We start from the raw sequence: 123640 nt of genomic DNA on the forward strand, positions 1-123640 counted from the left end.
CTTTAAAGGTAAACTTCATTATTAATTTTTATATTGGTGGGAGCCTTCTTACCCAGATTACATAACATTTCACAGACATACCACTCACATGTGGGCATTCTAGTTAGAAGGAAGTAAAGCAAGGCCAAAACGATGGGTGCTGACAGGATTGCTTTGCTGCTGCGTGCGTGATCAAAAAAAAAAAAAAAAAAAAAAAAAGAAAAGAAAGAAAGAAAAGAGGCTGCTTACCATATGCTTCTGTTACTTGCATCTCTTCACACAACCTAGGACACCTAGGGCACTATTTCACTCTCCCTGCCTGCAACAATATTAACATACAGACAATCATATAAAGCTAAGTTGAGCCCAAACTCAAAGCTATAATTTTAGTAACATTTGGTTTCCATTTTCAGGAGTAGGTACAAGTATGAGCTTTACCTGCAGACATATTCCAGGGGAATAATTGTATGAGAAAGGCTCAACACAGCAGGATCTACTGTTCAGCTCATTTAAGTTTTTCTAGATTTAAGTGATCAGCAACCAGAGAAATGCTATTAACATACCACTAGTAAAAGGCAGACAGATGCAATGCCTTCTTACCCTACCCCCACCCTACCATGGCTCCTGGTTTATTTTTTTAATCTAACAGAACTGCCTGTCATCCTCGCAGCCAGGGCTCACATTTAATTCTAGCCAGAAGCGTACCAAATAGCAGCCAACAGATCTTGCTCAAGATGACTGTAGCTCTATCCCCTAGACATGTTTTTTGTATAAAAATCAATATCCACAGCTACTTCTGAACATCAGTCATAACAGGATTCCCATCCTCCCTTCAGCTCCCAGTTTCAGGACTCCTACCACTAGCATCAACCATCACACTTTTGAGCTCAGACATACAAATTACCCTCCCCTTTGCCCCCTGCACTCCCCAAATTTTTATTCTGATCCCATCTGCCAGTTCAGGCTTAGTTTATTTGGAAACAGGGTGAGAACTAAGGGCGATGTTCTCTTCTCTCTTAACATTTGAAGCTGACCCCCTCATGTATTTCTATGGCATAGCCCAACATTACCTGGGTATTGAAGTTTAGGACCCCGTTGACTAACCAGCCTATACTTGGTAAGAGAAAGACATGTCTTTTTACTCCTTTTTTTTTTTAGTCACAAAGCTGAGAATATGAAAAAACAACAGGCAGGGTTTCCAAAATCCCCACACTAGCTTATGCCATTAGCCATGCAATAGCTGTACTAGCAAAAAGCTAAGAGAACAAACTGGTTTACGCCAGCAGAGGTCAGTGGGTGACACTCTGTCAAATGCATCAGATGCACAGAATTATGCCTTCACTTTGTGTTTCAAAGTTAGCTAGATTCCCACATTCTTAGTATATTGAAAGCCAGTCTTTGGCTAGACAAATGTTTTGCCTTTTTTGATCCCTTTAGCCTAGCTGAGCAACTGCTACGTTTTATGCTACCATCTCCTTGCTTTCCCCTTTAAAATACATATATATTTTTTAGGTTTTACAGCCAAAAAAAGGTATAATATCCTGTGAGGTTGGGAAGGCAGAAGGGGTTGTTTCCAAAGCTAGTGCCTATTTTTAAAATTTCCATTGCACCTCTCTATACTAATGTAACTGGTTAAGAGGCTGAGTGTTGCTCTGGAATGTACAGTCCTTATTATTTTATCAGTCTGTGAAGTAACGCTTTGTTGTTATTTTTGTAACCTATACATAAAATGAAAGAACACTGCTTAATAGGTAAGGAAGAAGACAAAAACCCTTCCCCTAAGGGAACTTATCTAAAGAGACCTAATGCTTCAATGTATAACTGTTTTATTAAAAAGAAAGGGAGACAGGGAAAAAGCAGAAAACAAAGTAAATATACACACACACACACACACACACACACACACATATATAAGCCTACAAGAAGAGTAATTTTCCTACTAGTCTTTTCAGTGTTTATTTCTAGCATTTATGAATGATTGCACTGCAAAATTAAAAAGAAACAAACAAAACCCCTAGAAATTGTATCAGACGGAGATAGATCAACTGGCACCAGAGCTGAGAATGGTGAGGGAATATCAGCTCACACAGTCACTAATAAATTAACAGTAATTCTACCTCACACATAAGCTGCCGCCTTCTATTCTTCCTTTAAGGGCGAGTTTCTATTTCCGTGCTTGTTTTCAAAACTATCTGACAGAGTTGGGATTTTTTTCCTTGTGAAGTATCTTAATGTGCTGCCCATTTGCTGCAGAGACAAACCATGAGCTCTTGAACTATTTCTCAGGTTAATATCAACAGTACTTAAGTAGCTGTGGTACAGAGGCTTGGGGAAAAAAGTTGTATTAAGATATACAAAATAATCATCTAAATCTTAAACTAGAATACTACGCAAATTAAATATGAATTTATTTTCACATCACCAGCAATGTAATGAAAGATAAGTATCTGAAGAAAGCTTTTAGGCAAGAGCAACGAAATGCAGATTTTGTCATTAGAGAATATTTGAGGTCAGCTCAGTCACTCTGCTTGATGGTTTCTTTCCCATTTACTCCATCTGAATACAGGGTGGCTTTATGGATTCTTCTGCTACTATCTCATACAACTCTTCTCTCTAGACTGCGCTACACTGACTTGAAAGCAAGAAGCACAAGTATCAGAATGGTCTTCTGCACTATCAGCCTGCAGTCAGGGCCCCCAGGTTAATTCTCTACTCCAGCACAGAGCTCATGAGAGAAGTCACCTAGAGTTTGTCTGGGTGGGGGGTGGGGGAACAGTGGCTGGCACCTGACTTTGACTTGCATCTAAAAGCATAGGTCACCTGACTTTGACTTGCATCTAAAAGCATAGGTCAATATCCTCTTCCTCATCCTTTGAGCCCAGGATGGAGGCATCTAATCCCCCCACCCCAACACCCAAAGGAATAAAGGTAAGCACTTGGCAGATGTGCCAAAAGTCTGTATATGGCATGAATGCAGCACCTGTATATTTAACTTTCACAATCACAAATTAGTCATCTTTAAGCATAAGTTACCAAAGCACTCAATCCAAACAGCGTGACTATCAGAGAAAGTTTGGTCGAGGTACTCGGGCCTTGGGAGAGAGATATTCTAGTTCCACTGCTCCTCCAAGTATGACCAACTCCTTTACTTCGTAGCAGTACATATAATTGTTTATCTGAAAGGTGGCACAAATCTAAGTACAGCTCTATTTTTTTATATATATATATATATATATATATAAATATATATATATATATATATAAAAAACGGTAGAGAGGCAAAAATTCTAACCAAAAAAAATTTATTACCAAAATAAAAACCTTTGTACAGAACTTCATAGATTTGAGGGAATCTATACAGCAATCTCCATGACATGATACAAGGGTTTGCTTTTAACATAGTCCTTTCACACTCTAGCAATCAAAAGGCAAGCCCAACAATTAGAAAAATCATTCTTAGCTGTCAGAACATGTATTTCTAGAGCTCCTTTTTCATGAAATGTACCTAAAGGGTAAAGCACTCTCCACCTTAGATTGCACAGCTATTCACACTATAAAAATAGAGACAAAGAAGGGACCGGAGATTTTCAACGCAGATGATTTATGAAACAGAGCTGCATGTCTGACACAAACATCTTTTGCTTCTAAATTCCTCTCTCCTCCCCCTTCCACATACACTGATGTACTTCCCAGAAAGGTACAAAACATCAATCATTATATATACACACATACAGTACAAATACTGTGCAAGTGGAGAGGTCTAAAGCCATGCCTTGTTCTAGTGCTCAATAAATGCGAGTTGATTCTGCCTACTATTCAACTGTACATTTATTACATCGTGTTCTAAATCTTACACAAAGCTTACACAGCAGTTTCCATTACCAAACTAAGATCATTTATACATTTTGTGGTTCTCCAGATGTAATTTTCATGGCACCCTCTTTTCTACAGCACTGAGTACACAAGACTGATCCACGCAGCATACTAGAATTCTTCAGCTCAATTTTTGCTGTACTCATGGTTCATTAACAACATCATGCAAAATATGTTTCTACAATCATGCTGAGACAGACATAAATAGAAATATGGCTGGACCATTGAGGAGACCACAGCACTAACCACATTTGTAAGTGCTCACAAACTGTATGCAATCCATTACATCTCCCTTTTCATTTATCTTTTAAAAGCCTTTAGATGAGGCAATTGCTTTTCCTCATCTGCTACTGTAGACAGGGTATATGCCTCTTGAGAACATTATCTATTCATGCTTATGTTGCTCTATGCAACTGGAAGAATATTTCACTTAAGCTGGACTGTAGCTTATCAAGTTCTTTCTTTTACGTATGAACAAAATGAAAAGTAAACTCAGGCTCCTGATCCCAGTGCTTTGTCATTGCCCCTCTTCCTGATACTCAAGTTCAGCAAGTTACATCTTTAATTCACTTCGCAGCTGGCCAAAAGCCACATGAACCACTGCTCCTGTACTTATCCAAGCCCTGGTCTTGAGGGCTCCCCTCCCCAGGACCAGAACTGATTCTGCACAGAAGTGGTTCTGCAGTTGGCAGCAACAGCAGGAAAAAGCAAACTCCAGACCACAACATTAATTTAACATAGGGTATACTCTATTTCAGACGGAGTGGTCACTCCACAATGTATACCAGCACTCTCACATCTGTCACTGTCATCGCTAGGCAATCCTAGTGCTGGTGCTGTGGAAGCTTTTGGCAGTGGTCTCCTGCCATGTGACAAAACTGTAATACAACGTCCCCACCCCCAATTCCTTCTGCTGCATTTTTTAAGTCACTCAGTAGAGAACTTCCCTCAAAACGAGTCTGCACTTTGAGTACTCTATAAAACCATTAGAATAATGCCTAGAGACTGCTCTGCTGCAACCTTTAGGGCTTCCTTTTCAAACTTAAGAACAAATAGCTGTTTTAGAGAATTTCTAGCTTCTATCACTTATTTTCAGGAGGGGTCTGTATTGCAGCTGAAGTTGGTCATGAGTTAAGCACATACCTACCCCACTTGGCTCATGGGAACAGTGCCCTGAATGTTCAGAACAGCTGTATCTTTTTGTGTTTACCTTTCAAGCATAAATAAAACTGCAGCACAGATCACCATATGAATAAAACTAACAGCTTAAAGTCCCATCTCCTTTCAGGAAAAAAAAAAAAAGTTGTTGCCATGAAAGCAAAGACTGATGCTCTCTAGTTTGCAAAGTTGTTTAACAGATAACAATGGCCTGTAGGAAAAGGCCTTCATTAGACAGTTTTTCTAAGTATGATTTGCACTGAGATATGTGATAGTTCTTTATCATTTTTTAACCCAAAAGGTGGCAGAAGAAATACACTGGGTTTGTAATGTCACTTGATTAAACAATACACTGTAGGCAATAATGCGATATTGGTGAAAGAGTACGTAATTTGAAGGCAGTCACAGCTTCAGTCTTCCATTCCAAGTTCTTGTTTCAGACTGAAAGACAAGTAGAGACAGGTATCAGTTTATAGCAAAGCATTGTTCAGAAACTCTTTAGACAAATTAGTGGAGGCCATGACAATAAACCCCAGCTCAAGTTCAGAGCTCAAAGACTGAGTGGATATACCACTTGTTTTTCGTGAGAACTAGCAGTAACAGAAAAATATTATGGCAAATCTCAGATTCTAGAGGCAACAAGGACTGATCTTAAGATATTTACCTGATGTAAATCAGTGAGAGCGGGAGAGAGCTCCTCTCCCATCTTTCAGCTGCTTATCCTGCTTACAGAGCTGAGCCATGCTACTGAGACAATGGCACGCTTACCTTTTCAAGTAGGCATGGACATTGTCATAGCCATGGTACTTGGCTAGATAAACCAGGACACCTGTAGCACATCGGCCATCTCGCTGTCTGCAGAAGCTACAGTTGCAGATTCCACGACATGGTGGGCACTTCCAGGTCTACAGAAAACACAGACAACAAGACCTTTTAACTGATCTGGATTCCCAGACATTATTCACAACTGCAGCTTTCAAGAGGGCCCTGCTTCCCACTTAGTTCTACAGCAAAAATCAGCCCTGCAGAAGTTGTCTAAACAAGTACAGAAGAAAATCCAAACTTTTCAGTCTGTGATTTGCCTTCCTTGCACATAACCACAGGAAGCATTCTACTCTGCTCAACTCCTGCACCCTTTCAACAGCCCACAACAGCAGCATTTTCTTTGTTCAAGATACAGTTTCTCTCCACAGAGCATTAAACACTAATAATGCAAGGCAAAATAGAGAACACTATTTTGATGCTCAAATACAAGCATGCTTTGGCTCTTGTAGTCTACTTCCATAAATAAAACTATGGAAATAATGATATATGGAGTTCTATAGAACACAAGGTTCTGTGACTCAGTCTGAACTGATCTAGGAATACGTACGTAGCACAGCACTGCAAGGAATTTACCTGTTAGAACTCATAACTGTGAGTAACTATGCTTAACTCGAGCAGAGAGGGGTATTATAAAGTCAATAATCAAAGCTATCTTACCGGATCCAGCAATGCCGTTCTGACATCTTCCCCATACCTATTGCGAAGGCACGGCCCACAGAACTGGCCCCGTACTCCTATGCAATCAGGGTTACGACAATTTGTCTTGGTATCTATGGTTTTTTGGCGACACTGATGACAAGTGGAGCCCTACAAAGGAAAAGTAGTTCAGGAAACAAGACAATAAAGATGGCTCTTTAGTTAGTGGAATAGACCATTTAACAAGTAATCTCTTTGTCAACTAGCAGTACATATCCTGATACTGAAAGCAAATTTGGATCAAGGCTATTTTTATGTTGTATCTTCAGTGTTTGTTAAAACACTTTCACGGGCTGGTATCTCCTAGGTATAACAGCAGTTTCAGGGTGGGAGCAAGCTAACTGGCTTGGTAAAGGCCATCCTATCAATTCAGGAGAAGATAACAGATGACAGTTCAAGATCTCAGGCATATTTCTCCCCCTCCAAAAAAATCACATCCCTCCTCTTAGCGAGGGAGACCCTGTCTTTGAGATTTGACACTAAGCCACGAGCAGGGAATAACAAGCAACAACTTCACAAAGTCTTCATTTCACAAAGTTGGAATATACTTACCATGGCCCTGTTATACACTTTATCTCTCGCAGATCCACAAATATTATTCAGTTCTTCCTCTGTTATCTCCTCAACTGGACGCACAATGTGTGGAAGAGCCATGGCACCACGGTGACCTCTCCTGGGAGTTTGGGCTTCATGCTGAATAGTGAAGACAATACAGTTAGGATTAGTCTCAGCAAGAACTCTTCACAAATAAGAATGTGGAGATCCTCGAAGCAGTGCCAGAGGTTCAAATACTCATCTTCTACTTAAAGAGGAGATCATCTATTCAAATAGGAGACACAGTTTTTTGCAAAGACCTATGATATGGAGGCAGTTTCAGCATCTGAAGGGTGACCGATTAAGTAAAATGCTCCTGGCTCTTACTTAGGTCCTGCTGGAGCGCAGGAGGGAATCATTCTTCCAGGATGGGGGGCGGGGTGGGAAGGAGAAGGAGAACATGCACATCATGTTATTCTCTGTACTTCTTTCCAGCCCATGGCATATTCATAATCCTAATTAGCTCTGCAAGAACTTCCATTTTCTTCAAGGGTCAGAAAACCACCTTTCTGAGCAACCTGTAGTTGAAGAACTAGAACCTCCAAATACCTCCAGGTACTCATCAGACATCTTTCTTCTTCTCACTAAGATGTAACGGTCATCATCATCATCTTCTTCTGGTAAAGGAGTAGGTGGACCTTCAATCAAGGACCTGGATCTTGTGTGAGGCCGAGAACTGCGGTCTGGGTTCCTCCTCAAAGCACTTTTGGGAAATGAACGTCTTGGAAGTCGCTTTGGTCCCTGGAAAAATTTAAGAGCCCCTTACAGAATAGGCCAAAACCAAAACATTTTCCATCCCCACTACGCATTCCTTCCCCACACATGCCTTCCTCCTTTCTCTCCCAAAGAAACCCTTCCTCCTTCCCCTCTTCCTCTTCAAACCCAGTCAGAAAAAACAAGGTAAAAACATCCTAGGCAAATTCATCCTGAGCATTTAGCAAGCTCCAGAGGAAGAGTCAAAGTGGCACATTTGTATCTTATTTCTGCAGGGACACAATAGTTCCCTCACACAGCAGCAGAATTCAATCTATGAAGAGCTGCTCCCATCTTCACAAGGTTTTCAGGTAAATTAGCAGTGTAATGGATTTCGCTTCTAATTCTCAGCCCTATTACTTAAAGGACCTAGTTGGGCCCAATATCAGTTTTTTTCAAGACTCCAAATTGAAGGGATATTGAGGCTTGAGCTTCAAAGCTTGGGCTGTCCTCCTATCTCCAGTGTTTGTATAAATACACATTTACACAACATCTTTTGGGGTTTTATTGGCCTGTGGAAACACCTAGGCCTTTATGAAATAAATCTGTTCAGTTTTATACAGTGGCAAATCAAAAGAAAATTGCACAATGAGGATGTCTGTTTTAGTAAGCAATAAAATTCTGAACTGTACTTTGATTTACTTGGTTTATTAAGATTTTTATCTGAGAGTCCTGTTTTGTAACATCAGAATTTGGATCTCAAATCTGAAGGAAAACGCAGTAAGTTTGTACTTACATGACTGGCAGTTGACAAGGATCTTCTCCCATCAAAGATACCAGAAACATTTTGTAACTCAGCCATTAGTTTTGCAAGCTAATGAAAGAAAGAAAAAGGAAGTAGAGTCTTAAGAGGGAGTTTATGTACTATTACAGACTATTAGATTAGGGCAATTGGTTAAAAGTACAATTACCTTATAGGAAATGCAGTCATTCTTCAATTTTTTACTTTTATGTCTTATTTTTATGTTCTAGTGACTGCAAGTAATTTGAAAATGCTCAATCTTAAAAGGCTGCAAGCCTAAACAAAGAATAGGGCTTCAACACCTGGATTTTTTATTTTATTTTTTTCTAAAGGACTTATCCCAGCCTACAGATTTTCACATGCCAGTGAACATGAAGTATCAGACTGAAATATTAGGAATGTAAATTCCTCTTAATGAATTCACATAATTCCAATTACAGTTAATCTGGACAACGAAAGAGGACTGGCTAAGAGTCAAGGTGTGTGGGGGGGAGAGACAGACACTGAGTACTTGCCATTGCTTTGTTTTCCTTTATGTTTAAAGCTCTTTTTTCTAAAAACACGGACCCCTTTTCTTCAGAGTCAGAGTCTGAATCTGGAACAGGCATCAGCTTCTCAGGAAGCGAGTCCATCTCATCCTTCCTCCTTTTCGATCTTCGGGGTGGAAACTTCATAGCTACTTTTAGAGGAATAGAGCATTTTTGTCTTCGCTGAGTTACCTCATTTTCAGCACTTACATCATTCTCCTCTGAATCTGATTCCAGTTTCTGTTAACAAACCACAATGGAAGTACATAAAACCAAGTAAGTTGCTCTGCAGTTAAATACAGTTTGACAATTTTGTGTGTTGGGGGAGGTGGCTTAAAGAGGACATCTGGCTGAAATCTAAACTTTCATTTCTAAGTTTCAGGTCCTAGTGCTCTAATACACATAAATGTGTATGTGTATGTATATATGTACATATATATATGGTAAAAAGCTGTCAGGGGGAGCTACAATGTAAAATTGAAACACACCAGAAGAGCTTGGTTTCAGTTGCAGCAGTCTTAGCTGCCACCTGCCACTTGCCAGCCTAGTGGTGAAGACAATTTTTTGTGCATGTGTGTTGGACAGAAAGAATCACTTTTTAAGGGCTTTTTGCAACATACTGTACTCGGCTGGGGGCGGGGGGACTATTACACAGCTCTCCGCACAGGGTCAGTCCCAAGCTAATAACCCGTAAAGAATACCCATCAAGAGTGAGATTGATAGCAAGTAGAAACTTCCTCCCAGTGCCAGTCAATGAAACAATTATGAGTAAGAGCCCAATATTTCCTCATCTTTGAATTGATGCCGTTTTGCTGAGACTTTTATAAGAAAAAAAGAGCAATATAGTGAAGACTAATTAATTTCTTTAGTTGCAGTGAACTGTTGTCCATTTTGGGATAGGCTTTTATTTCAATTTAGTTTTAGACTCTGTAAGACTCGGTCTTATTTTGGGTCGCAGGTAAGAACAGGCTTTCTGCTTCACGTGCATAGTTCTTCATCAGTTTCAAACGGCCATCCCTATTTGCATAGGGTTTTATTAAAACGGGTATGTGGTTCTGGCTTGCCCACTTACATGTAGTTATTGATTCCTTTGCCTTACATACCTATTCCAGCTTTGCCTCCTGCTTGTTCTCTTTACCGCTGTGATTAATTAACTCAGGCACACATCCTCTTCCAATCAGATGCTATGCTCATCTAGTTATTCCTCAGCATGTTCTGAAGTTACGACAGAAACTCATCTTATGCCAAACATGGTAATACTGCTCTCTGCTCTATTTAATACCACCTCTTGGTCTCTCTAAGCAGTAAAACTGCTCTTGCACTGAAGTCAAGGAAAAGCAGCAAGGGGGATTCCACCCCCTATTGCTAAAAGGGTAAAGCATTTCCTGTGTCATTTCCTGTTGCACCGTAAGAGCGCAGAGGTGACTGCATGCCAATATACACAGAGATTTCTCTCAGGTTTGCTGGAGTCTGTGAGCTAGCACAGCATTTGGCACCGTGTAAACCAGAAGTGCAAGAGTCTATATTTAAAGAGTAAAATCCAATAAGGATAGCTTTAGGATGTACTGTATTTCAAAATCTGCATGGCAGTTTTTGTTTTGGCCTTGCAAAGTTCAGGGGCTTGGGGACTTTTCAGGGAGACAAAAAGAAACTATGGATACTTGGACTGACACACTGAAATAAAAATGATGTTTCTTCCTGACAACACTGGACTTTTAAGTTGAATCTGCCATTATTACTTTTCAATTAAAAATGTGCAAGAATTTATATTTAAAATCACAAATTAACATCAACCATCTTACCAACGCATCTTGAATCTCACTTTCTGAAAAGCCACAGAAGGATTCATCATCAGAGGCTTCGTAAAAAATTTTTGCCAGCTCTTCTGTAATGTCCGACCTAAACTTGGGTTTCTATGAATAATAAAATATATTTTATCTGAAGTTGTACAGAAAATGATTCACACTTAAAAGCACACTATAAGCAAATAGCTTTTGTAATAAAGAAAAAAATAGTTCAGGGATTTACAAGTGGTTTCAGAACTGTGGTGACAAATTATCAGGCATGTTAGGTTAGGTGACATTTCAAAGGCTAGAATAAATAGCTAATCTGCTTCCAACAATTACTACCTAGAAACACAAGTAAAGTGAAATGAAATTACAGTGCATAGTGTAGATTTGTAACTACTGTACAAAAATGTAAGCAGAGCAAGCAGTTTTAATCATGCACAAAGCATGTGGGGCATTACCAACAGTGCATGTTCAATTTTTTCTTGTACTGTACTTACTGTGTTTGCAAAATTATCAGAACCAAAACTGTCACAACTGTCATCAGAGGATGAGGATGTTTCCATGGGAATCAGTTTCATATTTCGGAATGCTGTGAAGTTTTTCCTTCCCAAACAACCTTGTCTCTGCAAAAGAAAGATGGCAACACCATTGAAATAAGAGATCTACTGTAGCATACCATCATTTTAAAACAACCTTAACTTGAAGTTTAGGATGTTTGAACATTTTAGGATGTTTAACATGCCTGACTATAAACGAAGTATCTCAAACCAGCAGAACTATCATCACCATTAAAAGAGATGTTTCCAAAGTTGGAAATGGGAGCAAAGTCTCTGCTCCAGTGAGTTTCTGATCATTATCATAGATGAGTTTTGCTCAGTATTTAGAAATACTTCTTTTAAGTCAATAGCACAAATGAAATACACACAGAAAGCACATCCTTCCCAACTCATTACAGAGAACGCTGGAAAAAGTACACGTACACAAGTAGTATCTAGAAATCCCCTTTAGTTTATCAATTACTTTTCATCTGAAGCCAAATACTGAATACATCACAGCTGTTGAGCGAAGGGCTACGAAGCATATCCACACAAAAAACAGCTTTGAAACAACAGCTTGTTAATCTGTTAATTTCTATTACAAAGTTGAAATACCTTATCTAATGGGCTTTAGCCTTTCATTTCCCAGGAAGCCTTTCTATTTGCAGTTTCCCATTTCAAACCCTAGAGTGGTGGCTAGAAGCACAAGTCTGCTCCCTCATTTACAGGCTACTCCGGCTGAGCACTATTGTTACGATCAGTTCACAGGCCCATCTTATCAGGGCCAAATATTTTACAAATATAGTTTAAATTTTAACTAGCTGTAAGTTGCTTTATCCTAGAATCCAAGTAATATAAACACCAACAATGCCATAGGAACGAGAGGGACCGGGGCACATCTGAGGCCTGGCCCACACATCAAAGTTTTACTGATGTTGATTAGGAGCATAAAAACTTCCAAAGTGTAACTCTGCGATGTGATACAGCTACGGCAGCCAGAGACCTGGCACAGATGCCGCTCCAGATACAAAAGGGAATATTTCTGGCGCTGTTTTCGGCGGTTGGGGGAGTGCCCGGCAAAGAAGCCTTGCCAGTATAGACTGGGCTCTATTGGATGGTCTCCAGCAGCAGGATCGGCCAGCACAGCTATTCTGTTAAGCCCTTTTAAGTCCCGATAACCAAGAGATCTAGGATTCCCATCAACACATAAATAAGCCTTTCATTTGCCTCACGAGAGGCCACAACCATTTTCCCTCGCGCCAGCCGGAGGGAACACAAACACGTCCGGCCCCGCGCCACGGCGTAACGGCCGCGCCGGGCCGTAACGGCCGCGCCGCCCCCCCCGGCCCGGCGCGAAACCGCCTCGGCGCCTTTCCCGCCGCGGCAAGTGCAGGCTGCGCGGGGGCCGCCCCGAGCTCGCTCGCGCCCCGGCGCGGCCCCCCGGGGGACGCCCGCAGACCGGCTCCCGGGCCGCCGCGCCGAGAGGGCAGGGAGGGAGGGGGAGGCCGGCGGCCGCCCCCGGCCGCAGCTGCCTCCCGCCCCGCCGCGGGCAGCGCCCCGGCGACCGGCTACTCGCAGGACCCGCTGACCTCCCCCGGGCTCCCCCCGCGAGCCCGCGCCGCGCCCCCTCCGCGCCGGCCGCCCCCGCGCCGCGGAGCCACGCGCGGGCGGCAGGCGGCCCCTCCCGCCATGCCGTGGCGCTGCCCCGCGGGCAGGACCCTCACCTGCGGGCGCCGGGGAGCCATGGCGGCGGGAGGCGGGCGAGCGGCGGCAGCGGCGCGCGGGGCTGGCACGAGGCGACTGACGGTTCGCGCCAAGCAGGCTCGGGACGCCGGGGCGGGGACTGGGGGCACTTTCCCGCGCTGCCGCCCGCGTCCTGGCAGATGTAGCCGACACCGCCGCCGCCGCGGCCCCCGCCGCCGCGGCCCCGCCGCCGCCGGCCTGGCGCAGCGGAGGCCCCGCGGGCGCGGGGCGCGGCGCGCGGGAGCAGCCGGCGGGGGGGCTCCGGATTTTTTTGGCGCCGTGGGGGAGGCGTTTGTGGTGCTGCAAGGGCCTAACCCTGTGGCGCGAAATGCTGCCGGCCGCGGCGCAGCGGTATTTGCATGCGGGGGGGAGGGGCGGCCGGGGAGCCCCGCGGTCGCCCGTTTTTCTAACTGTTTTACAAGGGCCCAACATGCCAGACCAGTGTATTTTTCCACCATTCTGAAGAAGAAAAAAAAATAAAAATCCCTCAAGCAGCCACCTTTCAGGGGCAGCTGGGTTTTTCTCCTTTCCTACTATTCCCTTCCTAAGGCAGGCGTTTCCTCGGGAGCGGGGCAGGATGCGGCCCGTCTCCGGCCTGCGCCCGGGTCGGGGCAGCCGTGCGGCTCCCTGTCACGCCGCCCCACCTGCGGCCCCCGCACTGCGACACCAAAATGGTACCTCCTTACCAATAACCACCAAGGGGTAACATTAAAAAAAAAAGAGAAAAATCCCATCCAACAGCACACGCTCCTTCCTGTCGCCATGGGAAATGCGGCACAACTTGCCCCTCGGCCGCAAGCACGGCTGTGCGGGGGGCCGGGACGGCGCGGCGGGGCCGTGCGGAAGAGTTGGGAAGGGCCTGGTGGCGGCCGCACAGTCTCCCCCGGCTGCCCGGCACGCGGCAGGCCGCGGCCCACGCACCGGCCACCACGACGCACGCCGAGGCACGTCAAGGCACGCCGAGGCGCGGGCGCGGGCCGCGGGAGCCCTCGCGGAGGCGTCGCGGGCCCCGCCGGCTGTGCCGTGCCGTGCCGCGCCATGCCGCCGGCGCGTGCTGCGAGGTGTCGTGTAAGGGAGCCTCCGATTTAAGTAAGCCCTTAATTACATCCTTACCTGCGCCGCCCAGCTGCCCCGCGCACACACAAAAGCAGGGGAGCTAAAACCAGTCTCTCCGGGACCAGGCCACACCTGATGGCTCTAAATCCGCATTAGGGGAGGATTGCCACCCGCATCGTGTTCAGCCAGCACAGCCGAGCATGTGGGGGGGGGTTGCTTCTGGAGTTTTGGTGTGACTTTATTTCTTCCAGAAAAAAATTACAAAATACTAGTTTACATACACAGAAAAAGATTACCCATTTCTCAACACTAACAGATCTTATTAACTTCTTGAATCACGAGAACCAGGATTTTGTTAGAAAAATAACCAGCCTTCACAGCTTTTAACCGCTGGCATATAAAACACCCTGGCATACTCATGGGGCTAGCTGAGGCCGGGCTAAAGGCTGCGGCCGATTTTCCACCTAATGCCAGGCGGAAAGGGCGCTCCGTGAGCAACAGGCACCAGCAGGCGGCTGCAAAGCTGGCAGGCAGGTGCCATCCCTGAGCCGCCGCGGCCCACTGCCACCGCCGCGGCAAAGCCGCTCTCCTGGGCGGCTGCAGCCCGGCCCCGGCCCCGGCCCCGGCCCCGTTCCGTCCCCAGCGGGATCACCAGGCTAGCTGCGGGCAACGCGCCTCGCGCTCCAGACTCCTGCTTTTAAAATTTGGGGTAGTATTTTTCTACCTGCCAAGAACAGCATGTGGAGACATCGGTTAACGTTTGTGCGATGCTGTTATTGTTATGGCATGGGGACTTGCACATTGCAGCCCAACAGAAGGGGAGGGTTGAGGAGGCTCATGCCCGTGCAGTGTACCTGCAGCGCAGGGCAATAACACGTATCTCAGCTCCTTAGAAAAGAGTAAGATTGCGGCCACTAATGACGGTAATTAAAAATTACTGCAAGAGCTGTCCAATCACCTCTTCATCTGAGCAAATTACAGTGTATTATTGCAACCGCTAGTGCAATAAAATGAAGCTAAATACATTTTGCATTAAAATAATCAGACATTGATTTATGATGTAAATTATAAATTGGTAACCTATAACACACTAATTGTTTTTCTTTCTCTTGAAAGGTGTATTTCTGTAAAAGATCTGATCAAGCATATGTATTTGTTCACGTGTCACCCTCCAGTGGCTAACACTGCTACACGAGATATAATAAGGTGTATAAGAGGTAGCCTGCAATTGGTTGCAACCCAAAAAGGACACTTGTTCTTATACAGAAACAGGAACATGGCTAATTTTGCAGATTTACTTTAATTATAGTTAGACCACTACAGTTTTGCTGGACATTAATTTTTATGAAGTGTTTTTTGTTAACTGTAAATAGTTTGACTTTGTACTTTGGTATGTACAGTCAGAATTTGTAAAACAAAAGCAAATATTTAGCATGTATAGTCAGTTTATAGCCAAGACCAACTATACCAACCCTGAAAAATACCTCCACAATGCAATTAATATCTTTTTCCCTTTTTCTGTCTCCAAGAAAAAAATGTTTTCTCTTATTAATTTAAAATGTATGTATGTCTTTGTGCTTTGCTGTGAATTACTTATTAGTAAAGGCAGGGTACAGACATGTCCTGCGCTTTGAATTGAAGGTGGTCACATCTAATCCTCCTTGATATAGTGTTTTTTTGACACAAACTGGAAAGGCCATAGAAATGGATAGAATAAGAGATGGAAAACCAACCGCATAAACGCAGCCCAGGGAGAGAAAAAGTCATAGCTGATAAATGGACACTATAGAAACCTATATTTATCAGCACCCTAAGAGAAGAGCTAAGATGTGGTCAGTTTTGATACAAATCTTAATGATTCTTCAAAGAAGTAACAGCTCATTCAGTGCACAGAGCACTGTGATGCATATTATGGATGTGAAAATACAATGTTCATTCGAGTGTCCTGGAGCCATAACACAAAATGCATAGCAAAAGACGTTGATCAAACGTAGCCGTTGCTAACGCTCAATAGCCACTTTTAAAACCTCAAGCTCCCAGCCCTTTCATTCTTGGGCCTTGATTTATATTTTCTTTTGAAGACCCAAAATAAATTAAGTCACATCATAAAGAAAGTGCTTGCAAAATGTTCTGCAAATGTACAGCCGTGGGAAATGAGCGGCTATCAGAAAACACTCCGTCGTGCCAACTGCAGGCCGTTTTTTTGCCCTTTGCATCCGCTTTGCCACTGCGTCGCTGCAGGTCCTGGTGTGCGCTGCCTCCGCCAGCCTGCAGCAGCGGCCGGGTGCCAGGCGCTGGGTGCCGGATGCCGGGAGCCGGGTGCAGGCTGCAGCCAATGCTCCTGCCGCGCGGCCGCTCGCAGCATGGGGCCGGCGTGGCTGAGCCACCACCAGCCGTCTTGCAGCTGCCTTCTGCTGGCGTACACCGGGCTGCGTTGACCCTGCGCATGGCTCCCGTCCTCACGCTGGTGCTCTCCAGCTGGCTGCGTCCACACGTCCTTAGGCCTGGTCTTGGCAGACCCTTATTAGTGTTATTGCTGTAATAGACTTCTCCTCCATAACCTCTAACTTCCTGCGACAAACTGACTTGAACTGTTAAGCTTTGGCACTTCATTAGGTTAGAAAATGATGTAAAAACCCTTCTATGGTGGACACACACACAGCGAATAATTCTGTCAGATGCAATTTTCAGAGGTTGCGCAGCTATTTGGTTCCATTTTAGTGATGGGGAAAGTCAGGAGGTCTCTGCGTCCAGGGTTTCTCCACAATTACAGAAGCAATTGCCTGTCTTTCCTCATCTAAAGAATAATAATAATAATAATAATAATAATAATTAGGTCAAAGTGCATTCACTAGCACAATCAAAAAATTGAAGTGTGTGTCTTTGAAGCATGTCCCAGTATTCTTGGAAGCGAGTTTATAGAAAGTCTTAAAATACTTGCGGTTTGCTCCTCGGCCGCGGCAGCTGACTGTCAGTGGGGCCGCACGCCGAGGCCGTTGGCTTGAGTGCTTGCTCGCAGGAGGGAGGGGAGGAATGAAGCCTGTTGGAGCAACTTCACCTCGGTAAATCAGCTCAGCCAGTTGCCCAATAATGGTCAGCGTACGGCGGTTTTGATGTGTGCCCACAGAGCGCAGCCTCGCTGCCCGCGGCTGGCAGGCGTGAGCAATGGCTGGGAAATACTCAGTGGGGGCGGGTTAGGAAGAGAGAAATTAAAAGTAGCAAATGTTTTCTTTAAAAAGTAAAGAATGCGACATTCAGAGGGCATTGGATGTGACCGAACCAGGCTTGTGGCCAGCCTGAATTTGCCAGAAGCTCACGAACTAGCTGCAGGGTGGATTAATGTTCATGCAAATGGGCCGGGCGCAGTCGCAGCTGCATGAGCCAGGTCGCGCCGCCGGATCCAGCAGCAGCAAGACAGTGCCTGTGGCTGCAGGCTGGCAGGCATAATTCTCAATAGCCAGACCTCAGTACATCCCCTAGTGAAATGGGGTCCACCACTCACCCGATCTCCTCTGCCCGATCAGTAGTTCTGCTTGTCCTGCTGATGAGCGTGGTGCAGGCATAACATTTTGGTATGTGCTTTGGCATCAATGTAAGGCCGAAGCAGCAACCAGAAACGCTGCAACAGCGAGAGGTAACTGTGCTGCTCAAAGCGTACACCGAGCGGGGTAACACTCCTGCGCGGGCTAAAGCAACGGTGGTCACTGCAGCTCCGCTTTCTTGGAGGAGCGAAGGTCTACTCAGATCACAGAGGTGTAGAGTGAGGAAAAGCCTTGGTTTGTTCATGATTCAGGGGCTCTTTGGACTGCTCAGTGGGTTGTCACCTCTCTGACAATCATCTTTCTGTGACTGTAAAGGCTCCGTGGGAAAGGGAAACTCCTGTGTGAGGGGATTGGTGCTGGGAGACGGGTTACTCCGCAGTTTCCTCCTCTCCCTACCCAGAGAGATGACCAAATGCACACAGCCAAGCTCTCTGAGCTCTCTCCCCCTTTCAGAGGTGCCTTTGGCTTGTCAGAAGGAGCTGCACATGAGATGTCTTGAGCATCGAGTTTCTTTGCTCATGCAGTGAGCACGTCAACTTGGGGGGAGGCCTATAAGAGTTTAGAAAGCCAAGGACATTTAATGCTGACACTAACCCCTCCTCCTGCCTGAACTGAACGCTGCTTCCTCTCTCCCTCCCTCCCTCCCAAACAACCAGCAGCATTAAGTGCTAGCAGCCAGCACAAAATGTTGCTGTTCATGAAAAAATCTTTCTGCCAATGTCTAGCTTCCAGGCAGAGCCAGACAAGTCTCATGAGTCCCAGGAGATCTGGAGTCAAAAGTTGTCTGCAGGAGAGGCAGCCTGTCTAGGAACAGATTCTGTGCAAGCTGCAGCAGTCACAGTCTCACACTTTCATTAAAAAAATAAAGGAAAAAGAAAATGTATATCTGATTTCATAAACATTCTCTACACTGAATGCAAATATTCCCCTACTTTGGACATCCATTTCACTTTTTCTTCATCCAAATCAGCAGCCGTCACTGAGCGGGCACCTTCAGAGCATATTGAATTGTGGAAGAGGAAAACGCAGGTGGGGTTCAGCACCTCTGGGGATTAAGAAAACAGCAACATCAGTGCATGGAGATCTGAAGACCAAAAGAAATGAGAGCCAGGAAAACAAGGGGTGGATTTCTAGTGATGACATATTGTGCCACTTGCACAGTCAGCCATGGAGGGAGGGTGTAGCACTTGTGAGGATATGCCCATGGACCGCGGGCAGTGCGACCCACTTCTTAGGGTGCAAATCTAGATATACCAGTGCTTAAATACATTTGTTTTTCACAGATTTGTGGGAGAAGTCTAACAAAGTCCAGCATAGCTCCTTTCCAAAGAATAATGATTTGTTGACGTGCATTTGCCCAAGACACTCCAGTTTTCCATATTGCTGTGCATGGCCTTGCAGCCAGAGGTGGCTGCACGTTAATGAAACATGGCAATAAATCACTCTGCTTAGTAAAGTACTGGGCGATGCAAGAGGCTCTATAAGCACATTTTGCTTTATAAGTAATTATTACCAAGACAGGGACTAGACATGTTGAGAGTAATGGAAATGAGATGGAAAAGCACATCTTGCTGAGAGTTTTTCACTTACACAGGGTTAAGGGGGAAGACGGTCCGAGGGAGAACATATGAAATGTATTTTGTAATTAAAAAAAAAATTTCACACTTGAAGTGTGAACTGTATGCAAATGTATTCCAATATGAATTTTTTTCTGGCGTTGAAAATGGTTTGTCACTGAGTAATTTATTTCTTCCTATTTTAATACAAGAGCAGCTTTGGTGCCACAGGTGGGGCATGCATTGGGTAGGAAGAATTTTTTTTCTGACAAGTTCACTTACTGTTGCTTTACACAGCAGTCCTGGTGCAGCAAGAGGATTTTTAATCAGTGACTATTGCATGATTGTTTAATTTTAATAGGCATGATCAATACCATCCGCTTCTCCTTTAAATGCTAATGAACACTTTAATACAACAGATGTGGACAGACAGTACATTGCAGATTAAAATTAGGCACAGCACTAAATTGCTTACAAACACCAGAGGAATCCTTTTGGACATCTTGATAATCAGCCACAAGCAGTTGATAAATCTTGGATGGTCACCACCAGTCCACAGCCTCCAAGTGTCCGCTGGGTAGGGCCTTTTTTCAGACTTGTGTAACTGTGCTGTCATCCTGATCATGCCGTAAGAAAAACGTACCCTTCCAAAGTCTCACAGTTTCTTTCTAGAATTTGTGCAGGCCCAAATCATGCAGAAAGATCTCCCTTCCTGAGGTGCATCTCCAAATTTTAACAATACAAGCATCAACCTTCTGCTGAGTTGTGGAAAAGAAATGTCCAGTGTTGGATGGTCCATGTTTCCCAAATTAGTTGTCAGGTTTTCTCCATATCAGTAAATCAGAGTCAGAAATGGGGTTACTAACCAGCTTCCACCAGTTTGAAGCCATAACAGTTTTGTTATCACACAGCTATACATACAGCTCCCATTCATTTGCAGATAAAGCCTGTTATTTTTTTCTGCTCTTAACTGTTGTCAGAAGAAAAGGTACTTAAATGACAGTGCTGCAGTTTCTGACATCAATGACCTGGTATCAGTGATGTCCTGCTCCATAGGTTTTGGTGAACCCTGTTCTGAACTCAAGAAATACAATTCTCAGTTCACTCTGGTAAGTATTGGGTCTCCCCAGTACAGGCCAGAAGACAGTAATTCTGGAAAGCTCTGATTTTTGTACCGATTGCATGGGAAAATAACCACATCGCCACTGCCCACCCCTGTGATGCATCTCCTACAGCGCAGCTGCTGCCTGCGGATGCGGCCGGAGCAACGGCGGGCTCCCAGCAGCTTCCCTGTGCTGCGGCACCAGGTTTGGGGTGCCCAACCTTGCTGCAGACCTCCGTCCCCTCCCTGGGGTGTGAATACCAAATGCAAATGCCAGCCTTCAGGGGCAACATCTTCTTGCACGACCGCCAGCCTGCGCGTGCGGAGATGCCATCCCTCCCGGCAGGCGCCCGCCCCTAGGGAAGGCAGATTTGTGCCCCGGCCATGGCACAATGTTTCTCTCCTCGTTTCCTGACCTTGCCCAGAGGCACCTCTAATTTACCATCTCTTGGCTTTCAGAAGGTACCATGCATTGCTTGGGGTTCAGCTGCCTTTTTCTGCTTCTCCTTTTTTTTTTTCTTTTGCATCTTGAGAAACCCTTCTTTTATTTTTTCCTTTTTAATTGTGTGAAATCAGCTTGGAGTGAAAAGGCCAACAAGAAACTTTCTGAAGACAAATGAGTCGGCACCTGTGTCTTTGTTCTCAATGGAGCTAAAGACCACATTAATCACCAACTTTGCTGACCTCGTCTTTACTGCCTGAAGACTGAAAGACAAAAGCGGCACAGTCTGGCCACATTTAAAAATTCAATTAAAAAATGTCTGCTGCCCAGGGATAAACATTATCACAGACCTCAGTAGGTTTAGATGTAACTATTATAAAGACAATGTCTTTCTCTCCCTCTCTTTTCTTTTTCCAAGAGCATAAAGCCTATCATCTTTTTTCTCTGATTATGACAACTATGGATGTCACAGAGTCTGCCCTGTGGTATCAGATACCTGGTATCTGGGCTTTTCATGAAGAGAGATGAGAAATTTCTGAAAGGGGATGGCAAGCTGGAAGCAGAGAAGTGAAGCCACTGGAGTGGACCTGAAGAAAAATCTCTACGTATTCCTCTTTTTTTCTGACTACATTGATCTGTTAAAAATATTATCTCTTCCTATAGCCCTGGCAGAAGCAGATTCAATGGACTGTGGGGAAACTGTACTCACAGCCAGACTCGGTATCCAGAGAAAGAGCTGCAGTGAGGGGAGGTATAACAGCAGAATTGGGTCTGCAAGGATGAAATGAAGAACTTTGTGTTATGGCACACTGTTGTGTTGTACTGGTTTTATTATTGAAATATTAAGCAAATTAATGGATATCCATTCAGCTAAGAACATGAGCAGCCAAAGGGAGGGGAGAAGATCAAATTAAATTCATCAGTTCTGGGAATGAAAGCAATTTCCCATGACAAAAGCAGACACAGACAGTCATTCTCTTCCACTAGCAGCACCTGGTCGGCGCTGTTTGGCTGGTAAACTGTGGGAGGTAGTATCGTGACTTCAGTGCTGTACACCAGCAGTAGGAAAACATTAAATAAAAGCACATGTATTTTCACTGTTTCATCTGAACATTCTGTTAAATAAAAGAGAAAATAACTCGGTCAAAACCATCTGCAGATTGCTGCTTCAGAACAGTCTCCGGCCTCGCCAGCTCCCTTTGGATCTCTCTTTGCCTGGCTTGCTGGCCGCCTGCCTGTGGGACTTCTTCACATGCTGCACCTTTATCCATCCTCCTTCACTCACTTTGCCCTCTCCTTCACTCCTTCGGGGCTCACTTTCGCTCTGCAGAGGCATGCCTGGGATGGCCTTGGCTTGCAGGGCAGCGTGCGGGTACCTTCTGTGGTCGGAGGCCCGTGACGTGCCAGGCATTGACACGGAAGTCCGGTACGCCTTCCCTGAGTGCCGGGGGGCCACAGGGGAGCTCGTCCCACTGTGCCTCCCGTCGGAGGAGCTGCGGGAGTTCCTGCTGTGGGAGGCATTTCGGGCTTTGCCTGCAGACCTGTCCTTTTCTGAAGCGGTATCAGAAGCGGTGCTAGAGTTACTGCTGCCCTTTGAGTTAAGATGTAGATTTGATAAATTTCTCACCATACTGTGTGAAAGGGGAGAAGAATTTCTGGAATGGCTGATAGAGGTAAACTGGTAAGTGACAGGACCACGTGTCCTCCTCACGGCCGCAGCGTAGGAGTCCTGGCTCTGAAGGTAGGGTAGGTAATGCGTTACGGTGGTGGGGCTGTGGGGATGGGCATGCTGAAGGGAAGTGGCTTTTGCTATTTGGTGCATTCTCAGGGTCTTCATCCACTCGCTATCGATACCTGGGAGAGAAATGGAAACAAGATCAGCTTTGTATGAAATGCTGAAAATTTGCATTCCGGTTTACCAAAGGTATGAGGCTTTGTCCATCTGAAGAATCACTGTATATCTGAAATCACCCTTTGCCTCCCAGCCTTGCAGAAAATAATCCTAGGTTTGAGGATGTTCAGCATTACATACTTTAAAATAGTAATTGATGCAAATGTTTCATATACCAGTGCAGATTATGGAGCTTAGACTAGAAAATATTTATTGAGCCATCCAGTGAATTTGTGCACTAAAGTGAGTTTCCACTCCCAAACACTTCCCAGTGTCTTTAACTCAAGTGGGTTTTAAACTTTTCCTGTGATGCTCTTGGCAGCCTGGGCAAATTTCTCCACAGCTTTCATTGCAAAAGAGCCTGGAGATCTTCAGAACAAGCTTGGTACAGGAAACTACCAAGTGGATCCCTCAACGGCCCGGCCACCACTGCAGCGTCCCCTCCACCTGCATCCCTCTCAGCTGGTGTGATCCCACCATTCCCAGAAGAGCACATACACAGAGGTGGAGCAAAACCCTGAGTGAGTCTATCCACTTGAAGGATGAAAACTTCCAGCACAAAGGTATCACTGCAGCAGCCAAACTCACCACCTCTCTCTTTGTTTTCTCTTCAAACTGGTATACACCACAACTAGTTGAGGTATTTCAGTGATTATTATTACTATGAACTCAGAAGTCAAACCACTTTGCATACTCCAAACGCTGAGTCTAAGCCACAACTAACGTCCGTAACCTTCATCTGGCTTTCACAGAGAAAATAACTCTGTATGTGAAAAAGCCAGTGAGGCAGTACACTCGAACTAGGATAGCACAGACAGATAGCACTTAACTATGAGCTATCCATGGTATTATGGTGCCCTCACACCTACTATTACAGTCCCAGGATCTTAACAAAAGTTTTAGCTCCCAGAGATCAGACTGAAGCACTGTTGAAAGTCAGCCCCGTGGTTGGCATGAAAGCCTATAGCAAATACAATAGTTCTAAATTTTTCATTTGGACTGTGAAGGCTGCCTGATTTTTTGCTTGATGGGTACAGCTGAGACCAGGAATTCCTTTTATCAGAGGCCACAGCACTGGCCAAAAACCCACAGGGAGCAACTTAAGTGATTTTGCTGTAGAGAGATTTGAATGATTTGTCCTTAAAGATTGCTAATATCATTCCAACAGAAAACCATAACCCTGGCAGCTTGCAGCAGGATAAATGCGACTGAAATGTTACTATACACAGAAGAGGACTCCGGTTCCTCGTCATCTTATTGCTGGTTTCCTGTGGAAAGCTTTCCTCCAGCGCAAGTCCTCTGGCTCTTATTAGCAACACTACCACTGCATCTTCTGTGGGGAGTTTTCAGAAAGCTGGTTAGTAACTCTGTCCTTGTTAAGATTGCTCCTGTTAAGACGTAATGGATAGTCTCTTCCATTCCTCCTTTCCTCAGACTTTGCTTGAATCCCAAGAGATTTAAATCACTTCAACTTAATGTTAAATATGTCAAAAAAACCCCGTCTTTCCTGTCAAAGTGTGACTGTGACATCTCCACAGCAGATAGCTCTGTCTGCACTGAGAGATGAACCTCCTTTCACAAAAAGACAGATGGGAATTGCCTTCTCTGTTTCTTAACCTCCTTCAAAGTCACAGTTTTAAAAGAAACGGGCATGGTGAAAGGTACTTTATAAATACTGTCTCCTCTGTCATTCCCCTGTGTTCTTCTACCTAGACTGTAGATGTAAAACACAGACTTCATAATCTGGAAACAGCAGGCTCAAGACTTGAATTTGGGTCTTCATCTGCTATCAGCTGCCTCAGAAGGAGCACCCGTGCTCCCTTTCAGGCAGCTGCCACACACCCTACCAGGAGCCACCACTGACAGCTCTCCTGAATGAGGGAATCCCTTTGGGGTCTTCAGGCCATTCAATCTCTGTTCTTCACGGCAGCTTCTGGTCCTACTCCCGAGCGGGAGCCTCCCCTGCATGCTCCAGTGGAGCTACCTCTGTAACTCTGAACCTCTCACTGGGCCTGGTGGTATCTTCTCCTTTGTCTGGACTCTGAATCAGGAATTCTGAATACTGATTTAAATGTTCAGACCAAAATCACCAGAGCTAATCTTCAATGAAGACATATCTTCTAGAACATTCTCAGGGTCTCACCTGCATTACAAAACACAGTTGTGTTGCAATTGGATCAAGGTACCATTACATAGGAATAAGACTGCCCATTTCAGACATGTCTGTAGTCCAAACCAGCCTTAATTCATAAGGCCACTGTTCTACATTTGGCAGTAGTGGTACATAATCTAAGACGTTCACTCTCCACTGACTAGTGTATCTTGTTCCAGCTCCTGTGCTGCCCCCTCAGTTGTTCCAACCCAAATATTTTTGCAGCCATAAGTGAACTGAAAAAATACTTTGGCTAACAACTTGACAAAAAAAAAACCCATCTCTTAGAGGCAAAACTGTGCTAGAGTCAACTGAGTTGAGTTTGTCTGTCTATGTCAATAGTATACTTAAGAAATGAAGACTGCGGTTTAGAGCCCCTTGTATTACTAAATGCATCTCACTTCATAAGCCAAGACCCAGAGGCCATAACAAACTCTCTGCCAGAAGAAGCCAGAACTGGATAATTATCAATCCAGGCTGGCCTGAGAGGGCAGGTGAGATGTGCCAGAAGAAATCCCCAGGCAAATTTCCATTCTTCCTTACAGCACAGCTGGCAGTCAGGAACATTTATGGGTTTGCCAGGCTGGCAGCATTTACCTGTCAAAACAGCGCAGCATTCGCCAGGGATTCTTTGCCACCCCATATGCAGCTTCTGAGGTGACAGGCTGGATATGCCCTTCCCTGCCTCTGCAGAACAAGAGGAATCTGTGTCCACACAATGGTCCCATGAGGAGCCCTATATCCAAACACAACATCTGTGCAAAGCTGCCTGTGAGCTGGGTGGACATGAGCAGCAGAAAAGAGCTGACTGAAGTACTCCTGCTGAGCTCGGGTTGCAGGGAGAGAAAGCCAGGATAAAAGCTGCTAAAAGCACTGGCTCCCAGGATGCCTCCAAGGGCTGTGGAAACCTCCTTTCTTCCCAATAGATAGAGAGAAGAGATGTGAGAGATTATCTCCTTTCTCCTATCTCCAGAGATTATCTCCTATCTCCAGATGCCAGCCTCACATCCTGGTTGAGAAATAAATCTTCTTCACCCAAGGCACAACTATACAGATAATTACAGTGTCCCTACCTATGCTCTCAGTCCAGTCCCAAAGCTGATTAGATGCATTGCCATGCAAATGTGTCCTTGCTAACAAGTCCTGCCTTGCTGATGTACTCAGACATGTGGTCACAGCCATACACCAGTACAGCTGTGTGGGCTCAAACCCATGCTGAACCGCACTGCGGCAGCTCAGAGCACAGAGGAACCAGTGTGTGAGACAGCAGGAGCGACGCTGCAGGTGCTGTGGACTCTCCCTAAGGCCGTGCAGCCACAAAGGAACTATTCATGTGTTGAGGCTCAAGCAGAGAGGGATGTTTCTCTTGGGGACAAACACTTTGTCCAGCATTCAAACTAACCATTTGGACTTCAAGCTGGAGAGATTCAGGTTACCTTGGTTTACTGATTATCCACAATGTTATACCATGGCAGGGAAAGACTGAGGGATCTTTGCAGTCAGGGATCCTCTAGTCTTACCCTTCAGAACTTTTGCCAGGCTGAGCTCTGCCAAGGCCTGTGCCCTCCCGTGTGGGCTCTCGATTTCAGCCAAAATCATTCTGCTCTGCCAACACGTTTGGCACAATGCTGAGCACCCTCTTGTTTTGGAGAAGAATGGCAGATTTGCATACTGATCCTCCGATCCAGCCTCCACAAGCTTTCTTGGAGAGAGGAGCACACCTGCCATCATGGAAAGGCTGCCATGGATATGTACACATGACAACAGAGAGTAGAATAAGTCTGAACTACAGGTAGAAACACCTTTCCCAAGGACCCAGTCTTCTACACTGGAGGGCTAAGGATCGCGTAGAAAAAGTGTCTGTGTTTAGGGATGATTACCACTGGAAGAAATCTCAGTTCACTTCGATGTGAAGCATTTGGGGTTTTGGAGCAGAAGGATCTGAGCTCTATCTCTGCTGATGATGTGCAAGTGCAAGGGACCACAGTAGACAAAAGAGCTGTAGCTAATCACCACAGACTACTTCCAGTATGCTTCCATACAGGACACCCCCCTTAAATTACACTGTGATATAGAACACATCACTACCTAATGGGTAGATCATACATGTCAGGGTGCTCCTGCATGCATCTACCCAGGGCATCTCAGGGACCTCAGAGCAGGCTGAAGCAGCAAGATGGAGCTCTATTGTCAGAACAAAATAACAGCATTTGCTTTCTGCTGTTCTCCCTGTATACGCTTTGCCCGTGTCAGCAATAAAGGCAGTAGTAGTAGCAGTAGTAGCAGGCAGTCTGAGTATAGCGACTTACTTGAATTGGACCTGCTCCGTGAGTTGCCCTCCGAGTTCGGAAGGGAGGTCTGTATCATGAGCTGAACCGCCACGATCTCGTCCTGCACTTTCACTTTGCTCCAGCGGATACCTTGGATGTGTCGGGTGGTTTTGGGAGTTCTGACGTCACTCTGCTCAGGAAACAGCACTGCATTAGGATATAATGCACAACGGACTAAGCTGTCCTACCAGGAAACTTCCATTAGCACCTGGGCAGCAGCATTTTGAATAAAGAGTTTGTTTTGCAAAAGCGCTTAGGCAGTTCTCAAGTATTTTTAGACTCCAGATAATTTTGGCTGGTATTTTATGATTATGCTAAAAATGTGGTAGTGAATAACTGTTTCAGTTAATGTACTAGGTAGAAGAAAGATCTGAGGGCCTTTCTCAACAAATACAAAAAGTATTCTGCTAGTTATATTAATGTGAGTGTCAAATAGACAGTGCTTTCTGCTAAAAGAGGCAGGACAAAGCAGGTATTTTTGCAGGGGTTCCCTCCACGATAACCTTCCTGGAGCAGCATGCGCCTCAATTCTGCAGTAAGTCCCTGTGATTCCTGGGAGGAACTTCAGACTAAAAGAAACCTAGGGCTATTCTTCTTGCAACAGAAAACTACCATTCTTCACTTCTAAGACTAGCAAACAAGGTCCAGAATTTTCCTGTCTCTCCATCACCGCTTGAGTCCTTGCCTCAGGACGGAGCTGGAATTTCAATTATTAGCCTCAGTGTGAAGCATGTCATTGGTCTTTATAAAAACACTTTTGTAAGTAACCACAATCTCTTTTTACAAAGGCTAATTTCTATCACATTAAATGCTGCTAAATTGTCTCCAGATTTTATTTTATTTTACTCTCTACTTCTCATTCTCTTTCTCCTCCTCTTGCCCTTCAGCTCTGCTAATTAGCTCTTCGTTGAAAAGGTAAAAACCACTGTCTCTTCAGGTAATGCCAGCAACACTGACCATTACTTCAGGCAAAAGGAGTTTTCTTACTTGAGAGAAAGAGCTGTCCCGGCTAGGAGTCTGAGAACATGGTCTCTGCAGACCTCATTCTGCTTTTGCACTGAACCTTAGCTTTTACAATCGTTACAGGGTGCTAAGCCTTGATTATAGGAAATAACAGAGCCAGAGGATACTGTTTCAACATCTCCCATGTAGGTTTTATCTTGGATAAACATTTTTTTATTTGTTTCCTAGAACTTACCTCATATGTAACAATACATTCTACAGATTGGTGTTCTTCTATTCCCAAAATCCATTTCTCCATTACAAACGGTGGCTGAAAAATACATGGTGGATTTTTATGAGGTGTTCTTCATCTCCCAACTTGTCTCTAAAACACTCCAAAGCTATTTTTAACTTTTGCCTTTTTTCATCCTTTTCCATATTGTTAGCATCAATACTTTTCTTAAAAAGTTATGAGACAAAGCAATATATTTTGAAATTATTTACTTCCTTTTTTATAAAAGGAAGGCTGAGAAGAGAGTTATATAAATATAAATAGTTATAAATAACTGACTTTAAGTTAGACAACACGGAATATTCTCATCTGGGCATCATCCTTTTTAGTTTTTGTGCACGTGCAAATTTTTGGTGAGAGAATTTCAGAAACAAGGAAGAAGAAATTCCTAAAGATTTGTGGAGATATTCCCTGCTGTATATAAAAATGTTGAAGTATGTTAAAAGTTAATCTTACTGTATCTGCTGATTTTTTTTAAACTTTAATCTTTTTTTTTTAAAGAAAAAATGAAAAAGCCCAAAATGGGAGTTCTAAAAAATTAAACAGAAAGCTATTTTACAATAAAAGATGCAAATAATATTAATAATAAATCATAAATATAATAGTGAAGCTCTAGAAATCACTAACTATAACAATAGTATTAGCATGATCAAAAAGGAGAATCCTTTTTATCAAAATTATGTTTTGTCAACATATTTTTACATTTTCCCTATTATTCTGCCCGTGAGAATATGATTCTCAATAATTTTAGTTCTCAAGAGTTTTTCTCTAGAAAAAATAACCAAAGAGGCCCCCAAAATGTTGCATAAGGCATACACAGCTAAAAGCATTCATTTTTTTTTGTTTTTTTTTGTTTTTTTTTAATCAGTGCACATTAGAGCAGCATTCTAATTGGTAATCAAGCTGTATATTTTTTCACTTAGAAATGTATTTTGTTAGCTACTACCAAGTGGAGCATATTAATAAAAACAATCAATTAAAATAACAGCAAACAGAATGTCCTGTGCATTAGCAAAGCTTCTTTTGCTTACGTTAAATTCAGCAGATTCTGAAATAAGGTAAAATGTCTAGTGATGCTGAATTGAAAATGTTCAGTACCACACTGCCAGTGCTCAACATGCTGATGGGTTTTAGTCTTTGGAACCCATCGTTGCATGAAAGAGGGAGTTTTAGAACCATGTAAAAGTTCTCAAACCATGTTAAAAAAATAGAAAAAACACCCATGCAAATCACATGAAGTTTCAAATTGGAACATTTAAAACGCTTTCTTCTCTTAAAAAGGAAAGTAATTTTTTGGACTTGCTTTTCTTTAAAAAAGATAATAAATTCAGAAGCTATAACATGGAATTAAAAGCAGAAAACATAAATTAGTTCCTTCTCTTATTTTTCTATTGTTAACATTATTGTCAGCTTAAAAGAAAACCAAAATACCTAACTCCTATTATGATACAAATCTGTTTAAAATGTGCATTTTATTTAAAAGCTGTCAAGAGACTGAGCTTCCGCAAGCACAAAAGTCGACTGCTGTGGTATTTTAATGTCTTTGTTTGAGATCTGTGAATTTGTGAAAGCTTTAAGGCTGTAAATACCTTTGTCATCTTTAAAATCTCTACATCAGGTAGGTTAGTGTTGAATGTCACATCTTTTATGTAGGTTATTGCAATTTCATCCCCATCCATCTCCATGTACATTTTCCATTTACAGTCCTATGAATAATAAAAAAAGAATGCTAGATTGTTAGAATAAAAAAAACAAAACAAAACAAAACTGAAAACCAAAACAAACCAAAACCAGCCGAATCCTCAATATATTAAAAAAACAACAAAAATATTTGGAACATGTACTTATTTTAAGATATGCATATTTTACTATGAAAGTATTGATAATGAAAAATCTTTAGCTTCTCATGTTAACTCTCCTCTTCGTTCACCCCTGAGAAAGAGCTGCCACGTGGATGGGTTTTACTGTCTGAAATGGTGCAGCTTCTGCAGAGAGGCTCGAGGAAGCGGCCGGAGAAGTACACGCTGTTGCGGAGGCAGGCTCGGCAGCTCGGCACGAGCAAGCCAAGGCGAGGAGCGGGGCGGCACGGGGAAGCTGAGTTAAAGCCAATAACGGCAGCCAGCCCTGCGAACACCTTCCCGGTAAAGCCAAGAACAAACGACCAGAGGGTCTAGGAAACGTCATTAAGACACTTGCTCAAGTCGTGGGTAGGAGAATGAGCTGCTTGCTACAGCCCAATTATTTCAGATGCGAAGTGTCCAGTGAGACCCTGGGCAGCCTCTGCTCCCATTTGCTTCCAGGAGGACTGTTAATTATAAGGGAGCTCAGCTTAGAAAACAGTAATGATGAATCTAACAGAATAAAGCAATGAAATGGATCCTTAAATAATCCTATGAGTTTAATCTGGGGCCAGGCATCCAACACCGTCCTTGGGGGTGAGCCTACAAGGCGCCCACGCTGCTGGCTGCATCCCGCAGGTCCCTCCATGAGGGCTGAGCGCCGGGAGCAGGGTCCCCAGGGGAGCCAGGGACCATGACCGGCTGGTGATGGGCAGCGGGACACCTGAGACCAGGTTTGCCACCGAGCAAAGAAGCCAACACTTCGCACTGTGCCCAGCAGGCGTTCTGGAGATGAGATGCCGTTAGGTGCACTGAGTTCCTCCCCAAACATGTGCCTGAGTGACTCCCTGAGGCCTGCAGTAAATCACTGTGTCTTGATCCATAGACGCAAGGAAGAGATTGCCCTTCCCAGAAGCACCTTGCAGACGTCCTGGTGGACCCAGAGAGGTGTCTTGGGCAGAGCTCCGTGCTGCCTGCCAGACAGGTGCTCTCTTACTTAACATTTGCGTGAGGTAGTTATCTCGTCAGCTCTGCTCATAAAATGCAAAAGCTTTCAATGGGGACACAGATGGCCATTTAGGGCCAAAGGCTTGCATAAGCAGTTATTTGCACACACAAATGTACAGCAGCCTAAAAAGTATCCATTTGTACATGCAATTATCTGCTAGTGTTTGCACGTGCATCTCTCATAAATGTAACTTAGGAGCTCAGCCCTCAAAAGTCTCAAAGCTTTTAATCAGACATTGAATTGGCAATTCTAAGATAAAAGAAAACTGGAGTATAATCATTTCAGAACCACAACAACAAATTATGCTTATGAAAGCATTTGGCCCTGCATGTCCATCTGTCCCCATTGAAAGCTTCTGCATTTTACGAACGGAGTGGACGTGAGAGTTAATTTAAGCAACGCCACAACGACTGTTTCCGCAGGAAGGAATCACAGCTCGGTGGCCAGGGTGTCGGGCTGCGGCTCTGACCGGCTTAGCTCAGCTTCCAGCACTGCCATCAGCTTCCTGTGTCACCTAGGAAGACACTGCAGTCGCTCTTCGCCTCCCTGTCCTAATCGGGGACCGTAGCTCTTTGCACATACTTCTTCTGCCTCATTTTTTTAGGGGGTAATTGGGGGTTACCCCGTCTCTTCCTGGGCACGCACAGCACTGCACACAAGGCCCCGCACTTGGTAAGGACTTTACGCGCTACACAACCAAACAGCGGCGACGGAGCGAGTTATCTCTGATCCCTGGCATTTCAAACTCTCCTTCCCGAGCTGCCCATGGCTTTCTTGTTGCCGGATGTCTTGCAGAGTTTCCTAAACTGATGCTGTGTGGATTCCCTAGGGCAGATCTAATCTGAGGTTCACAGACGAAGTAGGGCAGTTTGCTGACATTTATTACTTTTTACAAAAACGCCTAAGCCAAACAGAGAACAAAATGTTGACATAAAATAATATCATCAACTTAATTCTGTGTATGTCCTGTCGTGAGACCACTGCAAAGCACTCAAGAGTTGCAGCCCTTTTCCATCTGAGGGCACCTTGTTCCAGGCTCCCCTGGCTTCATAAATCAGGATTTTGTGCTGGTGCAACAAAGTATCCCTACAGACCAAATCTGACAAACCTGAGCTTATTAAAAAAAAAAAAAAGTAAATCAAACTACCCTCTCTGAAGAAAAAGCTGACACAACTGTATAACCACAGGGCCCGATGGGCGCTGGGCACCTGCCAGCTCGCAGCGGCTTCAGCACCTCGCCGGCGTAGCAGCACCCGCAGGAGCCCGCTCAGCGCGGCAACGCGTCAGCCTGCCCGAAGCAGCTGGGGACACACGAACTGTGCACAAACACCGCCTTCTCGTGTTTACTAACTGCAGCTTTATAAAAAGAAATATAGTCTCCCATCTCTAAAACCCAGCCCCCAAGCTTTCGGTCCTCCTTGGTGTTCTCTCCAGTCACACAGCGCAGATACCAAAAGAGGGAATTACAGCACTAAATGTACCCTCAATAGTCTCTCAAAAACACTCATCTCATTTTATTTGGAAAGGTTTTCATTTTGCATTTGTAAGGTTTTCATTTTGTAAAATAGTCAGAGGAAAGGGAGAAAGAGAGAGAGACAGAAGAAAAAGCAGAAAGGGAGAGAGGGACAGAGAGAAGAAAAAGGAGAAAGGGAAAGAGGGAGAGAAAGAGACAAAAAAGAAATAGAAAAGAGAAAAGAGAAAAAAAGAAGGAAGGGAAGGAAGGGAAGGAAGGGAGGGAAGGGAGGGAAGGGAAGGGAAGGGAAAGAGAAAGAGAAAGAGAAAGAAAGAGAGGGGGAAAGGGGAAAGGAAAAGAGAAAGGGAAGGGGAAGGGGAAGAAAGAAAGAAAGAAGGAGAAGAATGGTAAAGGAAGAAAGAATCCAGGTGATTTTAGAGTCAAGACACTTTGGAACTATATAAGATACATAGTTGGCTTCTTTGCTTAAAAACTTGGCGACCATTTTGTTCACCCACACAGTAAATAATGCTAGATTTGTGTGCTGCAAAAAGGGACATTTCCCTGTTTTCCAATTAATTTGTAGGTTCTTATTTAGCAATGAATAGGAAAGATATGCTTAACCACTTAAGTAAAAATTTGGTTAGAGTAAAAGTATGTATTTCATTTCTGTGATGCATTGGAGCCATAAGATTTCTTGGAGCAAGACTGCAAGACATACATGGGAAAATAATTTGGAAATGGTTTGTTCAGAATGTCTCGTTGATAAATATATTTGCAAGAGGTCCTTCAAAAAAAGATTTCCCTGGACATATTGCAACTCAAACATTAAAATACCTTCCAATACTTTCCTGCTTGATTTTGATTTAAATAAATAATTTCATCTTTTTGATTAAAAAGAATGCAGTTTCATAACTGAGAGGCACAATCACTAAAACTTTGTGTGAAAAGCATGTCTGAGTAATATTTTGACAAAGCTAATAAATCAGCAACCCCTGCAAACGACTGCAGAAACAGAAAAGCAAATCACAAACATATTTTGAGCCACTTGTCCTCAGCTTCAAAACAGAAAATAAGAACACTTTAAAAATTAGGTCTCCTGCTTACTGTGCTGAAAATACTCCTTTAACCCCATATGTACTAATGTCTGTAGCAAACACTGAAAGGAAAATGAAAAAGATCAGACATAGGCTTTAAACAACAAACATGTCTCCTGCAACACCAGCTTAAAACTCTTGCTGGGGAGACACCTCATTTTTCAAGGAGGCCCAAATCCAGGATTCATTTTTAAATCAGTGGTTGCAATAAACTTTTTTTTGTGTGATTCAAGAAAAAATGGGAATGGCATTGTAGCAGGCAACTGGATATTAAAAGAAAAATAAGATGTAACGCCAGATGAAACAAACAAGAAAAAAAATGTTGGTCATGCTGGCAGTAAAAGTAGTAGCATGTCGATGATTTAGGTCCCCAGAAGCTCCTTTACATTCTTAGCTATTATCTATCTCAGCTGCTGAAACCTGCTGTTTTAAAGGCATTAGAGTTGAACATCTAGTGACAGCACTTGGGTTATTTATCATTATGTATCACCCGGCTACAGTATATTTTATTATTCTGGATTTAAAGGCAGATAACACAATTATGGTTAATTTGCTTCTCTTCTTTATATATATAGTGTCATGACCCACCACTGCTTTGTCCCATGAGATATTTTTAACCAAAAAGAAATCCACAAGAAACTCTCCCTAAAAATTCCATTAATAACCTCTTGTAGCGTGTATAGGTTGCAGGGTCTGGAACTAAGAATGTTTTAATCTCTTCAGCAAAACAATGTCTCATAATGATGTACAGGACTATTGCTGCACTGATGAAGAATCATACATAATTCAGCACCTTTCACTTGGCACCACTGTGATATCCTCATTAGCAGTGGCTCACAGTGGCTGTCAGATGGTGTCCATGCGAATGCAGGCATTATATTGTCTTTGAGATGTGCAGCTGCTTCCATGACACTGCCAGTATATAAAAACATGACGCCAGTTTGTTTTATTTAGTGCTAAACCTTCCAGTTTGTAAAAACAAGGCTGACACAGAGCCTGACATGAGGCAGTGAAAATAATTAGCTCTCATTTTCTCAGCCTCCTATTTCCTTCTCCCCGCTGTGTTCTCTTTCCACTAAACCACCACATGTCAGTCGAAATGGGAGGCAATTAGTGGGCTCATTTCAGTCCCCACAACTGTGCTGAAAAGAAAGTATTTATGATGGCACAATGAACAGCTGAAAGATTAAATAACATTTGCCTTTTGAAAAGAAAATGACTTCTAGCTAAATGGGCAATTTTTGATTATTCTCAAACAAGCTTAGAGTAGTTGGTTTTTAAAATACAAGAAAGGAAAATGAGTCATTTTTAGGTGAAAGAATCAAATAAAACTTGACACAGTAATGCAAATAACTGATGTTTTATTGCAAAATATGTAAATGTGTTATACCCTTAACAATGGCTCATGTCTCAGGTCAGGGCAGACTGTTGCCAGCTAGGCTCAAGCAAGATAAGGTGGTTCCACCGTGTTTTTTGTTTCAGTTGCAGATGAAGAAAAAAAAAACAGGGGTGGAGGGGAGGCCTTCTGAGAGAGATGTGCTTAAAACATAAAGAAACAAAGCAAGTGAAAGATAAATTTATGTTATCAATTGCCTGTGTGCCTACTCCCAAGCCAGAGCCCTTACTCCTCCACGAGGCAACAGGCGCTCACTGACCGCAATTCAGCCTGGAGAAGCACGAGGCCTCTCTCCACCTACACTCACCACCTAGCAGTGCCAAAAATGCCTGTCCCTTGATAGTGTCCTTCTTTAAAATCCAGTGCTGTAAGACACTGTGCTGTCATGGAGTGGAACACAATAATAAATGCCGGACGTGCTGCCAGTGCATCTCCAGCGCTGGCGCCCTGCGAACAGCAGGTTGTAGCAGCTGAGATGGAGGGTTCGGTGATAAACCTCGTGCTGAGATTTGCTGTGGTATTTACCAAACGCTGCCCCTGCCACATGACGAGAAGCAAACCAGGACTGCTGTGGTCTCAGTCAACATCAAAAAAACGAAGGGCTTGCTTGTGGGTGCTGTACGTTAAGGGCGGAAGTGTGGAAACCTCATGTCCCTTTTCTGACTACCACATAGATACCTTCCCGCGCTGTTTTAACTAGCCCCCTGCTCTGGGAGACAAGTCCCACTTGCCACCTGTGGGAAAAACGTGCAGTGCCAGCACAGCTTCCTCCCTGCCTGCGTGCCTGCGGGGGGATGTCAGCCGCGGGCAGGCGTAAGCAGTGCTGCTGGACCTACACTACGCACACACAGCGGCAGAGGTCCTCTCCTAGGCTGTCATCTGGCAAGGACACGTCGCAAGCCTACAGACTACTGGGAATCACTTGTGCTTCTGCAGACGTACCGGCTACTGAGGCTATACGTGTGAGGGAGACGTGTGGAGGACAGCAATTTAATTCAGAGTGGCCAAGGTATAAAGATCAAGATTAAAAATGTTGTCTAGAAAGTCAAGTGAGCAAGTCGCCTAACTGAGAAGTCTACGCCTCTTTAGGATTAAGGAAAAATAGTTCATTTCCAATGGGAATTCCAGGCTCAGCACTGTGTACACAAGAATTTTAAAAGGTGTTGGCTTGAGTTTGACCTCAGACACATGGATACTGTGGCCAGCAAAGCAGCTAGCTGGCTGTAATCCCAGCGGAGATGGTGGAGTTACACTAGCTCCACCTGTGTGAAAACAATACATGGTCCAGCAAACCCTCTTGGAAAGAAAACACAGGGAGTTCAAATCACCTGCACTGAAGAGCTATAGCCAGTAACACTCCTTGGTGGACTAAATTAACCAGTTCTGAATGTAGCTGGTTTTATTTAAATATAGCTGTGATTTTATTTTACAGCTTAGGCAGTTTTCTTTACAAAGTAGTTACCTCTTTAATGACTACTTATTAGAGTCTGAGCAAGCCTATGAGAATGACACACAAACACCACTACTCTGATTCTTGCATTCCTAACAATTAGTTTTTAGCATTGAAAGCATTATGCTTTGAGATAAGATTAAAGAGAGAGCTTTGAGATATTGAGGTTTTGACTAACTGCATGTCAGAGAGTCAAGGTACTTGCAAGTATCTTTCAAAGGAAGGGGCAGATAACAAGAAATGCTCTGCTAGCTTTACTTACTAAATACCAACAGTGTGTGGTGAATATGACACATCTGAAAACTACAAAACTGGAATTTTAAATTTTGGACCTAGACCATTGCCCTGTTTTTTGCCGTGTTTGTAACGTAACGCGAGGAGTATCTTACATAGCAAATTAAACTGATGATGTCATATCACATCTGTCCTATTTCATTAGGAATTAGCTTTAAGAAAGTAAAGAAAGGTTTCATCAGTGTTGATGTAGTGGAAAGGTGGAGAGGGAGAAGCAGTAAAAATGGTCTCAAGCACTTGCTAAATTGCATTCCAATTACAACACCCCTTTTAGCACTGTTTTGTCTGGTACTGCTTGCAATGTGCCGGCCCATGTTTCTCCACATGCAGCGCTGGTCGCAATGTCTCTTTGAAGTAGCCCTGCTACTACATACACTTTTGCACCACACATTTAAATAATAGCATTAAAATATGTCCCAGGTTGGATATTCAGGGCTAAAATACAGTTCACACAGTTAGCAGATGGTTTTGAAGAGGCTCTGCTCCTTACCTTGTCAAATGGAGAGAGAGGTAACTGGGGGAAAAAAAGGCAAAATGGTGAGCCAACTTCAAAGCTTTGTGTTTGGATATAGGTCAGACTGTGCCACATTCGGTAAAAATGAAAACATTCAAAGGTATGGTGAAACTCTGCCCTTTTGAGGACCAAAACTAAAGAATGCATCAACAGGAGACAAAAAGACTGTGAGCAATCCTTCTTAAGGGGTTGGATGATTCATCACTGCAGAGCCGACACAGCTCAGACACCTTTCCCTGATTGGGAAATTTTAATGAGCCACCTAGGATGAGAAAGCCATTGAAAATTCACTGCGGTTCTGCGAATCAGCTCAAGCCACAATTGTCAGGGTTTGTTTTTTACCCCCTTTGGTATCTTGGAGTTAATTGGGCCCCCTTTTTTTATTTGTGAAATGAAAATTCATATAAAATGTCTAAATCTATCACCTTTTAGCTCAGTGGGAATTGCGTACAGAAAGGTCATTAAAAGGAAGTAAATGGAAGTAACCACATAACTTGAACTATGAGAGTTGGAAAAAAAACCTCTAAAAACCAGGTTAGCTTTGCAGCGCTCACTCCTGATGCATTCTGAGAGCACAAAGGTCAACCGAGCTTTCATCACCTCCAAAGATGCAGCTAAAAAGGGAAGAAAACTGTAATGAAATGACTGCATTTATCAGCTGATGGAAACCAACATAATCCCACTAGCAGAGGCAGTTTAAATTAAATAACAAATCCTAGGATGGTAAAGCTGCGTACTGAGAAGTTAATGCTTCATTTAGCGTATAGACAAGGCTGAATATTCAAATGGCATCCTGAAGTATATTCACCAGGATCCTTGTTAAAAAGCACTAGCATTATTAAGGCCCTTAATTTTCTGCTATGCTGCTGTCTGCTTCTGAAGAAGGTGCACTGGCAGTGCCTACAGGCACATGCACTGCCACGGAGAGGACACTCGTGCTCCGAGGGAATGGTTTTAATACCTGAGACTGCGTAACCATGTTAGTGCTGTGCTGGGTCCAGGCCAACACATCTGAATTCACAATGCAGACCCCTCAAACGGCTGCCAGGCCCTGGACCAGCTCCTCCCGCTTGGTTATGGCCTCCTGGCATTGCGGTACGTGCCGCTGCACACTGAAGCCGCCTCTACGCCGCTGCTCTAGCCTGGACCAGGAGCGTGTGTCCATCCCCTGTGCCCCACGTCCTGAGCTTCAGCACAGCCACCTCCAGGCATGGGAACTGGATTGCCTTCAGGTGAAACGATGCCAGGAGACACACTCCAGCCGCTACCGGCTGCTCGGCCCCACCAGACCAGAGCCAGCCTGGAGCGAAGCCTCCCAGCACCAGCCGATCCCTTCCTGCTGTGCTGCCCTAGCTGTTGGCTGACCCTAATAAGCTCCTTTTACATACACAGGCCTAGCAGCCTACCCATCACCCAGCAAACCCACCGTTCTCAAGTTATAACCTAGATGTGAGTTTATTGCCTCATTTTCCTCATGGCTGAAATGGGAGAAATGCTCCTTAGCTAGAGAGCCTGCTACAGGGAGTGACCAGGGTAAAGTTCATTTGAGGAATTTATTTTTAAACTGATGTAGGTCACCTTTTTAGCTATAAAGATGGTGGAAGGTGTGATCCCAAGTGTTTCTGCTGCCCAGTTTTAAAGAAACATCCAGCATTCTTTTACAAAAATGGGTCAGTAAAAGAAGTTTAATCCCTTCCACCCTGGTCTACCCAGCGTCTCCAGTTCATTTCAGAACAAATCTGGGTGATGGCATCAGTAGTTGGCTTAAAGCAGCCTCTAGGGTAGCTAGAAGATTGTATCCAGAGTTTTTCAAAGAATCAAACTAGCCCAATTTTCTATGTCTTATGGACCACACCATTCTTTGTCAACATTGTCTCACTCAAACAAATTAGCTTGCTCGCACTGGCCATAGTGTACTGCTTGGAAGTTCAATTTGTTTTAAAACTGGTTTAGCTGCAGCATTTTAAAAGTCACGTATGAGCTATCAAATAGATCTCTGAAGAAGTTTCAATTCCAGACAAACTTAGGTGACACACCGCACTCCTTGGGATCCACATTGGTGGCACACTCATTAAACAGAGATGAATCCCAGGAAAGGCAGACTTAGCACGCGGCACACAGCTACGGTAAGAATTACTTCCTTAAGAAGGAGCATAACACCACACAGAGCAAAGAGGACCAACTAGGAGGTCATGGGGAAGGGAGGACCAAAAAAACCTCCAAAAACCAAAATACTGAAAAAAAGAATGCCCTCTTTTAGTTTTCCAGTTAGTATGTCAGAAACCTGCAAAGCTTACGTCTGCATTACACTCCCATTCAACTAGCCCCATCCTCTAGTAACAATTTAGCCCCGTCCCACAGGATTTGGCACACGGTACCTTCTGCACATTCTTCTGTCACAGCCAAAATATCTTGTATACTTGTCCTCAAACTTAGTAGGCATTAATGCAACCTGTATTTCCCTCCAACACCCAAACCTCTGTTCCTTCCTTGTCTTGCTCTTGCCTGGGGAGACCGCTCAACTTCCTGCACCATTGTCCGCAACCCATACTGGAAACACAAGGGAGATGTGTAGTATGGCATTGCCTTTTAGTTCCTTGTACAGTTGCACATGGGAGGGAAAGATGTACGCCTAGAAAAAAGCAGCTATATATCATCATAAGTTACATGCTTTCAAGAACACTGAGAAAGTCCAAGTAATTCACATAGTGATGAAGAAGATTTTCATAGGAAAAAAAGTGCTTAGGATAAAAGAAAAAAAAGGCCATCTCCAGACAACAAAGCAGAGAGCTTTTTCAAATTGATGAAATGACTTCAATATGAGTCCAAGTTCCTACCAAGTACAAACCTAAATGCTTTCTCTGCAAGCACCACCAAGTACAGAAATCAAGAGACTTCTACAAACAATGTGTCCTAAAAGCAAAGCACTCAGATTACACAAGATGAAAGTCAGCCTCCCGCAAGTTTAGGGTGGACACACAATGCAGATTTGTCAAATACAAAAGAAAACAAATCCTGCTGTCACAACCCCTGACTCTAACTCAGAAATGCTTTGCACACCATTTCCGCATAGTTGATTAATTCTAAAACCCTTGAACTCAGAATCCATGGCAAGCTGAATAAAGAAAACAAAAAGCATCGGACAAACCTCATTCCTGAGAAAAGACAATGCAGTGGGAATGCTTTCCTGGAACATCTGGAGCAAGTAGTCAACACACTAGTTACCCGGGGTGTAACTAGAGACCCTTGAACAGACGCTGCTTGGAGCTAAGGTTTGATTAGGATGTGGCATCCCTGGTAATTGCCTTTTACAGTCTCCTGCACAGTAGTTCTGCTGCCTGCAATGTGCTGTACCTATCCCTGCCTGTCTCCTTTAGTCCTGCGAGTGAACATGGTCACCAACATGACATGCCCCATCCCCATCCAGCAGCCAAATATGCTACATATTTTCCAAACTCCTCCTCATTGCATAAAAAGACAACACCTTTCTGCAAGTCCACTAACATCAGGCATACATCACTGTTCAACTTTCCCTCCTAACAAAAGACCTCTACTTGAATGGTTTTTTCCACACAAATGGATTGTTATTTCACACCCATTAGGATGAAGGAAACCAAGCCAAAAGGTGAATTACAAAAATTACGGTTAGTAAAAATGTTCATGAGAAAACAAAAGCTTTCATCCAAGCTTTCTGTGCCACTGTTTTCCTTGTAGCCTGCTCGTGGGTATGTTTCCTCATCACTGATTCAGCCCTATTTGCTACCTTGACATTTGTTCAGCAATTTCCAAAACAAAAGGATTTTGACAGCAAAGTATTTCTAAAGATCCGGGACCTCCAGGCAGTGACTGAAAAGCAAACCAAGCAAACCGATCCAGACTCCCACCTTACCTGTGGCCCGCTTCCTGGCTTTAAGTGGTAACCGAACACGAGTTCAAGATTCACGACTTTTTCTATGTTTTCTTCGGTCCCACCTGCAGAATCCTGCCAAAGAAGCATAGCGTAGGAGTTTACAGCTATCGCGAGGGAGGCAGACGCCAGGCCTTTTGTGGGAGCAAGGATTTGCCTTTCACTTGGTTAAAGTCTGCCAGGGAGCAGGAAGCCACGCTTGCACTGCCGGATATCACCCTGGTCCGCTAGGTGCCAAAACTCACGCAGCGGTTCACGGCAGGTCGCTGGCGGTGGTGGCCAGCATCGGGGCGGCCCGCGGGAGACAGCGCGGTTCTGCCCGCACCGAGCAGCCCCGCTGCAGCCACGGAAATGGGAATTGCAGCTTGTGCGGCCCGGTGGCAAAGCCTGGGCTTTCCTTTTCCCTTTCGGGGAAACACAGTTTCACTGTATGCAAATTCACTTTAAGTGGATTTCACTGCACAGTTCTGCAATAAATTATGACTAGAAAAGCTACTTCAGGCTTTGGGGTCTAGAGTTTTTGCTTGATTAGCTCACAAAATTAAAACAGGCCAATATCAGATCTAGGAACCTAAACACTGTCCCCGTTTTTCATGGCTCTTGTGGCTGATGTCAGAAACCAACAGGTTAACACGAAGGTGGCCAGACATTACAAATAACTCTTCTCTCCCGTAACGTTAGCAAGCTGAGGAACGACGGGCTCATTCGGAGCCGGGGGGCTGCCCTTCTTATGGCGGTGGGCACTCTGTGGCACGATTTCAGTGGAATGGCTCTTAAGAGTAATTTCTGATTAATGAGAACAAAGGCATCACAACCAGTAGTCTGACATTATCACAGTCTTTGAATTTAAAAGCACCAGCTCCATGATAAAATCTCAGAGCCTCACTGAAAACAACTTTCATTATCATATTACTCGTTCTGATGTGACCCGTTTCTGTTGTTGATCCCCCACTTTGTCAAAAGCAGTGACAAACCCTCCGTGTGACCTGCTCGTTCGCCCTCCAGTGAATGGTATAAAAGTTGAGACATGAGAACAGTAAAATATTTGTACCAACATGAGAAGCACTTCTTATATAAACAAAGAAACTTGCCTTAATTAATGGTGGAAAATGAAAGAGATTTAGGTAGTCGTGGGTTAACTTCTCAATAGCAGTCTATAAAAAAAAAACCAAAAGATCAGATGAGAGTAATTCAGTATCTAACACTGTAAATACCAGTTTGAAAAACAGTGCACTACAGTATGCATTGTGTTTTTCATGGTGGAGATATAGGGCATGCAAGAACAGCTTAAAATACAGTTCTGCTTTGGAAAGTGTCCTGGTAGCTCTACACCATCTAGCATTCAGAATCAGATCTACTTAATCAGAAAAAGAAATGTTTGGAGGGTTGTTTTGGTTGTTTTTACTGATGTTCAGCCAACTGAGGGAGCTGAAATCTTTCATTTTGGGCATTATTGACTTTATTAAATTTCAGTAATTTTCCCTGTAGGAAATGTAAATTAAATATATCAGCAATGGTGTGTGCTGTGGAAACAATGGCTGATGAGCAAGGGGGGAATAAATCTGCGTGACTTACGGAGCTGAGGCTAAATTTGCAGGATTAGCAGCTAGGATAAAAGTATGTCTTCACTAGTAAATTGTGGTATAAAATCATTGAGACCCAACAGAATCCCAAATGCCGCTTTTAGAGAAATCTTTTTTCAAAGCTGACCACCAGGAAATGAAAGCATCCCCTGTGGCTACAGTATTAATACTATTATTGCTGTTGTGATCACACTTTCCAGACCATGACTTTCTGAATTCATTGCAAATATTAAATGTTTAAAACACCCAAAACAAAGCTCTAAAAGCAAAGCAACCTGCAATTGGACAAAGCAATTGCCCAAGGGAGTTTTGTTAGTCAAAGCAGTTTTCAGTTAGAGGGGAGATGCAAAACTTGAAAAGTTCAGAGATTTCAGTTAAAAAAACCTTTTCCCCTATTTGATCCTCTCTTAGCTAAGGAGGAATCTTATGAGAACACACTCTCAAAAAATATCCAAAGCTTTCTGTTGGGGGAATGGCCCTCTTAGAAGAATCCTTACCAGTCTGATCAGTCCCTGCCCCCAGCAAAACACAGAGTGTGAAGATCATCGCACATTTTCATGCCTCAGAAAATGTTCAGGTTTGCTTTGGGTTCTGGAGCCATACACATTCATAACTCTGATGTTTTTGGTACCAAATGCTCTCTATATAGCTTTATAACTTTTTTTTTTTTTAAATACTGCCGAAAATCTGTAGAATCCTTCTCCATACTCACACTATATTCTACAGCAGTCTTCAACTTATGCTACTAGATACCTTTAAATGAATGATGTGTCCTCTGGAAAAAATTCCCATGTCCTTTAAATCCTCTTCTTCTAGAAGAAGCAATCGTTTCCCAGTGATATGATGTTCCTTAAACAAGCTAGCATATACACTCATTTCACCAGAAGCATCACCTTAAGATAAGAGAGGTTATTCAGAAATCCACAGGGCTTTTCACTGAAGAGAAAAAAAAAGATGAACAAATTTATATACATACATGAATATGAGCATAAATGCACATATGAACAGCTTTTACCTTTTCTAGTAAGTTGTTGCATCCACAAATACTGCAAAAAAAGAGGAATAAATCTTGAAGTTCATATAATGAAAATTTTATATTACAGTAATTTGGAGTCCACAGGCATAATTAATCTTTTTTTAAAACAGAATTCTAAAATATTTCTAACTGGGTAAAGGATTCAAGATTCTCCAATGTGAATGAGTACACTTATTTATCATATTAAAATTGCCTTCTATTTTGCAGCCATGTTCCTTAGTTTAACATTATTAGGAACAATAGAAATGACCAAAGCAAAAGCTTGGCAATCTATCACATGATAAAATAGCTGAAGTGTAGGTAGCTTTTGCACTGACTTCCCAGATAGTCCTTTGGTAACCTGCACATGAAGAGGGTTCTAAAAGGGACATTAAAATCACTATGACACAGTAACACATTAGAGATAAATCATTGACATTTCTTGCTTAGCATTTTAACTGAAAAAAGGGTGTAAAAAGAAGATGCAATGCCATGTTTTATACAAAAGAGATATCCCACACCTCTTCAAAAACCTTAACTTTCAGTTAAATTGCCATATGGTGGCATGCAATGGGATAAAACACTCAAACCCATTTTGTCCTTGCAGGACTCCCAGCACGCGTCATTTTGTGGGCATTGGAGAATGCGACTATCCTATGAAGGCCACTTAAGTGCTTAATTTATCTGTGGTTGTTTCAAAGTCTTTCTAGGATACAAGTTTCAGCAAAGAAATAGCAGTAAAATCTCACCGAGATGTTCTGATCTAGGTGTTGTTCCCTCAGTACTGATCGTATCTTACAGACCTAGAGCAGCACAGCACCGGTCCCATTAATACTCACCACATCTTCTTCGGTCCATGCACAAATATCAAAGGAGGGCAGCAACTGTGTGAGAGATATGAATTGAAAAGAAAACCATCTGACTGTTCTTCTCCCCTCCACCCCAAATTATATTCTGAAAGCCAATTTTATTTGGTTCCTTTTCTCTTGCAAAGGGGAGGACTTGAGGCCACGAATCTCATAGTGAAGGCAGCAGAGAGCACTTCACATAAGAGCGACATCCTAAGCCCCTGGATTCAAACTGATCACTGGCTGGCTCCAACAGCATGATAGCAGTAATAAATTGATCCCATCACTTTCAGGAGAGAAAATCACCAGCAGATCTCTGATAAAAACAAGTTAGGAAGCAAAACAAAACAGTCTGAAAATGAGGGACTATCTAGGTGTCTCTCCTCTTTTTTCTGGCACTACGGGAAGGATTTTGCTTTTGTCATGGATTTGGTACCACTTGATTTCTGCAATGAAAGGAGTGCTGTGATCATGGCACTCTCCAGAACAAGGGATATTTTCTGCAAAAGGAAGGAAGCTGACACTAAATGGTACTAAAAGCAGAATTTGGAGTTGGGCCACTGCAGCTCTTCTTCCTGTACAGACAAGTTTCTTTTGGTTTCTGCCAATGCTTCATAACTGCTCCCCTGAGGCTCTGCCAGTGCACCACTTCCCAACCTCCGCCAGTGTTGTCACACACATAGGGCACGCTTTCTTGTATGTAAGATGGTGTTAGCTCTTGTAGCATGAGGATGCACAAGAGGATGGATGTGTTAGGTGAAATTCTTGGATGATTTGCAAACTGACACAATAGAGGATCTCATTGTGATACTGATTTTTGTTTCACTTGCTCATGCGTATGTTATTCCAAATTTCACCTTTGCATTTTTATCCAGCTAAGGAGGTGACATTAATTTGTTTGTATATATGTATTTGGACTGTCAGTGTCTCCCAATGACTCAACATCATGATCTAGTTGCAAATTTATTCAATATGTATAGCACACACTTAAGAGAATCAGCTCAGTTACCTACCCGCCTGGAAGTTTTGTTAACACCTACTGTGAGCCCTGCAGGCCTTCAAGCAATCCAGTCCCCTGAATGACAGGCCAAGCAAGCCTCTGCCAGGCCAGCAATGTGCCCATGCCTTTGTATGGCCCAACGCCAATCCCCATGGGTAGTCGGCCATTACACGCCAGAACAAACATTTCCCAGGCTCTCCAAACACTGAGATTGTGGTCTAGTGTAACCTGCCCACAACTTTCAACCATTGCTTCTGCAGCACCCACAAGACGTACCCATCAAAGGGCTGTGACTGCCCTTGCATCCTGCAAGCTCTGTCGCTGAGGCTATGAGTTTTTGCTGTCCCTTCCCACTCCCAGTTCGAGGACTTCTCTTCCGAGCCTCCTCCTCCTCCCTTCAATGGCTCAGCCAAACCTTGCTGGGCACAAACCATCCAGGAGACCAGTTCAGTGAGGAGGACCTAGGGGGCCAGCAAACCCATCCCTTTGCCTCCCCCAAGTGGACACAGCCAAAGGTATCTCAGTGAAATGGCAGATGGGAGGAGGTGTTTGCCAGAGAAAAAAAGAGGCCCTCTGGTCTTTTTTGTCCTCTACACCATATTTACAGCCAATCTTCTCAACCCACCTGCTGTTAGTCAGGCATATTCTATGCTAACAGTTACCTGCAGCCTGGCCAGGAAGCTGTGGGGCAAAAGTAGTGCTGGGGGCAACCACCAACAGCTAGGGAGGGCAAGAGGCAACCACCAGATCTTTGGGGAGGCAGTGGGTCATGACTTTTGTAGGTATTTACAATCAAACATGCTAGTCTTGCACAAGGAGCCTGGTAAAGTAACTTGTATGGTCAAATGGCTTACTGCAGAAGTCCAATATTGTATTTCTGGTTGTACAATGGACTTTTTTCAGCTTTTCCCATTTTTAAATATAAACAGTGACATAAAATGTTATCTATTTCAAAGTTAAAAAAGAATAAGGGGAAAAAATGGAGAAATGTCATACTGAGTAACATGAAAACAACTAAACCAGCAGACAATAGGAACCTCTTGAAACAGTAGCATTTTACACAGGAACACAGATGCATAAAATTTACTGTCAAAATGTTTATTGCAAAATAGAAGTTTAGAACAAAGAAGCAAAGGAAAAAGTTCACATCAAAAGAAAGTTTATGATACCAACTGAGGAACTGAATACATTGCATGGTTTCTTTTTGTTTGTTTGCTTTGTTTTTACACTGGAAAATCAAACCCACAGTGTGAATAAAACAAGACATCATATGTCAAGTGCAATAAAGAGAATAACTGACACTGCAAGGTTTTAACCACACAGAAGTGTAACATTGCATGTTCCACACAAATTATATATTCAGTTTACAGCATGAGTTTTGGCACAGGCATTGCTCAGCATTGTTTTTTCAGAAGGGAGAATGAAGTTTTCTAACACTGTGAAAACATTTTCTATTCAAATTTCATCTGATCACACTTGAAGTGTAAGTAGCATCGACTCCTATTATTCAGTACAAAATTTTTTCTGTAGTGCAAAAGCAAGAAATGCAGTGGACTATATCTGACTTTAAAAGGCATATGAATATTTAGCACACAATATAAAATGTTTAAAGAAGGTTGTTGGTTCTACAGTTTTAAAATTAAACCTTCACACATCAGAAATCTCTGTGCAGACTTTACAGTGTACACTAAGTTGAAATCTGGGGGGAAAGAAAAAACATTCTCCTCCAGATTCCTACCAGTACATTTTAAGGGCTGTGAAAATTATTAAATGAACTTATTTTTCTACCTGAACTTTGGATTCTACATAGGACTGTAGTTAAAACCTATGTCAAGTTAGAGGTCTTATTAAAAACCTGTAAAAGCTGCCTGATTACAGAAAAAGGAACTACAGAACTAAAGACACACAGTGACTCTGCTAGATACTTAACAGCTATATGAACATTATGGATGTACTACTGCTGATAGCAATATAAATCATTATTGCATCCAATATTTAACTCAGAATAATTGCTTTAAAATCTAGAAGGAAAGGGAATCAACATCTAACAAAACCCCCTGAAGTGATAAAAGAATGACAAGTCAACAACATGACTGTATGACAAGGAGCTACCCCACATCTCACCTCTCAGAAGTCCTTCTTCCCATCTACAGGAGACAAATTCTAAGTCAGACTAACCAAATCTGGCCTGGTGACGCAGCACACCTACCCACTATATGTCAGGACACCTGCTACTCCAAGGAATCAGTGGTGTGATAGTCACAAAAATGGCTAGATTAGAATTTTTACTCAGTGGATTCCTCCCCTTCATTTTCTCCCAGTTCTGAAGGACCAGTTGGGAGTTAGGACATCCTGTCTCGGTCCCAACTCACCTCGCACCTTTATGCAAGCCGAAAGATCATCCTCACCGTTCTCACAGTCATTTACCCATTTATTTAAGTCAACATTGGTAGTACAACAGCCTGGTAAAAATGAAAAATTCAGGCCTGGCTCTTACCTTTCTCTTCAGTAAGATACAGCAATCCTATTTTACTGAAGATACTTCCAGAGCTCTATAGAAGGCAGAGAAAATTTGGATCTCAAAAGACCTGGTAGGGACTAGCATGCTGAGAGGTGTATGAGGCATGGGAAAGGTTTTGGTGCCCTCGCTCACAGCCCAGAGCAGCCAGAGACACCCCTATGGCATTTGGGTAACACTTTCATAACCTGACACACTACACCGCTGTTGACTATTATGGATATCTTGGTGATGATACAGGTAGAAGTCAGACTGGGTTGCGCTGTAGAGCAAAATCAGGTGTGAAAGATGAAATACTCTGATCTCCTCCACACTAACACACTTGCACACCAGAGCCGTTTTCAAAATCTTTATCTAGTTAGAAGCATGTCAGAAGCAGAAACAACACATCTTGATTCTCATATATGATTTTTGGCTAGTAAACTGGAGACATCTGGTAAGAAAGTCATCACAGGAAAATAAAAATGGAATCAATATCTTTTTTTTTTTAATAAACACAGCCTAAGTATAACATTATATCCTTTATATATTATATATATTCTAAGTATAACACTATTTTAAGGGAACTGCACCAGGAGAGTTTGTCATGTTATCACCTTAAGGTTTTCTACAATTCTGAGACCTTTACTACTTTGAATATAGAAGCAAATTTTTTGAGAGTTTTAATTTTTCCTTAATACAGCTTAATTAGGTTTGACAAAAAAGGTATCGGGGAAAAAAAGGAAAGGGGGAAATTCTACTTTTGCTTCACTAAAGAAAAAAAAAAAACTTGTAAAATTTTTCTAACCAGCAGAAATTCCTATGAGCATGCTACCACATTTTGACAATATTTTGCTGAAATAAACCACATGCAAGTTTTTGTAGCTAAGAAACCCCGTGTCATATACTAGTTAAAGACTATTTTTCATTCTGTAAAAATTAAGGAGTGGATTTACAAATTCAATTAAAACCCACACAAATATAAATGTGCATAAAATGCTTTGAGAGTGTCAGATGCTAAAAAAGTGCAAAACATCTGTGCTGGGGACAGTTTTTTTGTTTTTGTTTTTTTTGAACACAATGTTTTGAACCACATTTATTCTCAGTTGAAGCTGTGCAACACTAAACTGGATATGTAGTACAGTAATTTATGCACAGTGACACACATCTTAAGTGTGCATATTAGATCACACAAATCCATCAAGTTTTCCTAGGTGTAACATGGCAGATACAAAAATAATATTATTGCTGTGGGTGTTAGCAGACATAGACTTACAAAAACAACAGAAATCTGCACTGGAAATAGGCTATTTGCTCTTATTTCCATTTAATTCTTTGCTCTTCAGTATCCTCCTTCTCCCTAAAACCAGGTTATTTTGGAGGACCTACAGTGCCATCACTATCTATACTGAAGGAGCAAGTTTCCCCTTGGGATACGCAATAAACTTATTATATCATTTAAATTACAATTGCAACTGTTAGGCAGCAGAAGGAATGTGGATATCCTACATAAATTAAGCATTTAGAGGGCCGAATCCTGTGAAAATTGAGTAGAGTAAGCTAGCCCTAACTGGAGCAGCGACTGCCTTGTAGGTTATCAGACCAGTGCTAGGCTGTACGAATGAAACAATTCTCTCTCACATCTCAGAGAGGCGTCTGCTCGTCACTCGAGAAAAACTCCATCAAAGAACTTTCTCTTTTGTTGCCTGAATGTGTAATGATTTCAGGCCTGCTGTTATCTAATGTATCCATTGCTCCCTAAGCTATCTATAAAAACACTCACCATAATACGTAGCTTAGAGCTGTGTAACAGACAAGCCTATAATTAAAGAAGCCACTCAGAAACAGAAGTTTTCATAAAAGAAACCCCTCCAGCAATTGAGAATGGAATTTTGATGACTTATTCCCACTATAACTAAACTAGACAGTAACATTTTTCTTTTGAAATGCTGCCCTTCTTCGTTGGGCAAATATTTTACAACATCTTCCTTTCTAACTTGCATTTGTGTTTGCACTGGTTTCCCTCCCTCCTTCTGCATCACCACTAAAGAGGTCATCAGGAGAAACGTACTCACTGCTCTCAATATAAGTGTCTGGCAGGCAATTATTGCAGCAGATTGTTACACACTGAGTTTTACGATAAGTCATAACAGCAGTGGCAATACATTAAAAGTGATTTAGCTGCAAAAAACAGATACTAAGGGACTAGCAAATATTCCTCACATTACCACCATCATTGAGAATTTCACATAAGCCACAGTAGTCAGGCCCAAGCAGAAATGTCATTGTGACTTCTCTTCCTCCTTTCACAAGGATGGCGCACACGGTTTAAGAGATACAACAGAATCAAAATTCGTTGTAAATAACCTAACACTAATTTTTACTCTCAGGTACAAGAGTAAGTCCATCAAAGTTAATGAGGCTTCCTGGATGTACATCAACATAACTGAAAATCAGCTTCTAGATCACAATAACTGATAATAGATGCAGAAGTCTGATTGCAATTGGCTGTGCTAGAGTGAATTATGTACACATGCACACACGCGCAAGAGAAAAGAGAACATTTATACAAATCAGCTACTAATAGGGATTATCTACACTCTTCTGCTATTCAGTTTTTAAACTGTGTATTTAACTAACCCCTCTATTTCTCTCAGATAAGCTTTGTTTTTTCCTAGAAACATATTTGTGACATCCCACAATGCTGCCTTGAAAAAGACCTTAAATTAGAAACACAGCAAACCCCTTCACTGCAATAGTAAGAAAGAAAGGATTGTAGAGGAAAAGCAAATCTGGAAGTATAAGTATATTCGTATGATTGACCATAAAAGAGGTAAGGAAAATGACAATAACACAAAGAAAAAATTGAAGTACAATAGGCATTAAAGTTTCCCTTAAAGTTTTCAGATCTTAAATTCATCAAGCCATAGTTTCTGTAATCAGGCATCAAGAATTATAGCTATAATAATGGTTCTTAAATTAAGAATAATCTCAATTAGTTTTCAAAGCTTAGTTCCAAATTTCATCAAAGTAGAAATAAGTCAACACAATCTAAACAAAAACAACATGTCTTTCTACACACAAACATGCTCAGCCTGGAAAACTCACTTTTTTTTCTTTTACAGGATTTAAACAGACCAAACTGACAGGATTCTTGTTCTAAAGCTTTATTGTTTTGCTTTGCAAAAAACAATTTCAGATTTAATTCTGTAACTGATTTCATTCGCTGCTATCATCTGTATCATCAAAATAATCATCATCATCATCGTCATCTGACCAGTCGAATTCACTGAAACCCAAAGCCATGTTGATTTTCTTTCCTTTTCTCATAGAGGTGGTTTTAGAAGAATTCTTTTTGGCTTGCATGTTTATCTGCATTCCAGAATGCAGGACAGATCCTGCTTTGTTCAGAGAGAAGATATCCCCAAAGCCCGTCATCATCAAGGCCTTCAGACTTTGGTTCATGCCAGCTACCTCCCCGTTACTTGTTGCTGTGATCTGACATGACATCTCTGCACTGTTTGACTCCTCTGTTTTAGATTCAAAGTAAGACTCCTCAGACATTCTTGCAGCAAGAGGTAAGAGAAACTATTTAAAGGAGGAAAGGACAGAGCAAAAGTGGAAGTTAGAACCAATTTAAAAATCAAGGAAAAAGACACCACCAGATTAGTTGGCAAAAACCAGAAAGCATAATGATTAGTGAATCTAAACTTCAAGCTCAGGTAAGAATGCATTAAAACAGACTTAGCTTAATTCTGTGGTCATTGTTTTTAAATGAAAGTGCAAAATCACTGAATCACATGGCAAGAACCACAGGTAGCAGAGCTTTCATGATAAAAGAAGGTTCAAACTCTTCAATCCTTCATTTTGTTAAGCAAAAGAACAGATTATGACATTTCCTAGCCAGACGGACTGGCTCCCAGAGCAAAGCAGGTACAACAGAAGTCTGAGCAAGTTGCTTAATTGAACCTTTCAGGATTGAAGAATAAATCAGGTTATGACTAAAGAACCCCCAAAAGCTCCCAAAGTTTGGTGCAGAGTAATAGCCTTCTAAATACCAGAAACAACAGCAGCAATATTATTGGTGCAAAGACTGTTTTTGAGCATACGCTCAGAAGGAAAAGAAGGGGTCACCCCTGCTATTGTCGCAATCGGAAACAAGCCTCTCACCAATTCAAAGGCAACAGGAACCGGCCTCCAGCCTGGACCAGCACACTGCTTCTGGAAGCTATCCCAGGGAGGAGCAGGGGCAGGAAGAGGGGCTGTTTGCTCAGCTGGTTGGCTTCTTCAGGTTAGTTAGCTTCCCTTCCCCCTCCCCCAATAATATCAATGTATAGCTGCCGTTTGGTCGCACATCATACTAAATCTCTACTGATTCAATATTATAATGGCATTTTCCTGATCCAGTTTGTTATTACAGCTTTTTCCACACATGAAACATGCCCTCTCCAGCTAAATAATGATTAATGCTTCTTCTGTGACATGCTTGCCTATTCTCTACACAGAGTAAAAACTCAGGTGTTTGATCCCAAATCAAGCCACCTACTAAAGCAACAGCAAAGGAGCTGTCTCTGAACAGCCAAAATGGCCTTTCTTTCCAAAGCTGTTTGAAAAACTGTCTGCTCAGAATTCCTAGTTTCCCACATCTTTCTTAACTTAATCAGAAGCCTGACTGAGCAGTTGACAGTTGGTCGTAACAGGTTACTGGGGTGATTATGGTAATACAGTGGTCTGCAACGCAGGGAGACTACATGGCCAGGCTGTTCAAAGAACACCCATTTCTTGGCAAAACCATTTTGTTGACAAATTGTCTATCATTAAGAAAAAGAGAGTATCTGTCTTTTCTTCTCTCTTAAGTTTCCCCTACTTACATACACTTTCTATTTGTGTCGTAACAAAAATTAGTGGTTGTCATTTAAGAAATAAAGATAAATTTTACAAAGTTGGAGAGATGGGGAGTACTAAATATTCTTAATGTGTCCTATAGCTGTCTAAGTGACAAAAGAGGCTCCAGCTAAAGTCCTATACACCTCTCGGCTGTACAGAAAAAAAATGATAACACAATCACCAAAGCACTATTCAGATCAAGAAAACCAAAAATTCCTACTAATGAAGAGAAGTAGTATTTTAAAAACAAGATCTAACCACAGAAACATAATGCCCAGCACATACAACAATTCAGTGCCAGGTAGTTCTTTTGTCTATCATAATTTTACTCACTTTGGATCCTTGGAAATGCATCCCCTGACACAGAGGAAGAACTCCCCATAAAAATCAACAAAGCTGCAACATAGCTTTCCGCTAAAATGTACTTCTGAGTCAACGCTTTGCAATATTTGACAATGCATGTGGTAAACTGCATGTGGCTGAGTTTGTGAATTATACTCGCTCCTCACTTCCTCCACATTTTGCTATCTCTTGTTATATAGAGAGATTAAAAGCTGTTTGGAATAGGACCTGCCTTTATGTCACATTACATATAATAACTGTCATGAAGAGGCTTTGATAGACAGCTGTGATCTCCCATCTCCAACCTCTATACAAGTCATAGTTCTTCTTAATGACCCATGGCAAATGCATGGCACCATACTTGAATATTGGACTTCGAGTCCGAGTCTTGCTCACTGTCTTCCTCTCAATATGACACCCAGCTGAGTTACATACTTTCCTTTCTTAAAGTCAGGTCCTCTTTCAAAAAATGGCTCTTATTTCACTACAGCTGTGTGTATTGGACATATTTTATTCCCCTGAAAGGCTCCAGATTCCCTTCTGCTGCAAAAGGCTCTTGAACACCTGCACAAAGGAAATCTGCAGAGATCAGACCCAAAGGTGTCTGCTCTATAAGACACAGCAAAAACAAGGTCAAAACAAGAGCAGGGAGAAACACTACTATCACAGAAGTGTTGCTAAGGATTGCCCTCATCTCTCCTGCTGATATATGTAAAGCTATACTTTACTCTTTGGAGTAGGAGCAGCCTGCTACCCAGAGCTACCTACCACGTAGGATGGCAGGATGGAGCTTGTACCAACTCTAAAAGATTGGAGAATCAAGTGGCAGAGAGAGCTTCCCTGTTCTCCTTTCACTTGGTTTGAGTTTTTCCTCCTGCACACCATTTTAATAGTATCTGCTGGCCTCTGGTCTTTGTTGCAGAGCAAAATGAAGAAATGATGGAAGAGTGTACAGCAGGGATGACAGTACCAGCTAAGAGACAACAGCAGGGCTTAGTGTCAGCTAAGACCCAGATATAAGCCTGGCGGGCACCCTAAGCCATGTTATTAGCCCCAGTTGCCATATCTTTACTACTGTTGTTACAGTCAAAGTAGCCTAAATTCAAGCAGTGCACCTCCCTGTTGCAATCATACAGTTTCGCACTGCTGTGCAGGCATACCCTGAACCTGAAGGGAGGCAGAGAGACACTTGACTCCTAGGACTACAGCTTGCAAAGAGCATGCCCAGGGATGTTTTCCAAATGATTTACAGCTATGAATTTAAGATAGAGTCATATTTGTAAGCAGTGCCTTGCAGAACTTCATTTGCTAGGAAGAGACCAATCCTGCAAGGGTAAACCAATTTCTGTCAGTATGTCAAATTTTTGCAACAAAAGGGCTTTTTCTTTTTTAATCTATTCCATATAACAGTTCACTAAAGATCTAAGGAAAAAAAAAACAAATCTGTATTTCTCTATTAGAAGAAATTGCATTTAAATGCAATACAAGAGTTGGGTTAATGTTATGCAGAAAGATAGTTCATGCTCAGCACAATAGGCCTTAGCACAATGCTTTATTCTTTCAGCAATGCTAGCTATAAGTGAAAAGTAGAAGTGATAAGCAAGTACAGCATAAAAAACCCTAGGGTTTTGCTCACGAAAAGATTGGCTCATTAAGGCTGTGTCTCATGCTGTGCACTGGGTAGATGATGGCCCACAGCTCAGTTGCTGAAAGTTTGCAAGCATTAAAGCAGGCATACAGCTATCTACTGAGAACATACAGTATCTGGGCATAGGAAAACATTCATACTTTGTCATTTCATCACTACATGTTCACAGCTGAAATATGAATGCAACTTCATTCAAACAATGGCAATAAGCTATACCTTAAAAACAAGTATATGTAAATGGCACTGGCTGGAATCAATTTTATAACATAAATAGGAAAAAACTGTGCATGAGGAAATCATACACTACTACAATCTCAATTTGGTATTTGTTTTGGCTAGCACTCTAAAAATAAGTGGGTAATGATGTATTTTTCTTAACAACAAGCCTGTTGTAATATGTGTAGTCAGGTGCTAGTCCTGCGGTCCTCTCTCTGGTAATCAGTAGCCAATGGCATGACACTTTGGTAAGAAATCCAAGATAATCCAGAAAAGCCTTTTTGTTCCATTTATTAATAGAAATATGGCAATTCTAACAGCTAATAACTGGCCAATACAAGTATGTTAACTATAATTATTCATGAAGCTCCAAATTAACACCTCAAATTTTGACCTAATTTTCCATGGAATAGAAATTTGCTTCTCTAGCAAAAGAAGAGATAAAACAAAAAAATCTAAATAGGTTTCTCAAGCCTTCTTCTGCAAGAAACAAATGATTCATGCTTTTTAGACCAAATCCTGTGTCCATTAAAGTCAACAACTTTCTAGTTGAAAAATGACTTTATTGAATACAATGGTTATCTGATTTCAGACAATCAGCTTTTAAAGCTGAGAACTGCAATTAAATCAATGGGAAACTACTTAAATGCCTTTGGCACAATATGACCCACAGTTAGTATCTGATATCTAATGTATCAGGTGAAATTAAAAAAAAAAAACAGTACTGTTATTTGCAGTGATTTAATAAAATAGGCTTTAATTGGCCCAAAGGAACAAATAGGGTACCCAGGGGCACTACTTCCTTGGTGTGTCCTTAGATTTACACAGACAAAGCTCCAAATGCTTTTTGAAGTAAGATGAAAGGTTGAATTATTATCTACTTACAGGAGTATTGGACTGTTCGGTTAACTTCTGCTCCCACATCCTCAAACGTCGCTCCCGTTCCTTTAGTTCCTGCTCTTTAAAGCTCAGATCACGCTCCAGTTTCTTTAGTCTCTCTAAGGTTGCCTCAATTTCACATCTGCACGGAGACAATTTGTTACGTCTTGTCTTTTCCTGACAGATATAAATTGTTCATAATTCCCCCTTGAATGTTAATTAAATGTGAAAGGCTGAAAAGTACAATACTAACTCAAGCAGTTCATTTAATTACCAAATGCAAAGCCTTTCAGAGCTTTAAGAACAACTGGTAATGTTTATACTTGAGAATAACCATAATGACTTCAGTTGAAGAATAATAAAATTTAAAAAAGTAAAATGCCACCTTTTCCCTGAACATCATGAAATATGATACTATCCATAAAGAAACTGTGATAAGAAGTGATAATGGGACAATTATTAGCATCACAATATGGGCAGTTTACGAATCCCATTAGCCTGAGTTTATAACTGGGCCATAAATGTTACTTGGAGTCATGCTCACCATATACAGAATCAGTACTGCAATATTTTTCCTCTAACCTTCCTGTTTCTCTACGTGAAGATAAAAGAGAATGTATACAAGAGCAAGAATACAAAGCAAGATATGTCCCAGTCCTGCAACTGATTGCACGCCTCTGCAATGGTTTACTTGGTTGGTTTAATTTTCTCTGCTTCTCACCATACATGCAAAGGTGTGACAAATATGAAAGACAGGAAGTGAAGGCAGCACTATAAGGAGGTTTAGATCTGTTCTTTATAGGGTTGCATTGCATATAATTCTTCCCTTAACAAAGTGGTTTCTTTTGACATGCTTTCTGATTGACAGCATCTTCTAAAAGTGTCTATGAACTGAAGTGCTCTTGGAAAGAGTTCAACAAGCTTTGCACTACAAATGCATGGGTGTATACTAGCACGTACTGAAAAATAATTCAGTCAAATTCAGACTTTTTATTTTTGGTTGCTTGTGGGTTAATTAAGAACAAACTCTGACTTGTATCAAGATACTCATTACTGGAAGTTATTTAACAAATAGTTTCTGTGACTGCATGGCAGACTGTGCACCACCTGCAACCTATATCCTGACTGTTACTTCAGGTATTTCCTATTCACATTGTGGGAATGGTCAATGCCAGTGTTTTGGTTTGCTCTCTAGAATCATAAAGGCAGCTTTAGAGACAACCATTGAGATTTGGCAGTTCCAAATACTTCTGCCCCAAAATTGGCAACATTTTCCTTTCATAAACATTACTGCAAACAAAATCTCCTTCTTCTGATGTTTGCAAAAAGGAAATAAAAAGACTGACAGCAAAGCAGTTGTCATTTCTATTTGAAAAAACATGAGTATTCTGCACTGTAGATCTGCCGTAGCATGGAATGATTTAGTTCTTCTCCGATATCAGCCCAAAGGAGTTCAGGCTCTTAATGTGGGAAAGCGCACATCCAAATGGCATATTTTTAAGTAAATGAAAGAATTTAAATATTCCAAATCTTACACATTTCCTACTTTAATAAGACATCTCTGTTGGAGTGTAATGCTTACAAAGGCAGAGTGAAAAATTCAGAGCTAGAATAACTAGCAAATGCTACTGCAAACTCTACCACCACACTTAATTCTACTGCAAAAATCAGCCACCTGGGGGAAGGGCATTTCTCACACTTAAATCATGCTGAGTGAGCTGTTAGATGTGGTGGTCAGAACAAATGCCCCTCTCAATTATTATGCTTCAAATCTCAAGCAAAATTCTCTCTCATATATAGGCAGGCAAAGGTCAAGGCTGACCTTTGTGCTGGCTGGGAAGTAGTCACAGATCCTAATAAAGAGCAAATTTAACTTTTGTTTTAAAACATCCAGAAAATACTGCAGATAATGCTTCAGTCAGATCTGTAGATGCACATGTTTGGCAGAACTTTGACTAAATCTTCTGATTCTTTAAAGGAACAAAACTACAAACTGTTTGATAAAAAGCCAGAAAGTGACTCCTCTCCAAACATTTATGTCCCTTTCATAACCCACTTCTGCCAGGTGCAACACATCCCATGCAATCTACTGTGTGAACTAAAGAGCAATTTGAGGATAGTTGCAAGCACTGCTTTTCTTAGTTCACGTCTTAACATCACAGCTGCTTATATGCAGCTCTATAATGTATATATAAATATGTAAATGAAGGCTCTCTCTTAAATAACATTCTGCAATAGGAAAGTCTGGGTAGCAATAGCTCTCTATATGCCAAAAGTCAACTTTGTGCTGTAACTACCTCTCTTCATTAGACAGAAACTTCTCTTATAATAAAAGGTCAGCCTGCAAAAACAGTTGCATTCTGAAAAATAATTCCACTGTGTAATAAAACTGTGTAATTAAAGAGAAAGCTACCGTACATTGCCCAGTTAATGAGTCTTACTTCATAAGGGAAGCAGCTTGAAACATTATACATTGCAGGGCATGTGTATTTGTTTGCTTCTGTAGTTCAGCAATTTGAGCTTGCTCGCTTTTCTAGAATAATCTCATTCTGTGATATTGAAGAATGTATACTGTGTTATTATAAATGATAATGATAAACAGTCACAGATTAAAAAAAAACAATGACTGGCATTTGTTTATGTCTTGAATTGCTACTGCTACACCAGGGACAGGATGGAAGGAGAAATGCAGTTCATATATATGACAAAATGCAGACAAACGTGATTTCCCATTGAATTGGAATATCACTACTTCAATAGTAATTTTTTTCTGCCATGACAAAAGTGACTTGAGAAAGAGCTTCAAAAAGAGTACAGAATATGAACTTAAAGATAAGGCAGATCTGTGCAACTCAGTCATAAGACAGAGCCCCTGTTTGTTTAAAATAACAACAGACGTGAAAGGGAGAACATTTAGAAAACAAGATATTGAATTGTTTTTAAGAAATGATAAAACGGGCAGATTAAAACATATCATTAATACAAACATCAATACCACTGAACGTTTGCAGACAAGAACACATTACAGATGAGTCAAAATGTCATTCATTTTACCACCTTTGTCAGTTAAGTATAGATTCAACTCTCTCACTCTCTGTTTTCGCACCAACCAGTCAGAGAAAGTTGGGAGAGTCTAATTAGTCAGCATTACAGATACATTTTTCTACACATCTCTATGCAAAAAGAACCTTGCCTTTTCAAGAGTGGAAGAAAAATGCAACCCAACCTTCCTTAGCTTTGATTTGCTTTGATAAGTGTAGTATCCATATGAAAGTGCAGTATCTGGATCACTAATTTGGAGTTCCCTCCAAGGAATGAGCCATACATAACCTGCACTTATCACAGTTTCACCTTTCTCTCAGACTCTGATAGCCAGGCCTCATCTAAATACCCTTTTTCTTGATAGCACATCTCATTCTTTCCCTATTGCAAATCACTATAGGATTAAAAGGGGGGAAAAAAAATCAAGAAAATAAAGCAATGAGTAAAAGTTAAGATTTTTCAATGCAAAAGTTAAAGCACATTGAACTCATGCAGCTGTTCTCAGAAACGGTCTTTGTTTTAGCTTATCCTTTGGGATCACTTTATGCATACAAGTCCTTAATCTGCTTTAACTAGCATATTTTACATTCATACTTTCTGTTAATTTGGCTTAATCTTCATAAGTGTCTCCATACAGACATGACTTTTGCATCAGGGAAGCCAGCCATAACTGCTATTCCCATAAGAGATAACCTCTCTTATCCCTGTTTCGCAGCAAGTTCCGACCCTACCTGCGCTGCTCTTTCACTGGTTTTTCAATTTGACTTAATTTGGAAGTTATCTTTGCTTTCAGGCAAATCATGACTGATCATGAATTTTTATTTTCTCTCTCTTATCTCCTTGTGTCCAAGCTATTCATTCTTCTGAAAAAAATGCCAAATTTACCTTTAACACAACTCTCCATTGTAGTAAGTTTTTCCATGATATGATAGTGCAAAAGATCTTTTGTTTCTATGTTACCTTCATTAACACGTTGTTAGTCATTCCTCACATGAACAGCTTAGGTGCAAGAGAAAAAATATTTCATAAAATATTTAGGCTATCTGGGTCACACTCCAAAAAAGGAATCATCTTAGTAAAAGAATAAAAGTTTAATGGTACCAAATGTCAACTAGCACAGCTTTTATTTTGCTTTATAGGCCAGATTTAAATAGATATTTGTTTTTCCTAAAGGAATTTGAGTACTTGTTCATCTCCAAAATAAATATTTCTTTGCACAAACCCACTTTGGCAAATTTGATTTTACTAGCCGCTTTTGCAGAGCCAAGAACTTAGAACTAAAAATGGCATAAACAGGAATAGTAGAAAGCAGGAATTTCTTGATCTCTGAAAATTTTAAAGGGAAAATAAGAGAAAATGCACAGAGTACTGTGGTTGCATAGCCAGCCCTCACTGTGGAATTTTTTTCTTCCAACATTCCTTGTATCCTGCCCGTTACCAAAACTGCAATATGATGCCCAGAATCTACAAAAGTAAGTGTCCAAGAAAAAGGTTTTCATACTTTAAACTAATTGCACGCTTGCCCCAAGCGTTAGAATAAGGATTTGAGGGGGCGCATACTGACATATTCTGAAAACAGCATGACAGATAAAAACATTTCAAAACATTTGAGAGAAGGCTGCAGCCCCCAGGCAGGACTACAGGGAACATAACGCACTGCTGCAGAGAGGCAGCGCAGCTGCGCGTTCAGCAGCGCAGTAACCTGCGTTGGGGGGCCGGGGGGGGGGGAGCCGCGGCCCCCGGGAGCCGCAGCGCGGCGGCGGCGGCGAGGGCGCAGTTGCGGCTCGGCGGCAGCAGATGGCGCCCCGCGGCAGCGCAGCGCAGGCGGCAGCGCAGCGCAGGCGGCAGCGCAGCGCAGGCGGCAGCGCAGCGCAGGCGGCAGCGCGGCGCGTTGCGGCGCTGCGCTGCGCGCTGCGGCGCGGCCCCGGCTCCGTGCTGAGTCAGTGCGGCAGCAGTGTCAGCGCCAAGCGCGCTATTTATACTCCCGTCATGTGACCCGGGCGCAGCCTCCCACCCTGAGCTCACTTTTTCCACTCACACAATTAAAATTACATTTATCGATTGCAGATGCAAGTTCACGAAGAAAATCCGGGATTGTTGTTTTGTTAAAAAATTCATTTCCACAGTATTTTCCCCATCCTTTATCCACCCCCTGCTCCAGTTTTTCCATTCTTTCACAGCCTGCAGGCAGGGAATCTTTTAATATTTATGCTCCCAGCTTACCTGGAGAGGGGCCAGAGCTTCTTAATATAGACTGAAGCACGATCGTCTGGTAGAAATCTTCTGCCTATGCAGATCTGTTTTCTTTTTTTTTTTCCAAACACAAAGATGTACTGTGAAGCAGCAAGCTTTCTAACCGATCAATAAACTTTGGGGACATTCTTTGAAGTTTCAGCATATATAAAAAATAGGCCGAAACTTCTACTGTAAAACTGTGTCATGTAAAAAGTTCTCAATCTCATCTCCACTTGTAATCACACTATAGGTAAAATTGCATGCTCAAGCAATTCTGGTGCACTATGCAAAAAGAGGGCTGGCCTGAGCTTCTGTTGAATGCATGGATACAAAATCAAAACAATGGAGAAAATGCACAAAAAATGGCAAAACACCTAAAAGTAAAGACAAATAAATAGGGGCTTGATTTGAAAATTTGGCCTTTATGCCTTTTATCAATTTTTTTTAATATAAACATATGCCCTTACACTTTCTAAGAAAATTACATCACACTATGCATGTACCTGAGTTGTTTTATCCTCACACTATTGACTGAAAACGCATATTTGGGTTTAAGATGTGAATCACAAAACCATAAACATCTTGACACCTAAGCCAGTGTAACAATAAATGCAGTGTACAGCTAAGCACATTGGCTCCTAATACAAGTTTCGCAACATTCTGAGCATTCCTGAAAAACAAGGTAAATTATATTCTAAAAATATCTAAAGCATAATACATCATCAGTGTCTGATGCCTTTCCTCTTGAATACTAAGTCTTCTGAAAAGAATAAGGGTTCACACCATTTCAAAGAACACTGTATCATTTCATCTTGGAAGCAAGAAAACTTACCTCCACTCTGCCTTGTTATGCAGGAATGAGTTACACTGGTCTGGAAGATTGCTGTCATTTGACATAGATTCCAGAATTGAAATGATCTGCTTGAAAGATGGCCTTTTCTGAAGACAAAAAAATAACAGCATTTGCATTCATATTTGACTCTTACTATGTAAAATCATTCACAGGATTTTTCCAAATGAAAGACTGAAAGCAACACAGAAATTGGGGTTCTGCTTTCTGATCCAGCATCCTACAAGAGGGCTATGAAGTTACAGATTTTTTTTATTCTTTCCACTGAAAAAAGGTCAGCTTGGAAAGAGTGACATAATCTAACGGGACTCAAGCCTTAGCTTAGTACCTCGTATCTACCAGTAAAACCTTTTGGTACTCCCCTTTGATATCAATGAAAACACTAAAAAACATTCGTAGTATCAATAACCATAAGGATTCTTAATTCTAAAGAAGGTGCTTTTCTCAAGCTAAGAAGGAAAATATTGCCTGAAAGAGAAGGCTGGATCCACTAGCAACTGGTAATTAGACAGGCTGCCTTTTACAGGTAGTAACCTGAATTCCTTAATGCCTGAACAAGTAAGTTAGCTGCCCATCAAAAATGGGTTTCTGGCTGCAGTTCCTTTCTTGCGGAGAAAGACAGACTGTCCAGAAAATCCTTCCACTTTTAAAACTGGCACTCTGGTTAGCTATCTCATGAGCACCCAGAAATGAAGAGAAGATCCAGGCTCCACCAAGATGCCTAGTGTCTTTGCCCAGCAGCAAAGCTCAGGTTAATGGTGTCTGTGCTGGTCCCATCCTGTGCTATTCAAAGGACATGATGTTCCAGGCTCTCAATCTAGCACCCACTGTGATAACCACATACACTAATCACAGAGAACAGTTAAAACTTCTCTGTATTTTCTACTTTCCCCTTAGTCCCAAAGGAAGCTACAAAGTACAATAATAACTGAAAAAGCCACAGCTAAATGTGTTTCTTGAAAGAGCACTGACTCTGTTAGTCTGTTTGACAGACCCCAGACAAGGTTGAGACAAAAGGTTGAAACAAAATGTAGATACATAATAAGGGGATGATGCACATTCTCTCTCTATCTTGCCTGTAATTATACCATTTCTGCTAAAATTACAGATGCTGCAATTAAAACGTGCATTTTAATTTGGGAGCACAAAAACAATTAGGAACAATGCTGAGGTGTCTCTCCCAGGAAGATCCAAGTGATTTCCGCATTATAAAAGAAAGACAATTTCTTTATTTTAAATGTCAAACAGCCTGAAAAAGTGTCAAATGTATAACAAAAAAAGACAAGCTCTCTTATACAGTAATGCTGCACTATTCGGCTCTAGCTGGAGGCTTTGTCTGTCGTTTTTTGGTCCATCTCCATGATTTCAGGCAAAGGGGCAGTTGGTGGAGCTCTGCCAGTTTTCTTTGCAACACTCAGTGCTTGCCCCAGTTGCTCACGTGCACGTGCAGTTTGGCCCTGAGCCCATCATCTCTCAAGCAGCAACCTGTGGAGCAGTGCTTGGGGGGGGGGGGGGGGCAGCTGAGGGAGGCAGCAGCCCCCCCGGAGGTGCATGGTGCTGCTGGTGCAGCCATGGCTGAGCAGAGCCTCTGCACGAGCCCTGGGAGAGCACCACCCCTGCTCCCAGCCAGCGAGCCTGCTGCCCCAGGAGTAAGGAGCACAACAGCCTGCACTGAGAGCTCTGGTGCAGTTTTGGAGAAGGAGAACCACCCTCAGACAGCCCTCACACCCCTCCAGTTGCTACAGCTGTGTCTCTTGTAACTGCCCAAGCGGGTGTGAAGCAGTGAGAGTATCCAGGAGCCTCCCACGTGGGGAGCAAGTTGCCAGACAAAGTTTGCAGCACATGGTTTGATGAATGAGCTGTTGCTATTTCAGTGGCTTTTCCCCCCAGCGTTTCCTTCTAGGAGATGCAGTGGAGGTAGCTCCCAGATGGCAATGCAACCCTCAGTCCCCATGAGTACATAGCGACATGTACTGCTGCTGTTATGCACTGTCCAATTGACTGGCACGTCTGTAATGTGCCCTTACCAAACTATTTTCAGGAGCAGACAAAGAGCAAACATCCCTTTGTTGCCTTAATTACAATATTTTGTGGCTTATTTAAGATTCTTTTACAGAATGTTTCTGTGAATTTTGCTTGCTCCTCCTGTCTCGGGGTGTATACTAGGAAGTACTGGGCAGAGCTAATACCAAGTGAACATGATCAACACTACTATCAGGCCTGCCTGGAATAATCAGCATTGAGATAACGGTGACAGAGAGCAGAGCTTTTACTAAGGGCAGGTGAAAGCTCTGCCTGACTGATTTGGAAGGAGCAACAACACACACTCTTTGGTTTCTACGCAAAGCAGAACCAGCTAGTATGCAGCAAATTTTACAGCAAAGGAGCTGTTGAGTCTTGCAACTATAGCTGGAACAACTATACAGTCCCATAGAACTGACAAAGCCTGTACATCTATGGCTGTGGGTTTTCCGTGAACAGCCACCAACTATCCTGCCAGCCCTACAGTTGCCAGATTGACAGGTACCAGCTTTTTCCTTAAGGTGCAGCTGACAGGAAGACACAAGCCTACACTGCTCTGTGTTTTTTGTTGGTTTCTTCTTCTAAGGCTAAGTTTAAATTCAACAAATGCCCTCTAGGTGCAGACTGATAACTTGGTTAAAAGCTACAAAAAGTGATTATTGAAATTGGGAGCCCAAACTAAGAGGCTTTTTTAAAAAAAGTCTTATTTTCAGTGGATGACTGCTTAGCACTTTCTTGAAAATCAGGCTTCGTAAGTGATTCCTTATAAGAGACTCCTAAAATATCAAAATATCACCTCTGAAAATTGTTTCCCTTTATATCTGTGATGTCTCATACAAAAACCTTTAAAATATATGTCCTTCTAGAAATAACGCTGGCTAATATATTCACTGTTTCCTTCCACTCAATTTCTTACTAAACATGTCTGCAGAAAACTAGCATATTTAATCCATACATCTTTCCTTTCTTGCTCTTTCTCCATTCTCAGTTTCTGATTGCCATATGTCCAATAATTTATAATCATTTTTGATGTTACAGTGGGGGATAAGCAGAAGGAACAGATGAAATTAGAAAGAATCACTCACCTGTGTTTCAAAAGCAAATATGCCTAGTAAACAAAGCCATTAGTAATGAACAACCTTTTTTGTACAATTATCTAATACAGCTTGTTTGGTAAGGATTCTAACATTTGGAAGTAGTTATTTAAGATACTTAATTGCCCCTGAGATTGTTCTTTAATAATTACTGACTTAAAGTAATTTTAGTAAAAATGCTTTGAACCCACAAGGGACTGTTTGTTTTAACTAGAACAGTTTAAACTGTTCAAAGAATACCAATGCATAGATCACCTGGAGCAATGCACTAAGGACATTTTTCTCCAAGTATGAAGAAATTCTCGAGAATTCAAAGCAAAGCTAATAATTGTGTTCAATCCCATGAGGAAGTCATGGCATGAGCAATGTCTGGCACTCCAGCTGCTTTGTAGCAGTTCTCCAAGTGTATTCCTTGGCCTCTCAGTAAACGCACAGAATCCCATCCCTCTTAGGGGGTGGGTTACACCTGGGTGAGGCATAAGCCACCTAAAGATACCTCTCATTTTCTGTGGGCTAAAAGTACGTACATGAGCAATTGCTTTTGAGCAGCTGACGTTCTTGAGCTCACCTCCTCTGTTTGGCCTCCTGTAACTTGTTCATGTATCTACTATCTGATTTTCTAAAGCTAATCCTGGCAAAAAGAGAAGGTTACACAGCGCAGTATTTTAGAGGAGTGTGCTCCATCTTTTGGTTCATTCAGGCCACACAGCCTTTTATCAAGGCACTGGAGAACTTTAAGCAGTGATTCTTTGCCAACACGTGACCTTGAATATGTCAGTCACATGCCCAAAATGTGACCAGAGATTACTCCATTTCAGTCATGTGAATGAAGCAGAGGAGGAGCTGCACAAAGAAGTGGCAAAGAACAGACTGTTAGGAAAATTCATCTAACCTGAGGTTCACTCTTTACCTGCATCAGGAACAGTGTTATCAGGGACTAGGCCAAACCCAGGCTGATTGCTCTGGCAGACTGAGTTCAGCCTGTTGGTTGGGCATCCCTGTTTTGCAACAGGCAGATCCCTCCCTCTCCATGAAAGACAGCAACAGCCTTCTGGACACTTGCATATCTTGATGGAGCAAGCTGAAGAGTGAGCTGAACTAGTATGTGCAGCAACCAGAGCAAAGATGCTCCAGTAAATTTTCTTCTGTGGCATTTGGTAGGGATGCTACTCTTGGAAGTCATTGTTAAAGATAGGTAATTACTACTGGAAAACACTCTTCAATAATTACTGGCTTAGTCCCTTGCAGGTTCAAAGATTCAACCCATTTTTCTCCCCTCCATTCTGTGGAGGGGAGAAAGAGGACCATATTAACGGAATGGCATTTAAATGGATATTCATGTGGAAACCACATGTTGCTGATAGATCTCAGCCTTCCAAATACTCCAAACCTATTCTGTAGGAAAGTAAACCCTTGCTCCTAAAAGAAGAAACCTGAGAAAGGAAATTTCCTTCCTCATACTAGTCTTCTATGGCTACTTCCTGGTGATAAGAAGTTCTGGCTTCAGAGCACCTAAGCACTCTGATTCATTCTGGGATTAATTTTGGTCTCTCTGAAGTAGTAGCTAAGCTTCTTCTGAGTTTAAAGGGGCCAAGATTTCTTCCTGGCCCCTTGACTTGAGAAAAAGAGCATAATTTCCTTTTCTCAAATATCCTTCCCTCTCAACTACTTTCACAGGCAAAGGAAATGGCTGTTCATATTTGGTAACAAAGCTAATATATCCACAGTTTCTTTCCAACCAGTTTTCTGTAGAACAAGATGGCAGCAGAGTCAATTTAAAGAAGATTATTCCCATGATTTACAAAAGTTTTTTCTGAGGAAATACTTTAATTTCTCCTTTAGTTTATTCTCTTAAGGGCAGATAAATAGAGGCAAAGATTTGGCTCTTTAACTTGCATTTTTACTCTACTTTCATGTTTAAACAGTATATTATGATACCTCAATTATAGTATTATTACAATATAACCATTTTAATATATAATATAAATATAATAAAATAGTAAATATAATAACAGTACCTTTGAATCAGCTTCCCAACATTGGTGCATCAGTTCTGCAAAACTTCTGGGACAACTGCTTGGAATGGTTAATCTCTAATGGAGATAGACTGTATCAGTTACTGGAAACATTTCCCTTTAAGCTGCTAATAATAGATTTCCTATAAAATCTAAGCCATTACCAGAAGTAAAACACTCTCTTCTTTCATTTGAACACAGTATGAAACCTGAGGATTAACATATAAAAATCAAAAAGACATTACTGCTAAGAAGTACAACTAATTTAATAGACCTACAAGGAAGGAATAGAACAAATACACTACTGGAGTTGCTTAAGAAAGCTAGAAGACAAGGAGGTAAAAACGAGGCAAACAGATTTTAATAATAAAACATACTATTTTGTGGAGATAGCTATTGCACTGCATAGTGTTCCAAGATGCTTGTCAGGACAGGTGTAAGGTAGAAACTGGCTTAATTCCTTTCTCCTACACAGATGATCCAGCTGTACAATACTGTTGTTATAACAAATGGCTGGAATGTAGATTACAGAAAGTGAGTTGAAAAGAGTTAAGTGAAGCTCTGCACCACACAAGAGGTTTCATGAGCTTTTGGTCAGATCGATTGCTGAGGACATGCAGACCTCAGAGAGCACTCACAGGGCACAGTGAACTCATAACTATTTTCTGATGACTGAAGACAAAGAGTTGCTGGTTACAGCCAGGACTGCTTACTACAGAGAATCAGTTTGAACCTGGTTTGGTTTTCTTTGCTGAGAGTTTTAAACCATTAACAAGATTCTCTCAGGCAGTCTTAGAGGACTTTCAAAGGCTCTCCTTCCAGACTGGAAAGCCTAAAAGCAAATCTATTGTCATGTCTATACACATGGATATAGAACTTCTCCAGCTGATTGACTGTATATCCCAACAACATTACACATATAAGGAGATCCCTCTGCTCTTACTAAGACAGTTAACTGACTTCAGATGTTTCATACTAAATCAAAAAAATACGTAAATAAAAAATAGTTCCTCAGTGGAGAGTGGGAATGAGTCCAAATACAAGAGGGGCCAAGGTGGAAAAAGGGTTCCCAGTCCTATAAACAGGCGAGAGCCAGATATTACATCCTGTTCAAACCAACTTGCCATGAAGACCTTTTGATCTGTGCTACTCTTGGCATTTCAGAAGCAAAGCAGAGAAAGTTGTACCATTATATTACTCTAACATGACCTGAAAAGCCTTACAAGCCACACAAGCCGCAGCAGCCAAAACAAGAGTTAATAAAATCTGCTGCACAAGCATTTGAACATGATGAAAACTGGAAACATGAGATACAATCAGGGCACTGCAGGAGTATAATTATTAAAATAATGTATTACCTTAAAGTGAAAAGCTTTCTGTGCAAGAAATACACAGAAATTTGTACAATGCGTAAACAAATTGTACTGATGCTTGATATTTGGTTGAGTCATTAACCTAAAAATACACTGGCTAGTCTTACTACAGTATTTATCTGTAACCCTCACTATTCCAAGAGGTGGAAGTAAGTTGCAATCATCATTTACATGTACCTACTTGTGCAGAATGTTATTTGTCATGTAATACACAGGTAGCAGGTTCAAAAGTGTCATATTATAAAAAAGATGACATTTCTCAGCAGTAATTTGTTATGAGCTCATGCCAAGTGTCATCTCAACTCTCATGTTTTTCTTTTCCAGATTAAAAAATATCTAATTATACAGAAATTCTACCAGAATGAAAATCACCCTGTGAAATTATGCGGAGGATCAAAAAAGACCCATATAGAATCATTAAATTCCACTTCAGTTGTCGGGCTCAAGCTCTGCAAAAGGGGATTTTTCACACAAAGCAATTACACTTTGGCCCCAATCCCACACTGATTTTAACAAGAAACTTACAGCGTAAAGAGTGAAGGACCAGCTCAACAGTGGCTTCAATTCTGTTGAGAACTGGATCCATGCAACCCCATTAAAGTCAACAAACTGAACTGAGAGCAGAACCTGACCCTTATACTTGCTGCAGGACATACAAAATTACTCAGTTGTGAAGAAAAGCAGCACAAGCAGGCTTTTACAAGGCTTACGCTGGGCATGTTCTGCAAGTCATGGCCAGAAAAAATAAAAACTATGTAAACAAGTGTTAATGCCCTCTAAGCTTCCTGGCACCCTTCCAAAGAAGATGGTAGTAACAAGCTAGTGGTACCTGCTAAACAGCTGGCTTTGAAAATTTCATCCCTTAGGTTTATTCTGACACTAGCAAAATAGTTGTCATGACCATATTTTGTTCATACTGTATTTTATACAGTTCCTTGCCCTGGAAAACTGTAAGGAAACGTGTGTGTACCCTCTGACATCTTTCAGCATATGACTAAATCACTTTACAACATTCCCAATGCCACTCTGTACCCCTTACATAAAAATGCAATTGGTAGGCACAGGAAAGAAACACTGTTAATGGAAGGCTTTATGGTTCCTCTTTCATCAAACTGATACAGAAGGCTTTTCCTAAACTAGGAGAAAGAGTCTCATTATGCCTTCTGTTCCGATAAACATTGTAGAAGACCACAGTCATAATCTTCACTCCATTAATGTAGCATTTACAGCTGATCAGTATATCACAGCAACACTCACTGGAGGCTCCAAATAGAAGAATAAAAGTCCCCAAATAGAAGAAAAAAAGAGAAGAAAAAAAAAAAACAACAGAAAATATTAAACTGAGAGGTAGAATCCTAACTCTACTATTTAACTCTGAAGCATTTTGAGAAACAGTTTATGTAGAATAATAGAAATCTGTATTGTACAGTCACTGCCTCACCATTGTAATGTTTCCCAAGCTTCCGCTGTGTCTAGATAGTGGAGGTTTCATCTTTGTGGAGGATTTCCATGCTTGTCTGTGTGTGGTACAGTCACAACTTTAAATGTTTTTTAAATGTAGTTACTGTCTTTGATATCAAGGGACTATGTGTTCAGATGTATGCTCACATGTCCAACTAACTGAAAGCCTCAATTTGTGAGAAGAAGAAAAGCGAGGCTGGGGACACTGTACAAACGGTGTTTACACCACTGAAGTGCTTTTGAAATGGAAAGACTCTGCATGAGGAGGCTTGCAGCTATGCCACAGCCTTGCCGATACCAGTGAGGAGCTCATCTTCAATGTAGTGTTGAACGTAGGTGGCAAAACTGTAATTTCTCTCTTTTTTTAAAACTATTTTTTCTTCTTTTATTTTTGAAATTTTCATCTAAGCGGCAGTTTCTTGTACTATAGTGACTCCTGCTGGGAGAGTTAAGTTGAAGTAGCTGAAGGTCTCTTACAGATATATCAACTCCCGGCCAGTAAAAAGATGTCCTAAACGCAGGAGATGGAGTTAAACTGTTCCCCTACCTTGGACGCAATGGCTTCTTTCATCACTAAGAACAAACCCCTAGGTTTTACAATTGAGACTGAGAAACTAGTACAGTACTTGTACAATTTTTGATCTACAGCATCACGACGTGAAGCTGCAACAATTAGATGTAAAGGGTCCATTCATGAGGAATAACATCACTTTGACCCTTTGTGTTAGCTCCTACTGCTAATCTTTCCATACGCGTGAACTTACTTTCAATTTGAAGAAGATGAAAAAGTCTTTTGCAAAACCCCAATACTGTTTTCTGATCTATGTACCTGAATGTAGAAACGTAGTCTTACCTCGTTTTTTTCCACTACAAGCCAAGCTACTTGTAATCCTTCCAAGCCTTTAAAGGGGACCTCCCTTGTTAGCATCTCCCAGAGAACCTGGAACAGAAAAAAAGAAAAGAATTTTTATTTCTGTACTTTGTATTTTAAATACATTATTAAACCTTGATACAGCACTATCCTGTATCCAATTATCAGGCAACCAGTTTCCATTTGCAGGAACTTGGGCCAGTGTTTGTGTGCAAGATCCTCTCACTAAATTAATTTGAATGTTTCTGCATTTTCCTCTATAGAAAAACCCAGATGAAAAACTGGATTGTGTGGGGTCTAATGCCTGCAATTTTGTGAGAGCCATGGGAAATGCTTTCTACTTTCTTTGTGCACTATTAAGTTCACATTTGGCAGTTGAGGCTTGACAAGACAATGAACTCTTCCTCTCCTTCTCAGCCCCAACTGGACATATCTTTCATTTTGCATTTAAAAATATTTCTATATGATTGCAACTAGAGCTTCTCAGTAATTTTGCATCAGAATCTAATCCAAAAGGTATTTCGCTCCTATGATATGCCTACAAAAAAAAAAAAAGAAAAGAAAAAAAATCTATAAAAAGCATTTTGTAAGCAAAACCATAATTGTTTGTCTCCAAGTATGTGATATTAAACTAAATAATACTAAATAGTATACAGCATATAAAAAAGTATTTTTTACTCTTCAATCTCTTTACAGACATATTATCCTTAGATATAGGAAGAGCTCATCTAATTTCACATGCTTTAGCATTTTGGTAACACAGTACCTGAGAATCTAAGCTACCTTGTTCAAAAAGTCTGGCATCACTAAAAGGCTGCAAGTCAATGAATCCAACTTGTTTTTCAGCCATAGAGAACACATATTGGAATTCAATCAGATTAAAAGATTAAAAGACACTTTGTATCTTCACTTGTGTATGTCTCTATCCATTTACTAGAATATCCATATACATATCTTGTTACAAATATCTACATATAAACTTATTCTTCAGTTCACATACCAAGCACAACAACAGAAAAGACATCATTTATTTAGTATCTGACCAAATGCATTAAGATCCTTAAGCAAGTCTCTATACCCCACTGTTTGGGTTAGTACTCGGGCTTATTTCAGCTACATCATTTTGAAGGGACTCTGGCTAACTATGAAGGTAATTGTAAGGAAAATGCAAGAATATTGGCAGATGCTGCTCAAGCAGAAAAAAAACACACTAATGCCTGGTTGGGCTTTTAATCAAGTGGACAGGGTGCTCCATCAATAGACCCATTTGAATAATTCTGCTTGAGCTAAAGACTGATTAGCAAAGGTAAGGGAATCTTGGAAAAATAAATTTAAGAACAATTTTCCGGGGAATAAGGAATATACAAGGACAGATGTCCATACAGGTATTCAACTCTCCTGTTTGCCTCAATTCATTTCCTTTAGAACAAGAAAAATAAAATCAATTTGTAATTCCAATTACCACCTCTCTACTGGTAAAGAAGGAAATTTAACTGTGAAAGAATGAAATAATTTAGCATTCCCATGTAGTTCAGACAGCAAAGCAGTGTACAACCCTGCCAGTTTAAAACAAAAGCCCCTGGACCAAATGAAACATTCAGTTGAGCAGCCTTGCAGAACCACCTCATCTGTATGGCTGTAACAGGAAACCACAAAGAAGAAACTCACTCAAGTTTGCACATCTGATAAAATAGTATCTAAATACATTTTCCAAGTAAAGAACATAATGAAATACATTTTAAATGTCTCTAAGAGCCTGGAGCTGGAAAACTCAACTGTTCTACTTTTTTTCCTTTCAGAAGGCTGTGAATTGTGAGGGCTGCCTAGCTCCATTCATACACATAAGCCTGTGCAGAACAGTTTGCACTGAATTCCTTTATCATGACACCTTTAGTATTTATTTCCACTGCCTTTATGGATCACTGCTTTCCTAAACCAACAGTACTAGCTCCAAGCACTCCAGATTGCATGCCGTTTGAGAGAGAAATGGCAGTATGACAAGATACAAAAATTTTTTCCTAATGTCATATTTTTCATTAACAGTAAGAGAAAAGGAAAAGACAGAAAATTGGGATGTCAGAAACCTTTGTATTTATTTGCAGGGGTTTAGAGCAATGCTCTAACAACAATGTGAATTGCACACTCAGGTCAATGGTCTAGATAAAGACTTTCCTTCCAATGGTGACATTTCAGTATCTTCAGCCTTTTAAGAGCTTCAACCCCATCTTATGAATTAGCTGCTCTGAATCATCAGCTAAGGTGAATGATTATATTGTCAGTCTTACAAAAAGCAGCAAATGGGTACCTTCTGCATTCCTGTTTGTCTCCTCCCATCCCCACAGTCATTTGGCAGCAGGAAAAGCACCTGCAGCTGGCTTTCCCTGGGCTGCTTTATTGCAGGATATGTTCTGTTCACTTTCAGAACTGGCTCCCAGCTCATCTTATATGGAAATTAATCTGTCTCCCAATTCTGGTGTATTTTAATTGAGAGACTGACATGGTTCACTTCCCCTCCCACCTTGGATGGTGACGATCACCTGCTTTCCTGATCACATAACATCCCTGTGATGACAGACAGCAAGCGTTCACAAAGAAATACCCAGTCTACACACAATGGTGGAAGAGAAAGCAAGATTATTTAATATAGTGGTTTGGAAACTGTGGCCTCTGAAGATGTCAGGCTCTTCTTTGCATACAGTGGAACAGAAAGGAGAGGCAATATATGAATGTTCATCCAATACATGAAATCAAGAATGAGTGTGATAGGGTCTTCAAAAAAAGCTCCCACACTTACCTCTGTGAGCTCAGCTGTGCATTTCAATTCTTACCCTGTCAATGGTGTAACATCAAAGGGAAAAAAACAACCACAGTGCAAAGCCAACAAAAATTCAAAGTGCCATATAGGATAGGGAACATCCAAATGAGTAATCTGAGAAAAACCAAACACTCTGAAAATACTCAGTTAAAAAAAAGAAATGTTTTCTGTGGGTAGAAAAGTGCACACAGATGAATCTTGGAAGCCACAATTAGCAGACTACAGCATGAACAGAAAGTGTGGTGCTCCCAGAGGTACTACCCTTACTATTAGCCATGAAAATTAGGTCAGTCTTCTCCGCATTGATTCAAGTGGAAGTTAAAGATCTCATAATTCTTTTCAAAAAGAGTAAGGGATAACCCCTAGTGCTGGCCAACATTCCCTCTATAAATAACACATGTCCTCATAGCCAAAGCAATGCATGAACTATTGCTAGGAGCATAACAGCTGCTACATTTAACTTCAGTCTCTATGTTACCGATAACCAATTAATGGCTTTACTTTTTTGTTCTTGTAAGCATTAAAATATTTCAGCTGCACTGCATAAGCTTTCTCTGATTAAATACATTTATACAGATACATACATTCACTGCAGTGCACTACTATTTTGCTAGGATAACAAATTCTTCAAAATAGTATTTAGATTGAACATCATAATTCCACATACATTTTTGTATCTGGAAGAGAAGCAAGGAATCATTTTCTGGGCAACGCAATGACATTAGAAAAAGTGCGACTGATGTGAGTGAATGTCTGGGTTGATCGCTTGTAACACTTGGTGTCTGTTGCTTTTAGATTTGGAAATGGATTAGAAAATAGAAATGCTGCGTGGCTGAAGGAAAGTTCAAGATCTGTGTTTGTCTCACAATAAATCTTGCAAAACATTTAGCTTCAGTATTTCTTAAGCTGTATTATAAATTATTTACTACAAATCTCCAAAAGAATATATGGACCTGTTTAGCCACTCATGGAGAGGAGGTATTACATATATGTGGACTGTTTGCAAAGAAGGAAGTTCATTTCAGCTGAGAAGCAAACTCATCTTCAGCTGTCATCTATATGGTGACAGAAAGACTTTGACACCCACTGGAAAAGGCTCTCTGAAGCCTTAAGGACCACAGAAAGGTATATAGAAAGAAAAGCCAGGCAGGAAAAAAAATAGCAGAAAAGAAATTAACTGAAAACACAGGGAAGGCCACATATACTGCAAACAGAATGTCTATTCCAAGCATCTCGCTAGTTTACATTTGAAAGGATTCTGTTCTTTGTTATCAGCACTTTAACTGAAGAAAAGCAGATTTGTCACTCCAGAACAAAGGCTGCTGGCAAGCCTTACACTTTGAAAGGGGATTCTTCAAAATTTGTTTCTATAGATGATAATCATTTGAAGAGACAAAAATATCCTAAGATTTTTTGTTTTCAATCTCCTAGCTAATTCTCTGATAGTCTAACACTTATTTTAGGGGGATTCCAATCTTCAAAGTTATACTTGGACAATTTCTTGCTGGCACAACCACATCATGTCAGTAATTTCATCAGCAAAATACTTGGGCCACTGTCATTCTTCAGTTCTACCCCTGTATCTCCTCTGAAATGGTGTTCCAAGGCATAGCATTGGAGTTATGAAAAGATCAATTCATTCCTTACTGCTTTTGAACTCATAAGCTTCTAACCACAGTAGAGCATACTAACTCAGAAACTATATATAAAAAAACGTGGGTCAGATATTACATGTAGTGAAGTAGCACTATACACATGTCACCACATTAAAATATTCTAGTAACACTGAACTGTTTTCATACTGGTTCACATATTACAGGTTAGCCGAGTTTTACCTCCAACAACAGAACTGTCAAAGGACCTTTACTTTTTAATGAGGAAAATAAACTTTAGCGTGACATATTGTTCCTCAGACTTTGGTAATACTTGGCATGATAACATATTAAACAATTTCTTAACTTCTCCCACTCCTAGAACTTCACTTATAGTCAATTCACATCAAGACAGTGAGCAGCTTAGAGCTATAAGATCATTTTTGGAGTTTCTCCTCTGGGATTTTTTTTTGTTTTGGAACTGGAATGTTTCCCTTCAGTGGATAATATGTGATTGCTTCCAATAACGGTTTACATTAAAATTTACATTTGTCAGCTTACGTTCTATTACTGTTTGTGACCTAGCTCAGTTAAGCAAGCAAGGATTTTGAACATGACAACATAGGTTTTTTCCTTTCCTTACAAATCTTCAACCTTTTCTTTGTAAGACACTCCACATCATGTCTCATAATTTTTTCACTATAAATAACTCTTTGACAAAAAGTTTGTCATCTTCCATTGGGTCATCAGCTCAGCTATGCATGGCTATTGCTGCTAGCTTAAAACTGCAGTGCCTTCTTCACATCTACCTCTTCCCACCCATCAAAAAGACAAAGAGGCAATATTCGACAGGTACTGAAAGAGTTCCTCATTGTGTCACCCACTACGGAATCCAAAAACAAAATGCATATGTACACAGCATATGTATGCAAACTATGAGCCCGCTTCCTTTCTATTTTTCTTCAAAGTATTTGCTGCTGCTGCCTGTCACAAAAAGGCTATGGGGCAAGGCAGACAATTAATCTGACCAGCATGACTATTTCTAGTCCATTTCATGTTGCAGAGCAAAAACAAATTAGAGTTTGACTGTGGACAGAGTGAAATAATTCACATTACTGTACCAGCAAAACTGACATTCTGGTGCAATGTTAATCATTATTCCCCCTTCAGATAAATGGCAGAACCCTGCTGGCCTTTTCTATACTTTTATATGAGGCCTCTACCTCCACAAGAGGTACAGCCTCTGTTCTCACAGCTGCCAGATAATGATAGCAGGCTCTTTTAACAATTAGGTATGAAAAAGTGGCTTACTTTTTAATATAAACTCAATGACACTCCATTTTATGGAAATATCCCTACCAATTCATCCTGTTATACACTTACTACAACACAAACTTTTTGTCATCTGTTCCACTAAAACACAAGCAGAGATTCATGATAGATATTGTTCAGCAGCTCCTGCAAGCCTTCTGACAGGCTGAATTCTTCCAGTAAAGCATGCATTTCCCACTCTGGCATGCTGCTCATCTAATCAGATAAGGATTTTACTAAATGATCTTACTAAACATGCAAGAAACTGTTCCATCATTCTCAGGCACGTCAAAAATATATAAATATTTTCAGTCTTGAAAAAAATGATTTTTTTGCTGTTCTTATTCAGAAGGACAACCCTACACTGGAGTTCTGCTACTACACATAGAGAAATGACATGCACTCACCACTCCATATGAATATGTGTCACATGTTTCAGACACTGGGAGACTCTGGATAACTTCAGGGGCCATCCATGGGAAAGTACCCACTAATGACATGTGTGTTGTATGGGAATGGAACCTTGAGGCACCGAAATCACAAATCTAGCAAAACCAAACCAAAATAAACAGATATTAGAGCACCAACCTCTCATTTATTGGGCATCAAAATATCAAGTCAAGTAGCAACATCTCTCTACAAATAATTAAGAGTATTCATACCTTTAAAACGCCATCAGCAGCTATAACAACTGAAAAACAAAAAGCAGTATGTTACAAGAGTTCCATTAAAAATAAACGCAATACATTTTTATGGCAAAACAGTTTGCATTACGTCAAGGAAAATGACCCCATGCTGAGCCAGCACCAAAGTATGTGCAATTCTGGTTTCTTTGAGAAGCTTTGGAGAACTTCTGCTGAATACTTGCAAGCCTCTGAACAAACTCAAAACCTTTCACATCTTACTCATTTTTCACCAGTTCAAAGGTGGCAACACAACTACTACTTTTAGACTAAAATGTAGATTAAGTCCATTTTCCCCAATGTAGCAGTTAGGTCTAACAAACACTCCTAGAGATTTGTTAAAAAAGGAGAAAACTTATAACTGAAACTAGATTAGTCTTTTCTTTACTATTATCTCCCCATGCAGCATTATCTGTGTCCTTATTATCCCACTATTAGTAGTTAATGTTTCAGTTAAAGTCAACGTTTAGCAAGTTTCATAACTGGTCTTCAACTGCCAAGTACAGTCTAACCAGTGCAGCTCCACACTAAGTTTGTATTACTCAAAAGCATGAATATCTGTCAAATCTCAAAGTAGGCCACACTTATGACAACATTTTCAGATAAGAAATAATAGCCCTTATTCAGTCTATTGTGTCTAGTTTGTGCTAGTCTTTCCCGGCTCTCAATGTTTCCAAAAAGGAAAAGTGAGGAGCATCCAGGCAACCTCTGACATGATAAGACTGATATAATCACAGAGAGTAAGACACAACTTGAAAGAGCCCTCCACAATGCTCTAAACGATGCCAGGTACTGTAAGTGAGCTTAGACAGCCTTAGGACTGGGAGGAGGAAAGAGGAGGGAACAGGCTCTTCTGTGCCTTGACAACACCTAGTCTAGCTTGATGACAGCCAAGGAATCAGTTCCGCATGTTCACAAAGCTCAGGTACAGATTTAAGTGTTGCATTAACAAAAAACAGCAAATGCAGAGCATTTCGGTGTTCTGGTACTTTACCATTCCTGGACTTCAGGTCTCTGTGGATTACTTTAACTGGAGCTTCCATATGTAAATAGTGCATTCCTACACAAAACAAGGGAACAGTCAAGTTAGGAAGGCTGAGCATGGCCAGTACTTATCAGCAATCATGTTTTCCAGCTCCCATTACTTGTCCTCATTACAGGTTGGCATATGCGTATGTCATATTGATAGGCTGCAGGAGAAAGAAAAGCTCCCATAATCTATTTTGAGTAAAAAGGACTGAGTAAAGCTCATGTATCTCTCAGAGTTTCTATATGGGCATGTTAATGTTTTTTAATGTCATATCTAGTTATATTTTCTAAGGTGTTTGTCTGCACAGGGAAGCAGAGATGTGAATTTACTGTTCAGTAGCTAGTTTACATTAATTCTTGTGTAGTCGCAGAGAACACAAAGGACAAAATAGCTTGTTCTATGTTACTGTATGAATAATGTCAGTATGTCTAGTGAGAACAAGCTTCTAGTTTCCTTAAATGTCCCAATTCAAATGAAATATAAGGACAATTTATGCACTTTACCTAATATACATTATACAGTAGCAAAATTATTCTCTTAAGACTTAGGGGCAAACAAGAAGTAAAACTGGCTCATAGAAGCCATTTTTACTCCAGAAATTATTTTGGATACGGAAAGAGATTCAGAAAGACAGTAACCAGTGAACATATTAAAAAGCACAAAGAATGTTTTCTTTGGACAATCTGAACAAGGAAGTACATGAAAGTTTTCCTGACTTCATAGGGAAAGTATCTCCAGCTGTACACTTTACAGATTGTGTAAGATGGTAATGAACCATTTTCCTTGCTTACCTTTAGCTATGTCTGTTGCCCAGGTCATGATATGATCCATATCCATCTCTTCACTTTTGTTACTATTAATGTAATCAAACAGTGAGCCAGCGGAAGCATATTCTATTAAAAAAAAATCCATATGTCATTTTAAAACACCACACCTAAACTGAAAGATCTAATGAAAATTCTGCTAATTCCAGAAAAAAAGTCAACCTCAACCTTGAAATCTGGGTTCAGTAACTAATACTGTAAGTAGTGTTAGTAGTTTGCTCTGAAGGTCCCAACATGGATATAATCTACCGTTAAGAAAAAAATAAAGTAAAATCATATACAATAACAGACTTCAAATTTAAAAGGCAGTAGAAAGGGCTGGCATAAAGTAACCACAGGCAAGGCTATTCAAACTCCTGAGTAAAAGTTTCTGGTGTTTTTTTTTTATTTTTAAAGTCTTATGAAGGATAGTTCTGCTCAGAAAGAAAACTATTTGAAAATGGGAATATGTCACTAAATAATTTTTCCACTTGTGATTTTACAGTCATATCCAAATGGTGACAGACTTTCACTGATTTATATCCTCTCATCCTAAGACAAGTCAGCACAGCTAAGAAAGCAAGAAAGCAATGCCTTGCTCAGCATGAACAGAAGTTTTTGTTTTTGTTTTTTAAGCTTTCAGCTTTAACCTTTACTTTTTAACCTTTCAGCTACACCTACAGAAACCCACAGCAAGATTATACAGGTAGAAGCAAAAGGGTTTTTGGCCCATTAGTGTTTGTATGTGTGACACATGAAATCCAGTCTGACTTTCAGTGCTTGCAGGGCTGAAAGTTGGAATATCAAGCTAGTTACACCTACTCATATTTAATTGTGAAAATGGAGACAACTAAAAGTTCCATAGTGCCACTTTTACATAACTTTAAATTCTTATATATTGAAACAGTGAAATTGCCTCTCCTGATCAGAACAGCAGTTAAGAAATGAATATGGTAGCATGTGATCCTTATTATTGCTTCTGTAGAAAGGGAATATTTCACACTCGTGAACAGCACTGCATATGGGTTATGTCCCATAATAAAGCATAATTATTTTATTTCTTTAAAAACAAATCAAATGTTAAGTATATGACTTTCTGTTAGGAAGAAAGAGTTTGCAAGTAGAAAGGGAAATTAAAATTTTCTGTTCATATTTCCCCTTTATTTCTAAGGAACACGGAAGAAGAGAGCAGCAGATCAAATCATTTGTTCACGAAAAAATGGAAGGAAGAAACTACAGGGCTAACACTGAAGTAAAGTGGGACAGATTTCCATGTGCTGCAGGTCATGTTCAACTTCAACAGCCTAAAGGCTGTAGCTCCCTTCCTTAGTATTTATTGCCATTACCCTAAAAAAAACTTTATACTTATTTATTATTCATTAATGTTTCATCAAAAATACAACAGGAAGTCATTCAGTTCAAGTAGTGATACATATTCTTCTAACTCTTTGCCAAGGTAGAGGGGGCTTTGCTGTGACATAATTCCTGTGGCTTTGGAGAGCATCAGCACCTGCCACAGGGGACTAGCCCAAGTAGCACAAAGACTAGGGAGATGCGAGCAGGATCTTCAAGCTTTTTGTCCTGTCTCCCAAGTCTATTCAGTGTGCTCCTTAGCAAGTCTGCAGAATTTAAAAACTATTATTAACTATACATATTATTAACTATATTAACCATATATATTATTGTTAATAACAATAATAATCAAGGGATCATACATCATAGTCTAAATGGCCAATAAGTTGTAGATGCATAACAAGTAAAAATTGCTCTTCGTCAACAAAATCCAAGCCACTGGGAGATTACTGTGTGGGGAAGGAAACTCTGGAACAGGACCGACTCTGCAGCCTAGGCTACAGTGGGCCATCTGAGAAGATTCCAGAGCTAAACGAAATGAAAGAGGGAGAAAATAGGAGGTCCCTAAGTAGCAAGTTAGTTTTGGATCATTACCACTGGACTCTCCCGCTGAAAGAAGCCTCTGCAGAAGACCGAAGTGTAGCTTCTGATGTCATAGAAAGAGGATTGAGCTGCTGACCTGCACATTTCCTCAATTAAAACATAAGCTTTTTTTACCCATGATGTCATCATGTATCTTATAAATGCATTCCTGAGGAATAGGTTGGCTGGAAATTTCGCATGACTCTACAATGCATAATTTGATCCACCAGGGTCAGTGATAACTCAGGTCCCTGAACCTTTCACTGCTCTGGGTGAATGGAAGCAAACAAACCCCAATCAACAAAGCTCAAGCCTTTAGTATTTTTCCTATAAATCTATTGTGCCACAGGGTTTTACTAGGAAGTTATGGATTTGGAAATTATAACAGGATAGTAATTTTCTGTCACAAATGGAAAGAGGTATTTGCGCTAGAAAAGTTGTGAATTCTTGGACTCAGCCTGTTACTGTGGAATATACCCCATTCCTTCTGTGCAGATGGGACACACAAGCTCCAAGACTCTTTTGGGAGGAGGCAGTTGTGATCAACAAGTAGATTTGAAAGCTAGACATCAACATTGTTGTTGACAGAGACTGTCAGTGACATCCAGAATGATGTGATTCACATCAGCAGTTCAAGGGATGGCTGAGCAGTTCTACACTAATGTACACCCCAATAAGAGAAACATGCCCTGACTGCAGATGCAGCTTTTCTAATTCCTACAGGACACACTCAGAGAATTCTCTGAGAAGCCTACAAATAAGATGTTAGGTGCAACTAAAATTTGGTATGTCCCAATGCTTGACTGAATGCCCTTATCCCCACCATTCTGAAGAAATTATTAGGTTCTCAGGATCTCTTCTTGTTTTGGCCTTTCCCGCACAAGAAATGGATTTCTGATTAAACTAAGTTTGCAGCACCAAAGACTATCCAGATGATAATGGAGTGAAAATCCCTCTAAAAATATTTCAAGTGTAATTAACATTTCTTCTCTCAGCAGCCATTCTTCCATCTGAAAATGGTCTGGGGAAATACAGCCTTGGTACCATTCCAATCAAAGAGACTTCAATCCCCTTGGAAATTGCAGGAAGAATCCAATGCACATTTAAAAAAATTTTTTTTTTCTTTAGCCAGGATGGAATTAGAGTTCCCTCAGCAACAAAGTGGTTGGACTACATAGAGGAGACTATTCTCACAGATGGTTAAAGGTGTCCCTATTCCCAATGACATAATGAACTACTTCGGTTGCTTTCTGTCCTGTGACTGGCGAGCAGGTCAAATGATCTCCGAATATTGACCTTCTGTGAGCTCAAACTGAGGACTTTCTAATCCAGACATCATTCTCAGCTGTTGATTATACATTTGCTTTGTTAGTCTGGTTTCTGGTTTACGTTTATTACCCTTATGTTGCAATTTATTATAATATAATTATATTACTTGATTTATTAATTTTCTACTATTTTCATTGCCTCAAGAAGATTTTCAAGTTCCTATTTGGCACGTTATCACCAGTGCAGCCTCCTAGTGTCTAGACTGAGGTCATCCTTCATGCACCTCTGGAATCTATGAAGTGACTTCAACACCATGACCACCGTTATGCTGATATTCTCATTCCTGTAAATCAAGCTCCATCTGCTCTGAACAGTTTAGTATCTCAGATGTGCTCCTACCCCTCTACACTGCCATCTACTTTGATTATCTGAGGTCTAGAAGACAGGTAGAAATAACTGAATTTTCACAGGTTCTGTCCACCATTTGAGGGATTTCCATAGCTGATTGGAAGCTATGCTTTTTCCAGCACATGATCCAGGATGGTTCTCCTTCATCAGAAGCTCCTGGAGACACTGTATACCGATATGGATGATACTGAAACAGAAGCCTGACCAGCAAAGCAATGCTTTTCCTACAGTTGGGAAGTTCATAATGTGGATTCTCGGATTTCCAAGACATGCAGAACTCATGGGGCAACTTTGCTCTGAGCAGACCCTCAACCTTCTATTTTCATAAAACTTGGCAGAACTTCATATCCTGAAAACCTTGACTTCTCTATCATATGTCAATTCAAATGGAAAAACAATTTACAGAACATGGTAAGTGAACACAGTGAAAGATCCTATTTAAAGGAGTGATGAATTTGTGTTTTAAGAAGAATGCCCCAGGCTGCAGTTGCCTCTGTGTAGGTACAAACTATGTTACCAGTATGATTCCCACTTCCAGCATTTCCATTCACATTGATGTAGGTGGTGCTGAGGACTGTAACATTCAAGAGCGGCCACAGCAATTAGCAAAACACTGAAATTGGGTAAAGCCAATACCTCATAGCATCAGAGTTTTTACAGAATCAAGAGAAGGGTCAGATAAGAATCCTTACCTGTAACAATGCCATAATTTGGAGGTTCAATGACAGCTCCATAGAACTGAATGATGTTTTTGTGACTGAGCACACTGAGTATTTCTGCCTGTTCAAAAACAAATAAAAAAAGGTTAGACAGCAAAGAATGGAGCATTTACTATAATAGTGTATTTTAGACCCAAGCAGACATATATACGTGTGTATGTACACACATATCTAGAAAAGAGAGCCCACAAATGCTTGGCATTTGGAAGTCTCATGAGAGAGTTTTGCAGATGATGAATACTTAGCATGTTTGGAAAAACAAAACAAAACAAAACAAAAAAGACTATTCTTTCATTGCCAAGGCACAGATCTGGGAGCTTACGTCTTTGGAAAAACTGAAGACCTTGAAAAATTCTGTTCAAAAAAAGACCTGGGATTTTTGGCAGAGTTGCTGTAGTTCTCTCCAGAATTTCCCAGAGAGGAGTATGTGTTTGTGCACAGAGTATTATGGGTTCAGTGAGTCCAGTGCTTCAGGCTGCTAGAGCATACCGTGCACCCACAGCTCAACTGTACTGCACACATGCAGAGGATTTGTTGTTTATTGGAAATGTGGAGTTTGCTAGGCACGCACTGTAGAGTCTAACTGAATATGCACAGCAAGCATGCTTGAGATTGCCAAATAGCCAGCAGTGCAGTTGAAACTGCTCCTCAGAGCAGGCTGCAGATGTTCAGAAACTCTGGACAAACATATAAAACCTTCAGATTCCACTTGGACAACAGTTCTAGCCTTGAGAGAGAGATTGAGAGAGAAAAAGAATGTATCCACAGAAATTCAGATATACAGTCACCCTGGTTTTTGAGGGGGAAAAAAAGGATAGATACTTCTTTTGAGGTCTCTCAACAGTTTCACCTCCATGGTATATTAAGATAAATAATCAAGAATTTTTGAAACATGTTTTACACAAAAAAGATGTAAAATATATGTTCATATTATGCAAATACAAATACAGACCATTATATTTTTTTCTTTACAGCAATCTGTTACCTAAAGACTAAGGCTTAATATAAGATTATGTTAACTCTATATCAATCATGAGCATCTAACAGGAGCAAAATCACTATTAATTTCTCTGAGCTTATCAAAAGTATACAGGAAGACTGTAACAGCTTTGATGCAGCAAACCATGTTACACCAGCTAGTGCTACTGTAACAAAAGCACAGACACAGCAAAACAATATTAACTTTCGCCTGTGTTTTACAGTTGGTGCCATGACACATGCGCTTAAGTACATGACTAAATAGAAGGACCTCAGATGGTTCAAATGTTGGGGGGGGGGGGGGTTGTTTAAAGCCTTTTCTGAATAACTTCAACACACTTTTGAATTACAGCCTCTACCTTTAGCTAATGTCCCAAGATCTACACATATTCAATTAAATATTTAACTATAACTTTGAATCTAACTCCAAGGTCTGGGGTTGCACTGGTTCTTTATGCTGCTTAGCCTGCTCAGCTAGCAAAACAGTGTCATCATAAAGTGAGTAGTTTTATTTTATGAGCTGTACCCTCAAACATCCTTTAAGTAGCCTGGAGGACACAGACAACAGCCTCTTCATTCACAGTGCCACCTCCATGAGCTAACAAACCCAAGAGATCTATGGTTCAAAAATTTTGTATTATGTTTTTATCCTCTTTAGGAAATACTAAATAGGGGAATGTCCTCCAATTCCTACCAGCATTACTGCTTGATAACCAGGAGACCTGGTATTCCTTGGCTGTCTAGAAATGAGACAGGAATACTGAGTCACAAATATCAGTAGACAAACACTGTCTAGATGGTTTAATTTTGTTCTATACCCCGGTCAAGAGGAACAGAATAAATAAAACTATCCTTTTGTATAGTACTTAAAAATCCATGTCTTCCAAACACAGTGCACTCCACCTGCTGATGTTGGCAATGTGTTTACCTAAACTGGTCATTAGAGTTAAATTGGCTGATCTCACAATTAACTTTCCTGCGGCATTATGCATTTAGCTCCTGGCTACACAAGTCAGGAGCTAGATGCATCTGTTTAGAGAATGATTAAAACTATCACATGATGAACATATCTAAATAGCACAGTTCTCTGTTTCACCGCAGAAATGCTCAGAACCCAGTGACTGCATTCAGCCTCACACAGGGTGACCACTGGGTCCAGGGAGAGCCCCACTGGGGTGACCTGACGACAGTGGTGGCTGTATTGCAGCAATGCCAGCTGCAGAACCGAGGCCTGACAATCCATCCAATACCACCGGGAAATGGACAACAAGCAAAACAAGGCCACCAGGCCAACAGGACTAGCCATTTGCTGCAGCAGGCACCCTGCCACACAGTGCTTTTATTACCTGGAGAATCAAAAATAATTATTTTCTAATATTATCTTATTTACAGTATATGACACACTAAGATCACATTCCAGGTGTCTGAAGAAATGTCGACTGGAGCTAATGTTTCCTTATACATATTGATGTTCACATTCTAACCTGATATTTAACAGATGCCAAAGCAAGCTTTCATCTAAAAATAGGAAAGGCCCCTACAAATTGCTCAAATTAAAAACTGGAGGGGAAAACACCAATTCTAAGGACCATTCCTTCTAAAAGAAATCCTTTCTAAACAGTTTTAATCACTCTGCTGTTCTTAGTGCCAGTGATTCTAGACTATTTCTTTCATGTTTTGCACTTTTCAGTTGCTGTAGATCAGCTGTGAACTATATTAGGCAATTTAAAGACACTCATTCCTTGCAGTGAGAACCAGATGTCAGTTAACCTGCATCTTTTTAGCTTTTGTACATTTTTGACAAGAAGGTACCCTATTTCAATGAAAGACTGTGACTTTCAGATAGCAAGTTACAAAGTGGTGGGTAAAGACCAGTATTTCAAAGGTCTCTTAGACACTTACAAGGATATTTAGAATCACTTTCAAGCATCAAACTCATACCTAAATCCCAGATGCCTGAATGCTTGGAAGAAAATCCTGCCATGCATCTGCTTACAGGCCATTAAAGAACTTAGGCCTCACTGGCTTAGGAATAACACATTCACTTCCTATGGTAAAGCTGTTTAATTACATTACACAACTTGAATGCTCATTTATTTCCTTCCCAAAGCCATGGTGATGAGAAGCAAGTTTTCCATTACTTCATTATATTACTTCCTTTGTGTGAAAGATTTTTTTTTATTTTGGATCGAAATGGAACTAAAAGCAGCTCAACTGAAGAAGAGGCACAACCCAAGCATGTAAATACAAACATCTTGGACATAACAGAGACACAGGTAGACGCACAAGCTGACTATAAGGGAGTTTAATATTGTGCTCAGTCCCATTATAAGTTTAGTCACAGTGTGGTACTGATCAAACCATGCTAAAACCATTCACTTTGTATTAGACAAGTATGGGTGAAATTATGTCCTTCTCTTGTGTGCTACTGAAAGGAATTACAGACTAGATGCCAGTTCTTGAACACAAAAGGATTCAGAAGGCTAAACAAAGCTAGTTTACTGTTTATAAAATTCAACCACTATCAAAAAATTAGAAGTCAGAGCAAGTACATTAAAACACGTTTTAATTAAATTTCTATTTACTGGCTCTTGTAGCATTACTGCAAAACAAGCACTCCTAGTTATTCATTAGACAACTGTAGTATAAGAAGTAGAAACTCAGGCAATCCTTTAGCATACACTGGTATTGTGCCCTAGAAACAATGGTCTGGATCAAAGCACTGAATGGATAATTTATTTTTATGCCTGCTTAATCTCTGCTTATTGACATATGTGAAAATGCCAATAGCATCACCTGTGACCAGCACCACACTGCAGCTTCCTCTAGATCTTTCATAAGGTATCTGCTAGTACTGATCTTACCCTTCTAATGCAAATACTTATGCATAAATACTCATATCTTCAACATTTTCTGCAGTTAAAATTAGGATCCTCCTCTAGGCCTTGTATTCAGCAATTGTTGGCCAGAAACAACCAACGTGGATTTTGAGTTTGGCCAGCAGCAAATTAGGGGACAAAGTTAACTACCCAGACAGTGTACTAGTTACAAGTAGAGCAAAATTCACTTCTCCTAAATGATACAAATTCAAACTTGCTTTTATTCTATTTACACCTAGTCTGCACTATGGATCCACCAATTTAGCTATGTTGCCTCAAGATGTGAAAGAACTGCCCTGCCAGCAGAACACGGGCACTAGACACAACCCTGCTAATAGAAAGCAGCTCACCTTGGGGTAGCCTCCTGCTCAGGGAGATGTTGTACGGATGTCAATACACAAAATTCCCACCAATACACACAGCACCCAAACATGGTTGTTCTGCTGACACAGGGGCTGGTACAGCAAGAGCAGCAAACGTAGTCTAGCTCTGACAAAATCTTCAAGGTCAGTGCTGGCTGCAGATGTAGGCAATGGCCATCTGATGCTGACTTGGCATTACTCAGGAATGCACGAAAGGCCTGATCGTCAGATCTTTAATTGCAGCCACAAATGCAGTACGGACACGGACAGAGGCACTTTGCATACAGCTGTGTTGTTGCCAGCCAGCTCCTCATACCAGCTGCAGCTGCTCTTCTTAGAGCTCCCTACTCCAATTCAGCTAAAGTTAGCAAAGACCAAACTATTCAATCTATTTGAGTTACTCTGGTCCTCTTTGACCAAAAATAGGTTATAAAGTTCTCATACACTCTTCTAATCATGAAAAGTGATCAAGAGTTTGGGCTTGCAACCTATTTCACCAGCACAGCTGGATATGAAAAAGAACATCTGTCCACAGCAGTTTCTCAATCTCAAAAAAACTTTTTTGCTCGGGCCTAGACAAACTGGGTCCAGAGCAACTTAATCACCAGTTCTTCTAGGTAGCTTTGGAGTGGCTGGCTGGAGAGGGCATAAAGTACTGCCTTCCTTTCACCTTGGTCTGAGTGTGCTCTCTGAGGATTAACATGGGAAATTAATGCAACACCTTGTGAGACCATCAGGTCAGCTAGCAGCCAACCAACTCTACTGTTAATAAATCAGTTAATTGCACAGCAAGAGGCACCTTTGCTCTCTGCAAAATTACAGTGTTAGAAATGTTAACTACTCAAGAAATCTAATCAATAGAACATCCCTAAGTGCCCTCTAATATTTATTAAACATTGTGCAATAGAGTTTGGTTATTTACTTTTCCAAATAAATGTTTGCCATGCTTATTAAAGAGATCTTCAAAATAACTTAGATGCACTTCAGGCAGCTTTGAAAAGATATTTTTTCCTAAGTCTTGTAGCATTTTTAAGGTTTTGATCATTGTCATGATCTCGGGAAAGTTGCAACTTAGCTACTCTATGGGGTTTTATAGTCTAATAAGGGGCAGCTGGAAAAGGTCTGCTGATGTTTTATTAAAATCACTCTATTTACTGACAACCACATACAAAAAAGACATAGAATGCTAACATACGTTAATCTCAAACCTTTATTTACAGAGTGCTCCTCAAAAATACAAGTCGTTCCGGTCCATTAGAATTACAACTTTCCAACGATTTTTGCTATCTTAGCAATGTTTTCCTACAAATTCACTGAGTTCTAACAAGGGATGATCTCCTAACACAGGTTGCCTCTTGTGGGGGTCCTCCCCCCTCCGTGAAGGCTCTTACTTTTAAGAACAAGGTGAGAATTTAGTACTGTTCAAGTCTTTTATCAAACACAGCTGATATCGACAGATTAGTCAAGAAATTAGTTCAAAAGTTACTGGAAGAAGAAGACACAGAATGACTATATAATGACTATATAAGACTGGCTTCCTCTAGGTAAATGAGCCCAAAACATTATCTTTGCAGACACAATCTTGAGACGAACACTATCTAAAGCTACAAATCAGCTATAAAACAATGGGAAAACATGCATCTTACAGGGTTATGATTTCTTTTTTAATGTAACACTTCGACAAATCATTAAGCCAAGAAAAATACATACTTTTCCACAAAATATTTATATGTGTTTTACATGCTTTAATATAAGTATTACACAATTCCATGGTGACTTTTTAAATCACGTTAAAGTTTTGAGAGAAGCCAGAATTTACCAACAGCAGATAATTATCTTTACTACCTTGTTGTTTCTATTCTTTCAAAAGCTAAACTGAATACAATTCTTAATGAGGAGGATATAAAAACAGTTTATCCTAAAATGTAATTTAGTTCTTTTTGGATTATCATCATGCCATAATCTTAGACAACAGACATTTTATTACAGTAACAAATGTTCCTCTCAATATGCCATAAATAGAGGGATTTTTAAAGAATTTAAAAATATAAAACTCCTAAAAAGAATTACACAGTTGGAATGTTACGCAATCACTACAGTTTTGAACATTAAAAAGAAAACCAAGCAGATATAAAATAAAAAATTTAGGAACTTGCTTACAGTTTTGCCTGTTCTCACAAAGTTTTGTAAAAAAAAATTAAGAGGTTTTGTGCTTTGGGGTTCCCAGAAAGCAAGCTATTAATAAGCAAAATACACTGATTATCCAGTTAGGGGCACGTTTGTTAAACCTATTAAATTTTCTTTGATATTAACAAAGCAAGAGGAAAACCACATGAGCATGGCAAAGTCAAATGATTTTGCAGCTCAAAGAATCCTCAGTGAGATCTTTTAACTGCAAATAAGCAGAGTTATCACATGCTTTGATGAGTGCTGTGGGCACTCTCCCAGCACAAATGTATTATGACCTATTTCAAAAGGCAATCCTATTTCTTAAAACTATGGTTACGTATTACTTAAAGTTGTGTGAATTAAGGATTGTCTAATATTCATCTAAAGGATCACTTGTCCCAATTAAAGGCTATTTTCTATAGCGCATTAAGAAGTTAAAACTATGTCAGCATTTGTTATGTCTTAAAAGACAGTCATATATTTAGTGTTATAAGGATACTGTTTCATAAACCATGCAGAAAATGAGAGTTAAATTACATTCTCAATTGATACCACCAGTACTTTTGTAAAAAACGGAATTAAATTCTCATAAATACATCTACAGTGACATACAAAACATGCATTTAAAAGCATTTTGATTGAGCAAGTGTTTCAAAGCATCAAATTTGCATCCAAAATTATGTCCTACACTGTTACAAGTCCCAGAGATTTAAAGTGTAAATATAAAGGAATCTAATAAATTCCCATTGCTGTATAATCATCCTACAGTCATTTTAAATTCACTGTTTTATATCACCATGCAATTTTTTTTCTCATTTTTGGAAATACAGTGGTAGAAACATATGCTTAATTTAAAACACCTTCCATTAATTTTTTAGTTGCAACCTTGGGAAGAAAAAAAAAAAAAAAAAAAAGCACATTACCAAGATACCGCAGTACTCTTAAACTGGCACAATGTACTGTGCTGGAAGAATAAGGACATGAATTTATTATGTGCTGTTACTGGCTTCTGCAATTTTATGTAACTTATTTTTAAATATTTCATTTGTACCATGCAGCAGCAAATGTATATGTATGAGCATTTTTTGTAGGCAAGGAACACAGTAGGACATGTTAGTAGTAAAATATATTGGATATTGATCATTTGAAGAGAAAACCGAGTTTTATAAGCTCCTATAAATGTCCTATTTTTATGTCAACCTTTGCATATAACTTTGGCAGTTTTAAGGATCATTTGAAGGCTACTGAATTAGAAGTACTGTCTACTGAATTCTGAACATCCCCATCAGAATACCATGATGTAAAGGTATGCTCAGCTCACAGAAAGCAGGCTGGTCTCTCCAAAAATCACAGGGAGATTTTTCCTTGTGATGTGGCAGCAGACCCTCTGCCTTACCTAGTAAGAGGGAGCTGAGAGCTAACTGCTATGATCTGGGCCCACCCAGGAGAAACCAAGCCATTGCAGGATCGTGGCCTTAGTCTTCCTCTTAACAGGGTGAGAAACTTCCTGTTAATGAGAGAAGGAGCTGTTAGCAGAAGCTGCAGCATTTACGATAAAACTATGCAAGGACACTTTCTGCATTATAAAAGGTTTAAAAAGTTTGAAAACTACATTTTGAGCTACTAGTACACTGCCATTTGCTAAAACAGGGCACAGAGAAGGTAGACAACCCATTTTCACACAGATTTCAACTAGAAATCTATGATGTCCATACATATCCCACAGGAGCATTGTATTTTCCTGCATACAGCTTGAAGTTGTATCTGCATTTAATATTAAGGTACCTGATAAAGCAAGATCTGCCAAGAATGAGACGAGTAATTTGGATTTTATTAGTGTTATCTGCTGTTTGTAAAACCCTTCAAAACACACATATGCTATATATTTGTAAAAGTGTAAGAGTTTAGAAATGAGCAATGTCCTGTGAAATTATAAATATTTCATTCAGGCAGACTTACAGTAAAAAGCTGTCTCCAGCTGCAAAGCAATACCAGCAATTGAACAGAAACAGTAGATTAGTGGACTAAACATCAGGTATGAAATACCTGAACTCCCATAGAGCAGTTTATTTTCAGTAATCTTCATTACTTTTCTCAATGTGGGGAAATTTTCTGATTTACTCTCAAGCATTAAGAACACAAACCTGCTTTGAATATAGAATGCAGCAACAAAAACCATGACATCTCTGAAAAACAAGGGAATAATGAAACATTAAGCTTTTTGATTCCCTGCTCACTCTACCTACTCCCATTCCCCAGCCAAGAAACAAAAAAACAAAAAAAAGAATCACAGATATCATGGCTAATATTCAACAACTGAATCTTTCCAGACCCAACAAATGGAAAAATATCTGGGGAAATTATTTCTGAGATTGAAGTCACTATAAATCTCATGTAAGCCCTATTGGAAAGATATGTTGGTATGACAGTGATGGGCAAAACCAATTCCCTCTTAATGGGTCTCTTCAGACTTCCCAGTGCTTAAAAGCAACAGAAGAGAAAATAATGTCGAAGTGGTATCTCTAGAAAGGTTACGCCCATACTTAACCAACTAGATCAGCGATTTTTAGCCTGAGGTCCACTGGGTATTACAGTAAGGGATCTGGATAACTTAGAAGAACAAGTCTAACCTCATTATACAGTACATTTTGCTGAGCAATTAGCATTGAGACTCCCAACAGCGAGAGCAGCAGCTATAGTCATGGATTCTGCTCCACTCTTCTAAAGCAGTTATCTTTCCACTAAAGTATTTTCTCAAACTCAATCATGAAAACTGTCATTTGACCAAGGAAAAAATTGTCAAGCTTTTGATGAGTGCTCACTTTAAGCCCATCTTAAGCGTTATAAACCCAACATACTGCATCTAATGATATGGATAGCACTTGATGTAGAACCCACTATTTGGATCCCAATGATTGTTATAATTCCAGAAAATTTTCGTCAGCAGGGTAGGCTGAGTCCACTGTCACTAAAATAGCACATCACGAGATGCATTATCTCCCTGTTACATTTTAACTGTAACAGCTGAAGAACCATGTGGGTTTTAGACTCCCAAATGGGCTATCTGAGCGCTGTAGAATGTTTCCCCCTCCAACACTCACTCATAAATTATCTGCCCCTGTGGACTACAGGAAAACAGAGAATAACACCCTACCCAAAGAACAGTTACTTCAAAGAAACACAAAACTTTCAGCACTGAAATTATGGCTGTGACCAATCAACATACAAAATAAAGGTAGAAAGCAGGTGACAATTACTGACATTCTTCTGCTTAAGCCCATTCAGTGTGTGAGACCCCTCCATTGACAAGAAGTCTTTTTCATGCCATACTTACTTATGTCATGGCACAAGTTCACAAAATCTGGAGTTTTCAAGAAAATGAGTCAGTATCATAATTTGAACCTCTGAGTGCTGTGCATTAGTTTTCTTTGAATATTAGCAACTGAATTAGCAACTGTCTGCTTCTAGTTTTGGTTTTACCATGTATTAGTGACAATGTAGATTCACCCCTTTCCCTCTCCTTCAGTCAGAATAAATCACCTTTCTCCCTGAACCGAGAGGAGCAAGCTGTCTCCATGACTTACCAAGTCTTCTGTCTCCATGACTTACCAAGTCTTCTTGCTCTTTGTCATGGCTTAAGCAGTAAGCAACTTTCCTCAGCTTACAGACAGATCTCCCATTCACTTTGCTTAAACTAGCAAAAACATAAGCAAGAACAGCCTCCTGGAACACAGGACCCCAAACTACACCAAAATCTGACTTGCACATTCTCCAAGCAAGTACCACTGCCCTTTAGCCAGTACCATCCCAGTCAAGCAATAACTAGAATGGCAATGACTTTATTGCGACTCCCTAGCTATGCCTAGACTACAACCTAGACCTCTATGATTAGAGACCCCATCTCCAAAAGACAACAGTGCTAAGGTTTCAGGACATAAATTCCTGCTCTTCTGCAATCAAACACTAATGCCCCAAGCCAGTTCCCTTCCCAAAGTTATGACAGAATGACCAGCTTCACCACAATCTCTATCCATGTCTGTGCTGTAACTTTGATCTCTGTGGTTAGAACCCACAAAAAAGAGAATAGAACTGATATATGAAGCCCAAGACCTCTTCCAGCTTGTTTGTGATGTTTTGGTGGAACTGAGCACAAGCAAACCTAAAGCACTTTCTCTTAAGAGAGTCATGTGAAAGGATCACAGCATCATGTATGCTATTAATTCCCACTCTCCAATACTAGGGGTGAACAAAACATTTCTGAGAACTGCTCTAACTTACATACACAAACATACCTTATGGGAAATTAAGAGTGTTTAAAAGGCCTGTTAGAAGATTGAGATTATCTGTTATGTGATTACAAAATAATTCACTTGCACTGCTTCCTCTATCCCTTTGCACTGTACTTTCAGAGGACCTGTAATAAATGAAACAGTAAAAGAGGAAGCTGGAACACTGTATTATTACACGAGGCCAAAGAAACTTCAGGACATGGGTTCCATGTAGAGTGTATCCATGTAACCTCTCCCCCATGGACTCTACCTGAAAAGCCAAAGAGAATGCAAGATGCTGCAGCTAATGAAAATTCCAGTCTGAATCTGAGTACAGCAAAAAGAATTTGCAACTCCATATAGTTAATTAGTTGTCTCTCCTCTGATTCAACCAGCTAGCTCGCACTGTGAGGCATTTCGTCTAACTGTGTCATGAAGTAAAGAATTTTAATCAGAATGTAAACAATAGGAGGATGTACTAAGGAGAAGGATAACTGCTGTCTCACAGTTTTACCTTCTTTCAATTGGTGAGCATCTCATCCAGTTTCCTGATGGACCTCTATGGAGATCTGATCTGGGATTAAATCTCTAGAGACAGAAGAGATGTTGGGGAAAACACAGGGCTCAGCACTCATGGGTGTGCTTGTTAATCATTTGAGGTTGGAACTGATATCTGGTCACCTTTCCGTCTCCTTCTTCATTAATGTAACTTACCAATCCCTCAGATGAAAAGCTATAAAAGTACAGCTCTAACAAGGCATGTAATCCTTGCATGATTATCTATGTTTGATTTCTGCTCTGGGATACAGCACTAATTACACAAGGATACAACACTAACTACACTGGTGAAGGACATCTGATTTGACAATGAACTGAACTCAGAAACTGGATCTCAGTCCAGGATCTCTGTGCTATTTCGGTGGCACAAAGCAGGTGCAAACCCTGAACATCTCCTTTGGTGTGGAAGAATAACAGCATTGCATATATCACAGCTTCCCATTTTCCAATACCAGAGCTCTGCAAAAACTCTTCTGAAGACTGTTCTAACTTACTTATGGAGAGAGAAATCAACTCCTATCAAGGATCAGATGTGAGCAAATCAAATTTTCCATGCCACCTTCAAGTCAAGCATGGCATGCCTGATCTTAAAGGTTCTCCTTCATCCAAGCAAAATCATGCTCCAGCAGTGCTGATCACAAAGCTTCATTGCCAGAAACGTCTCTCTCTAGAAGGCACAGCCAGAACTCACTCTTTTCTACCAAGCCAATATCCTGCCAGAGTGCTGTATGGCTACATGACATTTATCCTCCCTTTTGATGCACGCTGTTACTGTGCAGTGCACTTTACTTACAACACCATCAGTCTGCTGATGGTGTTCACTTCCAGGACACAATTCCTTGAATCCAGAGAAAGACTTTCCTTCTGCCTGGAAAAAAAAAAGAGGAGCTTAGAAAGGTTAATTCTTACAAGAAAGATGTAGTATTGGTAGGTTAAGAGGAAAAAAGGCACCCAAAGAAACATTTATTTCTCTCTTCAAATAAAGAGCTGGTGATATCTTGTTACTAGGACACAATGTTACTATAAAGAGGGTTTTGGCAGATCCTACATATCTAGGAGGCAGTCATAAAAGTTCTGCCTTTTTCCCTTCTCTTCTCTGAATTGTTGCAATTTAAAAGGCTATGAGATTTCTCTTCAATGCCAATTTTATCAATTATCTGTGTCTTTATCAAATATATTCTTCACAACCACAGTAATTTTATCCATAAGATCATTTGGAAATTATTGCTGTATAGAGCAAGTGTGATGGTCTTGCACATTATTTCAAATCTTGCAAATATTATTCATTAATATTTCACTCATTAATGGTTTTGTACTGGGTCTTCAGAGACAGTATTTTGTTGTAATTTTCAGAGATGGTTTGGAAAGGAAATATTATTTTTAGGCTTAGCTAGGTAAAGATTAGATACCTATCTTTAACACTTAGAGGACAGACAATTTTGTGATGGATACTCATAACCCTCACTAAAATCTGTTTTTTTTAAGCTAACAAAACTGTTTGAGAAATAGAGAGATATTTTAGTGAGAAGAAAATTATATCCTACTTTGTCAAAATTTGGAATTTTATTAAAACTGAGCTTTTTATTTGGGTCAGTTATGCATCTAACTTTAAGTACCCACATTTGTCAAAATCTCAGAGAGACAGCTTGAGGAACAGAGATCTTAAGCCTTTAGAAACCTCCTGTATTTTTTCATATGTACTCATATGTTTAGTTTACACTAATGTACCTTTATTACTGTGTATGTACAAAAAGAAAGTGTAAGGTCAGTAATATTCTTCTGAAAAGGCTGTCTGTTCAAACACACTATTGAATTCATATTTTTGATATGTTGAAGTAAACAATGATGTTGGAATTATACTTAAGTTATAGAATTCAGATCCTAATTCTTCAAAATGAATATTTTAAAATATACAGTTTCTCTAAAATGAGAGGAAGTATCATTCCTCATGCTTTTGAAAGCTGTATACAGGGATGGATTTTCACAATGATGAATAGTCTAATTAAGGTAAGAATCCTCAGCTGAAAGCTCACAAAGGAATCCCTCTATTCTTTCTCCATTTTTTCCATTCCCACTTTTCTCTTGAAAGGGGTGTCTCACCAGAGGAACTGAAGAGTAAAAGATTTTAAACTATAGGACTGAAACCCATCAAAATCAGGACTGTGGTCCAAACCCAACCAGCTGTTAAACCTAGAGATATGAATGTATGCTCACTTCTGCCTAATAAAATTTGAATCAAACACTTTGCATCTGATTCTCCATGTGAGCTTTTATGCAAACTTCTAAAGTGCAAGGAATCCTGGGGTGGAAGAGCTATTCTGAGAGCTTTCACATAGTTCATGTAATTAGGGAAACCACTTCCTTTGATTGTAAGTGTTCAAAACAGCTGAATTTCTTCTTTCAAAGGGACTCTGTGATTTGGGTCATCTCTTTTACTTGCTCTTTCATGTTTCTCAAGATGAGAGGTGAGACTGTAGAGCACATTATTTAGAAAAAAAAAAAAGATTCCACTTTTTGTTTTAGGGATTGAACTTGGACTATTCAAAAGGTTGTCATTTGGAAATCTATCTTTCTTTCCCTCCCTCTGTTTCCTTCCTTTTCTGATAACCTCTTCAGTGGCTCCAGTGCACATAGTCCAAAATGCCAATTTAAACCTAAGGGAAAACTGAAATATGGTACATAAAGAAAAGGGACTCTCATTTTTCTTTGTACTGTTGTGGTCGAATATGTAATTATAAAGCAGCTCTAGCTGCAGGATCTTGGCCCCCCTATCACATTTACTTTTTTTATGGTTCTAAATACTGACCAAGCAAAAAGGCAGAAACACAGATTTTAAAAAGACAAACAAAGCAACTGTCTTAGTCTTTGAAAGGGTCTGTAGGCTTTTTCTTTCCCAAAAAGGGAACTCAGGTCACAGCTTCAAGGCAAAGAACATGCCACTATTGCTAACAGCTGATGCCAATGTTGTTACAGAATCAAGTGTCACTTACTCCGAAAGAATGTCTTGAGCCAAGCATGCTGTTAGTGCTGTTACTGAATGTTCATCTCAGTAACGGCCTGGAAAGAACAAGGAATCTCTCCCTTTCCACAGGACACCACAGAACACAATAATAAAAAGGCAGGAGGTTTCAAACTGCAAATTTCAAATTTATGAAGTAACAACAGTGTGCTTGTCTACCCCTGGCAGGACTGAGCCTGATTCCCAGTTAGTGAAAAATCACAGAATTACATCTATCTAGAATTACAGCACTAACAGGGAAGCAGCTTGCAATGGAAACAGAGTAAACTTGGGATTTAGTGCTGGTAACCAATTTATAGCCAACTTCTTCACAAGATGGAGGTTAGAATGGCTTGGAGAGAAAACTTACAATAAAGACTTTGGTACAAATAAGTGAACAACTGAGAAACCAAAAGCTAAGAGCTGAAGTCCAAAGTCTGCAGACATAATAAGTGGAGTTCTGGACCTAGTACTTCTCTTTTGAGCCCTCACAAACTCTTGAAGTGGGTCTTTGCAAGAAAGCATCCAAAAGGAAGAGCAATTCAACAGCTCTGAATTTTATCCGACTTTTGCTAAGTACTCATATCACACTCAACACCTCGGCATACGCAGACACATACACCTCAGCAAACAAAGACACATCACAGTAAAGAGTCCCTTCCTTGGTTTAGAAGATTAAAAAGGACACAGCCTACTGCAAGAAAAAACATGAATCAGTATTTATAAGCTCTAAATATTTTTATTTTTGCTAGGATTGCCTCAAACATATCTAACATTACTAAAATGAAGGTTATTATATGATTAGACAACAAATAACTTCTGTGCTTTATTTCCCTCTAACTGTATGCAGCCAGCATTACATTTTATTTGTTTCTGTGACTCTTCCAAGGAGCAGAAAAACATATTCTATTGCAAAAACAAAAAACACTCACTAAAGGGTGCAGCGACTAGATAATTTTAATAAATTTCCAGATCAACAACCTACTCACCTCTCATATTCTGTTTCTGGCAGATAACAATTTGTACAAAACCTCATCTTTCATTAAAAGCAGATATGCGCCCAGTCTGTATGCTTCCTTTTTTTTAAAAAAAAAAAAACCTTCCAAAAAGAAACTTAATACAAATCAGTTTAATGTCATCTTCCTACGTCTATCAATAGCTTCCTTGCTTCTCCTACAGCAGCTTAAGACCATGTTTGCTTCTGAAGCAGCTATGAGAAACTCATGTACCCAATACCAACACATACACAAAAAACACAACTACTTGTTCAGGTGTATATCACAACAAGGTTTTCTCTCTCCCTTGCTTACAACACATAGCCATAATGATCCTCAATTGTTGAAAGTTTTGGAGTAAAATAAATCAACAACAAAATACAAAAGAATTTTCTTTATGGAAAAAGAACTCATCATTTGCATCTTTGTAGTTTTAAATGAGTGACTAGGCAGGACAGAAGAAAAAGAAAGTGGAAGGCACGTGGCACCTTCTCCTTCCAATGCCATCCAAGGGGCAGGTATGAATTGGGCGCGCGGCTGCAGCAGGGCTGCCCAGTGCCTCGGCACCGCTTAGCCCAGCGGCAGCGGTCACAGACGGTGCACGAAGAACAGGGGCTGTTACTGATGTTACCCAGCTCCCTAGTGGCAACTGCTCCTTTAAACAGCAAATTATACAGCAGGAGTTACTAAATTTCTATCTAGTAAATGAACACGTCTTCGCAAAAAAGATTCCTCCCCAATACTTAAAGTGTTAAAGATGAAACACACTTATTAAAAAAGACAATCGAGGCAGCTTGCAGGCAGCTGGATCAGAAGAGCAGCTCCTTATTTGCCTTTATTGGCCTAATCATCCCAGTGTGTTAACAAAATTGAGTACAAGTGAAAGAGTTAACTGAGAAGCTGTTCTCTGGGCTGCTCCGCAGCCTCCAGCTAACATAAACAGGTCTGAATGTTTCTTTATAACTGTTTATATAGATCTCTTAAAAAGGAAACTTTCTCTATCAACACCTTAATAATTGGCAATAGGTAAACATGAAATAACCTTCACAGTTTGAGTCACATCATTGACAATCAAAAACAAATCGATTTTGGTGCATCCCTCAAGGTTGGAACATACATTCTCTCTTCACTTTTGTTTTCAGCAAAGTCTTCTGCATCAATCTTCATACAGCTCACATGCAGCTGGTCAAAAATTAAGGACAAAAACAAAAAATTCAAAAGAAAGGCAAGAAAAGGAGGGCAGTTTTTACTGCTCTATTAAGAGGACACAAAATGCTATTCAAAATCCCATAGCTGTGATGTATGTGGCAGGTAGCTCTGGAGACCCCAACCAAAGATTGTAGCTCTGTGCCCAGCTCTGAATACACAGAGTGGAAAACGGCCTCTGCTCCCAAGAGACGCGTGACCCCAAACTCAGACCACACAAACAACATCACATACACTTAACTTTGCTTGAACAATCACACACATACCTGCAACAAACAACTGCTATTAGATTCAAACAATATATCCACACGCCTGAATAACAACTTTGTTATTATCAAAAACAACAATTTGTCATTCGACATGCTATAGCGTGTATAAATTATTCTAAAACTCCCCTTGACCATAACAGCAATGGATTTTGGTGCTGGTCACAGGCATTTCAACTGTCACCTCTGTCCCTCAAAGCGTGCAGGGACTGGAGGCAGACACCATCGCTTGCTGTGCTCTGCTGTTCCCACTACGTCCTGCCCACAGCGTGGTACCCAACCAGATACCTACCTACACCTACATGTTCTCAGCTCTTAACAAAAGTAAAATGTAAATTGTGTTCATTTACACCTCAGTGAATGAAATTTTAACCTAACAGATGCTACCTTGTGCTGGCTACAGGCTAAAAACTTGTGAACACGGTTAGCAGATGACGTTTGGTAACTTGTTAAGTCATAGGCACAGAGTTAAATGTCTGAGTCCTCAGCTTTTTCTCCAGCCAGTAAACTGATTTCTAGTCTGAACTCTAATGGCTAGTGTAATACAGAAAAGGGGAAGTAAGCCTACTTACTATACAGTGTCTTCAAGCTTTCCTGAGCCCCTTCCTTACCAGAGTCCTTTGAACAAGTAACTGCGAAGCCCAATCTTATGGCTATATTGCAAACTATTCTTAGAACCATAGTAACATTTTGTTACTTTAACTTTTCTTTAAAAATATATACATAGTTAGATAGTTGCAGAGATAAAGCTAACTTTAACTGACTCTCAACTGCAGGAGTCTGCAAAGAGCCCAAAACAACACTTTGAGAGAAAAGGATCTCATTTATATCTATGGGATTTCTACAGTGAAGCTTGAGGACAGCTTAAATATCCAAAAATACAATTTTGATGTTGATCACTTCAACAGAAGCTTAGGGTCAGTGAATGTCGTGGGAGGGGAAACAAAAGAGCTGCAAGTTGATGTCAAAGGTTTTTGGCATGGAGACACAAGCATTGCAACCTTGCCTCCAAACCACAAGTAATATCTGAATCCATGCAAAAAGAAGAAAGAAAAAGAGAAATATATCCTTTTATATTCAGAGAAAAGCAAAAAAAAAAAAAAAAAACCCTAATTGTGGGTAAGCATCAATGGCAACTCCAGAAACCCACTGTCAACCAAAAGCTTGCAGCAGAATGACAGAATAAATTTAAGACAATACCTAACACAAATTAATTATGAAACAGAAGAATATATACAAATATCCTAACAACTGGGTTGGATCCTGTGGGTAACAGAAAAATAAGAAAGAGTACTTTTCAAATAATAAATGTAGACAGATTTTCTCCCTCTTCTAAACAACATTTATGCATAATTTGTAGGAAGCTGGTGTTAAGGCTTGTTCGCCTACGGATGTTGCACCTTCTGAAAAAGCAAATGTAAAGATAATTGAGTTTAAATGGTTCCAAGCCTCACAGAGACATTCCTAAATGAGGGATCAAAGACAGTGAAGTCCCTGTGCATCAACCAAGTTATAGCAACTGTCATTCCTGACTGGCAGCACACACAAGGGAACTTTGCTTCACTCTGACAAAGTAAGGGTAATTCATATTTGAGAAGAAAAAAACAAAACCCAGAGAACACTATGTTTGTACCTACAGTTACTATGAATCAGCCACAGCTAAAAGACTCAAGTGAAGGGAAGCAACAGACAAAATCTGGTGCATCTCACTTTATTAATTTACTTGTTTAGTAAGTTTGTTTGTGAAGTTACTGCTCACAGCTGTCCACCAGTCAACAGAAGGAAATGTGCACTTAACCCTTCACAATTTCAATGCAAAATCTGGTGTCTTAGCTCATAAAAAAGGGTATGGTAACCTCTTAAAGATGACTACAGCAATATTCACTAGTGCTTGTGAAATTACTTTGCATTTATTACAAGCTAAGATGACAACACTGACAGTCACAATGTCTCAACTGACCAAAATAACTTTTGAAGCCACAGATTGCCAGGCTGAGCCCTGACATGCCAGCTTCATTGAAGTTGACTCCTCAATCAAATTAAGCCAAAATCAGCTTGATTTAAAAGAATTAGGAGTGCATATACAAACTAGTGAGGACCTCAAACTAAGCTGGTCTAAAAAATCTCAGTAAGCTACACTACTTGCACTACAAATACTCATTATTTACATGAAGCAACTTTGAAAGATGTTACTCATCTAATGAAAGACTTGGTATAAATACGTTTAAGTACACAAGTAAATAATCCACTACAATAAAATGTAGCAAAATACAGACAAATGTGTTTCTGTGCCTGGATGGCTATGTTTTTGAGACAGTTTTGGGGAGCCCTGAGACACAGAGGAATGAAGTCTCTTTTTAACGCAGACAAAATGAAAACAAAGTGTTTGCTTCCCAAGAATAAATTTATTCTGGCAATGTTATATCATCTTTCATTAGACTGGTATCTCCTAAATACCAGTGTGGTTTTGATACCATTTTGGTTGCAACACGTATTCCACTTGAGACTTACAATACAGTCATACCCAATGCATTCAATAAGAAAATCTCCTAATGTAGAGACTTTCAAGACACCTGAAAATATAACACCCATTTTCAAAATAAAGTCCTCCAAAAAAAATCCCCTGAACAAAAGGAGATTACCCAAGGGAAGGGTAACCTCAAAAGCAGGGACAGTCAAAGATTTGTTGTAGAAGTCTCTGTCCTACCCATGACAACTTACCCTGTGAGATACAGCATGTACAGCAGCCAGAGCATCCAACCCCATTTTTCAACTGCCACAGACTAGAAACGGTACCAAGTTCCCCCTAGTCAGCACCAAAAGAAATGCTCTAAGCCATTTTTTTTTAAACCAAAATATAAAAACCAACCAAACAAAAAACCTGAAATATCCACACTGGAAAACAGAAAAAACAAAGACACTTTAAGACATGCCTTTGGCATAATAAATACAGTGTTTTTTCTTTACAGTTGTTAACAAGACTCAGCAATATTTCTTGCAATAAACATGGGTCTGGAAGGGTTCTCATGAGATCACTTAGTCTACAGATATTCAACATAAAAAAATGTGAACACTATAATTTTCAAATATAGGTGCAGCTCTCTTTGGAAAGTTCATATATTTAGACCCATACACCTTATATATTGTTATATACCACATACTCAAAGCCATCTTTCACAATCCATTAGCAAAAACACACGTACAAGAGGATGACATGCTGGGAAACACTGCGTTTGTCCCTCTGCTCTGAGTCAGAATCAACTATACATAGACATTTCCTGACAGGTGTTATATTGGACCACTTTAAATACTTGCTGACTCAGAAATGAAAGGAGGAAAGGAGTGGAAGCTCCTAGAAAGACCTAATAAAACAGCATCAAAATTGCCCGTCATTATGGCCAGTTCCCAGAACAGAGTCACTCAAGGCTGGCACCCAAGCACCCTTAATAGCTATAAACTGCAAGCAAAAAGAACATCATCTATTTTTAGCCTTGTCTAGGCTAAATATCGGTTTCAGTTTGGTTTGCTTTGCTTTGCTTTATTCTACTGTGTTGCTTTTCTCTTGTTACTCTTGAAAGTCATTCCCAGTCCTTACTCTTGTGACCCACATTAAAATTACTGCATACTGTCTTTAAGACTACGAGCACGAGTGAGATAAGTCTAGTCACGTGCATGTAATTGAATTAACTCACCCAGTTTGGAAGTTACAGACACGACCAACTTTTTCTGAAAATTCCCTTCCAAAAGCAGATCATAAAAGAAAAATATGAACAAGCTGTACTATTTTCCATATGAAAAGTTTTTTAAAGCAGTTTAACAATCCCCTAAAGCTTACTGCATATACAGTACATACAAGAAAACCTGACAATACAAAATTAATTTCCATGGTAGCCAGATCTCCACCAATACACCATCAAAACTAGTAAAAACATGTTTTATTCTTGTCTCATAAAAATTCAAACACATTCTACAGACGTGACTGAACAAAGCATATACGGTTAATAGTACTCAATTTAACATTTTTATTCACAAGTGGCTGTTGGTTTATCAGAAGCACTTTCCAATAAGATTATGCTTACATTTCACTGGTTTTTGTCCACCATGCTCCACCATTTTACTGCAGTTTGTACAGACCACCACCAGCATTTGAAAGGAATCTGAGAGCAGCTTTACTGCATAAAACCAAATGATCCTATACATAAGTATGGTGGTTATAGGAGCTGAAGTAAGCAAGTCAGATCCATTACTGCTGTCCATCAAGAGCATAGAAACAGCCTGTGTATCACAGGACTACTACTAAAGAGCAGTGACATTAAAATTAAATTCAAATTTCAGGCAAAATCCCACCAGCAATTAATCTCACAAAGAATCATACTCTTGATCAGACACCAGTTGCTGAGAAACAGCTACCAAAAACACAGCCTTCAAGAGCGAGCAATGACAACATGGACTTCAGAGTTGTTCAGACGACTGAGGGAGATAGACACTACTCAGTGAAAAAGGTAATGTGGCAAGGCATAAAACAACAGGCTGTAACATTTCATCCATGTGGTTATCTGCTCAAGTTAGTGGTGTCAGAAGAACTGTCAGCAATTTCCAGAGTAAGGCCTTTGGGCCCAGTCTCTCCCATCTATTTCAGTGGGAGCCAAATTACGGGCCTATCCAATAATTCATACAAATCATGCACAAAAATACCAAATAACTTCCTGAGTAGTAGGCGTGCAATTTTCTTCAAGGAATGCACAGAATTATCACTTAGGGCAAAAGGAACAAGCAGACATCCTACTACAGGAGGCATTTCTACTTCCCCCATATGCATCATAGACATCATTCTGATAATTTGATTTTCCGCAAAACAATTCACAAGGAACTGTTGTTCCTTACTTAAAACCAAAAACTACCAAGTGCTTGGACTGGATAACAAGGCTGCAGTTTAATTTTGTTTCTGCTCTTCCTTAATCACTCAAGACACACTTGTATGATTTGCTTATTCAGTAACAATCTTGTCCAGAGTTTCAGATCTGATGTTCTAATCAAGGACTTGCAGAATATTTCTTCCTCTCAATACACCTATTTAGCTGTACTCATTCACATAAGCACATACCTCCTCCTGTACAGTCAGATTTTACTGCCTGTCAGTAAAAAGTTAACGCCTTGCAGAGGTCTTCCTATTTCTCACGTTTTAAAGACTTCTTGAAGAAAGCTGCCTGAGCTATACCCTTTCAAACATTTAAGTTTTTTGAGTATATCTTTCAGTATGATATGTTGCTATTCGCCAGAACAAGAATTGTTCTGTTTTACACGTTAGAACATACCCACTTGGCTAGAACAAACCTTCAAGATATTTTTGTTTGTTTAATAAAATGAACCCAGATACAATGTATTTGCAGAATGATGCTGCAGCTCTATTGACTTGGCTTGTGCCTTTGGAATCAGCTAGCATGAAATTCCTATGAGCAACTTCTCCCAGCTGTCTTGTTTTCTCTTTAATCAATTGTTTTGGGTTAGTGGCAGCAGTTAACAGAAACAAAAGATTATCAGTCATGGAGTTAAAAAGGACACTTCCTTTCAAAGAGATCAGAAGGGGTAATAATTAGTTTTCGGGACTAAATGCAAACTGTCCAAACATCTACTAAACACAGACATATAAAGTTACAGCGAGGTATTTTTCTATTGCTATCAGAAAAGTCATTGACTCACCATGACTGTATGTACAGTTAAGTCACAGATGTTCGTTATTGTCATCATCATAGATAAACCACATACATGCTGCATACTACATATGTAAACAGACTTACAGCCATTAAAGTCAGAAAAGACCTTTGGACCATTTAGGCTGATCTCCAACAAATCACAAGCCATTACATTTCCGCGAGCTACTCTTGTGTTGAGCTCAACAACTTAACAAAAGCAATGGTCCAAAAAGACATCTCATCTCAGTGTGAAGATATGAAGAGATGGAACAGATTCTCATCTTCACTCCTTCCCTTTGTAGCCTGTTCCAAGTGTTACTCATTCTCTCTCCTTATAATTTGTGCTTTATTTCCCGTTCTAATTTGTCTGGCTTCAGATCCCAACCATTACTTCTTGTAATAACTTTCTACATTAGATTAAACAAGGCCAGCATTTTCCCCATATGAAAATGCAATGTTTGTAAACAAGCTTATATTATTTTTGATTCATTAAGGTTTTTGACAGACAAGTTCTGGCAAGTTTTGCTAGACTTATTGAAGGCATTACCATTTGCCTCTATGCTGCCTCCCCAGACAATTTGCAGGAGAAGGTGCCCACACCAAGCTGCTCCCTGCTATAACCCATCTTCTTAAGTCTGAAATGCAAATGAAGACTAGTCTGGTTGAAAATGAACAATTTGTACAGGAAGGAACATGCTCCCTTCTGTCAACTGTCTCGCCCATCGTCCTACCCCCACAAGTATCATGCTCTCCCCTCCTTGAGCGTGTTCTGCAATCCTAGGCGTTGCCCCTCCAGTTTGTCAACATTCTTTCAAAAACAATACAACTAGGTCTGCACCAACTGCCCAGCACTGATTTCCCCAGTGCTCAAATTGACATTGGACTGAGTGTGCACATCTTCCATCACCCTCAATAGGAAACACAAGGACCTTCCATATTATTTTAGACAGCAACTTGCTTAATCGTAATTAAACACACTTATCACACCACTAAGCACGATGTAATCAATCATGCTCCCTCAGATGCTGCAACAGTAAAAGAATCTTGGTGTCCAATTACTTATTAAGCATATTATCCTTAGAGTTGCTTTGCTGCCCTTCAGCTTATAACTGTCTTCCTAAGATGTTTTGAGGATATTGTACAAAAATAAGATGTACTTTTGTTGCAGCAGTGGTCCAGAAACTGTGCCATCCATTGCTACATTAGTGTATCCTCACTGCTGAGTTAGCCATGGTGATCAGCATACAGATTTGAGTCCTGTGAGGACACTGTATCTCTGCTGGGACTGTAAAAAACTGAGGGTCAGGAGTTTTTCTTGACAAACCTCTTATGGTTGTTTGAGCTGCAGTAAATAGTCATTCTGTCTTTTCCCACAGAATTGCTGAAGGACTCATCTATCTTTCCAGGCATGCAGGAAGCCACTAGAGAAGACGACTGGTTGAATGGTCGGCCTGAAATCTCACTGCAAGATGAGACCAAGCGAAAGTGTAACTATGACTGACTCAGAGCTACTGGAACCCCAGATCAAAAACTTCTGTAGCAGGTAGGGATGAAACACCACCTAGCAATATATGCTAAGCCTATAATGAACATACAGACATGAACCACAGGACACGAGGTCACAGGACATTAGAGACTAGATGTAATGATGACAAATGGGAGTGGCCAAAGAGAGCGAACACTTCATATTCGTATTTAGCAACATGCCCAATGGTATCAAAGGGAAACTCCTAGCTCCGTGGCTCCTCTTCAGGATCGTCATGAAGAGGAGCTGCTACACAAGAAAGGAGGAGGAAGATAGTAAAGAAACAGGAAAGCAATAACCTTTTAAATCAGAGACACACTCAGCTGGAGCCACTCAGTATGTCTTTATTATAACAACATCCAGTTACAGGTTTTCATATTTACACAGACAAAAAACCCAAGGTAGTCTGTCTCAATCAGCTGGAGAATGGAAGACATTAGAAAAGATATTTATGCCCTTGCTTTTACAGCACTCAAATTATTAGTAAACTCTTACCTCTTTTTCTATTTTGAGCAGCTTTTTTACAGCCACCTCCTTGTCCTGAGAAATCCATCGGGCTCGATAGACACTCCCAAAACTCCCTCCGCCGCAGTTTTCAAAAAACTGCAAGTCATCAAATCTAATTTGCACAAATGAAGCACTGGTAGACGACATCTCATAATGACAAAATATACCACAGCAAAATCTGTAAAGAGAAAAGCTTTAATTAATACACACATTCCATGGACTTTTCAAGCATTTATACCTATGTTTAGATGCCCAAAGCAAGAACCTGTTGTAATAAAAATACTACAATAAAAAAACATACTACATTTCACTGAGCATAAGAGGAAAAAGAAAGTCTAAGAAGTCACACTCCAGCAGGCTATGCAAATGTTGGCATAATTTGCACAAGCTATTAGGAACAGCTGGGAGACAGAGAAATGGCTAAAAGCGTTCTTCAGAGTTATGCTGATGTTTCCTGAACACCTTGGAAGTAAAAAACGCTAGTGTGTCACCAAGTTCCCTAATGCGAAGCACACTGATGGACGGGAAATGTGCTTCCAGCCCTGTGCTTGCACAAGAGCTCAGGAATCTCAAGCACGTGCTCTCTCCTGTGGCAATCGCTGCACACAACATAGGCGCAACCGGAGGCAGCGAGCTTTCTGGCAGACATTCAGCTGTACGGCAGCACACACCGAGCACACTCCCTACGCTCAAAGCGAGGCAGAAGGACTTTTCACAAGGATGTGGAAAAACCTGGCCACAACAAAAGTCTTTTTCCGAATGACTCAGTTCTGTTCGCATGTTATAACAAAGTGTAAGTACAGAGTAATTTATCTTGGTAACAATATGTGAAATTTTGCAGTATGTGCCAAGACTGGATTCGGCAGTTTTAAGAGATCGTTCCATATTTGCTGCCAGAGGAACAGAACGTCCTTCTCATAGATTTCAAAGTGATAAAGCTGATGCCTGTAGCAAATTTTCAGAAACACTATCACCTAAATGAGTGAACACTGACTAATTTTGGGTCTCTTTATAATGGCGTAAGATCAAAAAGCTTTACATTCTTAGCAGGACTGCAGAACATGTGGGATCCTGCAGAATTTTGCACAAGTTTTCTACAGGATTGTTTGAGGCTTGTAGGTACAAACGGGTACCAGTTTAGACAAACTAGCTTTACTTACCAGCAGAAGTTACCGTACATGCAATTAATGTAAGTAAGCTTATCAGCATAAACTGAAACAGGGACTGGTTTAAATAAAACAAAAAGGCACACAGAGATTTTGGTGTGCTGGTGAAAATTACACCTCCAACTACGCTGCTCAAGCTATAGTATCAAATTATACTGGGTGTTCAGGGAGGCTTTTCAAGATGGTACCCATGCATTATGCATTGTCTGGGGCTAGGAGCTACATCTGCAATATGCCTAGCACCACTTACTGCAAAAAAACTTTCTCCCAGTCCCTGCTGGGGACTAATATAAACAAAAACATATTTTTTCCCCCAGTTTTGCTGAATGTGTAGCTAACAATTAAAATTTTGAGATATCACTTGACTAGAAAATTCTATCGCTACTTGGTTGCAGCTGTTCTCCAAATGTGAGATGAAGATATAAAAATATGTTTTTAGATATTGTATAATACAACATAGAGCCTTCTCCTAAAAATTGCCTGCTTAATTACCTTCATTTCCCACAAGGCCACAGGCAACAGCTGGCAAGACCATGACAAACTTAACACGTTTATTGAAGGCATCACTTTTTTGAGAGAGGAGGCATCAAACCTACATCTCACTGACAAACAGTCTATAAGGCTATTTCTGAGGGAGCATGTATTCTCCTTTCCCAGCTTTACAAGTTAGGATGAGATTTATCCATGTGGCATGAAGTAAGGTCTATTCTTCCAATAGCCTCTGCCAGCTTCTTCGGCGATACAACTGCCTAACCTCTTCTTTTGACCTTTTGTTCTTGTTTTAACCTTGGCGTTAGGTTTCCCTTCATCTTTTGTGTATCTATTTAAAATCAGTCATCATTTTTACTGCCCTGCACACATTTTTCTTTAAATAGAGCTCAAGAAAAAGGAAATTGGTCACTCCTGCAAATCAGGAGCATAATGAAGGCAGTTTTAATGTTCTGCTTCTTTGCCAATGCCGCTTAATTACCTGGTCTTCAGAAACAAAAGCCCATTTGCCTCTTTCATTTGAGCAGTTACTCCAAGTTAACACTGTCTACACAGCATCTCAAACATATGCGACACTTAATCGAAAAATGAAACAGGTAAGCTTCCAAATCCAGAGACCTTACGGTTTAGGGCCACGGCCCTGCAAGTATTTGTGCACCTGGGTAGTTATGCTCCAGTGAATAATCTCCTTACTGACAACAGAATTATTCACAAGAGTAATGTTACTCATAGGCGAAAGCATATGCACCACGAATAGACCATAAATTAGACAGGAAAGTGTGAACGGCTGATAACAGATGGTTGCATTTGAGATGGCGGAAGGAACAGAACACCAAGGGAAAAGAAAAATACATCGGAAACAAAATATTCCTGGCCTTTACTATCTGGATTCAAAAGTTCTGAAGTGCTGTCAAATTATTTTAAGTTATCGTTCACCGAAAAGAACCAAATTATCCATATAAACAAGTATATTATTTGGCTTCTGGAAGTTACGCTAACATAGAACAAGATGTTATACTAACATTTCACAGAAAACTGACCTTAACATTTACTAATACGGTACAATATATACACAGGAGGCTTATTAAATAAAAGTGAGTACTTTTCTAATGTGTCCTCCTTGCTGTTTGAAAATTCACTGATTCCTAAACATTTATGTAATCCTGGTGGAGTGCACAGTACACAAGCACATGCAGACGCTATTATGGATTCTTTTAACACCTTTCCAATTTCAAATTTATCTACAAGAATCAATCACCTGGAGATGCTATGGTCACTGGCATACAATAAAGTAACACATTTTAAAGGATGATTCATTGGTTTATCCTAGATTCTTCAAGATTTTCTTTTTCCAGAGAAAGTTGAGATTTACATAGCATACTCTTTATACAGATAGCTGCAATTAATGACAGCATACAGTCTTCCTCTTCTAGATGAGAGAACAGACCTGTTTAAATATTACTCCTTGTTTTTGGATGCAAGGTAGTTAATCCTCAATTAGACAGATCAATCTCTCTGTTATGCTTGAGAAAACAACTGTTTAGAGTAACTACTGCACGTGACAACTACATACATAGTTATTAACTTGTCACTGTGTTTTAAAAGATACTTAACAATCTGAGTTTACACCACTGGTTAAGAAAAAAATTCTTGTATTTCATTAAACTTCATATTCTTATACTTCTATCCAAAACAAGTGCATCATTCCACCAGCCTGCAGCACTTTTTCAGATCTTATATTTGTGTAGCCAGGAGAATAGTCCCTTGCCATAGGGTTGCTTGGCTGGGCCTAGAGTGGAGCCATTATGGCAATTCCTTTTGATAGAAGAAATACAGTGTCTTGAAAGTTTATAATCAGTCCTATCATTCCTTAGTAACACAAATTTGAGTTTTTAACTGTTATTGTAGTTTAGCATTAAGGAACACTGTGTCAACTGTCTTTGTTGCTTATTTCCTAAGAAACGAAAATGTGGCAGTTCAGTAACTGTGACTGATAAGTATTTGAAAAAAATAATTCAATTGCTGGTTATTTCAATTATTTGTATGGGATCTTAAGAAAATAAAACAGAAGAAGGAGAAATTTCTTTATTTCTAATGGTTAATATGAGCTCATAATCATGCAAGAACATCCCCATCTTCTCTGTGGATTTTTCTCATAACTTATTTCTACAGGACATTAGAAGCTGTTCATTTCACACCAGAAAGAAAAAGATCTAAGATGCATTTAGTAGCATTTACCATGTTGAGTACTAACAGCACTCTGCTATCCAGTGTCACTTTGTTATTAAGCCACAACCAGTTCAGTTCAATACAGTAATAAAAGCTCAGTGTACAAAAGTATCTGATGACTTGCTGTTACTGGCAATTTGGTGGGCATAACCAATGCAGGGGTAAGGAAGCCTGCAGACCCCCTTCATTCCTTCCCACAGGGAGGAGGCAAAGCCAGACCCATTCCCCCCCCTGTCGCCCCTGCGACCTGCAGCCAGCCCCACTCCTCACCCTCCTTCTGCCACCTCTGCCTCTCTGCAGAGGTGCTCCCTGGGGCTCTCCCTCAAACTTCCCTGTGGTGAGGGAATCCCAGAGCACCAGGACAGATACCTTGCACATCGATCCCACTTCAGGTTGTACTGTGTGACATCTTGGGATACTGAAAAAAATCCAGCATGTTCATTTGTACCGCTGAGCTCTCCAAAAAGGCCTGGATGGTAGGGAAAATGCCACAGAACCAGAACTGTCTGCCTTATTCCATGTATAAAACATAAGGCCCTACCATTTATCATTCAATTACTATTCCCAGAGAATAGAGTTTTCACTGAGGGATTTAGGAAAGAATTTCACACAAATTGTAAAGCAGCTTCAACTCACATTTGACTTGGTGCCTATCTGTAAAATTAAAAACTGCATCCCTCATCTTGTGCACATCCCTCATGAGCACCTGAGATGTTTTTAATATTATATTACTTTATATTTTTATTATATAATATATATTTATATTTTAATAATTTATTACAGGAAACAACTATGTAACTCACTCCTTTCACTTCACTCTATGACTCTATAAAGCAGGATTCAGTGCTTCTTTCGGGAAGGCTTTCTGCCAACATATTGCCAATGAAGTAGTAGCACACTACACTTGTGCTATCTTAAAATACACAGTAGAATGTGCCAAGTTTCCTTATTTGGCAAAACAGTTCACTTGCTTTCAAGATCTTTGACCAACCATTTTTAAATCCAAATCATCCTTTGTATTCTGATATGGCCTACAGTCCTTGAAGATTTCAACCAAGATTCTTGCAGCAGCACATTTATTTATTTATTAATGTGGTTAACTATTGCCTTTTCTAACCAGAAAACAGAGAGTGATATCAAGCTATGAGAAATACTACAGAAAGAAGTTTTTTATAAGTAAAAGATCCTTTAATCATATCACAAAGTGTACACGGATAAGATACAAATTCCATGCCTACCCTCAAACTAAACATCCTCTAATCTCTGCTAATCTCTCAGGAAGTTAAAATAGTTTCCTAAACTTTCTTAATCAGATTTAAGAACAGCACTAGAGATGGCAAGACTCAAAGCTATGTTCTGCCTGCCTTGGTTACACACAAGCAGCAACGCTCTACTCCATCCTCTGTCTGAATGTAAGAATTTTGGAGAACTTCTCTTAATATTTCCACTTTTATTTGAATTTATATAGCCATCAGTGCTATAGCACGAGAGCTCGACTCAGCCTAAGTAATTTGAGTACTTCTGGAAAGGAACTCTTCTATTTTCAAACTGAGTTGTATCAATGGTAGAGACCGAATGGTTTAAAAACTTCACTTTAAATAGAAAACATTTTATCTCAGCAGAATATTAAACTACTCACCTCATTTATATTATGTCTTATCAGTAATGTCTGCAAGGAATATATGTGCAACACTGTGCAAGAAAGACAACGCTACTAAGTCTGCATTCAGGTCTGTAGGGCCAGTAAATCCTTTTACAGACAGTACTGTGTCCAGTTGTAGGGTCTGGGCCTTAATTTTGTCAGGGTTTTCAAGCTCTGCCACTTCAGGTAAGCGGTCTCTCCGGGGTTCACCATTACTCACACAATGCCACAGGTATGCAAACAGATAAACAAGTATGTGACAGATAAAACAAGTAAGCTGCTGAGGACTTGCAGTTTCAGGCCAGAGTCCCGAAAACATTTAACTGCATACCTCCAACAAAAAGCTAAGATGCTCTCAAGCAATGACCTGGTTAATCCAATGCTTTCAAACTATTTCTGCTTCTAGAATTTAAGAAACATAATGATCCACAGCTTTACTGTTTGTTCCGTCACTAAAACTCAGAGAAGCGCACGCTGGATAGAGGGATAACGGGTGGCTCACAAAAATAACGAAAAAGGCACGCTGATGGACAGGAGACGTAGGAAAACACGGGACAAGAACAGATTATCGCCAGTCCACGCACACAAAAGAGGGGGGGAGGTATCACACCTCAGAGTGCAACCTGAGCGGTTTTATGCCCAAAACAACAGAAAAGGGCAGCGAATACATATCCAACGAACACATCCGAAACTTCTTTTGAGAAGGAAAGAGATGGGGACGGTAACTCCCTCCTAAGCGAGCTGCCGGCCGCTCAGGTCCCGCAGCGAAAGACCCTCGGAAACAAGCACCTGACAGCACGTGTCTCACTTGGGCCGCCCCCACGCCACGAGCACAGGTGCGCCACGGCCCCCCGGCGCCGGCCGGCCCCCGCTGGCGTGTCCCGACACGCCGGCAGCGCCCCCGGGAGCGAGGGCAGGACCGGGCCGGGCCGGGCCGGCGGCGACTCCCGCCGCGGGGGAAGCCGGCGGCCGGGCGCGGCTGTTTTTCGGGAGGCCGGCGCGGCCCCGCGAGGCGAGCCCGGGGCTCCTCTCCAAGGGGAGGAAAGGTCGGGGCAGCGGCGGCGCCGCGAGGCTACGGCGGGGGGAAACGGCCGCCGCGGGCAGAGGCGGCACGGAGGGAGGCGACACCCCCGCCCACCCCCCGCCGCCGCCGCCGCACGCGGCTCCCGCGTTCCGCCAGCGCTGCCCGGGCCCCGCGGGGCTCCGCTCAGCCCCGCCGCGCCGCCCCGAGCCCCGCGGCCCCCCGCGAGGCGCCGCGCAACGGCCGCGCGCGCTGCCCCCCGCACTCACCGTCCCTGCGGCGCTCCGGGCTGGCGGGACCCGAGCGGCGCCGACCCCGCGCCGCCGACGGAGGCTGCAACCGGCGCGACCGCTTCTCCCGCTCCGTCCCCCGCGCTTCCGGTTCATGTCAGGGAGCCAGGGCGGCCGCCGCCCCCTGGCCGCCTCGCAGCGGCGCCACCCCGCGCCGCCGCCGCGCTGCCTCCGCGCTGCCTGCGCCGCCCGCGCCGCCCGGCCCGGCCCGGCCCGGCCCCGCAGCGCCGGCCCAGCCCCAAGCCAAGGGGCCGAGGGAGCCGCCGGGGCGGGCGGCCGGGGGGCCCCGAGGCGCGGCGCCGTGTGGCGAGGCGCCGTGTGGCGAGGCGAGGCGTGAGGCCTGCCGCGCGTCCGGCCGCGCAGAGCCCGCACGGGCGGCAGCGGCGGCGGCCCGGCCACGCTCTGCCGAGCCGGCAGGTTTCCTCCAGACGCCCAGGGCAACGGAATTTTCTTTTTGTGACAAATAATAGTAATAAAAATCGGTAGTGAGCGGTACTGAGCCGCTGTGCTTTGAGGATGCGGCGCAGGACGGGGTGCCGTGCGGAGGGGACGGCACGCGCCCTCCCTGCGCCCTGCTCTGCCCTAGGGTGCTCGGAGCGGGAGCCTTTCTCCGAGGCAGCGCGTCTGCCTGTCAGCCCTGCCGAGACACCGATTTTGCGAAGGGCTCTCCGGGGTCGGGCGGTTTTGGTGTTCGGAGGCGGCACTGCGCTTCCAGATGAAGGGGTTTAGGCACAGCGCTGCACCGCCACGGCCCCAGCCACGGCTCGGGAAGGAGGCCTGGCTTGCTCCAGGGCACTGCATCACCAACAGGCAACGTCGCCAGGCTTACGTAGTTGAGAATTATTACCAAAGTGACCAGACGATGGTAATTTCTAAAACACCTGTGCCACCGGTAGTGGGATGGTGTGACCAAGCGCACCGTCTTCTCCAAGGCACCGGTGTCACCGCTCGCGTCCCAGCAGGCGCCCGGCTCACCAAGCTGCCGTGGGTGAGGAGCGGGGACAGGGTGGCGCTGGCCGAGGCAACCCTGCTTTAAGGATGTGCGGGAGCAGCAGGGCTTAACCTCGGGTTAGCACGGAAACGGAGACAACGTGGCCTCACCCTCCGAAGCCACGCTGCCCCTTATCCAGGCGTTTTCACAGTACTGAGGTACTCCGCTGGTATGGAAAACTTTCTGTAAAGTGGTAATAAGCTGTCGCACTTAAAGGAAGTGACTCAAAAGCCTTGGGGGCAAACAGAATTGTTGTGCTTGAGGCAAGCACGTCACGTGGTTGTGGCAGTACTTTTTTTTTTTTCTTTTTATATCAGTATCATGCAAGATTCAGTGGTGCTGCCCAGCACTGCTCTGCACTAGGCTCCCCAGCGTCTTCACTGGTATCTGCACCACAGTTTTGCATTCATCAGAGAATCTCATCTCCTCATTAGCTCACATATATGACTCTCTTTTGTGTGTGTGTGTATATATATATATAAAAATACCATATAAAAATCGGCTGTGGAGCACAATGAATCGTGAAGAGGTGTGCAGCATCACCCTTAATCATATACATTAATTGCACATCACAAAGATGTATGGTATCGAGATGAATCACAGTGAAGAACACTTTACTGATGAATCAAACACAAGCATTTCACGAATATGAGAGGCTTTTACTCAAGATATATTATTTTGGCACAGAGGGGGCTAATCAAAAGTTAAAACAGCAAAGCACAAGCACACATATCTGGACATAAAATAAAACATATTATTTCAGTGCACCATAATAATTAACGAGAGTAAGAGTTCAGCAAGATCTTAAGCACCAAGTTTGACACATACCTGAAGATGCAGAGTCAAAAAGCAGGTGCTGATGGCTTCGCTTCTGCCCTCCTGGCAAATTCAGTACTGCCAGGACAAGAACTGAATGAGGTCTGAATGAGGCCAGCTTGCTGTAGCTTCATCTGGATATGGCAATTTCAGACAATTTTTGTGTGAGCTAAGGGTGTTTGTACTTTGTTATGAATCGATATGCTGGAAAGCCTGGAGAAGTCTCTAGAAACAAACAATCTAATGGCCCGCATTCTAAAAGAAAGAGCTAATACCAAATGCAGATCACATGAAACTCATGCTCTGGAGGAGGAGAGGTGCCACATATTTAGTCTCTTAAATGCTGTGACTAACATGTTTATCCTTCCTGTCTGAGGCAATTGCCAATTAGTCAAATGATTTTAAAATATATTTAAATATTAAATCACTTGATTCATAGGTATTTGCTTCAGAGAACAGTGTGCTTGCATTCAGAGGTCTCTTGCCAAGAGCATTTTGTCCACAGTTGTGCATACCGAGAATTAGGATTTATCATTTCTAACTTTAGGCCCCGGTTGTAGAAGGAAATAGATTGTCCCAGTAGTGCTTGAAATAAAACATAAATTGAGGGGGTGGTTAATATTTCTTACTCTAAGAGTAGGAGTGCAGAGTTCTGCATCAAGAACTGTATTAACATACCCGTGTTTAAGACATGTAATTGCACTTGCTCTATTAGAGGACAATAGAGCAAATGAGAAGGCGACTGTAAGTGCGCTGTGCAAGTATCGTCAAACCCCCGTGGCAAACTATCGTGGAACTCAAGTTATTATAACAAGGTTTTAAGCATACATTTTTGGGTTTGTATTTTGCTGCTCTCTAGCTAATGAGTCTTTGTATCTTTTCAAATTTTTTCCATTATCATGAGAACTAACAAATTAGCTAGGAAAAAAAGAACAGAAACTGGAGTTTCTAATGTGGTCGTAATAGCATATAAACAATGAACCGGCACATGACACTATTTTCTTTTTCCTCCTTTTTGAGGTAGCAAATTCAATTTTGCCTACACAACTGAGAAAATTCGAGTTAACTCTGGAGAATTTGATCCTAATCTCAGGCCTGATACTGAGGTTTCTTCAATTTATGTGGAACAGGGAGAGAAAGGGAACTTTTAAAAGCTAACAAAAGTTATTGTAAAGGCACAACAATCGGTCAGGGATAAAGGCAGCTCTAGCAACTTTTAACTCAATTTTAAAGTTGAAAGGGTTCGTATGAATTGTCTCTTTCCATCTCATTGCCGCACAGGGTGCGCAATGAAGCCTCACTGCCTTTCGCCACCGAGAGCATGGTTTCCTGCGTGCTTGCACGCGGTTTAAATTGGCGCAGCTGCTGCAAGAGGCGCTTGCAGCCCTGCCCTCTCCTGCCACCTCTCCTTGTGCCAGGCCACGTGGCGAACTAGGCTGTGGAGGCAAAGGCGCCGCAGGGAAAAGACATTAGTTTTCACCCAGATCAGCATCTGAATCCAGGTCACCAGGCAATTGCACGGACTGGTGCCAGTGCAAAGCAGCGAGTGGGGCTGGGCTGCTGCAGGGGGAAGGAGCATGGACCTGCTCTTTTGGCAGTAGCGATGGCTTATGACAGCTTCGACCGTACATGAAATTCTGGGCACAAATAGTTTGGAGGTGGACAGGCAGCACAGTGGTTTTCACTTCTGCTTCCAGACTGGCTTGGAGCTCCCATCAGGCTTAGCACCGAGATTTCCTTGAAGCACTCCTTGTGCTCCTCAGGATGCTGTGGCTTGCAGGCATTTCTAGCTTAAAAAATTGGCCAGAAAACAAGGGGGGAGGGTGAGCCTTGCTTGGGATACACCAGCATGGAAGGATGTAGACACATTGCAACAGAAGATGTAGGACAAGTTTTCACTAGTCTTAATCTAGCTAGTTTGAGCAATAGTAGCAGTAAAGATGTGGTAGCATGAATTTTACGCAGTTTGTACAATACAATTTCTGATCTCGAATGGGTACGCAGGTGGCTAGCCTGTGCTGAAAACCCTGTCTTCGTCATTATTTTCACTCGTGCTGTCCAGATCAAAGTTCATACAGGTATGCCTGGATATGCTGCAGTCCCACACCTCAGCTATTACATTAGTTCTTTTTCATGATTTAAAGAGAACTGCTTGGTAATACTAGCCAAAATGAGCTGCATTTAGCCTTTCCATGAGATGGAGTCAGAGAGCTCTAGAAAGTTCTGTAGTGGAAAAATCCAAGGAATTGCCTTTAGATTTGCCTTAGATGCATTCCAGTTTCTTTTCAGCTATAAAAGACAACATGAGAGTTTGCCCACAAGCACAGGACTGACTGACACCCCGCATGCCCACACAGCAAGAGCTGTGATGTGTTTGATTCAGCAGCTAAATTTTTGGTGTTCATGTGGTTAATAGCAAATTCTTCTTGACTTGCATGGGGGAATAAGGAAGTTAGAGCCTATAATACCCATCACACATCTCTTGGAGCCACACAGGTGTTATTTTTTTCTGTTATTTTCTCATCTGCTTTTTGTATTAGAGATAAAAATGAGTAATTTGTGAATTATGTTGTACATTTAGCATATAAAATTATAAATATATAAGAACTTTAAAATATAGTTATTCATGTGGCAGAGAAGGCTTGTATGTGACAGGTACATTACACACATTTCAAGAGTGACTTTTGTAAGTGTATAGCCTGAGCGTGGATCAAATACATGCTTTGTGCACAATCATTTCCTGAGCTGACAGGTTACAGCTTGTATGTTGTATTTGTCTTTTGATCTGGCATGTGTGTAATATAAAAGTACACTTAATTTCTGCAAAAATGTCAGTATCATTAGCAATAAGATGGCAATGAGATGGTGATATATTATCAAGAAACGTATTTCCTGACTGTTTTATGAGAATGATTTACTAAGCTTTTGCTGGCACCACAATTTTTAGCTGATCATTATACTCAGCTGTACTTCAGTCACTAGTACTGTGCTCAGTTACCTTTCATTACATATTTTTAATCATATATATAGCTCTCGTGCTCCTTCTTATATTAAATTTTGTGATCCAATAGACTTAATTTGCTGTTCTAATTTCGGTACATTCTTTCTCTAAAATGTAATATGGCTTAACACTGTTTTCTTTGTTTTGGAGTTATACTGAATTTATTGTTGTTGTGCCCATTTGTGTTTTCTAATCCATACTACTGCAAGCTCCACTGAAGCAACAGGCCATTGATTTCCCTCTTAACTTTTTCCAACAGACTTCTTGGTCTTATTGAGTCTTGGAAGAGGCAGGCGCAGTTCCACCACGAAGGATTACCAAGGGAAGAGGAGAACACAGAACAGTCAACAGCTCGTTTAAAGCACTGTATGCTATTTTCTATATTTAAAGTAATAATTAGTGACTAACTATTTAGTATATGTGCCTTTCTTGGAGAGTAAAGGCAGCCCCTGGCATCATGGAAACTGTGGCCACCATTGACAGAGAGTCAGTTTGAACTAAAAAGAAAATATTAGCTCTTTTTAATGATTTACTACAAGCTTAAATTATATTTTGCTGTTTGTTTAATTCAGAGTACATTCATGAGAAACAAATCAATATATTGAAGATCACATCTCTTTCTCTTTGGATTTAGAGACAAAAGACGACTATAAAATGGCCGTAATATTAGACTGCCTCAAAAGAGCTATTATTTCAGATAAATCTGTTTACCTATATCATTTCAGCACCTTTGCCTGTATTTTAAAAACAGGTGATCAAAAAAACCCCAAAGCCCCAGGGCAATTATAAAGGACCACAACCACTAGCATGCTGTATTTAGTATTGTTAGATTATACAGCAGCTAGTTGTGACAGGAGGGGGAAAAAAAGTCTGGTGCAAGCCTCTAACAAGTGATCAGGAGCATCACAAAAGAGTTGTATGCCAGGCAGCAAGAACAGGGGAAACATTAGGGCAGGAATTACAAACGGAAGAAAATGTTGGATTTCAAATGGCAACTAGCCAGCAACCCGCCAGTGTGACAGCCCTCGAGGGTCAGCCCCGCAGAGAGAGAGGACATCTAAGGAAATCGCACGGCAGCTCCGGCTCGCTGTTATCTGAGAGCATCCACAATGCTGCCAGCCGTACTCCTGCGCGGGAATAATGTACACCTGCAAAAACCCACAAAGAACTGGCAAATACAGCCAGCGGATTCACTCGCTGGCTGAGGCAGCATCTGAGGAAAGAACTATTTAAAAACACAAGAGGTGGTGTTATAATGAGGAAACCATGGAGAGCGGACAGCTTATGATTATTGACAGAAGTTGATTAAGAAATGGATTATTGTCTGTTAGGATGTTGGAGTATCCACTGTCACCTCTATCCTCGGTACCCTTATGTAAATTTTTTTTTTAATTGATGTATTCATTTGCAGTCTTTATTTTCATTGGTACCGTGCTTTATTTGCATTTGAAAGTAAAAAAAGGAAAAAAATTAAACACGCCTCGCTGACCCCTGCCATGTGACAAAGGCTTAGCTTTCTGTCACTCTGACCCCAATGGATCAGGGCCAGGAAATAAAGGTCAGCCTCTTACCAGTACCCCTGGGTGTCACATTTTTATTACATGGGGTTTCCAAGAAAAATATTCCAATTTGCGTCAGTCACAATGCATTCTTTATGTGTTCTCATGGCGTTTTCTGAGATTATTTTGAATTGAAAAAAAATCACTTTTGAATGCTGAACCTATTAAAAAAATGCCCCTTTGTGAGATACAGCCTCTTGCTGCCTGGTGGGAGCCGTCGTGAGCTCGCCTGCAGGCGACAGCGGCTGAGGACCCTCGTTTCACCCCAGGTGACACGGGGACAGGCGAGCAGTGGCCCGGTGGCCACAGCGGGGCCGGGGAGCATGGCCTGGAGAGGGGCAGCCACCGCTGGGCCAGGCACCAGGACCGGGGACCTTATGGCCAGCACTGACCTTCACAAAGCCAGATGACGTTGAACAGCATCGTATCTCTGAAAGTATAGCTTTAACTTGTTCTTAGCCCACATATAAAGTACCTCCACTGGGTGTTTATGCTTGAAGTGAAGATTGGCTGTTACAGAAGTTTCTGGTTTAGTAATTTTAATGGTAACTTTTTAATCTGTTCATTATTTTCTTTGATTGCTAATACATTGACCTCTGGTGACAGCTGCTGCTTGCACCTGCTAAACTTTAATGCAGAATACAGTAAAGAACATTATGATTATTTGAAAAGGCAGGGTGTAATGCATTTCAGATTAACAGTGAAAGAAAAGCTATTCAAGTTAGAGGTTCACTTTGCCATATCACACTCTATGCTGCTTTCCTTATTATCAGCACAAAAAATGAAATGAGAATAGCACATCTTTTAATTTTCCTCCACTATTACCTCTTGATTTGCATTCAGAGCTCCCAGAAGAAATACCACTGAATTCAGAAGTAGTCTATTTAAGCTGCATGGTGTTTAAAAATTGCTGGAAGAGGTTAAGGTACTGTATATTATGCAGTTGACCTTACTAAGAAGCTATGTTAACAATTTAGACTTACAATTTTCTGCCATGACATTTTGTTAAAATATTTCTTTTTCTTTTTTTTTTTTAAGCAAAATTCATTATCTCTTTTGGTACCCCTGCAGGTTACACCTTTTGATTTCTTTCTAACTTATTCAGTAAGATTTCTAAATTGTATTTAAACTTCCTGTACTTAAAAGGTTGTTTTGCCGCTGTCTCTTTGAAACAAGGGATTTTTTTTGTCTCTGTCTCTCTCTTTGTACTTGGTCTGCAGAGGCTGTGTTCCTTGCCAGCATTTTTCTTAAGAGGGAAAAAAACCCAAACCCTCCCTGTCTAGGAGTCCTGCATACTTTTGAACTCTGCAAATACGTTTGAACTCTTTTATCTGACACTGTCATGTCTTTATGACTGGTCACATTTGAACAAGGTGCCCAGGCAAAATCTTTTGGGTCCTGCCCTTACCAACCAGTAACAGCCTCCTGGTGTGCTGGATTCAGCCTCCCTGGCTTTCACCTTTGTTCGGTGGCTGTATCTAGCAATGGCCAGCGCCAGGCACGTCAGCGAAAAACATCAAATCCCAATAAACCCACAACTGCAAAACGTGCCAGGAGAGGGGAGAGCTCTGTCTTGTGACTCCTCAGGCTCTGTGGCCATTAAAAAGGTGTTTATGCTCGGTACTGGTGCTTTAGCAGAAAGCCCTGTCAGCAGGGGAACCTGCTGTGCAGGACCTTTTCGAAAATGCACGAGGCGACGCCGCCCCGGTGCTGCTGAGCCTGCAGCCTCCCTGGTCCTCAGCAGCCGATGTTAGGGACGCTGCTGCCCGGATCATCTCTCGTCTAAAAACTAGATAGTTCTGACATAGCTGTAACTCTGCCAGGAAATAAAACAGGGCCAGGGGCTCTCGGCCTGAGGCCAAGTAGCGCAGGCTGGCCATATCTGCACTGCCACGTGCTTGGCCTTGAGTCTCCTCCGGGCTCCACGCGGTGCCCCTGTGGCTCTAAGACATAATTGCTGTTTTGAAGATGTATTTTTGCAGCCTGAAATGTCGAAATGAAGTGGGGCCTTGTTGCAGCCCAGCAGGGCACTGACTTGGAGCAGCACGCATGCTGCGCGCCCCGGCCGGGGGCGCTGGGCCAGGCGGGTGCGAAGGAGCTGCGAAGCCTC

At 41.1% G+C, this 123640-nt stretch overlaps 2 protein-coding genes across 2 annotated transcripts; both read right to left on the bottom strand.

Moving 5' to 3' along the window:
* Positions 1–3264: 3264 nt before the first annotated feature.
* On the bottom strand, positions 3265–13360 carry CDCA7 (cell division cycle associated 7). Its single transcript, XM_067299046.1, has 10 exons — positions 13198–13360; positions 11435–11560; positions 10950–11060; positions 9136–9387; positions 8615–8692; positions 7675–7866; positions 7084–7224; positions 6493–6642; positions 5779–5915; positions 3265–5451 (listed from the first exon to the last, which is right to left on the bottom strand). The coding sequence occupies exons 1-10, from the start codon at positions 13216–13218 to the stop codon at positions 5421–5423; spliced, it is 1239 nt and encodes a 412-aa protein (XP_067155147.1). The 5' UTR covers positions 13219–13360; the 3' UTR covers positions 3265–5420.
* Positions 13361–19653: 6293 nt separating this feature from the next.
* On the bottom strand, positions 19654–115268 carry MAP3K20 (mitogen-activated protein kinase kinase kinase 20). Its single transcript, XM_067299047.1, has 20 exons — positions 115143–115268; positions 108315–108504; positions 83896–83983; positions 79580–79681; positions 78753–78818; positions 77738–77766; positions 77483–77620; positions 71340–71426; positions 67656–67730; positions 62504–62610; positions 56401–56536; positions 44917–44961; positions 44078–44108; positions 43816–43955; positions 42571–42633; positions 41462–41554; positions 30111–30227; positions 28486–28560; positions 27267–27417; positions 19654–22768 (listed from the first exon to the last, which is right to left on the bottom strand). The coding sequence occupies exons 2-20, from the start codon at positions 108471–108473 to the stop codon at positions 22083–22085; spliced, it is 2388 nt and encodes a 795-aa protein (XP_067155148.1). The 5' UTR covers positions 108474–108504; positions 115143–115268; the 3' UTR covers positions 19654–22082.
* Between the last annotated feature and the right edge of the window lie 8372 nt (positions 115269–123640).

Source organism: Apteryx mantelli, chromosome 6 (genome assembly GCF_036417845.1).
Source record: "Apteryx mantelli isolate bAptMan1 chromosome 6, bAptMan1.hap1, whole genome shotgun sequence".
Classification (NCBI taxonomy): Eukaryota; Metazoa; Chordata; class Aves; order Apterygiformes; family Apterygidae; genus Apteryx; species Apteryx mantelli.

What these genes read in the sequence shown, in the direction of transcription:
- CDCA7 (XM_067299046.1), bottom strand. Translation starts at nt 13,218, where the DNA reads ATGGCTCCCCGGCGCCCGCAG. An exon ending in TGGCTCCCCGGCGCCCGCAG is followed by an intron (nt 11,561 to 13,197) that starts GTGAGGGTCCTG and finishes TTTCTTTTGCAG; the next exon opens with AGACAAGGTTGTTTGGGAAG. An exon ending in TAAAGGAAAACAAAGCAATG is followed by an intron (nt 8,693 to 9,135) that starts GCAAGTACTCAG and finishes TTCTTTCATTAG; the next exon opens with CTTGCAAAACTAATGGCTGA.
- MAP3K20 (XM_067299047.1), bottom strand. Translation starts at nt 108,473, where the DNA reads ATGTCGTCTACCAGTGCTTCATTTGTGCAAATTAGATTTGATGACTTG. An exon ending in GACACATCATTCATTTAAAG is followed by an intron (nt 42,634 to 43,815) that starts GTATCTAGTAGC and finishes TTTTTTTTATAG; the next exon opens with ACTGCTATTGAGAAGTTAAC. An exon ending in AGATTTTAAAGATGACAAAG is followed by an intron (nt 28,561 to 30,110) that starts GTATTTACAGCC and finishes TGTATTTTTCAG; the next exon opens with CCACCGTTTGTAATGGAGAA.